We start from the raw sequence: 138,608 nt of genomic DNA on the forward strand, positions 1-138,608 counted from the left end.
AAGCCGAACGGAGCCGATTGATAGGGTGAGGTTCCCAGATTTGTTGTTCTTCCTGTGGCCGTTTATCATCCTCCGCTCGGAAGGGGGATGGCCACAGAGCGACTGTTTTTTTTTTGCCCTTTTCCCTGTCTCCCTTGCAGAACTCTCAATTTATTCGCCGATTGCTTCCACAGCGTGATGGCTATCTTGCGTAAATGTGTTTAGTTGTACCTTTGTCCCTGCTCCGACGGACGGGGCCGAGAGAGCTGGCAAAAGGAAAACACTTTCCAAGTCGACAAAAATTATGTACGTTCCGAGGGCAGTGTGTTGTAAAAATTGAGACATTATCATTTCCATCGGCAACGGCACCGCGACAGTGCAATGAAAATTTGAATGCGTCGCAAAGAACTCGAATAATGCCAGATGTAAATGGTTTTGCGCGGATGTTCTCTGCACGCTATTCGGTTGTCACGGATGTTTGGTCAAGCACCGCGTTTTGACCTCTTGATTGGATTAGTGATAAACGGCCGACCGTCTTTTGTCGGGGTCGCGCCGACGATGTACGTACAAATGGACTTTAAAATGTGTCCTTTGGGTGCCAGAAAGTGGTCCCACGGTGTTTCGCCCCGCCATCAGCTCTTTGTGGTAAAGCCATAAAATCATTAACGTGTTTTGTGTAATCGTTACGCCAACTGGCTTAGTCCAGGTTTGATCTGATTGGTGAAGTTTGTCTGTACGCTATTTGGAATCCTGTTAGTCAAAGAAATAGTCGATGGTTGTTTGCCTGATACCAATAGATCCGATCGACGTTACATTATTCGAAAATGTTTCAACATTAAACAACTTTCGGCAGGGCAATCGTTGAGCAACAGTTGAGATAGCGAAAAGTACCATAAATTGTCAATCTGATACGCCACTGGCCACAGGACCTTTTTCCAGGACCAACCAGCCACCACTTGATGCCTATGAAGAATGGCAGCAAAGCCACACCACTTATCACTGCATCAACTCCCACCGGACCCGATCCTGCCAGTGGGTCGGCCTCCTATACTCCGATTAACAATTAATTTGGAACGACTTAAAACCAAATTACATTGGTGTAAATCGTTGTTCTTTTTTTCTTCGTTCGTACGCCGTGGCCCAGCGACGTGACACCCTTTGTACGACTCAATTGCCATCCCGCACGGTTGATCCTTGGTGTTGATTTCCGAACCCTCCGGCCGGCCGGCAGACACGGGAAAATACCGCCCAGGGCGCAATTACTGTGGGTTCGAAATAATTATACACTTTTGCCGGGATTTGCGGGGCCGGGCAGCGTTCTAGCGACTCCCATAAAACGATGCGTTGAAGGGGGCCGTTGGCAAAAAGATCCAGTGCGAGGCCCATCGGACGTGTCGTCATCCCGTAATAGACTAAATAAATTGACTTTATTGCCTTCCGACTCGCAGCGGTGAATCGGTCCACCAGAGTCCACGATGAGCAGTTGGGTTGGACCTGTTTTTGTGTTTGCTAGGACACCGCTATCTGCCAGCGCGGAATCTTCGAAGCACTGCGCCTGGAGGGGTTGTGCCTCCTAATGAAGTGGAATTGTCCCGACTTGTGCGTATCGCTGTACCGCATCTTTGGCGAGGGTTTTCGTTTCGTTTTATAAGGTAATACATCTCTCAACCACGTTGGCCCAATCTGCCCTCCCGCGATGGTCGATTGATCTCGGCCATCTGATTACGGCGACGGCAGCAATAAAGCAATTGCGTCACTGCACGAGGCCCTCGCGATAAAGAAGCGCTTCATTGTGATTTCCTGCATCCTGCTGGGAGTGGAAACGATTTAGAAAGATGAATCGCCCCGTAGATTTGCCGTATTCAAACGACTCGTTCCCTGCGGTGGTAAAGTTCCAGGCATGTTTTTGGTGTTTTTTCCGAAATTTGTGATCCCATGGTTGGCTGGCAATGAACAAGCTCCTCGCTGATTAGGCACTCATTTACCACTTATTACAAGAAGTGCACAAGGTTGGTTAAAGAACGTATTGTTTGCCATGATGCCATCGGGTCAAAGAATCGGTGACAGAGATTCGAATCGGATTCTGAAGGCTATGGAGGCCTTAAAATTGAATTAGTGCAACCATAGTGCAGAATTCGAACTCACTCCTTCGAGCGAAGTTTTCGTCCACTCCTTCAAAAAACAGAAATGAAAAAAAAACAACAGGACACTCGCTCCATCTAGCGTACAAAACCGGCAATTATAATTTTTTTTAATATCTTGGATTTTCAATCAAGCTCTAAAATTGTCCTGAGCTTTCGCTAGCTGTTATACAATTCGTATAACAGTTGGCGAAAAGTTTGTCGCAGACGTCAGTCACAATGTAAACACTCGCGACCGTGACAAACGAATTCTGTTATCATTCGACCCGTTTCAAAGTTCACTTATCGCATAATTACGGTCCCCGAAAACGGGCAATATGCTGCGCACCTTTGGTGGAACAGCTAAGCGTTTGACAATGGATCGTAACCTTTGCAGTGGTACCGGAGTTGCGGCCAAGAGACTTACCGGCAAGGTGGCCGTTGTAACGGCATCGACGGAAGGGTAAAAACAGCGAAGCACTCGGTGCAATAAAGACTGTGCGCTCGTTATCACCTCGTTTTCGGTTACAGCATCGGTTTCGCCATCGCAGAACGACTCGGCCAGGAAGGTGCGAAGGTAGTAATTAGTAGCCGGAAGCAGGGGAATGTGGACAGCGCTCTCAGCAAGCTGCAGAAACCGGGGCTCGAGGTTACCGGAATCAAATGCCATGTGGCGAATGCAGCCGATCGCCAGGCACTGTTTGATCACGCGGCCAAGAAGTATGGGGGCATTGACATTCTCGTGTCGAACGCTGCCGTTAACCCGGAAGTTGGTGGCTTGCTAGACTGCAGCGAGTCGGCTTGGGACAAAATATTCGAAGTGAACGTAAAGTGCTCCTACCTGTTGGCCAAGGAGGTGTTGCCGTACATCCGGCAGCGGAAGGGTGGCAGCATTGTGTTCATCTCGTCGATTGCCGGCTTCCAACCATTCCAGCTGCTGGGTGCTTACTCGGTCAGCAAGACAGCACTGCTCGGGCTAACGAAAGCCGCCAGTCAAGATTTGGCCGCGGAGAACATCCGTGTCAATTGTATTGCACCGGGTGTGGTTGAAACCAAATTCGCCGGTGCGGTAAGTATCGCGATTGCCGAGGTGGCGCTTTTGTTACTGATCGCATTCTGCGTTTCATTTCACTGCAGCTACAAGAATCCGACGCCGCTAAAGAAGCAACCCTTTCCCGGATTCCGATGGGAAGAATCGCTCAACCCAGGGAGATTTCGGGAGTTTGCGCATTTCTCGTTTCGGATGACGCGAGTTACATCACCGGTGAATCGATCGTAGCTTCCGGTGGCATGCCTTCTCGATTGTAAACTGTTGAATGATTCATGGAATCAAATCACCTCTTAAACGGTACTTGTTTCGAGGGCAGGGTTTTTTTATTTGATCGTTGACGGCCGAGCCGTTCAGGGGTAAATGTATTCACACTCGTTCGATGTTGCAATAAAAGTCAAACAATTATCCAACCATCGTGCGCTTCCGGCCCCGTGCTCGGACCTCTTCGTACTTGGCAATGGTTTCATCGCATCGATTCGTGTTGTGCGAGCGATAGCTTTCCAGAATCATGCCAAACAGCGACGGAAGCTGACTGTGCGCACTCAAAATTGCCCGTTCCAGGACGTACAAATCCACTCCCTTGTTCTCCGCGCTGTCACTAAAATGGGAAAGGCCAAAGTCGATCGTTACCAAGCGGTACGGGAGACAATCGTCGCCTTCTAGAGGATCAAGCAGTATGTTGGAGGTCGTCAAATCGCCGTGGATGATGTTGTTTCGATGCAGTACCCCAACAATTCGACCAATCTGTTCGGCCAGCTTCTTCAGTTTGGGCGACTCCGTTGTCGTTGCCGATTCATCGGACGTTGCCATCCATTCATCGATAAACTGTTTTGCTGTTACGGCTTTGTCCAGGTATTCCATGTAGATTTTTCGTTCATCTAAATCGACTCCGAAGAGGGCCGGCGTTTCCACGCCAGCTGTTGCGCACCGTTGAAAAGCTTTCTGTTCCGCTTTGATGCGCTGCCGCGTAAGCTGTCGATCGAGTTGCGGATGTCGATATTTCTTCTCGAACCGTTCCTTTACAAGGCAGAGGCTTCCTTTGTAGGTGGCAGTGTACAGTTTACCCTCTGCGCCCTGTTTTAGCAGCCCTACTTGCACTTTACTTTCACTTTCAGCGCCCATTTTCGTTCCAAAAACACCGGTTAGTGGCACATTTTATAAACACAAACCACCTATTGACATTTCATGCTGATGCTTTGACGTTTTATGCAGTGTTGCCAAATGCGTCATTTTTTAAAAGATTTCGTTTTTGGGAAAATTTGAAACATAAAACGAAATTGCTCCGTTAGTTTTTTTATTGGTACCATTTAGGCATGCTCGAACGAGGCTTCGCACATGCGAGCCAGCAGACTCGTCATCTGCAGCAGCGAGTTAAGCCCATCGACAATTTTCATGTGCGTTTCACCGATCTCGCGTATAAAATACAGCTTCAGCTTCTCATTCATGTCCATCCGGCGGCAGACCCGGAACACGTTTCCTATAATGTCTTCCGCCGCGTAACCGAGGCGCCACAGCTTGTTCATGATCTTGTACGCCTTATGGATGTCTCCCTTTACGCAGTGCTGCAGCATGTCCTGCACCAGCAGTGGATGCGGTTCGTCGCACACTTTGAACACGTTCGCTCCATTGATGTGGCCAAATCCGTTGGCAGTGGATTGTAAGTTGTTGAGAGCCTGCCGCATATCGCCCTGTGCCGTAAACACGATCGCTTCCAAACCATCTTCGTCGTAGGTGAGCACCTCTCGCTGGCACACCTCTACCACTTTGGCCAATACTTGTGCATCAGAAAGCTTCGAGAAGCGCAGCATTGCACAGCGCGATTGAATCGGCTCGATAATCTTCTCGCTCGTGTTGCACGCCAGAGCGAAACGGGTTGTGTTGCTGTAGATTTCCATCGTACGCCGGAGTGCCTGTTGGGCGCCCTCGGTCATGCTGTCTGCCTCATCGAGAATTACGATCTTGTGCCGTCCCCGGGGCAGCGTTACCTTTTGCTGGGCGAACATTTTGATCTTATTGCGCACCACATCGATACCCCGTTCGTTCGAAGCGTTCAGCTCTAGCACCGCCTCGCGAAAGTTGGCACCGAGAAGGATACGCGCCAGGCAGAGAATCGTCGTAGTTTTGCCCACGCCGGGAGGGCCCTAGCAGGGAACAAACGGTAACATTATTCTCACGACACAACGGAACAAGCGTCCGCTTCGTACCGCTATGATGATGTTCGGTGCGTTGCCCTGGGTGGCGAATATTCCCAAACGAGCCACCGTTTCTTCATTGCCGACAATCTCTTCGAACTTCTGTGGGCGATATTTTTCAATCCTACAAGTAAAACGGAGCCTCACAATAAGCGCCGGCTGTTATCGATTCAGTAAAGGAAACATGCTTACCATGGGAGATTCTTCTTTTTGCTTTCGGCCGCCGATTCCTTGGAGGTCGCAGCAGACGAAGTCGAGGGAGTTTCTTCAGGCATAATTAGAGATTAAACAGTGAACACATAAACACACTCGTATTGAATGGATCGCAGGATGTGCCGAAATGGAGGACCTAAACAAAGTTTCGCGCGCTGCAGCTGTCGATTGACCTTGACAGCTGCTGTCAGTTCAGCGGTAACGGGTTGACGGCTAAGCGATAAGTCGGTCTGCGCAGCACAGAACGGCAAAACCGCGAGCAAAGAAGGCAAGAAGAAGAGTTTCGCATTCTCCGGAGCGATCTCCGGCCGTCAGTTTTCTCCTTAGCTCACAACGGTAGCAAGCAAACCAGCAAATGTTTAGATAACTTACCTTAGTTTATTTCCCCTGCGGAAAATCCACCGTAAAGAAAACCCTTTTTTCTTTACTGTTTGCCGATGATTCTAAGCAGCCAGCCATTTGCAATGCATTTAGCCGGAAAGTGAGGTGTTGCTATTACGACGCATAATCGTCCCGTGAAAAGCCGTGAACGTGCTCGCTGCGTGTGTGAATTTTGTTGTAGTTGGCGACCTGTCTGTGATCTCCCGACGACACGGTTTGGATGAAGCTAAAAGTGCGGATTCCGACGAAGTGAGCATAGTGTGCTGCAGAAAAAGAACGACGGCTATCGCCCAAAGGAAACCCTTTGGAGCGCCGTCTCGGGCATCATCGCGTCGTGTTAAGCAGAGAAGCGTGCTAAAAAGGTACTCGGTTGATCACGGGTTGCGATTTTCAAGCATAAACTGTGTCCATCTGGTAACTTTTGGCTGTGATTGCCGCCATGATGGCGATGATGGAATCAAATGCAAACAATTCCTTTCGCCTTCTGTTCGACTGTCCAGCGTGCGCCCTTGACGCACCATCAGGCATAAAAAGACGGAAAAAATCTGTAGGAAGGCCAACGAAAACGAACGCAGCAGCGCACACCTCAAAAGGGGAAGGACGACGTAGCTATCTGTTTCTGTTTCGGGGCAGCTGTGCTGTCCTTGCCAAAGGAACGCTCTCCTCGTCTTCGTGGACGTGGACCGAAGACGCAAAAATTTCCCCTTCGTGCGTGCGGAGTGATTCGTGCGATCGATCGTTATTTCATTCATGCCCATTACAACGGCTGCCGGATGTGCCGCTTGTTGCGCGCTTCCCGTTCGCCCGGTCATGGACAGCGCGAAAAAGGACAACGATTCCTCCAAACAGCTGATCACATGGGTCGCCCCGTGTGTACATCCTTGAGCCCGAGTGACGAACCATTTTCATTGAACGCATCATCACAGCAAACATTGAAACGCGTTATAATCATGCCCTCTAAAATCGATTTGGCATTTCCTTCTCGTTACAGTCACTTCTGTCGCTGCAGCATAATTCGTCCGTGGTTTTTGGTGTGCGTAGTGTGTCTGTGCATAAGCGTCACGTGCGAGCGAGATAGTGAAGCGTGCGGTTAGTGTCGTGCAAAAGTCTATGGTTTAACGCGTCGTGGTGGTGGATCAAATTAGGTGGTCGCCACAAACAACGGAAATCGAAACACCAGCAGCCGCCGACTCAGATTGAGCCGGTTCGCACCGGAACGGATTCTTACGACAGCCACTGACTCGAACACACGTTACGCTCGTCCAAAAAAAACCGTCACCATGCACGGACACATGCCGCCACCGCAACAGCATCCCGGGCTACACCCGGCCCATCAGCAACCACCACCACATCTGCCTCATCTTTCTAACCTTCCACCGCACAGCATGCAGCGGGAGCATCCTGCAAATCGGTGAGTTTTTCAATGCATAATTAAATGCGAAAAATACTAAAGGAGGAACTCACAACCCAAAAAAATCAATTTGCTACTTGCCGAAGCATATGCTGCCACTGAGCGAGCGAACGAGTGTGTCACGAAATGAAGCGCCTGTAATTGAAATTCAATAGAGTAACAGTAAAATTTGAAAGTGAAAAGCCGTCGACAAACGGCGTTTCGAGTTCCATCCCTCCAGAGAGAACACATAGATTGCCATACGGCAAAGGACGAAGGTGTACGGAACGGTATGGGAATGCAACATATGCGCGACACCAAGAAAAAACGTGCCCAGAGCTGCCATCGTTTTATCAGCACACTCAACGCAACGCATACTAGGTTTTTACCGAAAGGGGCGAGAAAAATGATGTAATTGTTGTACATTTTAAAACTCCCAGGATAATTTTGCTTGAATCTCCGAGTCCACAGGAGAGCCAATTTGAGAACTTTTTAGCGATTGAACAAGGGCAACATAAGTAAATAATATGATAAACCCTTTCGCCGTACATATGCAACACTCGTATTGGTGGTGTGATGGCGCGTGAATATCGAGGGAGCGGTGTAAAATCGATAATTGGCCGCGTGTCTGCAACGCGCGTACTCTGCGCATCGGTGCGATAATTTCGCAATACCATGACTGTTTATCACTTGACAGTCTGGCACTGTCCGGGCACTGACCATTCCGTCGCTGTCCTGTGGATTTTTTTCTTTAATTTTGGTTTTCGATTTGGTTTCAATTTTTAATTTTTATTAAAACCATTCTCGTAAAGAGTTTCAAATCGAACCTACCAAAATGAAGCAGTTGTACGTCTTTTAATGTTTACTTAATCCCCGTCCGGGATCCATCATGGGCCTCGAATGGGAGCGAAATGAAGCATCCAATTGTTGTGATTCCGATGGGAACACGGTGCGTCGTGGCTGACTGCCAACCCGCAGCACACGACCGCGACTAATCCCGATCCCAAAGCTGCCGAGACCGGCGGAACCATCAGAGTTTGATCGCCTGCTCTCCTTCCGGTGGCCGTCCTGATGTCAATAAGAAGCTGACGGGTTGCAAAATAAAACTGACAGAATGCATTTGACGAGATGCTATATTCATAAACGGTCAGCCGGAGCCCCTCGCGGTAGCGGAACGGATGCCACGAAACTGGAAGTCTCCGTTCATGGCGCACTTTTTATGCTGCTGCACTGTTACGCATCAGCAGCGTGCGATACCGGATTGCAGCGCACGATTATGATGCGTGTCATTTAAGGGAATAATAAAAATGAAATGCAAATTGTGTGCAACATAGGGCGACGGGGTGGCATACGGCCGGCGCGACGCAACCCCGCAGCATCTTATGAACCGCTATTTACGAGAGCGAAACATGCATTAAAAATAAAAGTAGGTTTAAGCAACGTGGCCTTTTCCAATATTTGCCTTTAGATTTAGCGTCATCATAAAGCCGCTCCGGTTGTGGACATTCAATGGCACAAGAAGCGCCACGGGATCCACCACACGGGATCACAATGTCGTTTTGTAGGAAGTTAAGCACCGAACTGCGCTCATAAGCACCGGCATCTATTCGCCGACCCGCCGACAAAATCGACCCGTTAATGATGGCAGACAACCAACAACGGGGAGGTTCCCGGGAATGTCTCGAGCCGAGTGATGGAAAGCAATAAAAAAAAACGCGGTGCAATGAAATGCATATTTTGTAACAAAAAAAAATCTGTGCGAAAAAAGGGAACCCCCTTGCGCGCCTGCAAAATAATGTTCGGCCGATGCCAGGACGAAGGGAAACGATTCCGACGCGCCTATTGGCACGGACAAAAAGTGATGAATGAAACGAGGAATTGGCGAGAGGTCGGGAGCCGCGCGCTCGGTCTCTCCTGAAATATGAAAAAGGCTGTCATTTTCGTCAGAGCTCCGTATATTTTGTTGTTAAAATGAGAAGGAGAGAGAGAGAATGGTCGATAGATCTCTGCGTTTTTTAATACATGCCAGGATGCAATTATTTGCATAAACAAGCGAGAAGTTAAGAGAGGCTTAAAATGCACCCATCTGCCGCTGGCCACCCCAGCGGGCCCGTGTGAGGTGGCCAGACCGAGGGATGAATAGGGGTTCCCTGCAAAGCATGGCTGGACCTGCAACAGAAAACACTACAACGCGATGCTGCCGCTTTGTTGTCCCTTGGCCACAGGTTTCGCCGGCCAAACATTGTCCGCATCAGTCCGCACGGAAAGGAGCAATACCGGCCCAGCAGGACCTCGTTAATAGTGGACCTCGGTGCTGCTCCTGGACAGCATAATGGCAATTAAAAGAAGAGAAGAAAACGATACGTCAATTTGAACCGGTGGCTTAGCTTTTACGGATTGGTTAAATGGCCACGGGATTGCTTAGCCGTTTGCCAGGATTGGATGGGAAATTACCGTCTTTTGGCCTGTACTATTACGATGCCGTTTTTGTGCAAAGTGTTACTTGACAAGTTCCGCTTCCTGGGGGTATCGCATTCCACATCCGGTCATAATTTATGCCCTTGAAAAAGACGCGCTGCCCGAAGGAACGGTATGCAGCTTTCGCGCCCTTTTTCGGGAGCGAGACATTGTGGCTCAGTGGCCGCCGCGTGTTTCCCGTGTGTGGCCGATCCATTTTTCACACATGAATATTTTAATGTGATTTCCATGCTCTACGACACTGCCGACGACGACGACGACGCAGTGACACCATTCGAAGGGAGCGAGCGAAATGGAGCCGCCGTGCGTTGTTGTGACTCTTTATGGCTTCGCAAGTACGCAGTACCCCGAAAGAGGAGGGCGCACAAAAGAAATGTGGCCTCCGAATAGTGCTTCTTAAGAAGTAAAATGGTCCTACACATTGTAGGATTAAAAATATGTTTCTATCGATTATATTAACATGGGCCAGCGCGACTGATGATGGCCAGGACACTTGGAATTGCCGGGTAGGGGTCTCGGATGCTCCACATTCCGCCTGGTGCAGACCGGCTTGTTTCGGTTTTCTTCCCCGACCGAAGCGAACCCCGGGCTCGACGCGCGCACAGCAGGACGCAGGACACCGCGTGGATGTGAATGGCCGTTTATTTATTTGTTTTATTCGGTAAATGGTCATAAATCCTTTTCTCACCTCTCGCTGTCAGTGCCTCGTCAGTCCAGTTACACGCTCCTGGTGCTGCTCTTTCGTCTGCGCCGCTTCCAAAGGCTCCCGATGGTGGCCGCAGAGGAAGTTGTCAGCTCGGCAGCGATAGATGATGGAAAAAGCCGGTTACCGAACGCGAATGCCACGCGAACCGGTACACCACGGACGCCGTCGTGCTGGGCGAAGGAGCGAGATGGCTACACTGGTCGGATGGGAACTTTGGCAACCGTTGGCACCACCGGCCGAGACTCCCTTACGAAGCAGAAAGGATCATTGGAATTATTGTTCCCTGTGCACGAAGACGAGACGAGTGTAAGGATTCGGTTTTCTTTGCCTAGTGGCTGACTTCCCGGAGGAGGACTCCCGGCGATAGGCAACGGAATAGGTAAAACTATCTGAAAGGGTACAGGGCGGCCTGGGGAAGCGATTTAAAACACCGGCCACCGGCCAGGAACGCGGGTTGACAGTGCTGTTCATATTAATAATATATGACACAGTCACAGTAAATAGGGTAAATCAGATTGCGGTCAGACTCTCGACTCTGCTAGCCAGGCCGAGCGCCGAGTGACCGGAGGGGATAACAATTCCGCGAGCCCAACTCTGAGTGGCGCAGTTTAGCAGTTCGCTTTGGAACCTTTCCCGCGCCAGTCGATTGGTGGCAGTGATCGCGAAAGGATCGAGTGAATTGAGTCGGGCGTTTCGGTGATGATGACGTCGAGATGACGTCGAGAGGATCACCACCCAGCGGGAGGATGGACGATCGTTACTACTGCTACGAAGAAGCCAAGAATTACCGTCGACAGTGCAGTGCAGTGACGAAACGCACGCTCCGTTTACCACCACGTCCTTACGAACGTAGCGCTTTGGCAGTCTTTTTCAAATACTTTTATTGGTCCACTTTCAGATTGAACAACGCTCGGCATCACCACCCTCGAGATCATCCGGCGGCAATGGGCCCACATCTGCAGATGCAAGTACCACCGCCACCCCATCGAAAGCCTCTGCCCGGACCACCGCCGCCAACGGCCGGTGGCTACTACACCACGAACGGGCCCAACATTCACGGCGGTCTCCCTAAGCCTCTGCCCATGACAGCGGCCCATCTGCATCCACCGCCCGCGCTGAACGTTGGCCTGCCACCGCACCAGCAGCACCCCGGTGGACCACTGCCACCACCGCCGGGACCGCATCCTGGCGTTGTCGGCAAGTTACCTCCACCGTACGGCGGCGGTGGTCAGCATGGGAAACCCTCGATGCCCCATCAGCAGCAGCACCAACCACCCGTTTCCGTGCACCACTCGGTAGCGATGGCTCCACCAGTGCAGCCGCCGATACCGGTGGTGTCGGCGGCCACACCCGCTGGTACCAAAACACGTCACATACCCTCGACCACAGACCGTAAGCATTGCCTCCCCGGGAGAGTCCTTTCCGAAGACCCGCCATGAACGGATTGTTTTGTTTTTGCAGAAAAAGTACACCATCACAGCCACGTCACATCACAGACCAATGGGACCATCGGAGCTCCGAAGGGGAGCGGCATGTACTCGGAAAAATCTAAACCGACCGCCGGAGGGACCGCGAAGGCAACGAAGGATGCCCATCCATCATCGGCCCCGACGACGACGGCTCCGGTTACCGTCAGTGCAAACGCTCCCTGCACAGCGATCGTTTCGATAGGCCCGACTCCGGTATCGCCACCGGAAGCATCGGTAGCCCACCCGGTGGTTGCCTGTGCTTCGGGATCCGATACAACGGTGGCGGAAGGGGCGACGGGACCGACGGTGGATTCCCTATCTTCAGCGAACTCGACAGAAACCTTGGCAAACATGAAAGAGAAAACGACCATGTGCATGGTGAACGAGCTGGCCCGGCACAACAAGATACTGCACCAGTACCGGCTGACGGGCGAAACGGGGCCGGCCCACAAGAAGCGCTTTACCGTCACGCTCAAGCTCGGGGACGAGGAGTACACGGCCGAGGGCGCCAGCATCAAGAAGGCGCAGCACGAGGCGGCCGGTAAAGCGATCGCCGAGACCAAGTACAAACATCCGCCGGCGCGCACGAATCGGCGCACGAAGAGTGGCGTGAAGGGCAACACGAGCAGTTTCACGCCGACCGTCGAGCTGAACGCGCTCGCCATGAAGCGGGGCGAACCGACGGTGTACAAGGTGATGGCGTCCCCGTTGCCGGTCTCGAAGTATGCGAATGGCGGCGGTGGCTTTCCTCCCGGCGGTAACGGCGGAAGGCGCGCACTGGGGCCGGGGCCGGTCGATAAACTACCACCCGGAGGCAGCGGTGGTATCCCTGGACTGTTGCCATACGGCGGGGGATCCGGGTTGCCACCGGGTGGTGGACGATACGGCCACCCGCACGGTCTAGATGGTGGCGGCAGCGGCGGCGGCGGTGCAGTAGGACCCGGTGGATTCTGGGGTCGTGCGCCACCGGGTGGTGCTGGCGGACGGGGAGGTATGGGTGGCTTCCACCCGGGACACCAGCATCAACCGCCGCCGCACGTTCACGCACACCACCATCGTGGCGGTCTGGGGGACCCTCACCATCACCATCATCATCCTCCGCACCATCATCACAGCGATACGGCGGCCGCCGGGTACGGTGGACACGGTCCTCCGGCCGGGTCAATGAACGTCCACGAGCTCTACAAAGCGACGCTGCGCGTCGGTGAGCGGACTTTTCTCGGTGAAGGTCAAACTCCGCAGGCGGCACGCCACGATGCCGCCGCCCGGGCGCTCGAAGTGTTGAAGCCCCTGACGCTGAGCGAAAGTACAGGCGAGGGCAGAGGGAAACACACGAACGCTGACGGAACGGTCGGAGCTGGTGGTGACCCGGGCGTCAACGGTGATGGTGGCGATCCGAATGCGGAGCTAAAGTCACCGATCTCGCTCGTGCACGAGCTGGCCGTGCAGTGCCAGTTGCCGGTGGAGTTTGAAGTGATCAGCGAGAAGGGCCCCCCGCACATGACGGTTTTCGTGACGCAGTGCAAGGTCGGAACGATCGTCACCGAGGGTGAGGGCACCGGCAAGAAGCAGTCGAAGAAGCGGGCGGCCGAGAAAATGTTGGACGAGCTGCGCAAGCTGAAGAAAACGATGGATCAGGAGTCGGCCACTGCGTCGTCGTCGTCCCACGGCGTTACCGCTCCGTGGGCGGAACGGTCGCAGTGCGAGCGGAGAAACAAAAAGAATGCTGCCACGGCCGCACTGTCTGCCCCGGCCGCAGACGGTTCGATGGTAACCGCAGCGAAGAAAAAGTCCCGCAACCTGATCAAGGACAAATCGGTGGCCGATGTGTCGGAACAGGAGAATCCCATCTCGCGCCTGATGCAGATACAGCAGGCGCGCAAGGAAAAGCAACCGGTCTACACTCTAGTCGAGGGTGACCGATCGTCCACCGGGCGGCGGAAACAGTTTACGATCGGGGTGAGTGCCGCCGGTAAGTGTGCGGTCGGCGTGGGCCTAACGAAGAAGGCGGCCAAGTGGATCGCAGCCGAGGGGCTGCTGAGTGAGCTGGGCTTTGCCGTCACCAAAACGAACCCATCGGCCGGCGCCGTCAACAAGGAGAACCAATCGGCGGCCGCCAACGCAGAAGCCGTCACGGTAGGCAACGGCCCGCGCAAGGTTGTGTTTAACGAATCGATCGTCCCGTCCAAGTTGTCCAACGCATCGGATTCACGCGCGCTAGTGAACGGTAATGGTAGCGACCAATGATGATATGAGAATCAGTGAGAATGATTCCACGACTCGTTTTTGTCTTCTCGCCTCACAGGTACGGCACAGCACGGCAAAGGCGGTGATGCATCAGCGAGGGATTTAATGAACGACAGTACGGCTTCGAACGACAGTACGGCCACCAACAGTTCCGGTGTGTCGAGTGCGTCTTCCGGTGGTGCGCAAGCTACGTCCGCTACAGCCGCTGTGCAGTCTTCAGCTTCCGGCACACCATCGAAACCGGACGTCGGGCGGAACAAGGAGCAGCTAATGTACTTGGCGCAGCTGTTGAAGTTTGAGGTTTGTCCCGCACGCGGACCGCAGAACGGTTTGAGACACACCGATCTAGAACCTCCGTTCCATTGCAGGTCCAGCTTTCCGATTTCCCCAAAGGAAACCATGGCGAGTATCTGACGCTGGTGGTGCTCACGACGGAGCCACCGCAAATGTGCCACGGTAGCGGCGCGAGCCTGCAAGAGTCTCAGGATGAGGCGGCCCGCTGTGCACTGGAGATGCTGTCTAAGATCGGGCTCGACAACGTGAAGCCGAAACCTGCGGCGATCAATTCCTCCTCGCCGGCGGTGGCACCGACGGCTGGTGGCCCCAACGACGACGGTGCCATAGCAGCGACGGCCAGCAAGTAAGAGCAAGAGCAGTGGTGTTGTAATGCAGCGGGACGCGTGTTGGTGGTGAGGCAGCACAAAGCGTTGAGCCACCCCACGAAGGGGGAAAGGCGGCGAATGTGCAACTGGTTCCCATCGGGGATCCAGTTGATTGTTTCCGAGTTTTTTTGTTACGTTTTGTTTGATTGTTTGTCGAAACATTTGCTAATTGTGCCACGGCGGTCCGCCACGCCGCATCCAGTGGCGCACCTTGAACATGGTGAGCGGGCATCACATCGGGCAACAACGCCACTGTCTGCGGCCGCTCGGCTTTGGTGTGGCTGCGTGAGACAGAATCCACACACCGGTGGCACCTGCTACACGGCACTGCGCGTCGCCCAAGCCTGGCCAAGGTTTGGGCGACGACGGCAGAATTGATTACCATTTTCCTAAGCCAAGAGTTGATTAACCACACACACAGAAAAAAGGGCATAACACACGTCGCTTGGACGGGCGGGCGGAGAAGACAAGATGTGCATGAAGGTTCTTGAATCACGTAGTATCTAGTGTGTAGTGTGAGCGAAAGTTGACGAAAGAGAGAGTGTTGTCGTAACACAGAACGCTAGTGGCCAGGGCATGAGCACTTAGGGTAACCACATTTCTCATTCGCATAGAGTGTAGTCTTGATCGCTGACTAGGAGCTTAGCAGGTGGCTGGTGGAATCTACGGATGGCCCTGGTCAGCTACTCAACAATTGTGTTACTTGCGGAATCCCGCCCCCAGGAGCAGCGCGGTATCTTGTGGCGATGGCAAACGTGCCGTCCGTAAGATTGTAATAATTTCGTATTTCGTTTGATAACCTTCATCAATCTGCTTTTCAATGTGTGTGTGTGTGTGTGTGGCGCCCGCGCCACGAAAGCCACGAACCGTGACCCCGTTACGCAGAGGAAGTTAGTAAAATCTCGACTAAAGTCGCGATCACCGTGCGATCGAGATTTTACTGAGTTCTGACGCGCGTTCCGCGGAGCGTCCGTCGTGTCGTCCGTGTATACTACTTATACTTCAAGTCACCGGGTCAACCGGACCCGAAGGGGTCCCGGCTTTGTTGGGCTTGAAAAGAGGCGCGTGTTTAACAAGCGGTGTATGGATCGGGCTGTGGTACGGCAAACATCTGGCCAATAGTGCGCGCGCTACACGGTCGGATCGATGCACCGGTAAATTTAAGTGTGTTTCTGCTAGTGTTCGTATGCAACATATTACATAACTGTAAGAAATAATGTATTTTTTCGCCGAAATTCATCGCACTCAGCAGCATCAACTGCAGCTGCAGCGAGACCCCCACAACCCTCAAATCCCCACATAACGGATATCAAACAATAGTATCACAACAACGGAACACTCGTCGACAACAGTAGACTGCTGTCGACACTCATCCTCATTACATTATCACACATTAATTCATCATAACAATAGACGCCGGGCGGGCACTAAGTCAAGCCCTCATAAACGCACCTCTCAACAACTCACTTCTTTCCGCCCCTCTCTCGGGGTAGGAAACGAGAAAAAAATACATTTTTTCAAAACAAATCCACGAAGCTGGAGACATCAGTAGGGGCCGGCGGCGGCCCCTCCGACACAAGGAGCTGTCCGTTGGCGGAACTCGTTCGGAAACACATTTTATTTAAGAACCCATTGTAAGCGGCGGAAGAACCTTAGGCTTGGGTAAAACTTAGAAGCAGAGAGGCAACCAAAAGAAACAAGGGGCCCTCCCCCCCACTTGAAGAACTCCTCTTTAGGCATATGGTAATTGATGGCGTGGCGCAAAGGAAGAAAACTCCCCCCAACAACAACAACAACAAAAACCGGCGATCCTCATCACCGGAACATACTATTTATTGTTGATTGGCTGATGGTTGTAGAAGTGAAGCAGAAAACAAAGAAGTAGAGGATCGCGTAGTACCGTCTTAGTTCTAGAGGCTGGCAGACGGGACGCCGGGACGGAGGCGAAGAGTGATCGGCATGGTCCGGTAGGATCGGTTGGCAGAAAAGTGGCGATCAAGTATTACACGATAGCTTATTCTCATTCGCACCCTTTTAGGAGGAGAGTTCAACCGATCCGAACCGTGAGACATCCTGATCCTACTTCATGGTGCGATCCCAGGCGAACCCGACACACTCTGTCGCGCTCCGTCCTGACTTGGCTGCCTGCTTCTGTATTAACTTATTGTCCACGGCGTCCAGTTCAGAGTGTTGACGAAGAGTGAGTGTTGTTTGTGTTTAGAAAATGTTAAAAGAACCACTACAGACCGATCCGGCTAGAGTCAGGACCCCGCCGTCGAGAGGTGAAAAAGCCGAACCAAATCAGCCAATATTTTTTTAGAAAATTTAAAAATCGTTACACAGTTTTCGAACATTTTAATAGAAGGCAACACAAACTGGTGGTACACTCTCCAAAAAACCCGGCCCGGAACAGGCAACGAATGTGAACCCGAACCCCCCACGCGAAGGCAGGTATTTTAACGTCGGCCCGGCCATCTTCGAGAAGTTAGTCTTCATCAGCACATTTTATTAGACCACAAGCCCACCGGCACCCCCCGGAGTGGAGAACAGAAACGCTCCGCTCCGGGCCAGCCGGGACAAAGTGTTTTGCCCATAAAAACCAATCAACTTCAAAAGACACACACGGGGGTATTAGGTGATGCGCATGAAGCAACGTCTCTTAGAGTGGAACTTTCGAGCTCGAGAAAATCGTCGCGATAGAGAAGCTAGCAGGGAAGCGGCCATTGGGGGGCACTCTCGGGAAGAAGAATGTGCGCGTGCGGACGGCCCTCTGACGTCATCATCATCATATTTGTACGAAAACCAAACAAGTCTATGGAATGAATAAATAAAACTATGCAGAAAACTAGACGGAGACACTCACAGCATCATCCGGATTGAAGCCGATCCCGCAGGATCGCCCGGACCCCGTTCTCTTTATTCGAACTTGACACGATCAAGCACCTTCTGAAGCAGACTCAGGTTGTTGAAGGTGAAAAAGTGGACCAACTTCACCGGATCATCGATTGAGGTCTCGATTGGGTCCAGCAGCTCACGGACGACGCCAGAAAAGTACTCCACCACGAATGCTTCAAACTCCTCGGGCGTGTCGCCGGCGTGCGCTTCGAACGCGTCCCGTACACTCGGTGGCAGCGTAACTCTCGTAAAGCCCAACATCGTTTGCAGCTGACGGTACGAGTGTGGCAGATAGATACCGGGCACTATCGGGATGCTAATGCCGGCCGCCCGACACCGGTCCCGGTAGTGAAAGAACGATGCCGCATCGTACAGCGTTTGCGTGAGTAGAAAATCGGCCCCAAGCGCAACCTTTTCGGCGAGATGCCGTATCTCGTCGGTGGGTGATCGTGACTGGTGGTGTCCCTGAGGGTAGCCACCGACACCGATCGTGAGACGTGAGGCTGTGGCGGTGCCGCCAGCGGAATCCTCGGCCGGCACACGGCGCAGATAGTCCACTAGGTCGAATGAATGGGTAAATCGCTGCGTCGGATTAACGGTGTCGCCGCGGACGATGAACAGATTGCGCACGAGACCGGTGGCCAGTATCTTCTGCACCTGCTGCTCGGTCAGATTGTAACACGAAAGGTGACTCACGACGGGGTACTGGGCCTGCTGCAATTGACCGGCCAACCGTAGCGATGGCATCCGCGTGAAGTCGTCCTCGTAGCGCAAATTTGCATCCGAAACCCACGGTAGCGAGCAGAAGATCGGTTGGGGCGATAGGCCACGCAACCGCTCGATGATGGCGGTGTCATCTTTGGTCGATATTTCCACCGAGAACGCTGCGGAACGGGTGGCCGATGCTGGGTGGAAGATTTGCTGCAGCTGATCGCGCAAATTTCCAGCGCCCTGCGTCTGCGTGGTTGTGACCTCCATCGGCTTGTTGCGTAACACTGTCGAGGGTAATTTGTTGTTTATTTTAAAATTCTGCTCACGAATCTTCACGCTGGCCCCGAACCTCGGTTGCACAGAAGGTGCAGTACGAGGACGGAGGATGTGTGTGGGATTGCATTTGCGGTTGTAGCGCGAGATAAGATAACCCGACAGGGCAATTGCGATACATTCAGAACACTTTGTAGTGCTCGCTATGGGAACCGAGATAAGCGCATAATGTTGGGTGGTTCTGTCCTTCTCGTCCCATTTCTTCAGTTACGAATAAATTTGCATTTTGTTGAATCATGTCGAAGGCATTTGAATTACCGTATTTTTCCGTGTATAACGCGCACCCGTGTATAACGCGCACCCATATTTTACGAGAACAAAATTGGAAAACAAATTTTTTACTTTACATTTTTCAGATATGTGATATCCAACAAATATCAAATGATAATAATGTATTACTCTAAATACTCTATAAATATTCTAAAGTAGACTAAAGATAAAATGCGTATACATTGCAAAAGACATACTAGTATTTTATATTTCGGAATAATCTTCAAACTCAGATTCACTGCTGTCTGACAAATTGATATTCTCCAATTGCTGTTCAATGTACTCCTCATTGTCACTCTCTGAAGAGTCCTCATAAATTGCGACATCTTCAGATCCATGCTAATGCCACATTTTTTAAATGATTTCACAACAACTTCTGTTTTAACTCCCTGCCATGACTTAAAAACGATATTGTATGGATAATTATATTCCTAACAAGTGTTTCATTTTATAATTTATTCAATAATACTATAGAATATGTACCTAAAAGGGCACATTTGTATGCTTGGAGGAGACAAAATGTTTACTACCCTTGTATAACGCGCACCCAGATTTTAGAGCTAAAAAAATTGGGAAAAAAGTGCGCGTTATACACGGAAAAATACGGTACATTCATCAACCGGAAATTTCGCAACAATCTCAGTAATCCACCGCTCAAATTTCATTTCGCGTTTACCTGATGGTCACCCTACTTACTTGTACCATTGACTTTTCAATCCGTTGCTGTCCGCCGTCAACAAAAAAAGCATCGCAGTCTACGCAGCGGCAAGCTGACACTTCAATACCATCGAAGGCGGTTGTTTCGGCTGATTGTCCGGTTATCGCCGGCCCGCTTGGCCCACGAGAGCTTTAATCAAAATCAATTCTATTCATTTAGCTTCCTGACCGGGCCCGGCAGCAGCAGGACGGAGCTATTTTGTGGGAAGGCTGCCAATCATTACCGTTATCACCGGCGAAGGAGAAGGTTTAGCACCGAGTCAAGGTTGCAAGGTTCTGCAATTCGATTCACGGCGCAGAACGATGTTCGGATTGTGCGTGGCCCTCGCCATACTGGCCCTCTGCCTGTACTTCAAATGGAGGCTCAGCTACTGGCAGCGGGTGGGGAAAGTGGCCGGCCCGAAGCCGCTGCCCATTTTCGGCAACCTGCTGGAGCAGATTACGGGCAGGAAGCACTACGGTGAGATATTCGACGATATGTACCGTTCGTTCCCGCAGGCCACGTGGGTCGGTTTCTATAAGCTCGCCAACAAACCCGGCATCGTCGTGCGGGATCTCGATTTGGTGCGCGATGTCGTCACGAGCCAGTTTTCGTCGTTCAACAAGAATGATTTCCATGCCGACGAATCGCTCGATCCGCTGCTCGCCTTCAATCCGTTCGCTTCGTCCGGCGACTTGTGGAAGGAACGCCGATCGCAGATGACCACCGTCTTCACGCCCAATCGCATCCGGGCCACTTTTCCGTTGGTGCAGCAGATCGCCGACGACTTTTTGAAGTACATAGCGCGCCAAAAGGATCCGCACTTCGAAGCAAAGGATGTGAGTGCTCTGCTGAAAACGTATCCCCGGCGGGCTGTTCGCTAACATTTCCATCATTTGCAGTTATGTTCCAAGTATACGGTGGGAGTCGTCGCAAGCGTTGCCTTTGGTATCGATGCCGAATCGTTCACGAACCCGAATGCCGAGTTTCCTCGTATGGGAAATGCCCTGTTTACGCCGTCCTTCATGACTGCGTTCCGATTGCAGTTGACCCTGTTCGCACCGGGTCTGGCGAAATTGTTGCGCGTACCGTGAGTAAAGCCCCATCGGCACCATCGTCAATCGTTTGCGTCACGTTTCGCGCACCTCTTTCGTAGGTTCGTGCCACCCTACGTCGATCAGTGGTTCCGCCAGATGGTGCGGGAAACGATTCGCCAACGGAAGGTGGAAAAGAGACAGGATCTGTTTCAGGCCATGTGCGATAATTTGTCCGACAACGGTAAACGCGAGATAGACGAAAATGTTGCCGCCGGCCACTCGGTAACGTTTCTGTCGGAAGGATTCGAAACGTCCAGCACCTTGATGTGCTACCTTCTGTACGAGGTCAGTAAACGTGGGCCAACCAGCGTGCCGTCCAGCTACGGAAACATTAATCGGGCGTTCCGGTCGTGTTCTTTTTAGTTGGCCGCCAATCCGTCCATTCAGGAGCGCGTTGTGCAAGAGCTACGATCGGTGCTGCAGGAATCGGGCGGACAACTGACCGAAGCTGGATTGCACAAGCTGACCTACATGGATGCGGCCATGCTGGAAACGCTACGGATGCACAGCCCGGTGTTTACTCTGCCACGTGTTTGCACGAAGGATTACGTGCTTCCGCCACAGTTTCCGGGCGATACCAAACAGGTGGTGCTCCGTCGCGGCACATCGGTCGTAGTTCCGGTCTACGCGATTCACCACGATCCCGATATATACCCGCAACCGTTCGTGTTTGATCCGGAACGATTTACGGAGGAAAATCGTAAAGCTCGCCATCGGCATGCGTTCCTCGCGTTCGGTGAAGGGCCCCGCCTGTGTTTGGGTGCGTTCACTGAGAGAGATACACGGAAACACAAATTCCTAACATTTTGTTTCGTTTTGTTACAGGAATGAAGTTTGGACTGCATCAAAGCAAAATCGGAATTGCATCACTTTTGAACCGGTACACTGTCACTGTTTCGCCGAAGCAAGAACTTCCTTTGGAGTTTGCCAAAAGCTCATTTCTTATGACTCCGAAATCGGGTGTTTGGTTAAACTTTAAGGAACGACCGTAATCTGCGATCGGTATGGCAAATGTGGACAAATTACACAAAATAAAGAGTACATCACGGCATAATAAATCCGCGTTTAATTCCTTCGTATCCTTCGAACACTTTGAATTAAACGGTTTCGCCCCGTTCGAACGTTGTCAAACGTTGGTGCTGTCAAACGTTGTTTACGGTACGCAATGTCAAATTGCAGTTGGCGTCGTTTTGCAGCATTCACGCGCTCTGTTCCCGTTTCGGTTTCGTTGCGGCACGAATCGCAAGAAGTGTTCGATAGTTCGATATTTCAGTTACCAAACAATGGACCAAGAACGGTTAACACAGCTGCCAATGTCCCGCATCAAAACGGTCATGAAGACATCGCCGGACATGGGAAACATTAACCAGGAAGCCCTGTTTTTGATGTGTCGTGCTGCGGTACGGTTGTTCGATGTGCGACGTGCCATACAATATGTAACTTTGTTTCGCTTCACAGGAGATGTTCATTGAGCACCTGGCCCACCGCGCACACAACTCGGAACGCAAGACACTAGACTACTCGGATCTAGCCAAATATGTGGAGAAAGAGGACGCGCTGGAATTTCTGCAGATCGTCCTGCCGCAAAAAATTACCGTGAGGGAGTACAAAGAGCTGATGGCCCAGAGGGCGGCGGAAGCCGAAATGGGCAGCGAGGAAGAGGAAGAGGAGGGCTCGTCGGAGGCATCTGCGGCCGCTGGGGAGGACGATGGGGTTGACGAGGTGATCGAACTCGACGATGACGATTTGGTGGAGGTTCAACTGAAAAGTGACCCCGAGATCGAGAGCCTAGACTCGGCGTCGTCCAGCGGAGAAAGCGGCAGTGTCATCTCGATCGATTCCAGCTCGGACGAGAAGGAAAATTCCAAAAACGTCAGCAATAAGAAGTCACCGGTGAAGCACAAAACAGGTGACTCTCCGTAACCCACGGACCGGGGCCGGCCCGCAGCTAGGCTGGTGCTTGAACAGGGCAACCTTAGTGTATGGTTCAGGAGGACATTTTAAATCGATTTAATTTCTAAGCAGTCCCATCCATACAATGTCTCGTATAGGTAATAGTGTTTGTTTTTAAGCCAGTCGTTTCGTTTGGTGATACGGAAATGGATCGATACTGAGCCTGGGCTGAACTGAAACTCCGTACAACCACCGATTAATAGTCAGTTAGTTTAGTGGTTTTTGTTTTGTCTGTAAATAAGCCCTACGCAGTGTATTTATCTGGGGTTTCAGTGAAACATTTACTCTTGATGGAGGACCTTTCCGACCACCGGCAGGGTGGGAAACAAAGTAAAGTATCGAATAAACAATTGACGAAAGCCAGAAACACTAAAAACGATGGTATTGAATCATTTTCGTTGTTTTAACAAATTTTTGTCCACAACCACGTGCACGCCACAACCACTGTGCGCTACAGCCGCAAGCTGATAAATGTCAAAACGGTTCACAGTCGACGGTGATGTGTTTTTGATTTGGTGGCTCCTTTTCGGAAGGCTCGCCGTTCGCCGCTTTGGGCCGTAAGTAGTCCGTGCCTCCCGAGATGGCGTCCGAGCGGAGTGAGGTGGACGAACGGCTGATCGCTCGCTTCAACCAGGAACTGGGCACGGACCTGAAAAACATGCACAAGTGTGCGGATCTGGTAAAGTACTACCGGTCCGAGCTGGAAGACTTGCGAGACAGGGTACGTTGTCAATTCGGTGCAACAACTGGGACTTAATCTCCGTTTCCATGGTTGCAGATCACAGTGACGGAGGCCGATTGCATCCCGAGCGTAAAGAGTGTGGTGCTAACGAGTCAGTCGCTCTTGAGCGAGCTCCAATCGAAGGAGGCCACCATCGGGGATTACAATGCCAAAGTAACGCAACGGATTGAAACGCACCGGCAGCTGATGGAAACGGTCGGCGCCCGGATGGAGCAGATTCGAGAGCTGCAAACGGTGCGTGACTATCTGGCGCTGGTGCAAGACGTTACGAACATTAGCGAGGCGCTGGAGGCGTCGATGAACGCCAAGGACGACGGTAAACCCGTTGCGCTTTACGTGGCACTGGCCGGGCCGAACAGTGTTTTGGATCGGCTGGGTGGCATCGAGGCACCGCAGCTGAAGATGTACGCCCGCAGCACGGCCTTTCACTGGCACGATGTGCTGCTCCAAAAGTATTCGGTCGAGTTCGAGTCCCTGCTGAAAACGATCAAGTGGCCTAACCTTAACCAAACGCTCGAACAGTTTAACCCGTCGAAGGACCACATCCACAAGCTGGTCCTGCTGTCGGAGTCCCTGTTTCTACTGAAGCTTCCGGGTGACCAGGACCTACTGAGCGTCAAGCTGACACCATCCATCTACTGCCGACCGTACTCGGCACCGATCGAGCTGTTCGTGAAACCGTTCCGACAGCGCTTCAAGTTTCACTTTACCGGTCACAAGCAAACCAACCGGCTGGACCGTCCCGAGTGGTACCTGACGCAGGTGCTACAGTGGGCCAAAGAGAATCACATTTTCGTCGGCCAACACTTTCAATCGCCCGCTCTACGGGCGGGCATTACCAATAGCAACGTCAGGGTAAGCAGTTGCTGGCTAGTTCGCTTACTACGCGATGGGACTAAACCACTTCCTTCGATTCGCAGCTCGAGTTTGTACGGGGGTTGGTCCAGTTGGCGGTGGAAAAACTAGCTGTCGACATTGAGCAAATCGTGCGGGATGAAGCGCTGTTTGCGCACCTCATCGACGAGGTGCTGGCGTTTGAGGAGGACCTAAAGCTGACGCTCGGCTACCCGACCAGTTTCCCCAGTGTCGTTTCGGTGCTGCTACAACCGGTTTACTTTCTAAAGTGGATGGCCATCGAAGAGAAGTGTACGTTGCGCGTGCTGAGAGATGAGGAACACTTTTCCCTAAATGCTAAATGGCCTACTTTGCAGTCACCACCGACAAGATGGATGCGATGCTAAGCACCGACGATCCGTTCGAGTTGCTCGATCCGGCCAACTTGGATGAACTAAAGATCCCGAAGTGTGCCGATCAGTTCGTGCGATTGCTGGACGCGATCAAGGAGCGCTACCGTTCACTGCCGCAGCCCGGCCAGCGGTTGCAGTTTCTCGATCTACAGCTCAAACTGATCGACAACTTTCGGCGCCGCCTGGTGCAGCTGTACAACGATCCGACGAATGCGGCCAATCCGACCAAAATTATCAACGCCATCCACTACCTCACGTCGGTGCTGAGGGACTGGGGGGAAAGTGTGCACTATCTGCACCTGCACGCGACCCTGTACGGTCCCGATTCGGACGAGATTAGCTCCGTGTTCGACCGGACGATCGAAGAGCTCGATCACTGGCAGCACACGCTTGTGAACGGGTTGGTGACGTGGATTGTGCACGAGATCACGGTCCGTTCACGCCCGTACCGATACGATCTGTGGCCCTCGATGGGAGTGCACGATGCCAAGGAAACGCTCGCGGTATCGGCCAGCGCAAGCGAGATGTTCCAGACGGCCATCAAGCTGCTGCACGATATGGAGCAGGAACTGTCGGCGAACGTGTTTTCGGTCGTGCTGCGCATGATCGCTGGCCAGCTGGACGAGTGGATGGTGGCGAGCATGGTGATGAACACCAAGTTTTCGGCCGGCGGCATTCAGCAGTTTGCCTACGACATGACGCGCAATCTGTTCGTGATGTTCGGCCAGTACACCGACCATCCGAAGCTACTATTTAAAAGGTAGGACGCTCGGGCTTCGATTCCGGCTCTGGCGGCGCCTGGATTGAACGTTCCTTTTCATTGCAGAACTAATGACGCTTGCATATTGCTCACCTTGCCACTCGGTTCGGCTTTGCTTTTGCGTGAAACGCTTCGAAACGAAACGACCGAAAGTGAGGACGTAACGAGGGCACTACGGGAGATCGGCATTGTGATCTGCAATAAGGGCACCGCCCTGGATGTACTCGATCGACGGAACGACATGCCAGCGATTGGCTGAGATGCGACTGATCCGATCGGTGACGGGGATCGGGTTTAAAACGGGTTACTAAAGACATTTCTGGTAAATTATATTTGTTCGTCGTTTCCTTTATGCGCAACACACATTTTTCACAAGCCCTTGCGTTCCTCCTAATCCCACGTCGCCCTTAAGCATTCGCAAGATTGCCCTCGGTTGGCACTTGCTTTTGCTCCTCGCTCCGCTTGCTCCGCCGGAAGCAGTTGATGTTCCGGTTGGTGGAGGTGTTCATTTCGATCAGTATCTGATCGAGCGGTTTCCCCTTCGTCTCGGGGATGAGCGCAAACACAAACACCACGAAACCGGCCGAGCAGGCGGCAAAGATCCAGAACGACAGGTACGTGCCAGCCTCATCCGAGATGAGTTGGTACAACTTGGACACTCCGAAACCGACCGCACCGGCAAACATCGTGTAGAGGGCGACTGCGACCGCCTTAACGTTGGCGGGAAATATCTCGCCCAGAATGGCGAACGGCACGGTGGCCAGCCCGACGGTATAGAATATAATGTAAACCATAATTACAACCAACGGGATCCACCCGATCCCGTCAAGGTCCACTTCCTGCTGGACGAGGAAAAAGTACAGCCCCACGATGAACGTCCCGACGGCGCACCCCACAGTGGAAACCAGCAACAGCGGCCGCCTTCCAACACGGTCCACGATCGACGAGGAAAGGGCCGCCGTTACCAGCTGGATGACGGCCATAATGATGGACGATTCGTGCGCCTCCAGGCCGATGTTAACCTGGTCGAAGATTTGCTGCGAGTAGGCGATCACGGCCTGGCTCCCACAGAGCTGCTGCAGCGCACCCAGCCCGAGAATGATAATCAAACTTCGCCGGTTGCCACGGTTCAGCAGATCCCGGAACGTGCCCCGGTTTTGCTGCGATCGTTCGACGGCTGCCTGCATCATCTTCAGTTCGCCCTCCACATCATTCGATCGGCGCAACCAGCGCAAGTTCTTCTCCGCCAGCTCGGTGCGCTGCTTCGCGAGCAGGTAGTACGGAGACTCGGGCAACCACATGAAGAGACCGAAAAAGATCGCTGGAAACGCAATCGATATCCAGGCCAGCGTAGTGTAGCCCACGTACGGGCCGATGGAGTACTCGAGCAAGATGCCGGTTTTGGCCATCACGGTGAGCAACGTACCGATCGAGCCGCGTATCCGATCGGACGCGATCTCGCCGAGGTACAGTGGCATTGACGAGTACGCCATACCGTAAGAAATGCCACTGAGCGCGCGGGACACAAACAGCACCGCCACCGAGTCTCCCACGCCGATCAGCACCCATCCGACGATGCTGGGCAACACGGCGATCAGGAGCGTTGGTTTGCGCCCGAATCGGTCGATCAACCACGCCGATAGCACCGGACCGGCGATCGAGGTGAGCACCAGGATCGACACGACCCAGGAGCTTTCGTCCGGCGTCAGTGGTAGCGGAGAGTCATCCGCCAGCAGCTTGGGCAGTGTTGGGGATGTCCAACCGTAAGCGGCCGCCACCGACAACATGAGCAGCGTTCCTGCGACGACAAGATAGAGGCGAAACAATCAAAACATACCAAAAACCCGATTGTGGGTGGCGCTTCCGCTGTTAGGAGTCACTACCGGCGCGCGTGCCCGATAGCCAATCAACGAGACACCCTCGATAAGATTACCCGGCTGGTTGGTTATTATGCAAAAATGAACTCGCTCGGGCTTTATTAGGGTTTCAGGTGACGGTTGAGTAATAGGATGTCTGTTCGAACTTTAGTGCTTGCTTGTGACCCAAGTGTGCTGCCTATACTTTCACAAACTGGCGATACTAACCGGTGAAAGCGGCCAAATACTGATTGGAGTATTTCCGAAGCTCCTTTAAACTATCCCACACTCCCATAGTTTTTCGGTTTTAGCGGATGGGTTGATCACGATCTTCTTAAACGGACACCAAATGTGGCTGCTTAATTTCAGATACAACCACCAGGGAATGAGTTCCCGAGACAAACTCCCGTATGGCGCCCGTGCAAATAGTGAACTGACCGCACGTTATTGGTCATCCGATTGGCCGAACGGATAATTGGGTGTCGATTAAATGGCCCCAAACAATGATCGATTACCACCCGCGCGCATTGACCATCTCCGGTGGAGAATTTGATAGCCCAATCTACGGGCCGGATAAGGGGCAATTTGGGTTTCGAACAGAGCCTGATAAGCGAAGCTGCCCTCCCAGGACCGATTCCTTTCTTATCATCGTGACGTAGCTAACAGGGCCAAATTTGAGGCACCTGTTGGGTTGGAATTTCTCTCCATGTCTTATCTGTATCGGTACCCGGATTGTAGGTGCCAATTCGGGACAGATAAGCCACCGTTTGGGCCGCAGTCGGTAATGATGACGAAACTCCTAGCGTAGAGCGAAAGGTCAGGTATGTGGAGATCGTGTAGATTACGATGGAATCGAGTTTTTTTTAAAGTGGAATAAAAAAAATTCTGCTCCCCATTCTGCTTTCTTATCTTCCGTCCGGACCGGGACGGCACCTCAGTTCTCGGATCTTCAGCAGTGAACCGGCTTCGTATCTGGAATCCGTGTTTCGACAGGTTGAGTTTATGACGAAGATCATAACTCGCCGTTTGTCTAGTGTTCGTTGTTGCGCTATAAAGTTCACATAATTGCGGTCAATGATCATGCTACGTGCTTGCAGTAGATAATGAAAATCATTCCACTTACGACTGCGGTCAGTAGCAGACGGCGGTGCAGTATCAAGGATGACTCCGGTGCCACCGATACCGTTGATCAAACGAGGACGATACCGCAATGAGTACATTGCTGCACTCGCAGGTGCCACACTACTGGAAGCCGCGCACCTAATCCGTACTAATTCTTCGTATTTCTACTTCACCCAAAAGCGACATCTTCCCTCGTGGCGTCTGTTGCCTGCGCCGGGTGGTCTTCTCCAGCTATTCCTGCCCTCCGTGGACCCGACTCACCTGTACCGATCACGCCGGACGAAGGATCTTGGATCGTGGCCCTCCTTTCGATTGGCTCCCTGTTCGGACCGATCGTCTGTGGACTGTTTGTCGATCGCTACGGGCGTCGAAAGTTGCTGCTAGGGTCGGCCATTCCCATCGCCGTCGGTTGGGTGCTGATCGCGTTCGCCCAATCCGTCGCAGTGCTTTACGCGGCCCGACTCCTGCACGGGTTCGGCTACGGACTGGCGTACTGCGTGACGCCCATCTATCTGGGGGAGATCTCATCCGATGCCGTGCGTGGCTCCACCGGCGTACTGGTGACGGTGATGGCCAAACTTGCCTTTCTGCTCGAGTATACGGTCGGCTCGTACGTGAGCTTCAAGTGCTTGGCTTGGATTTCATGCGTTTTTCCGGTGATGTTCTTCGCAATGTTCTTCTGGATGCCCGAGACACCTTACTTTCTGCTGGCTCGCGGCAGCGATCAGGCCGCAGCAAAAAGTCTCCGCTGGTTGCGTCGTAGCGAGGACGTGGCTGGTGAATTGGGGCGTATGAGAAAACTCGTGGAGGACAGCAAGCAGACCGCAGGCAATTCACTAAAACTGCTGTTTGCGTCTGCTAACCGACGGTGTCTGGTGATCATCCTACTCCTCTCATTGGGCATGCAACTGACCGGCATCAATGCAATACTCGGCTACTCGCAGACGATCTTTTCGCGACTCGCTCTGCCGCTGAAGGCTGCTGAGCTGTCGATCGTGCTGGCACTGGTTCAGCTTGCGTCCGTAATGCTTCCGACGTTCCTTGTCGATCGAACCGGGCGTCGGCCCCTTTTACTCATCTCAACTGCTGGCTCTCTGCTTGGGCTGGCCACTTGCGCCATATATTTTACGCTGGTCGAAACCACACCCGACGTGCTTTCATCCGAACCGGGTGCTGCACACGGATGGGTACCGTTCGTGGCGGTGCTACTGTTTATCGTCTCGTTCGCAATCGGACTAGCAACCGTGCCGTTTGCCATCCTCGGCGAGGTGTTCCCTAAGCATATCAAAGCAACGGCAAACGCTGTGTTTGCCGTCATCACATCGGTGGTTGTTTTTGCGGTGCTAAAGCTATTCCAGGTTATCTCGGACGGTGCGGGCACGTATGTTTCGTTTTGGATCTTTGCCGCCTGCACGGCTGTGACTGGTGGGCTGATTTATTTGGTCATCCCCGAAACGAAAGGTCAATCATTCGAGCGCATCCAGGAAATGATGCAGCAACGCAGCAATGCCGCGGGCAGGCACGTGGAGATAAACGACGGCGATGCGCTGAAACAGAAAAGGCAATTGTTGTGTTAGAAGTGGTGCGTTGTGAAATGAATAAATTTTGGCAATGCCTGACAAAAAAGAGGAATAAGGATCGACAAAAATTATGGTGTTTTATTTGAAAAGTTCGTGAGTCAAATAAAGTACGACGAAACATCTTTTATTTAGAGCAATTTCTCAGATAACGGTTACTTTTGAAAACCAAACACTCCCGCTCGAATGTCACACCTTCTTTTTGGTACAACTTTAGTACAACTGTCAAAACGCCTGGTGAACTTTTAGTACGAAGCAAAGGTAAACAAACAATGGCCACACAGAGCACCGGCGTTTCATACGAAACGGTAGAGAACATTTCCTCCGAAACGAAAAGGGCAGCGTAGAATAAAGTTATTCTTTTTCGGTAATCACTTTTAGCTAAGGACATTCAACAGTCTGGGGTGCAACGATGAGGCGCTTTGTTACGCCGCGTACCGGGTTTACATCCATCTCAAAGATGGTACGATCAAGATTCGTTGTTCGGTGTTTTTGATTGCTTTTGATTTTCTTAAACAGCTGATTGCCTTTTTTTACGTGCAGAGAAAAAACTGAATGATGTGCAATATCATTACGCACCCAGTTTGCAGCTAGTATACCTGACCGCCAGGCGGGCTCCGAGTGCTCCGGCTGAGCTGTACATCCCCACACTAGCAACGGAGGAGCTCGCCCTGGAACGCCTCGACCATTATCGCTCCCTAGGAGAATTCGAGGGCCTTATTCTGGCGATTTGTGATCCAAGTTCCACCGTGCTGCTATACCGAGCCACTGCTGGCCTGAAGGACATTAGCGGGAAGCTGCCGTCGAGGGGGAAATTATTACGACAAAAGCAACAGCAGCAGCAGACTGAGGCGCAGCCACAACGGTGAATACAGGGCAGCCCTTAACAAGAAGAGTGGTCATCAGTGGTTCTTTCATTTTTCATCCAACTCATGTATAAACAATTTAAATAACCAAATGTACATGTATTGTGTGTGATAACTGATCGCACATTTTCTTCCCTTCCGAATCGAAATGCATACAAAAATGTAGTGTGGCTCCCGTTGTCGATTTCTTTTCCGTTTACTATTCTGCCAATAACGCTTTTACCATCGTTTTGCCTACAGTTGTTAAGCGAACCGATTTACACTAAGGTATAACCATTCTTTTGTATATACAATTTATATTGATCTCATCATTATATTGATGGTTTATTATTCAACAATAATAAACACCTTAATCGTGTAGTCCTGTGTGCTCACGTCGTATTTACCGATCGGCATCTGATTCCAGCAGCAAGCTGTTGACCGCTTCTTTTGCCCCCGTGTTAAGGAATGGAACCAAACGCAAAAATATGCTACTTAAGGCTAACGTGTGTGTTACGGACACTCTCAACATAAATAGTAGTAATAGTAGTGGTAGCGATTCGCCAACCCCTTCGTTGTGTTGGGTGCTTCGAAGATGTGTTTCCACTCACTGATAGTAAATTATTCTGTGCACAATTTTTTAACTTGCTTGATTGTCTACCACCAGGCCCCGGGGTCGGCTCTATTCTGTGCTCGAACATGATATGCGGAAGGCACATAAAAGAAGAAACAACAGACAAAAAACAATGAGTTGCGCATTATTTGGTCAATGGAATGACCACCATAACTTGTCTGGGTGCGGGATCAACAACTGGGGCATGCGTGGCGTAGAACAGACCATCCAGACACTGTTAAATAACATAATAGTGCACCCTCCTGATAGTTTCTAAACTTAAACGACGCCCTTGCGAACAATAACACTGCATTAAAAATATGCAAACGAAATGCATCGACCTGCCTGAGGCACTAGAACTCAAACTACCGAAGAAAACGAAATAGAAAAAAAAACATTTACCACTTGCTATCTCCAGCTCGCCCTAACAACAATTCCTGCGGCAGCTTTGGGTACATTTGGACTATCTTCTCCCTGCGCAAACGAGCTTACCAGTGCGTGTCTCGTTTATTACGACACTTTCGGAAAAAAGAGTTATCTGACCGATGGGGAGGGTGACTGATCCCATTATATCATCGGGCATGTGGGGTGCCCTTGTCACTCAACGTGTCCCTCGCCGGTAGGCATTAGTAATAGTAGTAACAGCTTTTCCTCCTGACTCATGAACCTCGCTAAAGGCACCGCGCTCCGGGCGTATCTTTTTTCCTAATCAAAATCATGCACATAACGATGTCTGCCTGATAGCGCAGCACTAGATTCCACATGCTTGCACACCCTATCTGGATAACAAGAATTCCGCCTTGTCCGGTTCCATATCAAAGTTCCATTCAACTTTGCGTTTGGTTATTTTAAGCCCTAGACTACACTCAAACACACACACATACACACGCAGACACGGGAACAGGAGGTTATGGGTTCTAGAGTAGCTGGTAGTAGTAAGAGTAGTGCTGATGCTGGTGACCAACATGTGGCTCCTGGATTGCCGGATCACAGCAAACGACGAGACACAGAGGACCAAACCCACCTTGTTGTACCTTTGCAAACTTGCGCCACCGCCATTTCAGTACCATTCGGCCATGTAGGTAAAGTCCTTAAAGTAGGTCTGCTCATCGTCGGTGAGAATGCGGGGATCTTTCGGCGGTGTCAGTGCCGGTTTTTCGGACGTAAACTCTTCGTCAAAGTTCGACACGTCCTCAGGAGAGCGCTATTGGAAGAGAGAGAGAGGTAGAGCCAGGAATTGATTGCTGTGCCACTCGGGGGGTTGCGTTGTAATAGTGTTTCAACTTACAATGGTTGGCACAAACGGTGGTTTCACCTTCCGTAGTAGCAGATCGTCCCAGACAATGTTACGGTAGAAGGCTTGGCGCTTAACGTCTTCCGCATCCCGCTCCGACGAACCCAGCCGACGTTCCGGGTTCTTTCTCAGTAGCTGCAAAGGGAAAGCAATTATTGGACCGCCTTTAAGATTGATTCTCCTGCTGCTGGTTGCATGCTAGGCAAAGCCTGCTGCTTTTTCGACTCTATTTCTTGTGACTGACATTTATCCACTTTTCAAGGGGTTCTTTGATTTACGGTTCCTGTTCGAGAACACTTACCCTTCTCATAATGGCGATGGCCTCCAGTGAGAGGAATCTCGGGTAGCGCACCTCGTCGTTTACGATCGAATCAAACACTTCCTCCTCGTCATCGCCCGGGAATGGAGACTGGAAAAAATATGGAGGCAAAAATAGACCTTCGTCGTGCGTTCCGTTTCACGGAGCCATTGCTTCCGAAGACACGTTACCTCTCCGACCAGCATCTCGAATATCAGCACACCCAAACCCCACCAGTCGACGGCCCGCGTGTAAGACGTTTCGGTGAGCACTTCCGGCGCCAGAAACTCAGGCGTACCACAGAACGTTCCGGTGCGATCACCGAATCCCATACCCTCCTTGCACAGACCAAAATCGGCAATCTTTACGTAACCTGCGGAACCACGTTAAGGGATTAGAGTTTGTACGGCCCCAAGAGTCTAGAGTACGACAACGAACCTTCCGTGTCCAGCAGCAGATTATCGAGTTTCAAATCACGGTAGATAATTTTGCTCTCGTGCAGATACTGCAGACCCAGTACGACGCAGGCCGCATAGAACACGGCACGCGGCTCTGAAAACACGTCCGTGTGAATGTGCATCATAAGGTCACCGCCGGCCGCATACTCCATCACGAAGCAGACGTGTTGCTGAAGCGGAAGCAGATGTTATTTTTTACTTTTCGGATACGACAAATCTTCCGTTAACTCACCTCTGTTTGGAAGCACGAGAACAGGTTCACGAGGAATGGATGGCGCATCGTGTTGGCCACCTCGAAGATGCGCTTTTCGCTGAGCAACGATTCCACTTCGTCCCGCGCAATGATGTCGCCCTTCTTCAGGGCTTTGATGGCGAAGTACTCGCCCGAGTTTTTGTACTGCGCCAGTATCACCTTGCCAAAGTGGCCCCGACCGAGCACGCTCAGCATTCGGAAGCTATCGAGCGACATTGCTGCAGCCGCTGCGGCATTAACACCACCGGCGGCCGCTGCGCCACCGGCCTGCGATTGACGGCGGCTTTCGTAAGCGCTATCACGATACTGGAGCGTTCGGGCTGGACCAGCCGGCCGACGGTTCACGGGCGGACCACCAGCGGCAACTACTCCGGCCGCCGCTTCGCCTCCTGGAGATGGTTGCGCATGGTGTTGCGGTTGCTGTTGTGGCAACTGTTGTTGCAGTAAAAGCTGCTGTTGTTGCTGTTGCTGCTGATAATAGTGCTGTTGTTGTTGGGCCTGCAATGCTGCAGCCGCGGCCAATGAGGCCGCTTGGGCTGCTATCGCCGCCGAAGCGGGATGATGATGGTGGTGATGAGGTGGTAACGGCGGAGGGACCACATTACCCCCGACGGTGAGCTGCTCGAATGGTGGAAGAATCTGTGAGATGCGGCGAGAAACAAAAAGGACCGATGAAAATCAAACAGAACCAAAATGGGAACTGATCAACGATCAAGGCAAACACAGAGAAGGCACATATTCATTTAAAACCACAAGCGAAACATCAGCGAAGAGAAAAAAAAATTAATATAAAAGCAACACAACCAGTAAAACGATGAAAAGTTATTATATTCAGAACAAAACGCAGCCAAAACGAAAAAGGGAAAGAGCCGCAAGTAGACGTTAGCTCCGCAACATGAAATGGCTAAAACGAAGCGCTGAAAATGGTCAAACTTAATCAAAGTACACATATCCGCTGAATTAGTCTGCAAACACAATCACCAAAGCTAAAACGAGACAAAAATAATAAACTTATAGGCCAACAATGGGATCGAAAGAAGGACACGCTCGCAGTTGAACAGTTCTGCCTCTTGTGTTAATGACGTTGAGTTAATAACCTCTGGACAATGAGTGTCTTACACAGCTAGATGGTGGATTAGTATTCGTGATGGTTTTATGTTAAATTATTTTGCCGAAAAAAGCACAACATACCAAGGAGCCTAAAGAGCATGCATTTTTGGGCTATCAACAATGCTTAAATTAGAAAAAAATGTTAAAACCGAAACGAAACACGTAGCTTGCAGCAAACAACACAGATGAATCACTTTCAAACGACATGCGACATAAAATGCATAAAAGAACTGTTGACAGCGCACAGAGCGCAACTCTTAACAGCAACCGTTAAAAGTATGGTAAACAGCGCAAGAAACAAGTGAGTTTGACACAAATGGCGAAGCGAATAGTGGCGGAGTGCGTCTAGTGTGTTGCGCTGAGTTTGCTGACCTCAATGATACTGTCGTAGGTTTCGTCGTCTTCCGGAAATTGCACGTACGGCATCTGGCTGGGCGCCGGTGATGGTGGTTCCTCTACGATTGGGCTTCCCGTCGACGATACGGTGCTATAGTAACTGTCGCGATTGTTCCGATAGCCACTGCCGCCACCACCACCGTACGCACCAGCAGGGTGGTAGTAACCGTTGTTGCCAATAGGGCCACTACCGCCGTACAGTATGGGTGGCGGTAGCGACAGAACCGGTCGCAACAGATCAACGGAGAGGGATTTTTGTAATACTGCTGATGATGGTGGTGACTGAGCCGCGGCCGCCGCCACTGACGATTGGCGATCTTCATCGAGAGAATAACTTAGGGTTTTGAGCTCGTGGCGACCGCGCATCACTGGTGGCGGTGTCGCCGGTAACGGGGGCGGTGGAATATCGTCCTCCTCGTGATCCTCATCGTACGGGGCCGGTGGCCGGTGCGCGGTCAACGAGGACAGTGAATGAGAGGACGACGAAAGAGGACTGGTGCCCGCGTTGCCAATACCACCGGGAGACGGTTGCGTCACGTTGCTATCACAATACTTTATTGGTCCACCGGCACTGGGTTCTTCTAAACTACCACCAAGGCCACTACCACCACCGAGACTATCGTGCTGGTGAAGAAAATCGAATTTGCTTAATGCATACTCCAACTGCAGACGACGAGAACGCAGAGAGAACAAAGGGAGAGAGAGAGAGAAACAGAGAATGTGACTTCAGCAAAAGGATATCGACACAGATAAGGAGAAGTGCGATTTGCAGATTGCTTTTAGTGGTGGTAAGAACTTAAATGTTTCTTCCAAAAACGGACCCCTTTCGTGGTGCGCTGGACTGGAGTGAGATACTTGAAGGCGCGGTACCTGGCACCGATCGGTTGCCGTCCTTGCGGCTGCTTCCGGGGCACCGTTCGCTGTGGCAGCGGCTGTCCTATAAAAGCACTGGTGCGTTTGAGCGTCATTTTTAAGCAAGAGAGCTGAAGGCCGGCAAAACACACAGTCCGGATACTATAGTGAAACACTAAGTCCGTAATGGCATGTTGCAATAGAGGGGACGCAATAGTGGCAACACAACACACCCCTCGAGTCCACGCGAAAGACACAACCGTAATGGTAGCGCGGACCGCGAAAACTACCGAAATGCTACTACTGTCCACATCCTGCGCTGCAGGGAGAAATTCAGTTAATTGCGGCGTTGTGATAAGAGATAAGGGTAAATCTCTTGTGGAGGATATAAAATACCGGCCAGCGGCTATATTCGCGATAATGGGAAGGGATGGTGTAAAACTGACAAAACAAAACGAGATAAGAAGCGCTAAGCCACACACGACCACGACGAAGACGATGAAGACGATCGCTGATTTATACAAAACCCCTGGCGCTGGCCCCTGTGTGTGTCGTGCACCCATCACCTTCGCACACAACCACCCTCCATAAATGTGGTAGATGGAACCGAGGGGCACCGTCGATAACCATTAGCGCGCAAAGCAATAAACCAACTCTTGCGTCGAGCGTTCTCTCCGCCGTAAGCTTCCGGACCGGGGGACGGGCGCGGGCACTGTACCGGTCATACCGGAGGGCTTACCTCTTGATCGATATTTGGTGGTGACGCTGCTTGCCTCGGTGATGGCATCGGCTGTTTCTTCTGCTGTCGGAAGCTGGATGGCGTGCTGATCGACTGCGTCGGTGGCAACGGTCGGTGGCTCGGTGTGGCCTGATTTTGCAGCGAGTGTGACGAAGGACTTTCCGGTAGCACGTTGACGCCGTGGATGCCTAAAATTGAAAGGGGTTTGAAACGATTAGGGAAACACCACTTCGCCTCCATCGTCCGTCGGTGACCTACCGAGTGGACGACCCCCGCCAAGACCCACGACGTTATGGTCGGCCGATTCGCCCAGCGTTTCAACCGGATCGTCCGGTAGCTGATCGAACGACAGCGCGGTCGCACTGGGCGTGGAAGGTGTCGTGGATGGCGTCGTGCTAGCGGCCAGCGCACCCTGCAGGGGCGTACTGGCGGCGGACGACGTGTTACTGCCACCGCTGGTGGTGTTACGCTTCAGCAGCCGGCCCCAGGTGGCGATGTTGATGTTCATTTGCTTGGCGCGCGGAATGTTCTTCACCTGCTGCTTGTTGAAGATCATGCGCTGGCGCTGCAGCTTCGGTTTGCGCGATATCATCGGGTTGAGGAATTTGATCTCGGCGAACAGGACGCCCTGCGGCTCGAGCTGCAGCGCCATCCCGTGCCGAATGTCGTCGATAAACTCTTCCAGGCGCAAGAACTTGACGGCGCACAGCGAACGCCAGTCGCGCCAGTACACGCCGATCTCGAGCTCGCGCGATCGGTCTAGATCGATGCTGAACCGCTGATCCCAGGCCTGCTGCGAACAGGGTCGCCAGGACGTTTGACCGACGGTGATGTTGTCCAGCTTGATCACGGCCATAATCTCCGATGACGTTTCGTCCTTGACGCTGTAGCTCTTGGACGAGCTGCGGCTCGTGACGCCCTTGACGAAGCTCTTCAGATCACCGGGGCTCGAGGAGCCCGACTCTTTGTCGCGACGCGATCGGCCCGGCACGTCCTCCAGCAGGTCCTGGCATCCCATCAATCGCACCTCGAGCTTCCCGGTGACGGCCGCACAGCGGCTGAACGATTGCTGGTTCTGCGTTGGTTTACCGCTCTGTGAGCTGCCGCGAAACGAGTTCCGCATCGTGTACTGCACAGGGCCCGGGCTTGACGCTTGAACATTCTGCAGTTCCGCCTTCAGCTGCTGTGCCGTGGGGCAATCCTGTGGAAGCTCTAGCCGGCGCAGCTCGAGCGCTTTGCGGAGCAGGTCCAGCTTGCGTGACGATTCCGACAGCCGACCTTGAGCCTGGTTGCGAGATAGGGGGGAAAGGATTAGAAAATTAGTTCCACCGACAAAACTATTGATTGTCCCCGAATGAATCCCATGTAGCCCCTGTTTGTTGATGCATTCTGTGACTGTGACATTATAACGGGCAATGTAGAATCTCTTATCACTTAGAAGAACCAATGGTAGGGAGGGAATCTCTATTAATGTCTCTTTATTATTACGCTTAATCTAGAAGCAGAACACGCCATGTGGTAACTAAAGAAGGGTCGATTGAAATGCAATCTTGAAATGACACACGGTTCGGGTGGCTAAATAGCGAAGGTAGTCAAAAAAAAAAATTTAACCGAAAGCGATTAGAAAAGGTTGCGCATGTGAAACTGTCGCCGCATTTCGACAATATTGTTCGGGGCCGTTTCATCCACCGACAGTGCTCGCTCACGGAGCACACTACCGACGGTGCCACCGGGAGTGACACTGTCACGGCGTTCCACCATCCACCGGCGGCAGTGGGCACACGGGCACTCGGGGTTGCGCACCGGACCCATGTGTGTTCCCGGTTTTCGGCGCCCTTTAATCAGGCTACCGAACCGGCGCGCAATGGCCAGATACTCGTTGGTATAGCCTTCCACGGGAGAAAACTCGCGCTGCAGCGTTGCGGCCAGTACGGCCGCCTGCTGTAGCATTGCGGTTCCACGCGTTCCTCCGGCCGGTACCCGCTGCGAAGCACTCTTCACGGTGGACGGACTGGAATCGCTCAGCTCGTTAAGCGACGGGTTAGATTCGTGGGCCCGCAGCAGCAGTGCGGCTGCCGCTGCCTCCTCCGTCGCCACCGTCGACGGTGGTCCCTCCGTGTCGTACACGAAGCTGTGATCCGATTCGCTCAGATTGTGCTCCGAGTCACTGCGCAGCAGCAGTAGCGAGGTCCTTCGGTGCACCTCCGCCGGATCCCTCGGTGATGACGAATGGCGACGCGGAGGGTTGTGCAGCAGCAGGAGCTTTCGTTCGACCGACGGTGATTTCCACTTCTGCTGATTCCAGACGCGCTCCATCTCGTGAATGCGGAACCGATCTTCGCTGTTTTCGTACTCGAAACTGTCCGAATGGGTGGCGGTGGTTCCGCTGCGATTTAAGCGCTCCGCAGGGCCGCCACCACCAGCGGGAGCTACATCTAACAGGTCCTTCTCATCATCCCCGACACACTGGAGTGCACTGGAAAGGCTGCTCCCGGTGACGTCACGGCGTGTCGAGCGGTTCGACATGGCGTAGTTCGAGCTGATCGCATCGTCGCTAGCGTCGCGCCGAAAGTACGCGCTCAGATCCTCCACCTTGGCCACGCGCGACATGTCACCCAAATGCTTGCTGAAGAGAATCTGCTTCGATTCGGTGATTTCATCGTTCGTGCCGCCCCGTCGATGGCGCCCACCACTAGCCGGGCGCGGGTCGTCGCCCTTTCTCAAACTGCCAATCGTGGAAAGCGTATTTTGATCTGCAATACAAAAAGAGGGGGGTCAACTTTATGCGGTGAACGCAGCTGGGGCGGCTGTTACCGATTGGTTGCTGCATCAAACGCCTCGGCACGTCGTGCTTTCCGGCACGTTTGTGGCGCACTTTCATCTCGTCCGACTCGAAGATCGATTGCGCTGACTGTTGCTGCTGCTCCTGCTGGCCACTGCCCGTTGGGTTTTGGGCGGCAGCGTTGCCGGACTTCAGCTCCATCATGTGGCTCGTGTCAAACCGGCTGCCCGATGAGCAGGACGAGTGCGAGGATAACGATTTGCAGTCCACGTCGGAGCAGGACGAGGACGATTCCGCGTCCGACCCGGTACAGTACACATCGATGTGCACGGTTCGGGGCTTCTTCTTCGCCGCCGACACCGACGCCGATTGCTGCGATCGGATCGTGTTCGACGGTGAGATCACCGGATAGGCGGCGGTGGCGTTGGGCGATACGGGAGACTTGCGCACCAACTAAAAGGGTGACCAGTGAAGTGTTAAAACGGCGGTACGCGGACACGGGGACCCTGCGATTTACTAACCGAAGAGTCGAAGGGCCGTTCGTCAACGCGCCTTATCGGTGGTGGCGACAGCAGGTGGCCGTCTGTGATGGCTTTCGGGCCCGTGCGGCGACGTATCGAACCGCCGGTTGCTTCGTTCGCCGCACTACTTTGATGCGTCTCCCAGTCGCTAGTTTGACAGCTGACGTCGTTCGTATTCGACTAAGAAGACGATGGGAAGACCGGATTCGTGAGCGAGTTTTTTTTTATTCGCAAAACGTGAATTTTGTACCTTTTCCGGAAAGTTTGTGCCCTTATCGGCCACCACATTGTTGGTGGAGCCACACTTGTTGATCAGGATCGGTATCGTGTCCGCCAGTGGCAGTAGATCCGTACACGCCGTCAGGACGATGCTGCAGGTACTGGTACACTTGGGGAACTGCTGCTGAGCCGGTTCCGCCCCTGGTGGCGCTGGGCCATCACCAGTCGGTGACTAGGAACGGTCCGGTAGATCGAGAAAAAAAAAGCCATGAATTCATATTTTGCACGCCTAATGCAAACTAATATCCGCTCTCTCTCTCTCTGTCGGCCGCTTCAATCAGGAAATTGAGCGCAAAACGTTTCGCTTCTAGCCCCGGGCCTGGGGGTTCCGAATCGATTCATTTCCGATTTGCCGAGCTTCGAAAGGAATGCAACCATCCTTTCTTCGCCGGGGATTCAAGGCGACACCCAGAGCGGCGCCGAAGAACCGGACCAAAAATCGCAATCGCTCACCTGTACGTAAACGGTCGGTGGTGGCAGCGGCGCCCCTGCTGCCGCTGATGATGGATCGGTGTTAAAAATAACATTACTTTTTCCAACCAGTGAACTGACCGTCATCGGAATGGTGGTGCCGGTGGTTGTCGGTTGCTGACTGTCCGCCGACGTGCTAAATTTATAAACAACCTTCACTGGATTGGAGCCGCTGGATGTGGCAGCCGCCGCGGCTGAGCCGTGCCGTGATGAAGAATTTATATCGCCCTCCTTCTGTGCACCGTCGACGGTGGGCCGATCGTCGCCTCGAGCTGGAGTCTCTTCCGTGGTACCGTCATCGCTGGCCACCGGCGCACCATCGCCAGTCCGTCGTTGTTGCTGGTTGCTGCTGCCGGTTGATGAGGATAGCGTGAGTTGCGCATGTACCGTCCACTCGGCAGTGATTTCTGGTGGGCCGGCCGCCGCCGCCGCCCCCGTCGTCGTGGTCGTCGTCGACGCCGCCGACGTGCCGGACATTATGCTGATGACGCAGCGCACAAAACTTCTACTGGCTGCAAACTGCAACTGCCGTGCCGCCGTTGGCCACCTGCCTCACAACGACAACAACTCAACAGCATCCTTCTGCCCGGTTGGCGGTTTCACCATGTGTTCTCGGCTCGGTTTGGCGGCCCGCCGCGGTTCCATACGGCAGAGAGGCGCGGCACTTGTTGGCAACTTTCCACGTAACTTGTAATCCAATTTTTTATTCCATTTGTAGACCAAGCAACGGAACGGAAAAGCATAATCTGCGTGCGCGTCCACCACGGCCTAGAACGGCGACACTCGCAGGAACACACACTCGGCCGGTCGGTGGCCGTGGCGGAGATTCTCCTCGCCAACTTTGTGTTCCGACTCCGTTATATAAATAGAGAGCGCAGATTCGCGCACAATCATAAAAACAGGTTGCCGTTGTTGCTGGTCGAAAATTTCGGATCACTCAAATCAAACCACACGTAACGCACTTGGGTTGAACGAAAGAAAAATCCTGTGAACCGTGTTGACCGGTTCCGATGGCCGCCGTCCGTCGATCATCGGCTGCTCTTTAACGGCTTCTCAACGATAAAAACAGAGGCGGTGGCACTGAATGAATAACGCGAAAGATATTTCAACCAATCAAACCGGGGACCGGGGATGTGGACACACCACGCGCGGAGCCTGGCGCGTGCGGCACCAGGCGTCTCCATTCGCGTCCTCCAAGCGCATTGGGGCACACTTTATTTAATGGCGGGCACACAGCACATTATTTTCACCGAAAAAGTTAGCACACGGAACACACGCCACTTGAAAGACTCGGCACCTCGGTTAACGGCTCGTTACGCTTCTGCGGTCCACGGTTCACTGTTTCACCGGGAGGACACCACACTGAGCACCGCACCGGTCGTTCGTCGGAAGGATCGATTGTGGTCGTGGTGACGAAACCCGACACCGCGCTCGCGGCCACCAGTGACAGATGCTTTTCCTCGGTTTTCCTCGAACGCGATTTTCGTTTTGATTATTTCGTCACACAATAGAGTCGGCGGGCGAGAGAGACAGATCGGATTCGGCGGTTTCGTTGTCGTTTGGTCGTCGTCGTCGTCGTCTTCACCGTGTGTAGCCGATCGATACGGGGCGCTCGTTGGCGCGCGCGACGATCGTCACCGAGAGGACGCGCGTAGAACCGATCGGTACGCTCGAATCGGGCAGACTGACAAGACAGCAGACCCACCCGATGGAGGGCACACTAAGCTGGCTTTCCTTTTCTACTAGAGCTCCGAGCGTGCTGCTCGTGACGTGGCGCACGACCAGTGTGCGGCGCGCAGCACGTGGAGAACAGATTTTTCTCGTCCTGCTCTGACGACGACGCGCACGCAAAGTTCGCGAAATGGCCACGGACTAAGATGTTTTCTTTGGACACAGCGTACCCCTTTCCGGCTTTCGCTGTCGACCAAAAACTGACACCTCGTTTCGAGTGAGAGATTTAGGTTAAGTAAAGCCATCGATCGGCTACGGATTTGAGTTGAAACCGTGTCGAAACCGAGCGTGGCCCTCACCAACAACAACTGGGTGCATAAATTTGGGGGGCAACAGGAATGGGGTCGAATACGAAAAAAAGGGTCAGCACGCGCGCGACAGAGGAGAATCCGAGCGGCTCTCGTTACGAAAGCAGTGTGTGTAGTTAGTACACATAAAAATTCCACCGTTATCCTCGGTCGGCCACAAACAACGGTGTTTGTTGGTCTCGACTACTCCTCGGGGGTTTTGTAACATCCAGCACATCGCGTGTCCGCCACGAGTTCTATCAATTCAACGGGATCGCCTGAAACCGACGAAGTCACATCGAGACGAAACATAAATCTTGTGGCGCCAAAATGTCGATCGGGGGTTGATGCCAAACCGGAAGGTTGACAACTGCACCGTCACGAGGCGTCGGAGCTGGCCGCTCCTCTCGCGCCAGAGTCTGGCGTTGGGATCGCCGTTAAAACGTAAGCGCAAACATGCGCATGTGTTCACGCGGGATCCGCCGTTTATTTATCACACCAGAGGTCATCATCGTCCTCGTCGTGGTCGTCGTGGTCAGACATCTCAAAATCTCTGACTTCTTCTACCATCTCGGGCGCCGCCGCCGCGGTGAGCATAAACAAATGCGCTGTCGCCAGACGGACCTAGACCTACTGCTGCGCTACTAGAAGGGGTGTTAAAGGTCCGGTCGGTTGAATATTATGCTTCTCCGAGACGGGATAAAATATTTCATAAGACACCGCGCGCCAGACAGCCGGCCACAAAGAGGCGACACGTTTATCGACACTAGTCTTCACCGCGTGCAGCAGGAGCAGCAGGATGTGATATTATTACTAAGAAGCGGTGTGGTGAACCCTTTTAAGATTCGTGCAAATAAAATAAATGTCCCAGAGTGGCAGGTCGGCCGGGTCGGCCGGATGATTGAAAAGTGGCTCGATCGTCGATCGCTTGCCCTCGCGTTGGCGGAAGTTTTCTTTAAAAAGACACACCTATTTTTACACCAAAAATGTGTAACACGTCCGTCGATCCGTCGGAAGTCGGATCGCTCCGTGCTGTCGTCACGCACGCCCGTTACGCTGGCGCTGGTTACTGATTGTTGCAAACTTACAACACTAACCTCCTCTTGACGCTGGTGACGACAGTTGTGCCGGTGATGATGATGATGATGATGGTGGTGGTGGTGATGACGATGGTCCTGTTGAACATCCTCGTGCTGCTCACTGCCCGAATGATGATGGTAGTGATGATGGCTGCATTTCTTTTTATGACTTCGCCGGTGCTGCTGCTGCTGCTGTTGCTGGTCACCGTCCATCTGCATTCGCACGCACCGCGCTTCTTAATGCTACGGGGTCTCCTCACACAAAAAAGGAACCCAAACACGATCACCTCGAAGACACAGGGAGACGGACCGCTCTACAGAGCGGCGTTCGCGTACTAGGCGCTACATTCGTGCCCCGGTTCACAGTCCGTGTCTACGCGTGCACCAGCAGAGTGCTCCGCTTTGACCGTACGTACTGCTGTCGTTGTCGTCTCCGTCTTCCGTTGTTTCGTGGTGAATTTTCACGACCCACGCCTCCCAGCAAATCGTCAAAAATAAATCGCCTCCACAGTGTAAACTCACACCCAGCGCACGAGGAATAACATGCGGTTTGGGCCGTGGACGCAGCACGACGGAACATAAATCGCGGACGAAGATTGAGCCCTTGGTGGGTGAATGGTGAATTCGATCGGCTCACTCTCGATTGAGAATGTGAAAAGGATCAGTGACTACCCCTAAGCAGCAAAGATGCCTTTCACTGGCTATGGGCTTTGGAAAATATTGAGACAAATTCGAATCGTTCTTTGTTCATCCGAAGTCTCTCAATCTGTCAAAAATGATCGAGCAAATAAAATGCAGACTGCAGAGTGTGTGCTCTGTATGTGTGATGACGACGTGGACGCTGCCGTATCGAATGATGCCCCACACAAAACGACAACAAAGCACGGCCCAGCTCGGCAGCGGCCTAGTGAATGACGTCACATCTCTGATAAGTCAACGCGCACCGGTCGTGTGTGGTGGTGTGCCAAAACTGACAGTTCACACTCTGCCACCGGCGTGGTCGTCGTCGTGTGGGACCCAAAATTGAATCGAAACGCGTCTGTCTGCCGCAATATGGGGAACCGGTTTGGATCCATTCGTTGGGATTCCGTGCGGTCAGTTCTCGGTTGTTGCGTGTACCCGTAGGTGTGTGGAGTCGCCGTTCGATCGCCGAGTTCGCCCGAGAGCTTATCGGGGCAATAAGTGGTCCTCGGCTCCCCCGTGATCAGTGTCTCTCTCTCTCTCAACTGGGACGGAGCTGTGAGCATTGCTGGGGGGCGGAACAAATTTGTGGGCTTCAAGCGCCGGTCCGCAAGCCATTTAAGGGTTTGTGTGTCGGGTGTGAGAGTATAATAATAACTCATCTACGGGCGGACCTTCATTGGAGTGCCGACAACCGGACACGAAAGGAGACAACATCGTACATCGATAGCTTGCTGGAAACGGGAAAATGAGGTGCTCGGTAATGACGGTGTTGACCTTCGGCGTGGCACTGCCGGTGGTGCTGGTGTTGCTACTCGGTACCGGTGTCCATCGTGCTGAGTCAGCAAAAATTGTGTGCGTCTTTCCTACGGCCAGCAAGTCGCATGTGCTGGGCTTACAGGCGCTGCTGAAGGAGTTGGCAAGGCGGGGACACGAGGTAAGTACGGCTCTCGACTGATCGTATTGCCAATCGGCAAGCCAAATAAATGTGTACTTTACCCGTAGGTGACGATGGTCAGTGCGTTCCCGCTCAAGAAGCCACCGAAAAACTATCGCGACGTGTACCTGCCCATCGAGGACGCGTTTTCATCCTTTATGAAGGAATTTATGCAGGGAGGAAGTCGCAATATGATGAAGCTATTGCCGAAGGTGTTGCACGCCTCGCTCGAATCATCGAACATGTCGATCAATACGCCGGAGTTCCGGCAGTTGGTTCGCGAGGAACAGTTTGATCTCGCGATAGTGGGTTACTTCATGAACGGGTTCGTCATCGGCATCGGCCAGCTGTTTAATTGCCCGACGGTACTGTACTTTTCGGAGGGCGTTACCGGGTTTACGAACGTGATTGGCAACCCGAACGAGGTAGCTGCCGTGCCGCACATGCTGCTGGGGCCCTGGAATCCGATGTCGTTCTTCAAACGCGTGCTCAACACGCTCGTAAACGGCGTGGAGAAGCTGATGATGCTATACATACGGCACAAAACGCTGCCTTACTACGAGTAAGTTCCCGTGGCGGGACGGTTCTTCGCTTCGTTACTTTGACTAGAAATGTGGGTCTACGCAATTTTTAGGTCAAATTTTCCAACCGAAAAGGGTTACCGAAGCTACGACGCGACGATGCTGAATGTGTCGCTGGTGCTGCTAAACAGCCATTTCACGCAAACCGTCCCCCGACCATATCTACCCAACATGGTGGAAGTGGGCGGTCTGCAGATCAATACCAAACCGGAACCGTTGCCGGCGGATTTGCAAGCGTTTCTGGATGGGGCCGCCGAACACGGTGCCATTTTCATTAGCTTTGGTTCGAACCTTCGCAGCTCCACCTTGCGGCAGGACAAGCTGGATGCGATCCTGGGTATGATCAGAAAGTTGAAGCAGCGTGTGATTTGGACCTGGGACCAGGACGATATGCCTAATCGGCCGGCCAACGTGTTCATCGGCAAGTGGCTCCCGCAGGATAGTATTCTGGCCCATCCGAATCTGCGACTGTTCATTACCCACGGCGGTCTGGGAAGCATCACCGAGGCGATGTACCACGAGGTGCCGATCGTGGGAATACCCATGTTTGGCGATCAGGACGGAAACGTGGCCCAGGCCGTGAAGGATGGATGGGCATTGGCAGTTAGTTTCGACACGCTGACGGAATCGACGCTAACGACCGCCGTTCGGGAAGTTTTGAGTAACGCGCATTATCGCGATCACATCGGTACACTGGCGAGGCTGTACAAAGATCGCCCGATGTCAGCACTGGATACGGCCGTCTATTGGGTCGAGTACGTCATTCGGCACCGTGGAGCACCGCATCTGCACTATCAGGGAGCCAACTTGAATATGTTCCAGCTGGCGCTACTGGATGTGTACGCATTCCTCGCGACCGTGCTCTTGGTCATGTGCGTATTGATCCGCTTGAGCTTCCGGAAGCTAAAGCGGATGATGTTTGGTGACTCACGAGGCGAGAAGCTCCAATCCCAAGCCGACCAGAAAGCGGCGAAGAAAAAAGCGAAGAAAATGTAATCTTCATCACATTCCCCTCGGAAAGGCGCCGCCAACACCTATATTCTATTGCATCAGCTCAATATTGAATAAAAACAAGTGTTGCCGAAAGCGAAAGTGTCGTTTGCGATATGATGCAACGTCTGGCGTGTGATGACAACATATTTTTGTCCTCGTTTGGTCCTCCTATCGACGCGAAATGAGTTGGCATGTCTCGGGGCCATGATTTGGCAACTTGTTCCCACGTTCCCACGAGAGACCACATTTTATTGTTTTCCATGGTCATTGTGTTGTTGATAAGGATGATTTTGATACAACAAAATCCAATATCCAACGGACACCGTGTCTCGCCGTGTGCCGTTCAGTGTTTCCGAGCTGGTTATTGTCGTGTGCCGATTGTGATCAATTAACGTTGTAGTGGACGACGGCGGCTACAGCACACAACCCTTAACGGGTTCTTATCGTCACAACTCACACACGGCAACAACAACGGTAACGAGCGATGGCCAACACCAACACCAACAGGCGACCAGAACCGATTCAACTTGAAGTGCCGGTGTGCGCTTCAGTAGGGATTGAGTTATTCAAACAGATCGACTCGACGGGAACGTTAGTCCACTGTGAAGTGCGTAGAAATGAAGCTTGTTTTGGGAGTGACCATCGCTGTTTGCGTTTGCATTGCGCAACTGGAGGCATACAGGATTCTGTGCGTGCATCCTAGTTCCGGACGTTCGCATGTTCTCGTTGGCCAGGCACTCCTCAAGGGATTGGCGGAACGTGGCCATGAGGTAGGATAGTGGCCATCTATATACCCCTTATGGGATAGACTTTATATCGTACCCTTGTCCTCCCCACAGGTGACGATGGTGAGCCCCTATAAGCTCTCGAAACCGGTGGCCAACTATCGTGAAATCGTCGTGAATAAAGTGGACCTCGACAGCATGACGAAAGACTTTTTGCAAAAGAACACCGGCAGGTCGCCGTCGATGATGATCACGCTCTTCCAGAGCCAGTTCCAGTCGGCCGAAATGGCGCTACAGGATCCGCAGTTTGTGGCGATCAAGAACGAACACTTCGACCTCGTCATCGTGGGCTTCTTTGTGGCCGACTTCGTGCTCGGCCTGGGCCCCCACTTTAACGCCCCGACGGTGGTCCTGTTTTCGGCCGGCCTTTCCAAATTGACGGCCGACTTTGTGGGCAACCCGCGGGCCGTGTCGACCGTACCTAGCATACTGCTCGGTGGGCGCGGTCCGATGAGTTTTGCCGACCGGGTGAAGAACTTTCTCGTCGCCGGAATCGAGAACGCGGTCAGTGCGGCATCGGCCCACTTCCAGGCGGCGTACTACGAGCGGAACTTCCCGTCCGATCGATACCCGCCGTACGCGGACGTGCGCAAAAATGCGTCGCTGGTGCTGCTGAACACGCACTTCTCGCAAACGATGCCCCGCCCGTACCTGCCCAATATGGTCGAAGTGGGTGGACTGCAGATCAAGCCGAAACCAGACCCGCTACCGGAGGACATTCGCGAGTGGCTGGACGGAGCGTCCGAACACGGTGCCGTGTACTTCTGCCTCGGTTCGAACTTGAAATCGAGCGATCTTCCACCGGCCAAGCTTGACGCGATTCTTAAAACGTTCGCCAAGCTCAAGCAGCGCGTACTGTTGAAGTGGGAAAGTGACACGATTCCAAATGCCCCACCGAACGTGCTGTCGAAGGCGTGGCTCCCGCAGGACGACGTGCTGGCGCACCCGAACGTGAAGCTGTTCATCTCCCACGGCGGCCTCGGTGGGACGAGCGAGGCCAAGTACCACGGTGTGCCTGTGCTGGGCATACCGATCTTTGCCGAACAGGACCAGAACATCCAGGCGCTGGTCGACGAGGGAATCGCCATGATGCTCGACTACAAGCAGTTGGACGAGCGCTCGTTCTCGCGTGCCGTCAACATAATGGTCCGCGAGCATCGGTACCGCGAGAGGGCGAAGGAGCTTTCCGCCCTCTACCGGGACCGGCCGCAAAGCGCCATGGATTTGGCATGCTACTGGGTGGAGTACGTGGCCCGTCACAAGGGGGCCCCGCACCTGCACTATCCCGGCGCCGATATGAGCTTCCTCGAGCGCGAGTCACTCGACGTGATCGCCTTCCTGCTGGTGGCCACCTATCTCACGCTGAAGGCACTGAAACTGGTGATCGGGTTCACCTGGCGGAAGCTTTTCAGACGCTCCAACAAAAAAGTCAAACACAATTAATAAAGCTTGATCGGACTGTGGATGCAGCCGTCTGTTTGCTTACTTTTCTGTCCCTTTTTTGCCATCGGCGTAAACCCGGCTAACGACCGAGCCGAGCGCGAGGTCATAAGGTTTAATAAAACGGAAACTTGGGTTTCGCGTTTCGCGCGATAAGATACGGCCGCAGCGCCGCCGTCGGCAATCTGAAGTGCTGCTCGTCGGGAAGATAGTCTAATTGCGACGCTGTTAAACAACGACGACACCGCGGATAGCGAGGTTGGAAACAGTGCACTGCTCGCATGACAGTAGACGTGTGCCGTTCCCGTCACCGAATGCATCACTCGCGGGAAAAAAAAACAAAAATGTGAAATTCAATCCCATCACTCACCTCCTGGAGCGCCTTCTTGTCGAACGTTTTTGTACTCTGCAACGTGCGAATCACATTCTTGGCCCCGTCGACGACGGCCGCCTCTATCCGGAGCCGGTGGCGCAACTCCTCGATGCGGTCCTCCAGCGACGTCTCGAGCTCCTGCTGCGGTTGCTTGACCGAGGAGGTCGCGGCCGACGCCGCCGACCCGGACCCGTCGCCATTCTCCTCCGACAGCGACTTTGCGTTGAGCTTGTTCTGGCGCACCTTCAGTATCTTGAGGCGCAGGTACTCGATCTTCGCCTTCGAGTCGGCCAACATCTGGTGCGCCTCGGCCAGCAGCTTCTTGTCACGCCCGTGGTGCCCGTTCGAGATCGATTGGATCATGTTTTCGGCCCCGTTCTTCACCTTCGTCTCGATGCTGAGCTGCTTCTCGAGCGGTATCAGCAGCTTATCGTTGGTGGTCAGCTCCGGTCCGCTCGGTATGACGGTCGACAGTATTTGATCTGCGGGGGGCACGATAGGCGAACGAGAGAACGAGGGTTAGTTGCCGCGGTCGGTTGCTGGTCTTGAGGTGGTGTGGTAAGACTGGAGGCCGAAAGCTGAACCAGTGCAACGAAGATTAATCCCGAGCGAATGTTGTGACATGCGGTGATCACCTGTCAGTGGGCCGATCCGAGGCTACATCAGTTTCATTCTATCGATCATTCCCGTAGCGGTCAATAACCTGCCCAGATTCCATTCCGCTCTCTTCAATGTTTGGTGTGGCAGTAGCATAAGCCTAATACTGAGATCCGTAGCGGTGTCTATCGCAAAGAATTGACACGGAATTTGGAGGGCTAACTAAACATTACGCTGCGAGAGGTTGTTGTGTAAACAATGCAAGTATTGTAGGGAGAGTCCCGGAACCACACGGTAGCAAGCTAGCGCCTTCGAGAGACAGCCCCCGTCAGACGGGTGCAAATAATGGTGAAATGGTGGAATTACTTGTAATTGGATTATTGTTTCGAACTTCGAACCGAACCACGCCGAAAAGGGGCTGAGAGACTCGCCTCGGTTTGCGAAAACCTCTTTTTTCCTCGTTGTTTATGTTATGCTTCCCATTTTCCGCATCGAATCGGAGCCCCAAATCGAACCGCGGCCGTGCGCGAAGAGGTGCCGCGAAGTGTGCCACAGACACCACACCCCATTATGCATGCACACAGCGCGCTTTTCACTGCTTTTTCCCGATAGACGTTCGCGGTGGTTCGCGCCCACTTCCTGTTGGTTGCGAGCAGCATTATTGTGTTCGCATGATTGGGCGCGCGAAGTGGCAGCAACAGCAGCGGCAGCACCAGCAGCTAATCAGTCTTCTCTCCGCACACGCTGCTGCTGCTGATGCCGTAATCGCAGTGAGTCCGGCGCGCCTTTTGCGCGCTCTTGCCGTGGCCCTTCGATGCGGCGGGCCACCCTTAATGACTTAATCGCGGATGGTTCGGATGCCAGACGCCTGCCGATGCGTTAGGGAAACCGGGGCTGTTCGACAACTCCATCGCTCCATTCAACTATGAAGTAATACTTTCTCCAGTCCGGACGATGGATTTCTCGTTGTTTACACAGCACGTAACGGTTCCAAACTGTATTGGCTCTTCCCACGCCGCCGATTGAAGCAATTAATGACGGATTCAAAATAGCATTTGAATTATGTCGCCCCAACGATAACGAAGCGCAGCAGCAACTGTTCAGTCAACTGTTCAGTCAACTGTTTATGATCTCTTGTGGGGTCTCTCGCCCAACGGCCTAACTCAAAATTCACCAAACTCACTCGGATTGTGGGGCTCTGTGGATCGCGATCGCGAGACTCAACGGATCGTCACACAAATTGGCGGCGCGCTGTGCTGTGTGGCCGACCGTCGGCCCGACGTTCGTCGCGCCGGAGAGATAATGCGAAGACTAAATTAAATGCACAACTATTTTTACGGCCCCAATCGGTTGCGCTGCTGCTGCTGGCTGCTGTGTAGGCCGGTTCGGTACGTTGGACAACCAACTCCCACGCAGCAGCAGCGGTGAGAAACTCAATTTCTTTCTCCGACGCTCTGGGGTGGCCAATGTTTTCCTCCCCATTGCTTACGCCTCTCGCGCGCAATGACAACAAATTTTCGCCACATGTCGGGCCACTGCCAATTCGAGACTCTCACAACACGCGAGCACCACAGTGCGCGATTCGGTGGCGTCGATGGCGTCTAATTTTAAATAAACAGGTATAACAACACCACCGCCGTTTGTAAAACGAGAGCGCACCAAAAACATGGCGCACACCAAACTGCGTAATTTGCAGCAGAGCACTGCCAGGGGGACGCGGGCCACGGTTCGCGCGTACAGGCGATCGGTGCAAAAAAGGGCCCCCTTTGCGTTTTCCGTTTGTTCCGATGGGACGGCGGCAGACGGGCATTCCACGCCCGGTTCTACCGAAAAATATTACCTAAAAATGGACAGACTCTCATCATTACTGAAGTCAGTCGTTGTCGTCGTCGTCAGCTCTCGAGTGCTTCCTTACCTTGTCCACCATTGTTGCTGCTGACACTGTTGCCCTGCGTCAAGATGATTTGGCTTTCCAGTTCGAGCAGCTCGGACTTGAGCTCGGCCAGCTTGTTGTTGCTTTTCTTCACGATCATCGCCACGTCGGATAGCGAGCGGCGGTCGGTGGCGACTTCGCGCAGCTTCTCGGCGCCCTCTTTGATTTTTAGCTCCTTCCGAATCTCGCGCCGGATCGCCTCCTTGATCTCTTCCAGCCGGTCCGGCAGCAGGTGCTCGGACACATTGTCCGCCAAACCATACTTATGGCTCAGCTCGTACAGCACGGGATGTTTGATGTAATCGCCCTGTGGTCGAAACGAGAAGATGGTAGAACCGAAGATTACTTAGATGCACCGGCAAGGGAACAAGCAAATGGCTACAACCAGCGCCAGCAGCTACTATGATTGAAAGGTGTACTTAAGATTGACAGTCTTGAACTTGAACCTGTCCACAGACTCGTCAGCGCTGACAAATGAACTGCCCGCCGGGCCGGGTTCATGAATAATAGTTTCCTCCTAGGTCGACTCCTGATAAATGGTCAAACTTTGGACACAGTCGCTATCTTGACACATAACTGACGCCAGCGAGCAGCAGCGGATATGAAGCAATAGGTCACACGTGGCCGGGCGCGAACGTCGCAACCGAAAAAAGAACTATGAACTCCTTCCCGGACGAAGGGGTGTGTCATAAATTTCCCCCAGGGTAGGGTGAGACGAGTACCGCCACCGGAGGGCTCGTTGTGGCACCAGAATCCGTTATATGCTCCGCGCGCTCGCCTGACCCAATAAGGCGGGCTACTCTCCTGCAAGAGGCACAACATACCGGGGGCCACTTTCGAGTGCGCCCGCAACGACCACGTTTGAAGTTACTCTCGGAAAATGCCACAAAAAATTGGGGAGAGCCGCTAAAATAGGCCACTTCATCAGACAACCGATAAATGTAGAAAGAGAGAGAGAGTAACGAATGAAAGTCCAAATTGACTTACAGATGACGGACTTAAACGTCGGCTTTTGATCTGAACGAAGTGCAACATTGAAAAGCTACATTACTAGCTTAAAATTAAAAAGTTATCAAAATAAATGAGAAATAGAGAATTAAACATTTCAAGGCGGAGTGTAAAATTAATAAACATAGACAATCAGCAACGAGAACGGATCCATGATTGAGTTTAACGTGTGATCGTAAGCGTCAATTACGACCAACAGAACAATCATAATAAAAGGAGTGGAGTACACAGGCTGAGGCGCACAAATTGGGAGATCAAACAACACATTTACGTAACGCCAAGGAAGCGGATCGACACAAAACAGAAACCTAAATAATGCGTAAAAATCTTGATTATGGAACAACATTATCTTCATCACGAAGTTGGGCTTTGGTAATAACAAAGGCATTGGGGTGAGCCCCAATGAGAGCGTTCGCACAGCTAATGTGGAGATTGGATTGGACTTTTCGGCCAACTCACGCGCGCCATCAGTGAGGGGGGGTTCCCCGTTACCTGGTCGGCCATGGCGTCGGCAGCGACGCAGGTGCTGAAGACGCGGCTCCGCCGGCGCGACTTCCGGCGGCTGCCGTTGTTCTCCGCCGTTACCGCCAATGCCATGATGATGATGGGACCGGGACCGGGACCGGGACCGTGAACAGATTGCTCCCCCTAAAAGTCCACCGTTAGTTTCGTTACTGATCCGTACGTACTCCGTTTGGGCCACCGTTTGGACACGCGCGTCTCGAGAAAGGAGTGTGGCAGCAAGATGGAGTTGTGTGGCGTGCGGCTATTTATATCGGGCAATCACTTGCGAACCACCGGAGCCAGGATACCATATGTGCCCCGCCCGGCCAAAGATTGAGAGCCCCCTCTTGACCGAAGGGGCGGGCCGGGGCGCTGTTTGGCGTGTTTCCCGGTGGCTAATAAGAGCAACATCGTGTGTCGGTACGCGGCTTTTTTCCTGCTTCCTGTTTTTGCAGCTAAAGTGGGGATAGCTAATAAAATGACCAGCAGCACGGAGGAGCGAAACTTGCAGTTTCACTTTCCAGTGGTGCGAAAGTACCTGGCCACGATTGAAGTGGCAAATGGGGAAACCGGAAGTAGCCCTACAACATTATGTGTCTCATTAGAAGATGTCATCCGCGGTCCGGAGACGAACTCCGCTGCTGGCGGCATGTCGGACCGGAATGTCTTAAGGTCTCTCCCGCGCGCGGGCACAGCTTGTGGCACACACCCTCTGATTTCTTTTGATTAATCGTCCGCCGCGGCGCACAACAACCCCCCGCCGGCGAGGGATGCAGTTGTACTTTTGCTCATTACACGAGGGGGAGGGCTCGTGTGCTGGAGGGCTTAATGATTTCTCGGAAGGCATTCATGAAGATCTCGCCGAGAGAAAGTCATCCATTTCAGCGTCAGACCATAGAGAAACCACAGCTCAGCAGACTGGTTGAGTTCTGGCACTCTTGGAGAGGCCGAAAGAAACCATCATCCCATGAGGGAGGCAATCGGAACGGGGTTGCGGGTGGAGTGCCCCACCGGAAGCTGCTCGTTATGAAACCGCACCCCGCTCAACAGACCACCAACAGGCGTTGGGAGGAACTTCCGACTCCGCCCCATGTTTGTTTTGCGGAGACATGAACGAGCCCGGGCCGGAAACTCACTTGCCCGAGGCACTCCTGGGGGCGATACGCCGTCGATAATCCCACGCTACCGGAAGGGCCACCAAAAGTTGACCAACAATGCACCTGATACTCCCCCCCGAGAGCCGAGTCTTTTTGGGGTGAAACACACCGAACCGAGGGCAGAGATATCCCCCACAACAAACGAACGGGCGAAGAAATGTGATCTTGGAGAGCCGGGCGTTTGGGTGTGTGGTGTTACCCAACCCGCGCCCCAACCCGCCAAACACGGCGACACGGCGATGTCGTCATCGGACACGTTCGTCCAGCGCGCGCGTCCAGTTGGGTGCGCGTAATAAACCCGGCTCTGCGTTGACGGCAACTAATGGGCCAGCAGCAGCTGGCTAAATGGCCAGCAGCGGTTCGGGAGGGTTTTTTGGGGGGTCTAGCGCCCGTTGGCTAATGTATCGATGATAGCCTTCCCGCCCCGATAGGCGCCGATTGGCTCCTTAGGAAAGTGAAAGTATTCATTTCACCGCCGGGCCGCGAGCTCTAGTAGATTAGGGGCTACCTCAATCGGGGCGAACAATCGAGCGGCGCAACGCTCAGCCGAAGTGCAGGGGGAGTGGGCAGATAAATCATAACTGGACACTTGTGGTGTGCGCAAATTTCGTTCCCTCAAAATTGAGGAAATGCTCCTTCCACAACAACTCGAAAAGTTGAAAGAAGAAAAAGGATCGATTATTGCGCTTTTTTCCCCCGGGGCTTTTGACGATCGTTTCGACGATCGACAGATCGCTGAAACGGTTAACGAATAGCTTTGAAGGCCCTGTGAGAAGATTGAACGGAGAGTGGTGCCCAGTGGTTGGTGATGCAATCGAAGCTTCGATCGCGAACTGTCACCACTGTTTACGTTTCAATTCAAACACTGTCCGTTGCTACGAGCAACCGCTTAAAGGGGTTGAATGAGCACGAAAAAAATGCCACGCTCATCAATGGCTCATTGATGGATGTCGGAAGTTCCGGTTTTCCGTACCCATCACCAAAAGTAAAAGTAAATAGTCCAACGCTTTCGTCACCCACGGGAGGATGGTTGATAATTGATTACAGTTGCCCGGCTTTGCGCAACGAAGAAACACAACACCGATCGCGATCCACAACTCCACACACCAAGGAGGGATCGTGATTTGAATCCATAATGAAGTGGAAACAGGAGACACATCAGGAGTAGGTGTCGGTGCTCATGCGAGATGCGCGTACTCCCCCCGACATGGTGGCGGCGGCGCGTGCGAAGGTGGATCATCGCGTTTTGTGCACCAAACCCGCACAGCAGACAAACAACTAGAGAAGCAGAGAGGAGTTCGGTTGGTCGACGGGGCGTGCAAATTCCGGTCCTTGCCCTCGAACACCATACTCCATACTGGTGGGCCATTGCCATTCACGGCCAACGGCACCTTGATTTGAATGTACCGACCGAGGGGGAGCCGCTCGTGGCAGCCGTTTTGGGTTCATCGAAATGGAGACCCCCACAGCCGTTTTTTTTTGTTTTTAAGTCCACCAGCCACACGTGGGTGCTGGCGGGCTGCGTGGGAGCTGGGCGCTACGTTGCGCAACCGATACGACAGAGGCGCGTGAGAAAGAGAGAGCCTTAGGATACCTTGATTGCGGTTGTGACGATATCCGCCTCAATTAAGTAAAGACTTGCCGCCCTGTGGAGAGGAACTCACGAAGGAAAGGGTTCCTCCGGGACTTCAATGGGAACTGGACTAATCGCTGAAGCAGTTACTGGTGGGCCACGTCCGTTGGTGTGCAGGTTACTATCAAGAAACACCCGGGTCTTATCTTATCTACTGCGAGAGATACGCCGCCGCCCGTTTACGTGAAGCAACAGCAGCCACAGCTCAATGAAATGTCACACACGGTACAACACAACCGTGGCCGCGGCTAGTAGCAGAAACTGTGCAGAAGCCAACAACACACCATGAAGCAGCAATAATCTGTAGTTTGAGTTGGCTGTAACGCATGTTTGTGATTATTTTGCGTGTCGTATTCGCCATTTTGCTTTCGTTTTCGACGGATAGCATAGGTCGTCATCAAAATTAGATTCAATAGATTCAATTTTTTGAAGGAGCCAAAAGCCATGCTTTGCCAAAAAAGCATATGAAGCATTTTAAACTGTGTGTCCACATTCTTTTTGGTCAGGATCTCGTCGTTCTGACCAATCAGTAAGCCATTTGCCACACAACTCCATACGGCGCCACACAACACAACACGCCTATCGATTTTATCGATCGCACACGCGGATCCATTAGGTTTCCACACTCTATTGGTCACCTCCGATCAGCAGTGGACACACTCCGTTTAAAGTCACCGTCCTGTCCCAGTAAAACGACCACCTTTAAAACAGTAATCGACACACACTTCACGGCGGTCGACAGCACTTCCTGCGAGCACCAACACCACGGGAACACTACCGGGCGGCATACCCACGAGCGAAGGCGAAAGTACGACGGTCCAGACGATACGATACGGACACAGATAACACACAACCCCGTCGCCGGCGGCTTATTTCGGCACGGCGACCGGTGACTGCAACCACATAACCTACAACAGTGTGCCGGGCGACAGTCCGGACAGTCACACGTAGCGGAAGAATTCTAATAACACACATTCCCCCCGGGGCCGCGGCTGGCTGTCAGCGGCCGCCCCCTGTCGTGGATGTGGAGAAATTGCTTCTCCGTATTGATTGAATGCCGTGTCCATAATCGGTAATCTCTCATGGGGACGAGGGGCCGGTCCTTTGCGCCCCGTGACACTAAGCCTTCAAGCGGACGACGTCCGGAATGTGTTGATGGAAACTAATCACCGTGCAATCGAACCGCGATATTAAAAAAAGGGTCTCCACGGGTGTTGGGAGACGTGGAATGCGTGAACGATATGACCACAGCACAATAGGGATTCCTTTTTGGCTGGCAAACTGTCCAGCCAGTACAGGCAGGATCACTCGGGGTTGGCCAACGAAATTCCCAGCTCTTCGATTGGGTGATAGTTTGCCAGTAAAGGTATTTGGAATATCTGGCCGACTACGACAAAGGACACACGAGTGGAGCAACCCCAGATTCCGATGTGGTGAAGCAGTTTGACAGTTTGACAGATTACAAACGAAAAGAAAGCTTGTTTGCAATGGTTTACAACAACATGACTCCCTAACAACCCCGAAAATCAGCCTTAACGGTTGTTTCACAACGCAATGTGCCCCTATCAGTGCTTCGGTCGAACCCGAAATCCCAGACACAGACGGTGTGATCGATGGATAGTGTTAAATTTATGACACCGACACCCTGCATCAACCGGCTTCCGGAGCGATAAATGTCGTGGGGCCGGTCTCGCCTTTTTTGGTCTGGACTTTTGGTCCTTGTTCGGGTAGCGCGTAGGCAAGCTACTCCAAGTCATTGCACTGCCGCCGTTGCGCTGTGATTGCTACTCACTAATCACCTGGATGCACCACAGGCTCCCACCAGCTGCGCGGCTCTTGGGATCGCCACGATGTGTGACTGGCCCAGCGGAGTCCACCGTCCGCGAGTGTGCAAATGAGCCTCGCTCGCTGCTCCAAGAGTAGCTAGCTGGCAGCCAAGTCGGATTGGATTCGCATTTAATTGATTAATGTACGATAAACCGGCCGCGGCGAGTCTGCCGCGACAGACTTGGGGAACGGCCCGGTGTCTTGGGTGCCGTGGGAGAGCCAGTTCCTTGGACCATCACCACCATCAAACGGAAGAGATGGTTGGTTGCACACTCCAGTCACTTTCGATTTTGTAGCTTCGCATGCGCTCGTCGGCCGAAGATTTGGTTGGACGACGGACGGACGGTGCAAAAAAGTTTCCCTCTCATGCAACTTTGTTCGCGCTCGGGAAGTTAATGTGGTGGGTGGATGTGGGTGGGGTTGAAGAAGTTGACGACTCTCGTCGGGCGGTGGGATGTATGTTTCTGGGGATTCGGAGTTACATGGATTCCTTGGAAAGCTTCCTTCGGAAAGGAAGGACTCGGCCTGCCTCGACAAGAACAGTAATTAGATTTCCGGCGGCACATGATCTCAACATCGTCACTTGCCGGGGTCTCAGCTCCACAACCCAATGAGGCGGCGCCAAAGTGTGGCCAAAGTGCACACGATAATCAACTCATCAAAATGGATGTGAGCTCTCTTCATCGGCCGCGCGTGTTATCCATGCTGATGTCGCTCGCCGAAAGAACGCCAGAGGATCCGAAATGGAAGTCGTGGAGGACGCGTGCTGCAGGTCCCCGGAGGCGATAACGGATGTGTTTGCGTCTACAGTGGGAGAGGATCGACGACCTAAAGCACGACCCCAAAAGAAGGATACGGCGCGCGCGCGCGCGCACGTGAACCTCCCGTCCGTGTTCGGGGTTCAAAAATTATATTACCCCAGAACGCGGGCCGACTGGGGACCCCCTTTTTGGGGTGTTTGTGTGTTGGGTTCAGAGAAAGGGCAAAAGCCTGTGCCACGCGGCCGGTGGGATCTGGTGCTGCTTGCTGCCGGCGCAGGAAGGAATTTGTAACTTGACCCAACCACACGGGGGATCTCCTTGCTATACGGTATCCGGAATAACTAACGCCAAGAATCGCACCGCAGTGAAGGAAGTGTCCTTTTTCTTCGTTTACTTCGGGCGCAGCAGCAGCAGGGCGGCCGGCAACAATCCAATTATCGTATATTTTATCGATACCGCGTGTATGGACCCGACCGGTGGGGTCACATAAGGGTTCGGTCAGCCGCGGCTAAACGCGATGAAACAGAGAGCATAAACTCTGGCCATGTGTGTATATGTGTCCTGGAGGGGGATACACAGCGTCGTTATGTATACAATACTGCGGCACTGCGTGCCGGGCCACTGGGTTACTAGCATTGAATTCTGCTGCATACACGTGGTTTGCTGGTTCACCCCGAAGGCTCCGGACCCGGATGAAAGTGACCTACAGCGTGTATGTTGAGTGTTGCGACAAAACACCCCCCTGGTTCCATTCCATCACGGATCGGGATACATTCTGATACATTAGACAGGGTAAGTGACAGACCACGCGACTGCATTAGTAGCACCATCTATCAGACGCGCGTGCCCATCGATCGCGATATCCGTGGGCCACAACTGCCTATTACTCCATCATTAATCTCTCGTCCCGGAGTCCCGCAGAAACCGGTCCCTACCCGGGGGGGTGGGCTACGAGAAGGAGTCGGGACACCCTATGACGAATTGGGCCCGCACTTATATCACAGCGTCCGGGGAGAAAGATACGTAGAGAGAGCCAGAGTCCCTCCTAGCTGCTTCCTCCAGTGGTTAGGGTTTTTTTGTTGTTGTGTTGCTAAAACTATGCGATGAAAGAGAAAGGACTTTTACTGGTACCGGGACCAGGGAACGTCACACTGACCCCGTCGTCGTAGGCCCCCTCGCAGGAGGTCTTTTCAGGGTGAAAGTGATTTCTTCTGAGGCTGGCGAAACCCCGGGGACACTCTCTACCATTCAGACCTTCCCACCGCCACCAGCCAGCGCAGTGATTATCCTCTCCCCCGAGGCGTTCGGTCCCCGCGTGTGTAGGTGTTTTGGGCGTGGAAGGTTTTGTGGCCACCACTCAGATTCCGTTCCGGCGCCAACGCCATCCGCCCCGATGGTTAGGTAGGCGAGATACAAATTATCCACCGGCCGCGATAATTAGGGTAAAGCGCCACCACAAACACCCCGGCCAATTGTGGAAGGAAAACTCGAATGAGAAAAGCCCACCGACAAAACAATCGACAAGGGGGCGCGCTACCGTTCGAGTTGGCGCGACGGAAAAGTTCGAGCACCATCGATTAACCTTTTGCTGGCTCCTTCAATTTGGCGCGCCCCTTCGTGGAAATTGACCCCCGGCCCCCGGGGAGAGGGTGTGATCCGCAAATTTCGAGATGGTGTTTTCAGTTCAAACGGGACGACACCAACTAGCCTGGTGGGGCAATTGGTTCACGCCCCAGCGCCTATTTCGCGCCCAATAATGCTACCGTGTGGGAAACGAACTCGGCCCTATTCGGTCCATTAACCCGCGCACGCACACACATAAACAGGGCCCATCGAGAAGGGTCGATTAATGGGATTCGCGTGGACCGCTAATGGTCCACTTATCGGCTGAAGGGGTTCCCAGGGCAAGGCACGGCAAGGCGTACATTACACAGTTCATTTTAACTCAATTTTCGGTCTGCGGAAAAGGAAAAGTAGTAGACCGCGCGTGATGGGATTCTAATTAGATTAGAGAACAAAACTGCGTTCTGGTGTAGGGTACGCGTGTGACCCGTGCGATCGAGCGGCGGACTCCTTCGTCGTCCTTCCGTCCTTATCAAACGTGTTTGAAGGTGTAATGTAGCCAACAATTCCTCGGGACACGCGTCCAGGCGGCTCCATGCTCTACGGAAAGAGCGAGAGATTGCCTATTTATGCATTCGAAGTTGGCGGCGCCTTCTGCGTCGGTTTGTCGATGGTTGCTAGGAGCCAACTCGTCGGTAGCAGCGCGCAGCTGGTGGATGATTTGTTGTGGTTGGATCGATGATAGCCCCTGCCGGAACCACGGAATGTTCTCTGAATGAAGGAACCGAAATCCGCGCCCACCGAGTCCAGAATTTGGATTCGGGAAGCACACATAATTACACATCGATTACACGCCCCCTGGCCCAGCCACTTTCTTGGGGTTTGAGTCGATGAACACCTGACACATGCCATCGCGCGGACCCCAAAAACTCCTGTGTGGGCTGCTGGCGCCAAATAGCCCAACCAACCGATCGATCGTAATCGGCTCCGGACGCCGACCGGTAGCCTGGCGGGGTTTCTTTTCCCCGCGAAAGAGCGAGAGAAGGTTCGAAGTTCGGTTCGGAGCCAGCATAGAAAGCATCTCGCGTGCTGCCAACATTATAAATCCTCTATAAGAGAAAACGGTACCACCAGACGCCGGCCCGGGCTGAGCCGGGTTCGTGGGTAACGGGACTCCCGGGACGGCGTCTTCCGTAATTATTGGACTCGCGCTGGCCTGGTGCCTTATGGTGCTCTCACACCCCATCTGCGCGCTCCGGATGTTGGCGGAATTTTCTACACAATTCATCGCCGGGCCGATTCTTTCGGTGCTTCGTGAGACTTTGACCGCGATGCAGCGGCACACGCTCCGAATCACGGCCACTTCTTGTTGGGGCACGCATGTCGATTGAACACCGATTAATGCTACCGATTAATTCGAATCGCCCGAGCAGCAATCGGGGCGCAATTCGGGAACGGAATTGGGCAGGAAGTGGCCATCTCCATTCCAGAGCCACCACCGGTTTACCGTTCGCCGGCCGCACAAAAAAAAACGGAAAGAAATCCACCCGAAATTCTTCGCCTCAGTGCGCGCCACACTTTCTTCCGCCCAGTGCGACGACGATCGATGGACCGAGGTTATTGTACGATTATTCCTACTTCCCAACGCCTCGGAGAAAACGACACCGCAAAGAGGGATCGCGCAATTTGCGCGATCCACAAACGTTAGATTTCACAGCTTTAATTAGAGTGCGAGCCCCGCGAGGCGAGTTCTGGGTTTTTTTGGGTCCGTAGTGGGAAAAGTGGAGACCCTTGTTTTGCTGCTGATGCTGTGTTTTTCGCAAGCTTTCAGCGCGGTTCCAGTGGCAGCAGAAGAACAAGAATTGAGAGAACAGCAGCACGAACACATCCGGTTTTCTGGGGTTTTTTGTGCTCTGGGAATATCACCACTGCGAATTCGCAACCAGAAAATCACTCGAGGTCTGATGTGAAAATTGGGATCGAATCGAGAGTGCTTGGAGTAAACGGGAGTCATCTACTATGAGCTGCTATCCGAGGAACAAACGCTCAGTTCGGGATCGGATCAAAGATCAAAGATCTGATCAAAGAACTCTTCATCATATTGATCTTTTTAACTCTCCTAAAATGATTCATTAAAAGGGTCCAATACTTATGAGAAAGGAGGAATATTATCCGAACCCGAGAAGTACGTACAGTGAACAGGTAACCCTTCAGCTTCGCCTTCAGGTCCTTCAGGATGACCAGTTTGCTGGACTTGAAGCTAAAATCCGTCGCTTCGTGGTTGATGCTCATCTTGGGAACCCTTCACCAAGGTTCTATGCCCCAAAAACCCGTCGGGTTCTCGACGATCGAAACTTCACTGTCCCATCACGGCAGCTGTGGGGCCTTTTTCACACGCGCACACACAACACACCGACAGACACAGCTGGGTCGGACACTTTATTGTTACACTTTTCGCACCCCCTTCGGGCAGAGAGAGAGCGCGCGCGAAGATAACATTAAACGGAAAATCAATTAACGTAATTTCACACTTTGCGAGCTGGCGAAAGAACGGACACACCGGTCACAACACCGTCAGAGAACAACACCTTTCGGACCTAATTTTGATGGCCCACGATAAGATACAACAGGGAAAGGGAACGTTGAAGAAGAACGAAGGAGCGAAGGTGAACATCTTGCGACGAACCGCCAGGTGACGTGCGATCGACCTCTGTTGACGACCACCGACCGAAGACTCCTTTCGAAGCGGTTCCCCTTCGCCCTCTGGGAGCATTAAAGACAATCACGACTTACAGGGCCCATGGCCGATCCGTGCCAAAAAGCAACGAGCATTTAAACTCCCATCATTAGGCGAAGATGATTTATTAGGGGAAAGGTTTCTACTACACTGTCGGCTCGGCTCAGCCTGCACCACGGACGCACTTTGCAGATGATGAAAGCATACTTAAAAATTTACTGCACCATTAACTAGCGAGCGAGAGACCGACCGCCTTGCAACAGTTCGATTTTCCCACAGCTCGCGGATCGTAAAACACTTCGCTAATCGACACGTCAATCGGCCGGCCAGCCGGCCGGGAGAGACCGATTTGCGAACCGGAAGTACGCAAAAACCCGCTTGCACCGCCGGGACGGGACGGGATCGGCCACTAATGTTATGCAAACACTGGCCGGCCGAATGGGAGCCGCCAGAAATCCATCCTCAGCGCGGATCCGGCCACCGGCCGGAACCGAATGTTTATTATTCAGTGCTTCCCCCAAAAACGAAATGGCGGGACTCCATCACAGCGAGTCGGGCGCGATCAAGATTTAGCGCGGACCAAAAAAAAGCGCACCGGCTGGTGTTCCATTTTTTTTTTCTCTTCTCTCTGCGCCCGGCCACAGATGGCCGCGAGCTGTACCGTGTGGTCGTGTACGCATTTATTTACTAATCTTCGCGTAATTGCCCTGTGGACCCCCAGAGGAATTACCCCCTAGGGGGGGAACCACAAGTAGAAAATAAAGATGTCAACACTTTCTCTCCCGGCCAGGCTCCGGTGGTGTGTTGATCTATTGTTGCCCATTTCGCCGCGGTTTGCGGATATTCGAATGCTAATGCGAAAGAAAGTAGTGCTGCCCCCCCTTCAAATAATCTGGCGATCACATTCCGAAATGCCGACCCGGCTCGGGGAAATTAAGGTTAAGCTTAAGGCTTTGGGGGATCAGCTAGACCACAATTTGCTCAATTCATTTTAATTCTGCTCAATCTATTTCCCTGTCGCTAATTTTCAAAAACCCAGCGGCGGCGTCATAACTACGCGACCCTACGCGAGAGACCTAGGCTAGTGCTATGTTGGCACAGACAAGCAAACTGTTATTAAGTGCGTGGTGCCCTGAAGGGAAGTGAGGATCGCGCGGATCTCGTAGATCGGTGGTGACAACAATCGGTGTTGTTTACGAGTTCATTCTTCTTTGATTTACGCGACGACTGTCAACGACTGTCTCTGCTTGGTGACCTCCTTTCTTGGTGCTGCCGGTGGGACTTGCGGTGCGTACGGTTCCAATTGCTCTACTCTCTACTCCGGCACTGCGTCGTCGCGTATTATCCACTCAAGTGCCCTCAAGTGTAATACGCTACATTGGCCGGCCAGTGGCGGGCAGAGTGTGGTCAAGCGTGGCCAAAAAGCAGCGGTCCAATCTGCGACCTGCTCTCTCACTCGCTGCGGTGCATTGTGGCAACCAGGAACCAATAAATTCCGCATCAAGGTCAGCCCGTGCTGCGGTAGCATGGGTCATTAGTCGTCACAACTGGCCGGCGCTTCCGATCTTCGTCGGGCTTCGTCTCATAAATTGGAGCACCGCACACTGGTTCGTCTCGTTTCGCGGCACACCGGAGTGACTTATTGAACCTGTTTTCCGACACTCGAGGCACTCGATGGGCACTGCAACTGGCTGACATTAAAACATCGAGCATCGAGCGCGCGCGCGCAGCAGGCTCTGTATGTGTCGACAATTGTAGCCCGAAAGCTTCCAGTCACTAGGCGATAATAATCTGGAGCAAGAAACGTTGACGAACCCCCCGGGCTTGGAAGCGCCACAGTAATTATCGTGGATGTCGCAGTTCCACTCCCGTCGGTTTGGGTTGTTTCGATCCATTTCCTGGTCAATTACGAACACCCGTGTTCGGTTCGTCGCAAGATGTTGCTCTTCGGTAAGCCAGCACAGATCACCCGCCAGATCACACATGACACGAGAAATGATTGACCAACACGTCCTGGAGCGCCGATAGTGTCGGGCCTCGGGCAACAAATCAAACGCAGGATAATGCACGCACGCACGACACTCACGCGTAACACTTGCGTTTCCGTCGTGATTCCAGAGCCTCCACAGGGAGCCGGTTCGGACCGTTCGCCGGGACCGTTCAATTGATACTAAGGAGGCCCCGCTCGGCCGTGCTTTTTTTGCTGCGTGCGCGCGCGCGCCCTCGATCGATCCAACGTGTGCCACGCGATCCAAGACGGCGTCGCTCTGGGGGGAAAAGCAAAACACCACTCTACCGCACAGAGAGAGAGGGAGAGCTTTTGGGCCGCGAGCCCACGTTGCACCGTGGGTTGCGAAGAAATGGCCGCGTGGATTCGCGCGGTGCTGGACGACTGCGGGCCGCGACTCTGCAACGCGGGCTTTCGGTTTCGACTCGGCCACACCACACAACCTGCCCCATCTGGCGTTACGCTCTCTCTCTCTCTCTCTTCCTTTTTTTCTCTGTAAAACTGTTTCTCTCCCACTTCACTTCCCTATTGCGTATGGGTTGCTACGAGCTATTGGTAGCCAATGCGCCTCTTCGCGCGGTGCCACTTTCGTACTGTTTGCACTTCCAATGTGTGCTTCTCTAATGATCCATTTAAAATGTGTTCAATATTTGCTTCGCATCGCCCGGACTATGGGCTGCTCTTCGCAGGAGCCCGGGTCATGCTTTTACAATGGAGCAACAGACTGAAATATAAATATAAATACGGTCCGGTCCGTTCTTCTAAGATTACAAAAAAAAAAAACTAACTAAAATCCCATTGGTGGCTGGGATGGTGGTTTCCCATAATCAAACTCATTACTTAAGATTACGGATTACGCGCGGAATCACGTGAACAAATGGAACAAAATGTGACTTTAAAAAAAACACAGAAACTTGGGCACCAGAGCGAAAACAACCAGGCGGTTGATAAGACCAACCGGGGGATACATTGCCGCCCGGGAAAGGACGTCGACGTGCAATCTCTCTCTTGTCGTACAAATTGTTTCGCAGCGCACAAAAGTTTGACCCTCGAAGTCGCCTCGAAGGATGGCCAAAAAGTTGGGCCTCCATCATTAATTATGCTCTATCGTCTCGCGCGTCTTGATTGTGTTATCTCGCAGTGTGCTAACGTCATACCTAGAGCCAGACAGAGGACAGACCTTGTTACGAGCACACGAGAAACAATTTGTCTCATTAATGGATCACTCGGCCGATCGACGGAGGAGCACCCAAAACAAACCGCGGTAGCTGGATAAATATTAAACCAAGTTCAACAACAATCACTGAACAATCACTCAACAAGAGAGAGGCGCGTTCATTTTGTACGCATGGGCGGCAAATATCGCTAAATTATGCATCAAATCATCCCCCCCGATCTGCCATCCGGAAACGAACCGGGAAACACTACTTTCTATCCCGGTCCGATCATCCGGGCACGAAATTAATCAACTCATCCCGTGCCCAATGAAGCGCGTTCAGCAGCGCGCGAGGGACGCTCAACAATGCGCACCGCGCCTACGTCTGGAATCTTCGCTCGCAGTGTGTGCAGGAAGTACATCGTCACAGCATGCAGAGTACACACCGCGGGGAAGAGTACCACCCTGGCGGTGGTGTTCTAAGAATTGCCTGTGTAAAGTGGGTCTGCGCGCACCCGCCAACCGTTTGTGTGCTCCCGGACCTCCTCAGGATCAATAGACTGGAAGCAAAACAATAGATAAAACCACCGTTGGAATCGCGAATTGCTTGGAATTTTACAGACCATAGGGCACACAGGGCGCGCGCGCGCGATCGAAGAAGCTCCTTCTCAGAGTCGTTGTGATTCTGTCACCCCCAGGTGCAGGAGCTTAAGACGGTGAAGCGACTGGCCCGCACAGCAAATGCCTCTAGAGTATGCGCGGCTGCTGTCGGCTCGGCTGTGCTGTTACGTCTCACGAAACCGACTCGGCCGCGGCCGGAACGGACGTAACTGGATTACAATGTTCAGACCCCGTTATCAGCTAGCGGGTTTGCGCACACGTGGAAAATTACCTACAAAGAGAAAGAAAGGGAGAGAATGAGGAAAGGTAAGTAAGGTAAGCAAACAGAGAGTTACAATTAATTTTCCGCGCGCGCGCCTGACCTGAGAAAAAATATTAATGAAAAGTTACAAACGTATACAAACAACTGCGCAGCGCACGGGGGCTCACGGAGGTCTGCCGGAAGCCGCCAGCCAGCCCAACCCCCGCTGAGTACCCGTGGAGTAGTAGAACATAACAAGAAACCCGTGTTCCAGGTCGTCGAGGCGAGTGAGAAAAGTTAACGGCGGTCGGTCGGCGGTAACTTCGTTACTCCATTTCCAAGACCCGGGGCGCGGGCGGGCGCGCGCATTAAACCTCATTTTCGGTGCAATTAAAAAGCGGGTAATTGGCACACGACAGCGAGCAGTTGACTAGTTGACGGTTTACGGTTTATTTTCCCGTTTTACCTTTTTCGGTGATGCGCGCGGATTGCATTAAAACGCCGTATCGGCTTGATCGAAATCATCCGCCATCCTTCAGTGGCTCGCGGATCACGATCGCGCCGGTGTCATCAACCTCCTTAAACATGCTTCAAAAATTGGGGCACAGCCGAAGAGGACATTCGCTAAAATATGATCTCGAGTAACAAAACCTTAGCCGATGTGTCGTTTCCGGCATTTCGCTCTCATGCGAGTTTTCCCGAGCCATTTCCCACCGAGAAGTTGTTTGATGTTTTATTCCTCTTCTTTTTTGCTCTCGCTTCCACCAGTTGCTTGATATGCGGTTTCGCACGCATCCCAAACGAGCCATCCATTCACACGTTCGGGTTCGGGTTAGATAACGCGTTCATGTCCGTGTCCCCGCGCATTGTGTACGTGACCTCCCCCCTTCGAAGGAGAAAGGGAGAAAGAAGATCAATGGACCCGCCGGCCCGCGGTCGATGGCTGCTGATAATACACGCAACGCGGCGCGCCGCGTTACTCACGTCGCCGCTCACCGCACCCCGCAAGGTTCACTCATCCGCCGACAATCCGCCGCGCGTGTGATGAACGCAAGATGACGGCATTTCACGTGTGACGCATAAACCGCGGCCCGGCGTGATCCCATTTTCCTCGCCAAACACAACCGTTGCGTCGTTGCCGGGTTTTCCGCCGCTTTCCCACAGGAACCGGTTACGTTGCGTCGTCGGTCGGAACGCGCGCAAATGAGGAAAACCATCATCAACAACGAATGCAGCCAGCCGCCGGCCTGCATTCGTATCACATCCCGCGCGCTTCGTGACACAGCCAGGGCCGACCACGAGCTGATGATTTGTGACCTACTGACGGGTGCGCGGCGGACAGGCTATAGGAGGGAGAGCGAGAGCGAACCGGCGGACACTCTAATAAGTGTCTATGACTTAATTGCGTTTTCCGCGGCGTTTGCAACCCGCCAGCAACAACAACCACAAATGGCGATTTTGCGCAACAGGCACTGCCATGTTGAGAGTTTGAGAGAATGAAGCAGAGGAACTTTTTGCAAGGTGACTGCAGAGAATCTTCTTATGAGGGGGAAAATGCGCGCACTTTTTGGGTGATTTGTGGCCGAGACCACCCGAGACGACTACCCTTAACCTTCGAGAATTTTCATTTTGCAACTTCAAAACAAAGAAACTGTAATACGTTTTCGGTGACTGTCATTTTTATGGGCTTTAGCTTTCCGAAGGACTCTTCGATACAATATTCTAGTAACGGTTGTTTCTTCAGCTGTCACTGCGATATTAGGTGCCAATGAAATGCCCATTTTGATGACGTTTGTTAACATTTCTTAATAACTCAATTAAATCACCTAAATTCGAAATTGCAAAAGTAGCTAAATTCGTGTATACATTTTTTCAATTATTGCGAAAGGATTAATCTAAATCTTAATATGTACCACTCAATGTTTGGTTAAACATTTAGCATTCGCATTGAAAACATTCGAAGCAGGCTTGGAGTCCGCTCCCAAATGCCTCGACGGTGGTAACATTTTCTTAAAACAAAATTCTAAAGAGCGTTGTTCAATGAGGGCCTCCTCTCCTTCGGGGAAGAAACATTTATTAGCACCAAGAATCAGCTGCTTTCGAAAATGGAAATGGAAAAATGGCTCACTACAAGGCCCAGAAAAGTGCCGAACGGTGCCCAACGAAACCCTGCGCTGCAATTGTGTTCCGTGCTGTTGTTATAATGGCGGTTCGTTAATTGTGACACACAATTTGAAAAGAAAATTCTGTTCCACGGGCAAGTAATTGCTCCACTGACCGAAAACACGGTCCCGAAAAAGCCCAAAACGGTGAGATGGTATAATCAGCCGGCCGGCCGTTGGCTTTGGAAAATGGTTGATTTTCAATTTCCCTCAGCTTCGCCGCGGTTACGGTACTTCAGAGGGGGAGCCCTGCCTCGCGGTTACGCGCGATTCACGTCATCGTCATTCCACGCAGAGAGAAAGAGAGAGAGAGAGAGAGAGAGCGTGGCCCGTGGGAAGGATGCCACAAATTTCCCTCGGTTCGCGGGTTTTTGCTTCATCGACAGCTCCAAATTGTGACACGCCAGACGACGACGAGAAGCGCGAAAGGCCCACGATACCACCTCTACCCCCTATCCCACCGGCGGGTTCCGGACTCACAGCAGATGATGGCGATGATTTGGATAATGTGACGTTGATTGTGGCCCACGACGATGGCCCACTGTGGCCGGAAAGGTGTAAACAACCCATTCGACAAGCTTTTGGCGAAGAAGCGGCACGATCGGAACCAAACGGCGACGAACGGCGAGGGTTTGAGATGTTGGGCCCAATTTTGGTCCATCGTTTTTGTAGGCCACCGAGAAAATGGCGTGGCGCAGAAGTAAGAAACCGTACGCGGGCTTGCTGTGCGCACTCCTGCTAATTGGGTAATGTTTTAATTATGTCTTAATTTTCGTCAAATTTCTAGCGCTGAAATCGTGGCGCGCTTCCGGTCGCAGGAACATTCGCCAATGTTTGAGGAGCGATTTTTACAGCATAATGAGCCCGTGGCGAAAGAGCGCAAGATTGATTAGCGGCTTCGAAGATTTGTTCAACAAGCGTGCGATAAGAGCATTATCAAGGGACACGACTACACGAGAGAGGTTGGCCGTACTCTGCAAGGCCTAATTTAAATGAAACGCAACACCAGCCATGACATCAGCATCGGGCACCAAAAATTCCTGATACGGGCGGTAAGATATTTTAATCCATTCAATCGGACCCACGCCCGGGTCACCTTCCTAATGGCTCGTCAAATTGTTTTTAAAATTTTCCGTGGTCAGTGCCCCTTAGCTAAACTTTCACTCAGTGGACTCAACGCCGCTAATAAGGATCTCTAACGCGTATCATCATCGATTAAATCGCCCAGCGCGCCGGCCGAGTGTCACATACGATGGTGTCCTGGCCACGACCCCACGACACGACGTGTATAATGATTTCGCACGAACATAAATTAATGAACCCGGATCGATTCCGTCACCGAGGACGACGTCGGACGATCCGGGCCCGTGGGCGCCCGCGCTCAATCGTTATCATCACCCATCAGTTGCCGCCGCCGCCGCCGTGGTAGCCAAAGGATCGCAAAAAAAGGAGACTTTCTCCACGGAATCCATGGACCTGCCGGGGACCGGGGCCTCGGTTGGAGGCTGGGGATACGGACGCACTGTTTTAATCGTTTAACATTTAACGAGATTGCCTATCGACGTCGCCGGCCAGTCGTGTGGCATTTCCTGGCCAACCGATGACGATGGGATGACCGTATTTGTTACTGCATCCGGTTGCGCGGACCGGACAATCCCCACCCCCCAGCGATAGGAGAGTGTGACCAGAGAAGATGAAACACATTCCTCTCCCAGGCGATGAGCTAATCGATTGTGAGGCTGTGTAATTGGAGCTCCCCGCGCCCGGGACCGGAGATTGCGGAGACATTTTTGCAATGAAGTTTTGTACAAATTGTTGACCGACATTTGCTAACGATAACGTCGAGGGCTTAGCAAATATTTGAAGGAATTCTGCTATTTTTCAAAAATGATTTCCTTTCGGTCTGCCACCAGCAACTGGACAGCAGTTCCTGACGATTCATGGGGACACAGTAAGATTCCAATTCCAGTGCCCGGCGGCAATCCCGCCGACATTGTCTAGTGGTGCAATTAAAATCAATTTACATATACGCCCCAACGATGGAATGCGAAGTTTAAATTAAAGACAGGAAACATGAAGGCAGAAAGCCTGGTCGCACTTAAGCGCCGCGCCATAAACCGCTAAACGACCACAAGAAGAACTGTACTGGTATAAGAAGGTTGTAAAAGGCCAGCCGCCCGTTTTTGGATCACTCGCCCGGGGGCTACTGACGCGAGGCTTCCGCGCGCGAGGATTATCGGGAGTCGTTAGTCGTCACCATTAATTGAAGTACAGCACGCGGAAGAAACCTGAACTAGTTTTGCTTTTATGACCCTCCAGCGGACAGGTTCTTCGGCTTGGGGGCCGGGACCGGCGCAAAGATAATCATAAACATCGCAGATCGCAACGAGCGCCGCCTAGTCACCTATTTCATAAATATGCATGGAAAAAGGTCCCGCCAGTGTGCGCCCCGGTCACACGCAGATCTCACGCGCACTGGAAACGCACACGCCAAATTACCATCTTGCGCGGCCAATATGTTATGCTGCCTATGTAGCATGTGTGGCGCATCCGGTTGGCAGAGTTTTCCCTGGCCCGGGCCCCCGGCCCAGCCCGACACTTAATCTGATCCGTGCAGGGCTCTCGTGGTGCAATAATCGCGGATCACGACGACGGCGGCGGATTGTGTCCTTTCATTAGGCTAATATTGCGCGTGCCTCTCGATCGCTCTGTCTCTCCATCTGTTCGATCGGCCCACCCTGTGGTGCAGAAGCAGGAAATGGCTTTCCGAAACACCGGCTCCCGGGGATGGAGGGGGCGCCATCAAAAAGCGCCACACCACTTCCGGTACGCCGGCGGAAACGGGTGACTTTCGATTTCAGTTCACCATCTGTGCCAGGTGGTGGGTGCCAGAGCTCGTTACGAGTAGGATAATGTGTAATGACCGTCGTCCTCCTCATTTGCGTAGGATTTTAGTGCAAAAGGACAGGAGTCGACGGACCCACCCCACGGGACGGCCGCGATCAGGAAGCACCGGCCGATGCTGTGGGTTTTAATTGATAAAACCCCAGCAGCACCTGTTCCCAGGTGGCCTCGAAAGCATGCTGCCGGCTTCCGGAACGGACCCCGCAAACTGGTTCGGGGCGGCGAGCGGCAAAATTATCGCGGGACACGCCAAAGGTGTTCGCCGCGCGCGGAGAGGCGTGCGGTTAATTGAAGGATAATTAGAAGATGGCGGAGATGAGCAGAGCAGCGTTATCACGTCGCCATGGCACACATACCACCCGATGTACCCGATGTACGTGCGCAACATAATGAGCCGGAGCCGCGGAAGGGTGTTGGATTCCAGCGTAGCCGTCACCAAATTGCACGTCTTGTTAATAATGGCCGATGCTGGAATAGGCGCATCGTGCGACCCCATTTATGCGGTGGAGCGGTGGAGTTACAAAGTATGCATCTAAATATTGATCCAGCGAGAAGACACGAGTTTGGGGCTGGCGAGCAAATAATCTCATTTGAATGTATGTTGAATAATGGTTTATTGATCAACGTTCAGGTGAACCGTCTGTAATCGGCATCTCATCTAAATCTGTCACCCAATTTGGGGCTCGATATTGATCGAGTTTATCGCACAGAAATGGGGCAACGCCGAGCGAGAGGCTAGGCGAAATAATGATATTCCAAAATAAATACCAACAATGGTAATGATCAAACAAACTGAAGCACATTTCGTAATGATTGTTATGCAGCAGCAGCAGCAGCAGTGTGCCATCATTTCTTTGCCCATTTCTGAGGCTGTCTCCCCAGAGAAAGCGACAGAGAGAGAGCGAGAGGGTCATAAATCAGGGCCAGGGCCAAATAAAATTGCGCTCCAGGACACACGGCACAACAGTATCGAACGGTACCAAAAAACACGTTGATTATCCTCATTCTCATTGGGAGATTACGAATCGACGGGATGCCGATTGGGCTTTGGGCCATCGCGCTCTCAACAACCGGCGTCTAATGGCGTCATCAACATAAAAACCCTCTATGATGTCCTCTTCGAGCGAGCGCTTCCTTCTGATGGTCCTCCTGCGCGCGTAACGGGATCATTCCGGAGAGCCCCATTCGGGAACCAATGGCGGTTTCCAAATGCTCTGTTTGCCTGGCAGTGAAAGTGATTCGATGGATTTTCCGTACCAACACGGCGTTGCACAACAAAACCTAAAGATTTTATTGTTTTTCTTTGACCCCACGGACCGTGCACTTTCGGGAGTGAGAGAGGGAGAGAGGATGCTGCTAAGGTTAAATACGACGCGAAAATGCGAAATAACATTTCGAGGGTGCGTTGATGGGGAGCCATTTAAACGGGCCGAAGGTGTTGATAGACTGCCCCAAGCCAGCACCGGATGCGAGTAGTGTGTGGCATGGCCACGAGATTTTATTGCGCCAACCAGCCAGCGCCATCACCGGTTGGCGGCCGCCATAGGGTTGTTAGGAGCAGTTTAAAGATTTTACCCGCAAGCCTAACTAAAGAGGCAAAGTAAACGTAATGGACGCATAGTATAGCCTAAGCGCGTAGTTCGGGTTGCGTAGCAACACACCACGGGCCCTAAAAAGGTTGAGCTCGACCTGTGGTGCCTTACATACTATTCACAGCAGCTCACGGTGATGGTGTTGTGCCACACAAAACACAGCCGCGGAAACGAGAACGTGTGAACCACCGCTTCTCTGGCCACCGGCTACTTATCCTCCCGGGGGAGACACACGACCATTGTTGGGTGCACGAGAAAAGAAGCGTTACACACCGACCCCGCTTACTACAGACACTGGTTTCATTTTCACAACCAGTCGGCGGAAACACTAGGAGAGGTCAAAGGTGGCCGCCTGTCATGACAACCGTGAACCGCGTACGCGTTTTCGGAGAAATGATAGTAATTTAACTTTGGGCGCCATTTTGGAGTGAGGAAAACACTATTTTGCATCACAAATTAATAACTTGTGGCCTGGGTTTCCTACGACCGTTTTCGCCTATCGTGAGATTTGATGCAAAAACCGGCAATCTAAAATCTACCCAAGGAAAAGTTTGTCCATTTTTAGCTCAGCAAAGCAAACACCCCACACCTTGGGTAGAGATTGCGTTGTTTGCACATTGGATTTGGAAAATGGCACGAAAACACGGTGTCTTCCGGCTTCAGTAATGGCCAGCGTTTAGGGAATACTTGAGATATTTGGATAGCTTCCGTCGCCGCCCCGGGAACATGGGTGTGCCCGAACGAATCGACCCATTTGCCGAAATGATAAGCTGTTTTGCGCCGACGAAGACGCACTCCAACATGTCGTCGTGCCTCATCAGGTCGGTCAGTCAGGCGAATGGAGGCTAGAGCGGTTTCCTCGCGTTATTGGCCAGTCATCACCGGCCTAATTGATTGCATTTCGCTATCGAAGGAGGTCAATAAATCAATTGTAGAGTAGCGGAACACATACACGGGCGCGTGAACTAGAGGGAACTGCAATGGTAACGAAACATTAAAGAGTTACAGTAGAAACCAGATTAAGGACGATTTTTGTAGCCTTTCGCAGAACGCAATCCAAATCTTGCGGAAATCCGAACTTAAGGGAAACCAATTAGAAAATCCCCGAAAACCGGTGGGACCGATGAAACGAAAGACGTTTAATGTCGATGTGTGGTTAAAGACAAAATAATCAAATAAACCGTGTATGAGTGCCGATTGATTTTGTCACGCCATCCGTTGGGCGCAAGAAATTGGTTTCCTCCTTTGCTTGTTCTATCTGTCTTGGCACAGCTTGACTTGGCTTGTCGCTCAGAGATAGACCATCAGTTTACGGCGCTGTCTCACGCTACAGTCGAATCACCATTGGTCTGCTAACTGGCCATTGCGTGTCCAAGGATTTTACTCGAACTCCCTTGTCGAACGTTTCGGTAAACGTTTTTTTGCCGGACCCCCGATAATCAATCTCACCTTTAAGTGGCTACCGAATTCGCAAGACAATCATTCGACCCCACTGACCAGCAGGCTGTAGTGACCATGAACCCACCCCGTTTACACGTTTCGTCCTGATGATGGCGCAACAACCTGACACGGCATGGAAAGATCAGCGCACAGTCGCTACGGTCCGCGCCCGCGCTGTTATCAGGTTCTGTTCGAATGTTGTGAAACTTTAGATAACGGGTAACGAAATTCGAATTATGCTTTGCGCTCCCTCGTCTTGGGAAATTTGCTCCCTTGTTCGCCCGGTCAATGACTAATCAATAGCAGGCTGTGTGCTTATCGCAATCCGCCCCCTCTTAGGGGAGCGAAGTTTCCGTGAATCATTTCCGTGAACCAGTAAAAATCGTTGTCCACAAGAAGCACACCTTAAAATCGGAAACGTATTCGTATTTTCCGCCGCTTCCAGCTTAATGTCCACATTCCAACGCTTGAAAAGTAATTTGTAGCACGCCGCTCGCGATTGGCGACGGTGAACGAACGGAGACAAATTTTGCCCGCGGATGCGTTGGCGGCACATTACTTGCCGCGCGCGGTTTAGCCGAGAGAAGAGATCGTCCGGCAATTTAAAGTAATTCATACATGTGAGAGCTGGACACGGCACAGCGCAGACAGCGAGCGAGCGAGCGAAGGAAGGCGATCTTCGGCTTATTTATCGCGGGCCGTGGGCCGCTTATTCGCCATCTTCATCGCCAAGAATCGTAGACGTGCGTCTCCGCAGACGGTGGCCTGATGAGGGGGCCCTTTGGGAGTCTCTTACACTTGAGACGGTCGCATGATACTGCACAGCAACCGTATGTTAAACCTGTTTCCATCCCAGCTAGACGAGCCGTGGCTTGAGCGATGCTGCCATAGTTCCGTCTTGGCTACTTCAGCCGAGAGTCGGCGCACCGGGTGCCGGTTACGAGGAAGAGCCGAATATTGGGCCGAAAGTTGTCGCAACTTAGGTATTAACTTAAAGTAGTTTTCGGGCTCATTGACGCACGACGCGCCGCCAACCACCGTTCAACCATTTTCTTTTGGGACCGTCGTCTGCGAATAATCTTGCTGACATTTTATCGTTTCCGCGTCAGCGGGGGGCCACCGGGGTTAATGTTCATGACAAATGGTCACTTTTTGACCCACAAATCGGGACCGGTACAGCTTGATGATCGCAGTTTAGCATTCCGTTTGAGAAAGGGAAAATGGCTCGGTCGGGGATCACAGCCGGATCAGTCTGTGGAAAAGTACGGGATAAATCCACCGGCGTTGCCGCGTCCGGCAGTGAGTCACGGTCCCTATTTTGGTCTGAAAGTGGATTAGGCTTGCGGCGCGGCGCGTTTCATTGGAGATAAGTGGAGTGTTTGGAGGAGAAATATGCCCGCGATCGTACCTGATAATATGAATCCGCCATTTTGAGATGAGAGTTTCGTTCCGAGCGGCGAGCTCAGCCAGACGCAGCCTACTCTTTCGCTCTCACGCTCCCGCCGATGCTGCTGTCGTTTGCTGCGCCCACTGCGATGCTGCTGTTTCACTCACTCGCCCGCGTCCGGTGGGAGAATTCCTCTGCACACACAGCCCAGCGGCCACTCACTGACGGGTCACAGAAGGCAGGGAAAAAATAAAGAAAAACACTTTACGGCCCGGAGCGATCCGAATGTCGGAACCCTTTCCGGCCTTTCCGGCAGTGTTACAATTTTCACGCGGACTTTCCCGGCGGCACACGACAGAAAAACATGATCAAACACGATCGAAACACTGCACGCACGCACTCACTGAGACGTGAGTTTTTTTTTCAGGGAGCTTTTTCGTTGTTTCGCTCGCACAGCGCAAAGTGTAAACGTCACACAGCACACCTCACTGCGATCGGACAAGATCGAGGCCAAGCGCGATCGGTCAATCGATTAACCCAACTTCCGTTACGGCCCCAAAACCTGAGCGCACCCCTCGGCGGCGGAGGGAAATCTCACTTTCCACGATTTTTATTACACTGGCGGAGACACGGACGGACCGACCGTTCGGCGCGCCGTCGTTTCTCGAGAGGGAGCGAACGCATTCCGTTGCATACACGCGAGACTAGATTGCGCTAGCCAGACCGCCGCGGGCGAGTAGAATTCTTTTGTTCCGAGCACATCCGAGTGCATAGGCGGCCGTTACGCGGACCCGAGTGTGCCTCCTTGGCACCGCTTCGGTAACCGATCGGAAAGGCCGTGTAAATTCTCCGACTGGCAGGAAACACGCGTACTAAAAGAGCCACCACACGGCGCAGGGTGCGCGGGGGCGCGACACGGATCCACTCGAGAGCACACGACCGACCGACCGACTGGCGATGACGCTCCAAAGGGCTAGCGGGTGGCTGGCTGATTGCGCCGTTGGATGCCACTCGAACGCACCGAAATTCTCTGTCCACGGTGACGCGATACGACGGCGGCGGTTTGTGATTGCCAAACACACCGCGTTGTGGCCGTGGGAGGATCCGACGAAAACAGGAAACACAACAAAGACGGCTGCGCCAGGGAGTGGGAGGACGAGTTGATAGACCGCGGAGGACACCTAGAACCGAACAAAACCAGAAAAAAGGAGAGCGTTCTCGGGAAATAATACACAGCGGAAACGTCAAACTGATCGTCTAAAAAAAACGTCACTCAAACGTCAAACATTCGGGATTTTCGTAGGTTGAATCGGGTTTGTTCGGGATTTTCGTAGGTTCGTTCGTTTCGAGCACGAATCACGCACACTTCGATGCGGTTTGACAGTTCCGTTTTTCGAGCAGCCAAACTGCTTGTTTACGTTCCGCCAAGGTGCTCGAACGTCCGGTGCAAAAGATACCCACTATCGCTTCGAATTGGTTCCTATAACTTTGCTCCATTTATTCAACTTATCCACACAACAGTTCGGCCACCTGTTCCGGGGTTTTCGGAAGGATCGTTTCCGGGTTGGTGTACCCGTTGGTGGGGTCGTTGATTCGATCGTAGATTTGCCGGTAAATGGCGATGATCACGTTTAACGACCGTTTCTGCACCGTTGCCCGGTGTACGCTGCTCAGAAGTAGATTCACCTGGGTCAGCAGTAGTATCTCCGGTGTTTGCAAGAACTGCTCCAGTTTGATCTACGTGTAAAATAATGACGATGAAATGGCAGGGAACAACCCAAGGTTGTTTGCATTCAGCTAACTTACCACAAAGGTCTGCAAATGCCGTTGGTCGATTTGGGTCGCATTGCCCTGCAAAACGGTGTAGATGGGACCGAGGTTAAGGTTCGCCACGAGCGATGATGCCTGCTCGGACGTTAGCGTGTCAATCTGGGCATCGGATTGGGCCCGCAGCCTTTCGAGCCGTTCCTCCATGTACTCGTAGATCGAGATGACGCTCTCGATTTGGTACAGAGAGTTGAGCAAGTAAACTGCCATGTCCGTGGTCGGTAAATGGGACGCCGACTCTTGGACCGATTGTAGCAGCGGATCGATAACGCAACCGACAATTTTTACTATATCCGTCTGACTGCCCGCCACCATACTGGCCACCGACAGGATCTCTTTCAGAAGGTTCAGCAGCCGACCCACGCTCGGCGATGGTACCAGGTCCGTTTGTGGTGGTTCGAGACCAATCCGGTTCTCGTTCGGACCCTGCAGCAGATGTTTCACCTGGAATGCAAGGGAGTTCAAGTACGTGGTCTCGGAGAAAAGTTGCATATCGGCCATGCACTGCTCCAGCTGTCCGCCCTTCACGATACTGTTGATCATGTTTTGGTAGAACTTGATCAGATTGAAGATGGAGTACAGTATGATGGTGTCCTTTTCCGCGTTCAGTATCGTCTCGACGCGCACCCGCAGGGGATGGCACACCCCATCGGAGATGTTCACCATCGCCGACTGAACCTGCTCTGTAATGTCCTCCTTGTCGCAGTTTCGAACCAACATCTGCAAGCTTTCCTTCTCGGGAGGAAGAATCTGATGGATGTATGCAAACATGTCCCCGATGTAGCGCTTCGGGTCGTGGGCCAGCATTTCGATCGGTCGCGGATTACCACCGGGGCCACCGATAGTCAGCGCGTCGATGAAGCTGCGCACCACAACGGATCGCCGGGCGGTGGAATACTCATCGATCACGTATTTAAACAGCACCGGCCGGTCCTGCAGCCGTGCCATGGCCTCGATAATCAGCACACCCATCTCGTTCGTATCAACGTTTCGGCAGTGCGATTGCGTCCACCGGTACAACCGTTCCAGGGCCGCTTCCTGGTGCAGTGTCATTTCTTCCATTATATCCAACGCCACCGTTTGATAACCGCTCTGCATCAGGGTGCGGCAGTCGGCGTGGATGCTTTGCACTCGGTCCAGCACTTGGAAAAACTCCGCTGTTATCGGCGCATCCCGCTTCGCTCCGTACAGCATCTGGTGCTCCGCCACGGACACCTGAAAGCGGGACAGGAAACCGTTGGCAATCTTTTGCTGCATCTGCAGTTTGCTATTCTCCTCCTGCAACGTGTTGGCCTGCTGGATGAGATCCTTGGTTTGGGCCTCGGTGCTGCGCAGCTGTGACTTCATGCCCTCGACCGACTGGCTCATGCCGTTTATATCATTGCAAATTCCGTCCAGCACTTCCTTCACTTCGCGGAATGCACCTAAAAAGCGCTGTGGAAGAAATAATGGTGAGTAGTACGAAAGAGAGGCCAAAGTTCGAGCGTCTTACTTGATTTATTTCCAGACTACGCTTTTCGATCTGGCTCCGTAAGTTTCGTCGTGACTGGAGCGTGTTGTCCTTGAAGAACGACGACAGATCCGAGAGTGCGTCAAGCGTTTCACGGTCCGTTTCGATGTGCGCCTCAAGAACCCTGTTCAACCGTTGCTGAATGTCCGTTGCTTCTTTAGCATCAGCCGCTGCCATTTCGTGGCCACTTTCGTGAAAAACTCCACGATCCGCAAATTTGCGTTCGTGTCTGCCGAATTGTTCTGACGTTTGTAAACAAAACACAGCTTTTTGCTTTTCCTTTTCTAGCTGTCACTATCAACTGTCATTTTCGAAGCGCAATGGACAAGGTTAGGGTGACCAGCTGGTTCACAACGGCACACATTGGCGCAATTTTATTTATGTGTTTTGTAAAAAAAAACTATGAATATTTTACCACAAAGGGTATGCAAATAGAGACTAGTTGGTTCGTGCTTCAACGCAATAAAACCCAACTTCCAATATGTGCCTTTATTGTCGCCAAACGACTGTTTGGCCACATCTGTTGAGATGTACAAAAATGGCACATCCAGAATTAGTTTTGAGGATATTTTCAATTATTAAGTTATCAAACAATGCACATATGGTGAACACACCGTTGTTGCGAAGGGGGATGGAATGAGAACGAGTATCCTCTCGGAAAGGGCTCGGGACATTCTCCTTCTCCGCCGCTGGGGAAAGCAGAATGTATCTACTTCTCGTTCTAATCCCACGACTCGGGTTGCCTTCTTCGTGCAGGCTGCCGGCTGCAAGATGAAAGGAGCCCGCCGATGCCCCCGAAAAGCTCGTCAAGAAGGAGAAATTTCCCTGAGCTTTAGTAAGGACACAATCGCAAGGAAGCGACGGAGAACGAGTTCTGAGAGAGCGCCATGCGGCCGCTACCGTTTTCCATGCTTCGTTACGGCCGCCCGTATCCTGTGCTCTTTCGTGTCCGGCTCGGCCGAACACGCGGTATCCTCGGGTTACTCGGTTAGTATTTTCGTTGGTTAGTTCGAATCGTCCACCGCGCCACATGGTTGTGTGTTCTGTCGTAGCTATTGTCCGCCGCGGTCGGTGATCGCGCGCCCTATTGACGCACCGTGGCCGTTTGAAGATTAACACTTTGCTGTAACCGGTTGTTAGTGTAGTTGCCTGTTCGTTTGTGTGTTCGTTGCAGTGCATTGTGCTCCGGCTCGGGTCAGGATGAAAACCCTCCGGGCGTTCCGGGTGTGCGCCAGTCTAATGATAATTGCTACAACACTTGGGCGCCGGCCATGAACGGTCGGCTCGAGTGCTACGGTGGTCCTCCTGCGACACTAGGCACTGGCACCCCAGTGCGTTCCCAGTGCTCTCGGAAGATGTAAGAGTGGCACACTCCAGTCCCCCTAAAACTCAGCTGCAGCACGGGCCACGTGAAGCGAGTGAAGTGAAGAGTGCCTGCCGAGAGCTTTCCTGTTGACACAGGCCCGGGAGTTCGTCGGATCAAAAGTCGGGTCGTCGGTCGTCACACTACTACTGATGCTACTACTGTTGCTGGCCAACAGGTGAGGATGCCGGCCTTTTACAATGTGTGGCAACGTTGCAAAGGGAAACAAATAGCTGATTTACTTCAAATTGTCTCTACTGAACCGCGTGATTCGTTTTGCAATACGATAACTCGAGCGATTGACTGAACATGATCAACGATGATCGATCAATAGCTTAAAGCGTGGAAGTTTGCGTTGAACAGAACAGGCAATCGGTGCGAGTGTTGGTGTTTGCTGTCGATGCATTGATTACGCCTTTGACGCCCGGTTAACAAACAAACAAACCTGGCTCCATTGTGTTACGCTCCGCTACGCTAACCCCGGTGTCTGAAAATAGACCTCGAGCCAGCAGCCAGTGTCCATCGTTATCGTGGAGACTTTTATAAACAGATCGCGTCACGGTTTAGTTATTTGTCGGACCTCCTTTATGATCGATTCCGGTGTTCAGCAACATTTGTTTGCATTTTGAGTTTTACATTAAAAATTCTGTGACCCATCTGGATTTCTCAGGCGCGTGGTTTGCCTGTTTGGTAAACGGATTTACGAGCACCGCACGTGGCGTTCGAAAACCGTTGGAGATCGCGCTCTGTTGTTTTGTCAGTTTCCGGTTCAGATACCGATACATGTTGGCGGAATGGATGATGATTTCAATGTTAACTAATTATACACCGGACTCGGAGTGAAAACAGACATCCGGCATGCGAGACATTTTTTATGTCAACGTAGCAATTTTATTGAGGGTATCTTTACGTAGCTCTACAACAAATTGCGCGTTGTGCGTTGATCTGTTTAATTATTTACGTACAGCATTAATGAAAGGATTATTTGCCCGCTCCCTTTTTGGAGATTAACGCCCAACCGCACGTTAACTGCCACGCGCCGTTCGTTTTAATTACAAAGTGATTCCGGCGATTGATTGGTTCCTCAACCGGGTAATCGGCACCTAATAGGGATTTAAACCGGCCCAGCAGCCCGGCAATAATGAACCAAGGGTGCCAATGAAAGGCAAATTATGTGCCCCGCGTAATATTTGCCGTCTGAGTGAATCATTAAAAGCAATTTTCGTCCCATTCGGTCCGAGTGCCACATTCAGTCTCTATGGAGGGCTACTTCCCATAAAGTTGAAATGTAGAAACCGTTGGACTCTTTTATGTCCTCCCTGGGTATGGGTGAAAACTCCTGACACTCTGACTCGTCGTCGAGGGTTATAATTGTTCACAAAAAATATGAAAGTGGATCCGATCCTTTTCATTTCCGCTCCCAAACGGAGCGTAGAAGTTGGGAAGCCGTTGCGATTACCGTTGGAACGTGAGTGTGTCTACTAAAAACTCCATTAACAGAAATTATTTTTTTTAGTTTGGACTTCTTTTACGGCCTGTCTCGAACCGGTCCCGGGTCCTTATCGAGCCCCCCCTGGCGATGTGAAATTAATTAATTCTTCTGGAAGCAATATATTAATTTCCTGACGGTCTCCCGGGTCATGTATCCTGTGGGCTTATGTGGGCCATCTTTCAATACTTCAAAGAGCCAACAAATTATGTTTTTTTTTTCGTTTGAGGTATCATTATCTTTCGTGCACCATCAAAAACCGCTGCCGAAACTAGCGCGAAATGATTAATGCGATGCGGTCCTATATTCAATAGAGAGACAGAGATACTGCTGGAATGAAGTCATTCCACAACCTGGTTCACCGGGAAAAAGACTCTACCTAAGCCCATGCAACGTGGGGTCGGCTGTTGATGTAAAAAGGTCACCAGGATTGGGTGTGATTAATAAAGGACCAAGATTGCACGCCAACGGAGTCGTAGTCCGGTCCTGCATTGGGCACCCCTTCATCGAACACGAATGAATCGATTTTTTGCTTCCCTTTGCCCGTCGATAGTGGACGAAACACCCCCCGATAACGGATTGGGGAAGCCTTTGTGCTCGAGGATTAATTAGCCCATCGAAAGCGGATCGCGCCATGCGGACTGCGGGATCCAGGTGTGGTGCACGGCCATGCTTCGACCCGCCAAAACCGGGTGACGACCAGGTTCGGGCGTGGGTCTATTTTGGTCCCACCTCCAAAGTTCGTCCCTGACGCTAGGCTAGGTGTTACGACGAGTAGACGCAGCCATCGAACGACAGCTCCGGTTCCGGATGTTTGTGGAGTTTTCTCTCTTCGGTCACGACGGCCGAACCACGTCGCTATTTCGAAAAAGGGGCCCCGAAAAGTAAGTTTTGCTGTTTCGACGGAACGGTGCAAATGTGATGCCGCCATCCCTCCGGTGGGTCTGTAACATCCTCGCACGGTCAGCTTTGCGTCAGCCTGCGAGCACTCCAACGGAAGCTGGGGTGTTGTTTGTGCGTTCAAAGCACTTCAGCGGGGAGTGACAAAGAAAATGGTAAGATCCTTGTCGCATGGCGGTTGGAGCTGTGATTCACCAGAGTTCGTCCTTTTTCGTTGACCTTTTCGGCTGCGGATTGAGATACAAATCGCGCTTCGCGTAGTACGAAGGAAGAAACATGTAAACATTATTTAAATCCCGCCATTTTTTTACACTTTGAAGTGCTTTGGAAATCCCGTTGGAAGCAGTGCTCTTGTCAAACAATGTTCATTTTTATGGTGGAAAAGGGACGCTCGCCCTTTTTTTGTGAATAAATACAAAGTAGATAAGGGCCCAAAAACGTAGCAAGCGTTAACTAGATCGAGCACGTGTCACATTGACGCAGTAGGCTATGGACGCTTGAATCACTACCACGGGAGTGTTTCATGGCCCTATCAAGTGGTTGATTATTTCTCTTCATAAGCAAAATTAATTAGAAAGCTTGCCGAAAACGGTAAGACCAATCCTAGGTGCCCATCCGCGGCCGCTCGCGAAGGATTAGTTTCATATGCCTGGTCCCTGAGCCGCTATCGAGTACAACACTAGGGTCCGCGAGGAGTACGAATGACATTTGCAATTAAATGCCATCGGCACTCGCCGGCTGGAAGTGTGATTATGTTAATATTACTCTGCTCTTACTCGCAGGATTCGTCTAGCCCCGTCCATCGGCGGATCCCCGAGGTCGTTCGCTGTTCGTGGTTCCGAGGTCTGAATAGCATTAAGCTGGTATGAGCCATCGCCACAGGAACCGGTCGGAACCGGCCGGAACTCTGCGTGTGGCGGGTTTTCCACTGATAAATCTGCACCCGTCGAGAGTGATCCGTTTCCATCGAACCGGGAAAGCGTTCGTGTATGCGTTACGTGGAGTGGCCTGGCCCGGCCAGGGTGAATAATTAAAAACCTGGGCCCTGGGCCGTGACCGTCGACGACGACGACGGTGATCCGTGTCACGGGTTTTGTTTTTTGCGCGCCCAGCAAAGCTCCAAGTATCGCGACTCTCACCTCGTGGGGCGGAACACCTCTTCACGCTTTGCGTTTAACGGCTTCTCTAGGTTCATGCGGGATCCTGACATGCTTCATAGCGTCTGCTAGAAGACCACAGTCGCCGGGAGTGTAATTTCTTCAGGGATTGCTTTGTACTGAACGCTGGCGTGACTTGCCGTGCTCGGAGAGCGCGCTGTATACCCTGGGGCCGTGGTACGACACGATACGCTTTTAGCTAGTCCGGCTTCACTCCACTGTTGTTCGGTGGTCCCCCAGCCAGGACGAAGCCTGTCAGTTGACGTGAAGGCCAAGAGGCACACTTTGGAAGAAGTCGCCGTCGAGCCTTATCCCAGAGCGGGCTCTCGTCGTTGGAAACTATCGGCCAGTGAAGCGAATATCCTTCGGGGGTTGCTGATTCGTGCCATGAAATTCATCCTTTGCTTTCTCCCGCGAAAGTACGGAACCGGAAACGACCGGTGTTGAGGTACAGTGCGTTGTTTGCTGTGCAAAAATATTGACAATCCACAGGGCGTGCTCTTACGGTTCCCCTGATGCGAAAGGGTGGTCTCCATTCGGGAGGGGGCCGCTCATTAACATAAAATCGATTCGGATGGCCACCACACGGCTGAGTGAAAGGTGAGAGAAGGTTGTTTGCTATTAGGCAACGCGCGCCCGCGTCTCGTGGGAAGTAACAAAATAATCGATTTCTTCTAGGAACGCTGGGGAGGATAAAAAAGGGTAGACGAGGTCCGACCCTGCCCGGCCTGGCGTCGCGGCGGAAGCGTTGATCGATGCGACCGGCAAAACGGCAGGCCACACGGGCACACGCCAGCGTTCAGGATGAAGAAACGGCACGGCATGGCTAGAGGTGATGTTCGTAGCCAAGAGCAACAGACAGCACAGGTTGCTTTGCATAAAAGGTGTAAACGGTCTGGTCGTCGTGTGGTGCTATTTGAGACCGGTCTTCGGGTGTTATGAAAATGATTTGGCAGCATAAACATAAACCCTACCGGGCATACATTAACCGACGGCACCGAGAACCGATGGCTGGGCCGAAACAAAAGGTGTTATTGCCACTGGAAAGGGATTGCATATTTAGCAGATACTTGGATGCTAATCTTGGATCGGCGATGGGAAATGAAATTAATATAAAATGCTCCGTAAGTTCCGTTAAGAATTTCAACGTGCCCTTTCAGCGGCGTCGTCCTGCTCGCTGATTATTCATCATTCCTGGTAATCAGTGTCAGTTCGTTCCCGGAAATGCACGAGGGAATACAGTTCCTTCGAGTAAACACCGAAGTAGCTCACCGGATACGGTTTGTGTCAGTGCCAACTAATGCCGGATCCTTCGATGACGTGCGGTCTGCGGTCATAAATTACCATCGCACCAGACGGCCAGCCAGTCATCCAATTGTGGCCAATCTCGTTACACAGTATCGACAGCGATTTGGTTTTGCTCCTTAATCTATCTTCATCTAACCGTCGCCGAAGGTTGGGGGGTATACACGAAACGGAAATGTAGCACCCAAAAAGGTACGATAAAATTGCGGTGCTAAAGTGCTCTCAGCTTTGTTTCGATTCGGCGGTACCACAAGCCGAGAGAATATATTGACTCGATTAGAAGTCCCAGGGTGCCACACTCCACCGGTGAACCGGGTCAGCTGAGAAGAAGAATTATGGGTGAGCTGAAGCCCGAACCAGGCTAATTGCACCTCGGGTGAAGATATTTTTATGCTGATTAATTCAATTCACTTGCTTCAATTAAATTCATTTATGCTTCACGTTCGTCGCGACAAACCTAGGCACGAAAATTAATTCCCAACCCAAAAGGTCAATCGGCGAGTCGTGCGATAGTATCGATTTTTCCCTCTGCGTTCGCGTGCCTCGTTGTGGCTCGCTTCCCGCGGTATTAAGCCATAAAAAGGAGTAAAATTAGACACAAGACATTCTATTTGTTCTATTTTTAATTTTAGGAAATTCATGCAACGGTGATTCAGCGATCGGTGGCTAATTTTGGAACGTCGACGATGTCCCGGGACCCGCGAATCAAACACGAATCGATCGGCCACGATATGTTCCAGGGCAGATTTTGTAGGAGGAGTAGGAGCATAAGTTGCAGCAAAAAGACCAAGCCGTACCAAACGGAGGCCTTATCGTCTTCATCATCGTCATCATTAGGAATGCCGCCGTGTGTCGTCGGTTAGTCAGCCAGTTCGTGTGTTCGTTTCCTGGAAAAGGGCCCGACCGGTAGCGTTCAGGATAGCGTTGCATAATGAGACCCCGGTGAGATGAAGGCCGCTGCTGACGGTCACGCATCACGCATTCTCCGACAAGCCACTCCGTGTTGGCTCCTATCAATTCAGTGTTCCGCGGATCAGCATTTTGCGCGTGTTTGTGATTGAGAGGTGAACCTAACTAGCCCGTGTGTCTGTGTTGATAATTTGGCCATTGGAATACTTGGGCTTGAGCAATTCCCTCCGGTGTCTCCGAGCGGTTACGGGTGTGTGCGTGATACAGGCGGCAAAGTGTGGCAACGGATTAGATCCCCCCGGCCGAGGCGGGCCGCGGGAGGATACGTGATCACGGCGGATGTGCCGCGGTCGCCGAGCACCAACGTCATGGAGGACACGATCATCGAGGTGGTGGACCGGGACAGTTACCAGCAGGCGCGGATGGGCCTGCCGCCCCGGTACCGCTTCCGAGATCTGCTGCTCGGTGACTTTGCGTTCAACGACGACGGTGAAAGGTAAGCGAATGACTTCCGAGCAGCCACCGGAGACCCTGGCACCGGATCCGACCGGGGCATCCGACCGCTCTGTCTACCGGTTCAATTCAATTCCACATGCCAGCGGTTGATTGCATAAAAGCATTCATGTAGCAACAGCAACAGCAGCAGCACGTTGGGTTGCATGGTTCCTTGCCATAAATTTTCGCTATCTTACGATGCCAACGATCCGCTACCCTTTTTCTGGGCGACCATTTTCAAAAGAACACTCGCTCTCGTGCGTGTCCTGTGTGGGATTCTTTGTTGCGAAAGGATGCGAATTTGCAAAGTGAGACAAGCTGACCCCATTGCTGTAGCAGATCCATTCCGTCGTCCGATTGTCGGCAACAATGGAAAACAATTGCCGGTGTAACTGTTATTGCAGAAGAATGCAAAACAACCCCCGGGCTTCGGGCTTGGGGCGTAAAGTCCTCATCCAATTTACGTTAAAATCAGCGTCCTTGCCAGACAACGGACGCTCCCGGTGAACTCCCGTTACTAGATACGCGATCGTTGCGAAAATCGTTTCTGTGGTTTTGTCGGTGCGAATCGATGCGAAAGTTACATACACTGGTCTGCGTGGCCAAGGCCAAAATCAGCATGACCACTCCACGGGTCGCACGTATTATTGGCGGATGGCAAAGGTTTTTGGTAAACTCTGTTTTCTGTGTTTCTCGAACCTGGGAATGGGTCACCGACTGGGTACTTACCGGTCTTTGGCATCTCGCACCGGGTGTCCTCGTACGGCAATCCTTGTTGCCACACGGACGGCAGTGACTTAATTACGGGCATCATGCAGTTTCGAGTGAATATCGAATTGTGACCGCACCGTGGCGATTCGGCCGATTAGGTCCTGCCAACCGCAAAATGTAAACGGATGCCGACGTGAGATGTGCGATTCCCGACGCTGTAACAGTATGTAGAGAAATTTAGCTGGGTTTAGGATCCACTCTAAGCTCCATTTATAGTATTTCAACTAGATTTGTTTAAAATTCTCAAAACTGTTTGTTCGAGTAAAAGTTTACCCATGCATAATTAGCAATAGCAATTCCTTGGCACGAATCACCAAAGATCTGAAATTAGTTCTCCAATCTACGGAACCCCGGGTCCCCTTTAAAGGATCCTTTCATGAGGGAACAAGATGAACACAACCCGATATTGGCCGTTACACAAGAGGCCCACAATCATGCGAGTTATTGATTTTCCCATATTGAGGCCTTTTTTGTGGAATATTATTACAGAATTAGGTTGGTCACGTTCGCTTTTCTTCATCTTCTTGGTTTTAGTAAATACGTAGCCTGAATTTGTGATTCAAACGGTGCACATGCTATTCATTTTTGGTTCCGTACCCATCAAGGACCTTATTTGCGTACCTTTTCAGGGTGCCTGCAGCCAGTATGTGTTCTTTGAGTTCGTATTTTTTTCCTTCAACCGCTGAAGCCATTGCCAACGGGGACGGACAACAGTGTTACGTGTACCACCCGCGTGTTGGCTTAGGGCAATCTTTACATAAATTCAGAATTTAGCTGTCGGAATCGTTGCTGCTTGATCGGCGCCATAAAATCGCGCAACGTGTTACGGTTCGGTTGGTGCCGTAATTTTCAAGATCATGAACTCATGAAAAGTGCACTGAAAACATTTGTGCTGGATTGACCATTACGGTAATGATGGAACTTTTTACTATCGCGCTTTACCGCTGCGCTCCGAGAGAGAACTACAAACAGACCGAACCGACTTTGTGGCAAGTTGTGATTTCTTTGTTGAAACAACGACCCCAAAAGTGCCCCAATTCGCGCCCGTTTGAATGCTGTGAGTGAGTCCGAAAGGTAGTAAAAATAATCAACTAACTGACGGTGAAACTGAGTGCAAATCAAATCCATTTCACCGTCTTCAAGGCCAACGATTTTTCGGTTAAGAAACAGCATTGTTTTCCCCGATGGTTTCCCACGCGATCCTACCGACTGCGGTCCTTTATGCGGCAATGGCAACCCTTTTCGGTGCTAATGCTAAGTAATCTCCCGTGTGCCTTGGCGAAATGCCATTACTTCATCCCCGCGGATGCACGTGCTAATGGAGGCGCTGGAAGGTGGACTGCAAAATGGATTCATTGGGAAATGGCACTGGTAGGGAGACGAGAGGAGCCACGGGGAAAATTTATTTACCCCTCATCGAGGACCTTTTTTGCCCCAGGGTCGATGATTTAAGGATTTATTGATCCCCTTCTAGGCCTCTGGAGACAACAGCGCTGGCTGGCTTTGGTTGGCAAATATTATTCCAAAGACTGCTCAAGTTGGAGGCCAGATCTTTGGGCACTCGGGGCGTCCCCAAATGGGACGGATAATTTGATGCCTTCCGATGTCGATTGCCGAGGATCGATTATTCTCCTGGCCCCGGGTGAGCTCGGCCAAGTTGTTGACGAAACACGAAACCGAAGCCACCGGTCCTCGGAATGGTGGAATCCTGACGCTGACATCGATACGGTGACACAATGAGGTAATGTAGGGCAAATGGAAAATCGATAACCGTTGGAGAAGCTACACAAAGTGACACTGAGGGATAGAGCGAGGGGGGGAACCCAAAAGGAGTAAAAACAACCCGCCGGGTCCGGCCCCCCATTAAAGCAAATTGTTTATAATTGGAGGTTAGCACACGCGGGCAGGTTAGTCGTCGATATCGGAGATCGTTAGCATTAGTCGAGGGTCGATACCGACGCCGATTGCGATGCCGGGGGCCATGCAAAAGAAGGGGACCACGTACCGAACGGCAATGTCACGGTTGACAGACTTCGATTGGATCGAGCCTTGGAGGGGCTAAAATGCGCACGAATGCACCCCACTCGCGGTTATGCAAATTTCGATAAAATAATCATTACACGCGTTCTGGGGAGCGCTGGCAACCAAATTTGGTCCGTCGGATTCGTTCGACTCTCCGCGTTGGCGGGATATATATTTTTTTGGGCCACTTGGTGGCAACAGAAAAACGAACTAGGAGGTAAAAGTGGCAAGGCACGCCTTGGCTTATGCTGTGGGCTATCGTTTGACCTTCGCATGCGTCGTCTGAGCACATGCCTCGGGTTCTTTAGGGGCCAGTAACGTACGTAATACGGTTGACACACGGTTCCTGCGAGGGCATCACGTTATGTAGAAGAAAAATGGATCCTATATGCTGTCAGCCGTCATCTTCCGTAAGCGCAATCATTGCGGCTCAACGGAGGGAATTTATTGGACAACTCGCTCGCTGTTGTTGTGGTCGGAGATTGTTTGCCGAGTAAACCGAGACCTTCTCGTTGTTGTGAGTTGTTTTATTAAAGCGGAACAAGCGGAACAACGGATATGCAAACGTATCGGAGTCATGGTTTAAAAGATGTTGAATGATGTAAAATTTGATCACAATACTGCTAACATTATTCGCTAAATTTGTCAATAATTGGAAGGACTAAAGGCTCAAGGTTTTTCGTCATCCTATTTATTTCCATTTAATGATTCTTAAAATATAACAATTTTTTTAACTGTGCTTGTGCTAACGTGTCGAAAAGGCCTTTTTGATTCGGGCGAACGACTGAACAGAAGCCTTCAAGTCTGAAACCAACGTAAATCGATGTCGAAAATAAAAAGCTCGTTACGCTTCGACGTTCGTCTAAACAATCCACACTAAGTTTATTTGGCGTTTCGCATTTATAGTACAGAATGCCGATTCCGCAGCTGGCGCAATCAGAACTTCAGGCTTCAGTGCATCGGCCTTTTTTCACGGACTCTTCCTTATGGGCTCTTTATTTATGATGACAGGTCCGAGTTCGTCCGAAGGTATCGTTGTCTTCTCCGTTGTGGGATTTATCATTTTGATGTTCTAACACGTTCTTTTGTAAAGGGCGCACCGTCGACATAACACATCAATTGGAGAATGATGAGAAGATGTTATGGTACGCACTTCCTTCCTATATTCGCATACCCTTGTTTCGGAAAACTTCATAATACCGACGAGCAGCAGCACTGCTCTGCTCGGCTCGACGATTGGTGCGAGGCAAAACACGGAAATCATTCCGGGAAATCTGCCATCCGGCGAGACAGCCTGTCTTTCGGGCTGGCTTGTCTTATTTACTACCAGCTGCCACAACAGCTGATGCTTTCTCGTGGTCTGGCCACCAGCGGGGAAAGGTAACTAAATTGTGTGCCGTTTTGGCTTCACGATGGAACGAATTATAACTTTTAATGAAATCACAGCTTCACGTACTTTGCGAGCCGTTGATTTGTTGGCAGAAGATGCTTCGCTTGTGGGGTGCCTCTACGTAACAAGCTGCACCAGATTCGCGTCAGTTGCTACCATCCCAGCCAGTCAGTCATTTTTATGCGGCCAGGAGAATTTCCACGCAGCCACACCGTTTCGGGAGAGCACAATATGGAATGTTGTTTTGGATTGAATTTTCCCCAAATTCTAATAAACGTTCGCAAAACAGGCGGCACAATCAACGGCCGAGGTTGCCCCAGAACGGGCACCCTCACGCTTCGTCGTTTCCATTTCAACTTCATTTCGCCAACTCGTGCGCCTTTTTAGCTTCGCAGTACGCCCGGTGCTGAATATTTCATCCGCTGCAAATGTGAAACTCCTGGACACTGTGAGGCTGGCGTGGAAGCGTCGGGCTGGCACTTCCGGCACGTGGCAACGGGGAATGGTCGACAAATGGTCAATGGTCAGCCGGGTTGGGCCTCGGAATTGTAGTAAATAATTCAAACATCTCCACGTCGAGTTGGCACCGCTCTCTTTGCGTGTTCGTTGCGCAATCGATTTTACTTTAGTCTGACCTATTCCCGTTTCCGGAACTGGCGAGAAACTGGCGTGGGAAAGTTGTGAAAATGTTGGACAATTCACGATTGCTGCAAATTGAAACTAACCCCCAATTACGCGTTTGGGCAGTCAGCCATTAGTTGTTGAATCTAATAACTCTTATTTAGTGTCGAAATTCAAATGAACCAACACAACCGAATCCGATCACTGCTCTGAAGGCCTTTCTTTCATGTTGCAAAAAAATGCATCAACCATGACAAAATACGTTCGACATTCGAGCCTCGGAGCGTAACACGCGCTCCACTGATGGGCAAATAATTATAACTTGCACGTTTAAAACGCAACGGAAAGCTATCGATTTTCCGCGCAATTTCGTTGATGTTGGGTCGGTTAGGGTTCTTCGCCTAAATGATGTGCTTTTGGCGCACGGAACGAAAGCAGATCAAATTTCTCTCCACACGAGTTGGCCCCTCCATTGTTTATGGGCTCTGTTGCTTTTGTGATCAAATTACCTAGTGAACACTTGAAACACACGACGAGTGAGGCCAAGTTTTGGAACAGCCTCGCTAATTGCGCAGAGTTGCGTTACGAAGCTTTACACTTGTTCCTTATTTATGTTTGTAATTTACTGAAAGCCCACAAGTTCGCTGGATAATCCACAACACAGAGTGAATGTGGCCACAAACGCCCAGTGCTTACCGCACACAAATAAAACCTACAAAATGCACGTTAGGCACACTTGCTCAAGGCGGCAATAAAATATGATAAAGTTATGGCCAGGAGTTTTTATCGTCCATAACCCTCCAACAGCCATGTGTGTTCAGCCGTCTGGGGTTCGTCCAAGACTTTGTCCAACCACACACGTGGCTGGAACGCATTACCCCCTTACTTATGGCCGAAGGCTCACCGCAAGTTCACGGTGAGCTCCGGAACCCGCTTACATAGTAACATCTTCAGCTTCGCCAACAAAATGGCTAGCATCTCACAGCGCCTGATACAAAACTTTCCCGCCACTTCACGTTCGATAATACGACCACGCTGCTGTAGTCTTTGGCACTAACGGCGCTACGCCTGTGAAAGTCGAGAGTGCATTCAACGATTCAACGCAAAAGAATTCGGAAGAAAACAGAACTCCGCTGACGAAGCATCCTATATCGGGGTTTTCCGATTCCGAAAGCACTCCATCGTCTGTTTGCGAAGCAGAGTTTCATATTTCTCGCACGCTAGGACGTCCTAGGAGTGACATCGTCTTCTCGGCCGCAATCCATCACCAGCGGGTGCCACTCGAAACCTACCGGCCACCACGTGCCTAGAAAGTGGTTCGTCTTTCATCGCGAAAGCATCCGAAAGCCGATGATGTGCTTTCGATGTTTGTGATAAAATCTCGGCGGTTTTTCTGGGGATGTGGGACGCGCCTTTTGGGACCTGAAATGGACGTCGACCGAGGCCCGAGGAACACATTTTCCCCAACTTCATACGGAGGCGGTTTGGAGGTTCATTACGTATGGATGGGGCCGGTTTGAAATTACTTGGTGGCCAACTTTCAACCTTAGGGCCACACTTTTTTTATTTCATTAAGGTACCAGATCGGATCAACTCGTCGGGTGGGTTGTAAATTAATTTGTTTGCTCCAGGGTTCCAAGTTGGCACCAGCGTTTCAAAAAAAAAAACAAACAATTCCCAAAAGGCACAACCATTTCTCGGATCCTCCGACCTCTGGACAACTTTGGGGGCGAATGGAAACTAAACCCCACAAACTCGATTATTCTCTTCGGCGAGCGCGGATTAAAGTTTTGGGGCCCGTGCGTTCCGTCGTCCTTGGGTCTCGAAATAATATTAGTTTAGTGAACGCGAGGAACCGAAATGTCATCATTTCGGCCCGACCACCGACAGAAGTTTATGTGCCGTCGGTTCCGTGGGTAGTGGATCGTAAAATAGTACCAGCCTGCGTTCTCAGGTTTGCCTCCCAAAAGAATACATCCGCCGAAGGTGCTTTTAACACCACCACGAAATGGTCAAATCGCGCGCGCGGTCGACAGTTTGTTTTAATTTAATTAAACTTTGGCACAACCGACCGGGCCGGGTCATCTGTGAACAACTACGCTCCAACACGCGATAAGAAATCATTTCCGTCGTCGTCGGTGGCGGCGATCGAGATAATTTGGCGCGTATTAAAGTTCAAGTTTTTGACTTTGAGTTAGCAACCCAAAAGTTCCGAGTGGTGGTTAGTCGTAGCCGGATCGCAACCAGGTTTTTCCCGATGGTCCCGGGCTGCTTTGGCACCGGCGAGGACACCGAAGGTCGGTCGGTGGCATCAAATATTTACAAAGGACCGGTAGTCTAACCTTTCCACTTGGTTGGAGATGGAATTTATGGCAGATTTTGCGGTGCCAGGCAGCAAGGTCGGCCTAAGGGGAACCTATACCAGGTGGGACCAACAAGTAGTGAAGTAACAACATTGTTTTTAGTGTACAATCTAACATCATATTGTGACGTGTTGATAGACAACGCAAAATGCCAATTTGGCACAATCAATCAATCAACCGTTAGCGAAGGAGTTTGGTTATCAAGAAATTAAAAATTTGATTCAGCGCTTCAGCACTTATTGGCCCACCTACTAATACCACTTACCCACGTGTGCGATCCATCAACATTTCCGGTCAAGTTCATTTCCGGTACACGGTTTAAAGTTTAGTGGCCCCGTGTCCTTATCGATGCTTTCGGATGAAACGTACCCGAACTAATTGATGTTTAATCTGCGAGGTCTCTGTTGATTCAACTGTTGAGCCTCTTCGTAGGTCGATTGATTCGCTTCTTGTGCCGAAGAAAGCAGGCTCCCGGCTCCCGCAATCTAGTAACCTTTGCCTCTCGTCTCACAGGATGACGATCAGGGACGGAGCGTTGACGATTAAGGCGCTCTCTCCGTTTAGCGAGCAATCAATCTTGGCGTTCGTTAAGCCTTCGTCTAATAAATGTTGCAAAGCGGGTTATTATGTAGTCAACGAGCAACAACCGGTGCGCAGCAGTGCTTTGTAAAACCTGTTGCGGCGTTAATTGACTTTCGACGTTGAACGATGCGAAACACGAACCTGGCTGGCTTTTGAAGCACAGCGCAAGCGAGGGAAGTGAAATATAATTAGTAATGCCATTCAATCGGTAAATAAAATAGTGTTGATGGATGGATGGCTTCACGAGACGACCGAAGGAGCTACCCGTCGATGTAATTTCCGTTCCACCAGCCGGTGACACCGTGACGAGAGTCGTGAGTGATTTAAGGACCCTGTCGAACGGAGGCGGGATGATTAATGGTACGATAAAAAATGGGCCGTAAGGATTCCTTACGGGTGGCCATGATAATGATAAACTTCCTGCTGCTGCTCGTACCCAGACTCGCGTCAGTTTATCCTCAGAACCTCGAAGAATCCATTTTATTGAGCCTCCATCGAAAGGCGGAAAGGCGCATTCTGTATTAACGGTGGCGCGTCTCCTTCTGAGGCCATTGGGGAACGCTATCGAGGAGAGCTTACTTGCTTGTGACCATTTTGTATGTGACCCTCTGGCACGGCAGACTGCCATAAAAAGTTCGCTTCGCCCGATTACGCGATTATGCATTAATTGTGTTTATTAAATTTTATCATATTAAACGTGCAGCGTGAACGGCGAGCTCCGGCGGGATAAGAGCCTGGATGAGATTACCATAATTAGCCTGATAAGCAGGGTACAAGCTGTGCCTTGATTTGCATACATCCACTTGCTGTCGGCACGTTAAAAAGCTGGAGCCGAGTGTCGGATACGACAGCATCTAATATGCTGCAATTAACGCCATAAACTGCTGAAGCTACTTCATTTCGGCCAGCAGCGGGGGACTTCCCGATGCTGTTTATGCAAATTAGTTCCCCTTTTTGGGTTCGAGGTCGAGCACCGAAAGCGATGCATTTCCGGCCGGGTGTCCTGTTGCGCCGCACACGCTACTTCGTTGTGACAAACAATGGAAGACCACGACAGAGTGGACGACCGGGACCGGGACCCCGGAAGATTGCTGTAGCGCGAAGAAAGGCGTTCGTTTGAGTGACGAACGACCGTTTGATTGTTTTCGTTCCGCTGGCACCGGTTCCGGTATTTCCGGCGGATCGCGCAAAAGCACTCCTTTCACGCCGACGACGGCATGCCGCAGCCACCGGGGAGACATCACGCGAAATGCGGGGAAACAAACGACTTTAAAAGCAAAGTGTGGTCGGAAATGGAATCACCGGGGACACACCGTTCCGTTTGCTCGGTGCCGTTGTTGCTCTATGGCACGGGCCGAAAATTGGTTGACGAGGGCCCTAATGGCACAAGTAGGGCACCGTTTTGTTTTTGTGCTGGCGTAAAGTAAAATTTACTAGGTTAGTAGACTGCTGGCTGCGTGGACGTGAGCCAATTTGGTAGCACACAGTAATGGCGGTCGCTATGGCGCTTTGGTTCGCCGTGAGTAAGGCAAAGAAGAAACTTTTCTTCCGGACTCGGGGCCCGGTGGAAGCACGCGAGATCTGCAGGAGAATCCATCAAGCGACGTTCAGGTTTGTTCACGGTCCAATGGAGACATCGTCTTCACGGTCGCCAGGAGGCCGCCGAGGCAGAGTGTGTAAGGACCACCACCACAGAAGGATTCCTTTCAAGATGCCGATATAATGCCGGCGATGGGCTCTTTCAGAGGACGTTGGTACACGCGCGGTCTTTTCTCAGCCGCCACGCCACGGGACGATGTGGATCCCGATAAATCTTTTTGCCGTATAGGGCTTCGAGCCGGATCGAGCATCGTGGGTTTTTTTTGTTGTATGTCGTCGTGTTCGCTTTGCTTCGCTATTGGTTCGCAGACACGAAGAACATGAATATTGTGGCCGCATGCCGGTGAAATGGGACATTAAATTGGAGAAAAGTATTTTTCAGAAAATCCTTTCCTACTCGGAGGATACACCGTCGCGATTCAAAGTGATTAAAGCGAGTTGCATCATAAATTTGGGCGATGTTTTTTGCTTTGAATTTAATCTAGAAATGGATATCGGATGTTTACTAAAAGTAGGAGCACTTCGTTGTTAGTTTTGTGTTTCATTTTTACAAAAATGACTATGAATTGTTGTTCTGAAAAAGAACCTTCGTTAGTTACCTTCTGAGGTCCCACTAAAGGACGTCTATTATTCCGAAAAGTGAAGAAAGAACCTTAAACTCAATTATTGCAGAGACCACAACCGCTACGCTACGGTTACTTAACGACAAATCGGTCTTGTGGATGCGGGTACGATGTTGCCAAGTTCTTGAGTTTTTTTGCCAACACTGCACATTTACCTATCTACAGAAAGAGGACTTCGAGGACCACCATCAATTCGACATGCGATCGCTTGATCGCTCTACTGCGCTGTCCTGACCCGGAGGTTCGTTTGTCCCTTCGGTTCCTTTCTTGAAGTTTCAAGTCATAATCGTCATGCGAAGTTCTTTGAGCCCAACTATCGCAGTACAGATACCGTTGTTGACATATTGTGAAATTCATCACAGCTGGCGACGGTTCAAATGTCAAATTGTGGTACATCGGTCGGTAGCTCGATGGGTCGTGCTAGTCTCAGTTAGCTGTGATTTTTTAATTGCAAAGCACCGGCCACAATAGGTTCCGCGCTTGGACCGAGATTGCGAGAGTTATCTAATCGGCGAGGCGTCGGAAGACGAATACATTAATCATGGCAACCGAAGCAAGTTTGTAACTGTCTCGTCGACTCGGCCAGGGAAATGTCGGAAGCCAAAATGAGACTCTGCTCTGCTGTGCCAGTGAACGGCCATTTTCGAATCGTGACCGTGCATTGTGAATCGTGTGAAGTGTGTCAGTTGCAGTTCCTGCTCGTCCGGTGTAATTAAGAATGTGCATCCAGCAACTTGTCCGTTCCACCGTCCATGGGTGAGTGTAGATTCGAATCCTTCGTAACTTCGTTGGATGAAGCCTGGGCGCTGGGTGTTATCTGGAATTTTATGCATAGAGTTTCCGAGCTGAGGTAGTCCGTGGTTTGCTCCACCATTAGACCTCTAGGACCGTGTACACGTCATTCAACACAAATTGCGACCAGACCAACAATTTCGTGCATCCTCCCGGATCGACGAGCAGCATCAAATCTCAAATCTGTTTCGCCCACCGGCCGGCCACGCAGTACTTTACGGTTATCCTTTGGTGTTTGATAACAGCCGTGCCCGCTCAGCTGTCCGCTGGGGTACGCTGTGGCATTAGCCTCGGTTTTGTTTGCTCAACTGGACAGTCGGTCTGTGGCAAGACATCGATTCTGGACACTCGGAATCGCGCGGGTTTGATTGTCTCACCGTGACCCGATAAGATAAGCACGGTTCCGTGGACTGCGCCCTTGCACTCGGTAAGAGTCGGGCCTGGTCGCGGAGGTGTCAATTATAGGGCAATCCAGCGGCAACGTAGATTGATGGCTGCCGATCGTAAAGCCGTCAAGTCTCGATTGGCAGTCACCGGGCGGCCGAGTTAGTTGTGAACCAGATATTTTCTGGATCGGTTCGGGTCCCAGCGCGGCGGTCTCGTGTATCTGCTATCGCATCGAACGTGATCCCAACGGGGCGCGACCCACATCGGCGTCAGCAGGATGACCTGCTACGAGGAACCACAGAGTGATCGGTAGGGTTCCGGAAAAATAGTGGAATGTGATACCCAGGGGAAACCGGTCAGAAGTGTTATCACCGATACTTCCATCTAATAATAGCTCATAGTAAAGTAGAGTTATCATCGTCTGATTGTTTATCGAGCACGTGAGGTAGTCTGCTTATGCTGTTCGTTATGCTCTCAGTCGGTGCAAAACAACCCGCTGTCCGTTCCGTTTCCCACAGCACCGTGTCATAAGAAGCTGGGAGCTTCCGGGAAGGTTCTGAAATCAGAAGGGAAACGAAACACTTGAAGAAGTGGGATCCGTACGCACCTGGATACACCTACAGCGTATCGAGTCTGTGAAACACATTTAAACCTTTTCATATTTCATTCTTCTTGAGCCGGGAGCCGCGACCATGCATGACGGAATTGGGTCCTTTCGGATGTGCTTTTTAATGGCTGGGTCTCCCGGTGACGGCTCAAAGACGTTCCACCCGAAAGAAGTAAATTATACGCGACCAGAGGTCCAGCGTTTCTGTTTTTTTCATCTTTTGGGCAAATTCAAAAGAATACGTTTACGACGATTGAATCAGACACCGGGAGGTGCGCTGGTCCCCGAAGGACCAGCAACTCACCAGGAGCAACAGCAGCAGTGCGGACATAAAATACGATAAATGAAAGGTGAATATACCGATTGGAAAATCGCCGCCCACCGAGAACTCTGGCTAGTTTGGGATTCTGTTGTCCCGCTCCGAGGGCTTTGAGGTGGAAAATACCTCACATACGCAACGGTGACGAAGCGAAAAAGGATTATCCCACCACGCGCTGGTGGAAATTGGGCATGGCGAGAACGAAAAAAACGGAGCTCTCTCTTGGGACTGTCGGTAGAGAAGCCATAAAATGGGGACGAGTTATGGAATCACTTTTACCTTCGGTCACCTGTGAGATTACTGTGGGTCGCAGTTCTGGGCCATTCGTAAAACCGCCCAAAAAAACGGTCTGCAAACGGTCGGCGGTTTGATATGACGTCGGTCCAGGAAAAAGGGGAATTCTTTTCGTGTACCGAAAATGTACCGTGTTCGGGTACCTCAAACATGCGAAACATGCTGACAGTGCGGCCCGTTTTGACGAAACTGAATGTGAATGTGTTTAGGTTGTGCGTTCGATGCGGTAGAAAAATAAAACCCCAGCCGTAATGTGGGCCGGTCGTGCGAAAAGGCGATTTCCGGTGCCGACGTCGGGCGGTTTCGTCGGGCACGGGGCGGTGGGTAATCGATTCCGCCAAGGGGGCGTCACGCCGTCGAGGAAGGTATCAAATAAAGGCTGACTAAACAATGCTCGAGGCAACCGGTTTTTTTCGCCCTTCTTCGTCACAAGGACCTTCACGTGACGATCGGCAGAACGATTCGATCCCGGCTGACTGGCGGTCCCATCAACGAACCTGAGGGCGTAGAATGGGGTCCGTCTGAACACTTCCTTCAGCTTTGATGTGTCATTACGAGGAAAGCATAAACATTCAATCAGCCGGCCCTCCTGAAGGGGGTGATAACGATACGAGCCGAGCCCGAGTCGGAGGAGTACGAATCAGGACGGGCTCGCCACATTTTCCCGGAACCTCCGGCGAAACCTTGGGTGCCTAAACACCCGACGGCGAAAAAATCGATACAATTAAATCTTTAGAAGGCTCGGGTTCTCGTACTCACCCAGGCCATAAAACCGGGTTCTGTGAAGAAGGCTAGAAGCTACCAAAATCGTACACCTGCACGCACACCGATTCGAGGGCTATCGTCATTGGAGGTCGATGGGCGAGATTAGCTGCCGGCCCTTTGCTCGCTGAAATAAAAAAGGACACCCTCTTCACGCTCTTCTATTGTTAGGTGCCCGTAACGTGTTTTCATTGCCCATTGGTTGGCAGTTCCATTTGTAATCCCAATCGCAGCCGTTACAATTAGGCATTAAGTTTGTACTGCTCTTGGCGGAAATCCGTTACCACATTAGCGAACAAATGTTAAACGACGATGCACAAATAACGCTCACTGTTATGCTGCACGCTGCAAATGTTTTCACTCGTTCCCAGTTCCTAGCCTAGAAATAATAAGCTGTAATATGCAAATGGAGTGATTAAATTTGCACAACATTGTAGTGCTTCTTGATTCGAGTTGCGTGGTGTGCACCCCATTTTAAATCGGCGGACCGTGCAGGGAGGACAATTCCCAGCACACGAGTCATAGCTGACGGAACTGTTGCGCTTCGGTTGCGTGCCGAGCCAACAATGGCTCGGTTCATCATACATTTCTGGTCCGGTCCAAACATCAAGGACCCTGCGTGACGCGAAACTATAATGTTTTATTTTTTATTTTTATGATGGTAACGCTAGCGCTAAATTTAGAAGTTCCTGCTGGAAATTGTACCGTCCGTCCGAAAACTATGCACTAGGCCACTAATTTGGTTTCACTTTCGGATGGTACGATTTTTTAAATTTGCAGTTAACATGATTACATTTTCTCTAAAATCCCCAACCAATAAGCCGATTCGATTCCGCCGGGCATCGGGCTCGTGGTTGGAGGGAATTTTTATCCCACATCACGTGCCGATGTGTATAAGAAATGAAGTGGACTAGGATACGATTTCGGCTTTGCTCCGGTGAACAGAGAGTGACCATTTGCTTCCAAGAGTTGCCCACCGCAAGCTCGGTCGCCCACCGAGGTCTAGGCCGAGCGCACAAAACTCCTTATTCGAACCTAATCCGGATTGTGTTTTCTAATCTTCGCGAACGAAAGCGAGGAAAAAAACGTTGAACTTATTACACGCCCTGAGAGATTATGTGAAGTGAAGCAGCATCTTAGTTTACATTTTCCTTCGAGTTCACGACCACGAAGGATAACGTTTGCCACAATTTGCGTTGTATCCGGTTGTTCAGTTCAGTGGTCCCAACAGTAACCGCAGTATCTTTTTCCGTCTCTTTGCAGGTAAGCAGATGAATCTCGGAGTTTCCTTCAGGTGGTGGTCTACTTACTGCTTCGGAAGAGGCTCATCAAGAGGACACAACGCTCAACGGTTTGTGGTGGTTCGGTGGAAGGTTCACTTGAAACTTTCGTCGCCAGGTCAGGTAGTTTCCCATTGAAGTCGGTGTGTCGGTTCTATAAGTAACGGCAAACTGGAACCCTGCTGGCAAGTTACTGCACACTCAACCACAATTCGCGCGGGCCATTGTGGTCCGCGTTCGCCACGAATTTTATTACGTCGAGCAGGTCATTAGAATGACGAAAGAATAGAACAGGATGGCTCCCGGTGGTCCCTCCCGGCCACTGTACCAATTCTCTTTTCCTTGTACGTTGTTTATTTTCGCCCCCCTGCACGGACCGCCTCCGGAGCAATATTTTCCGATGGTCGGTGCGCTGCGTCTGTTGGCGTTGCGTGACGGTTTTTTTCGCTGCGTGGGCCCCATCGAAATGCGCCGAGGCCGTTTAATAAAAAAGTGTCAGCCTTGGTACGTGCCTGCGAATCTCATTTCGGGCACCCGGTGCCGGCTGGCACGGTTTTGTCCATTTCGGTGTATCATGGAGCGTGATATGGCAACAGATACAAATGGAGAAAGGGAGAGAGAGAATGGTCGGTCTTAATGTGCGACTGTTATTTCATTTGCCGTTGCCAGGCGACTTAAGCTTGTCCCATCTAATGAGACAGATTTATCCAAAATCCTGCTTGCCGCAGCACCGAGCAGACTGGGCCCTCGTCTGGGTGAGAGGCCACAGCAAGCCCATTAGAGGATTACGCTCATCAATCCGCAAATAGGCCCGGCGTCGCACGGGCGCGCGAACTAATCTTGGGGCGTCTTGGGTGTTAATTAAATTTCAATGTGTGACACTTGATCTGTTCCAGACCCGGTGCCAATTGAATCAGTCCCGTTCACCATGAACCGAAAAAAGGAAGCTTACGATAAAGAATAATGTTTATGTTTTATTGTACGAAACATTTCGTCCAGTTCACCGCAGATGGCTCTCGCTGGCCTCCGACGGGGTTTCCAAGACACACTTGAGGTGAAAAGCTTCGCAAAAGCTCGATGCCACGGGTGAACTTTCGATATTGCGACGAATGAACGATTCCCAGTGTGGGGTTCATTTCACAGTTCATCCGTATGGGTAAAAATTCATCCGCGATGGAGACGCCTGGTCCGTTTCAGGAACCACAATGTCGCTGGCCGTCACCGTTAGTGGTGCCGGAATTTATGGCGTGTGGTGGATAAGCGCGCACCCGTAACTTTATGATGGTTTTTATTTAATTACACCTCGGGCCGCTGCAGATTGATGATTGATGGGTCGCTCTCTCTCTCTGTGCCGCGTTCGCTTTGCTACCGATCGGGAGCGTAATTTATTTGCCAACGTCTCACTCTATCTTTCGTGCTCGTTCGCTTATCGGCCAGGCTGTTTGGCCAGGAACGGCACGATCGGCGGGAATCGCTTGGGGCAAAGATTTAACTGTTAAAACTTCGAAATCCCCGTTTTTCGTAATGGCCCGGAGAAACAACGATAACTTTTGCATCCAATATCCCCCATGTCCGGCAGCTTCCGTAAGCCAGAGCCGCGTCCCCATTACGGAAGTGTTTGTGTCCCCGTTTCACGTGGCGTGACAAGAAGCTGCCGTCGCGTAGCGTCCCGGCAACGAACGGTCATAACGATCTTAAGGACGAGCACGGGGACTCGCGAACGGGTTGTGATAAAAAATAATGCCGCTCGGCCTGCAGCCAGCTCCAGGAAGGGCACTTAGAGTGATTGTTATTACATTACTTACCGCTCGCCGTGTTCTCATGCAAAATATTCCGTCCAGGCCAGGCAACACATTATGCGCCCCTCGTTATCATCCCGTCCTCGAATCTGTTGCTGCTGGTGTCCAGCTCGACCGACTGGACGCGCGCGCCAGTCAGTTACATAATCCTTGCTACACCACCGAGCCAAGTGAGTTAGCTTGGCGCGTATGTGTGCGTGGTTCGTTGCCCAACGGGACCAAGTTCGTATCGGGCCGCCAGGCATCCCGGTTCCGGGGGGCCATTAAAATAAACATTCTACATTATGGCGTACGGATGGCACAACTCCGCCTGGGCGTGCGAATGTCCCGAACGCCCGCCCGGAGCCGCGAGGCGGCACAAACTGCAATCATTAAATCATGATGGGCTTTGCGGGAATGTTTGCGATACTTTGCCGGCGCAGGAGTGTAGCGTACGAGCGCGCGATCGACAAGGAGCCGCAGGAGCCGTCGTTTTTGAGGAAAAAAAACACACACAAAGTGACAGTTTTCGTTAGCGCGGGGATGACGATGGTTTGGGCAGGTCCCGGTCCCGCGGGGGGTCGGGTGATGCTTTCTCCAATCGATGCGAGCACGTGACTCGAACTCGGCCGACAACCGACGGACGACCGGGCGACCACTCACGGAGCCTTTCGGTGCTCAGTGAGCGACTCAGCGACATTCAACAGCGTGACTACGGCAACGGGTCGCTCACAAGATCACCCGTGGGTTGCCGATGCCGCGTAAGGATGCGTGTTTGGTTGTGAAAAATATCGCTTTAAGGATTCGTTTCTAAAAACTCATACCCATAGAGTTCAGTAAATAATATGCTCAATTTGATATTGTTTCAAAGTACTGGTTCAAAAGGATACAAAAATGTGTCATGCAGGCGAGCAGTCCCTATCGTTTGCCCAGGCCACTCACTAGGGTTCGCCGTGCATGAACCGAGGCCTCGGGTGCCCTAGGGTCCCCGCACCACATCAGAGCAGTGCGCTGGGTGCGCGAAGATACGGGGTCGTCTGCCCAAGGAGGATGCCCGGTTGTCCCGTGACCGTACCGTCGCCAGACAGTCAGTCGAATCCGGAGCCTGCCCTGCGTAACGCGATCCGTTCGTGTGCTGCTCTGTGGAATCTGAGCCTCCGGGAGGAAGTCCGGGTCATCGGAACGCATCGGATCGGAAGTGTATCACGCGACACGGTGTAAAAGGTGCGGTGCCCAGAGTGTCAAGAAATGGAATTGGCTGTGTGGTGCTAAGTGAGAAGTAAACAAGAAGGTCACCGTTCAATTTCGATCCCTGAAGGAGATGTCTTAATCCTTATGGGGCCGGAGACCCTGGTGCCAATAAGATAAATCGATGCTTCGGTTCAGTATCGCACCGCATCGCAACACGGTCCGGAAAAGGATTACCCCGGAGAAACGGGAAGCGAAAGAGAAAAAAAAGATGCTGGTACAGATTGTGTCGATAAGTGTTGTGTCAATTTGTTTCGCGCTACATCAAGTCAAGTGACCAGTCGGAACAACTCAGAAACAAGGTGCAACTCCCAGCGGAAGCAGCAGCTGGTTGTGTGTTACTGGCTATTGGGCGCCTCCACCAGCAAGGAAGGTCGCGTTTTCGCGGTCCCCTCTGGTTTCCCTTTGGGACCATCTGGTTTCCGTTGTCGTCGTCGTCATGGGGCTAAAATCTATGTAAATGTGTAGCGGAGTGAAACTAACGCGGATTAATTGCATTTCAGTTTTGCGGAAAAGTTTCTCTTTCTTCGGGGGTTTTCTTTCGTCTTTCGTTTCGGTTTCTGTGCTGCTTGTCTTGGGCTTCATGATTAACATCTACAATAGTGTCCGTTTTGTTTGATATGTTTGGATATTCCAACCACAAGGGAATCGCCTGAGATTACATAAACCGTACGCAGATCGCGACGGATCCGGCAGTTGATAGAAAACTTTGCATGAAAGTAACCGAAATGTGGGTTTTAAGGATGATACTATGCGGATGTTTCGTTCATCAGTTTATGTCAACACATAAAAGGGATAACGAAATCGAGTTTCGACACCGCAACATAGGATTTGGGTGCACGAAAAGACCACCGAATAGGATCACTGCGTGTTTTATCAATAAAATCCAGCGGAGGAGCGAACCTGAACCGCGGCACACAGCACGGCCACCATCGACATAAGACGACGACGTAACGACGCAAGATGTCTGTTCTGTTGCCCATTGTTTCGCATGTCAACGACGTGGAACGAGTCCCGAGTGAGACACATTTTGGGTCGCAATCGCTACAACGGAACCCGGGGAAAACCGGCCCTCCGAGAAGTCTGGGAGATTTATGGCGAAGCGCAAAATTGGCTCGGGGCTCAAAAATTCCTAGATCTTGGCTCCAGTCCACGTAGAGCGTTGGGGAAGCGTCGAATTTCACCATCACCAGCCACGCGGCCATCTCTACGTGACTGGGCGGCAGTGCTTCATAATTTCGAACAACATTCTTGGCAACCGTATCTCGTCTCGAGCCTCGAGTTCTGCTCTGCATAAAAGCGAAAGTTTTGCGGCTCGTAAAGTAGTTCCGCTCCACTGCCTCCGACGCGTAAGTGCTAGAGCCGAGCAGCATTACGATGAAGTCTCCATAACCGTGATCGTTTCCCTTTTTTTCCTAAACTTCCAAAGGCGCCGAAGAAAGTGACGGGCGAAAAAAAGCAATGAAACGGACGAGCGATGGACGGGTCACGTCTACTTTGAAAAACTTTGTACGTTAATTTGTCTGAACCCATCCCTGGGTCCGGGGGCAGGTCCTCCGCGTTTGGTGAGCAAGTTTTTGGCGGACCTAATGAAGCTGTTGCTAGTGATACCGTGGTGAGCCCGTGTGGTGAAAAATAATCGAAGCTCGTCTCCCATAACTCAACTGGCGATGTCGGTGGCCAAATGACCAAGGACCGGCGACTCCTCTCAGACGTTAATCTGTAACATTTTCTTCACTCTTTTGCTCTCTCTATCCAGCCTCTGTCAGGGATGGTGGGAAAATTGTGATTTGTTCAGCCGGCCCTGACGCAGCCGGTTTTCTCCCGTCGTGTTTCCACGGTCGATTTGTTTTTCCGTTGTTCACACGCTGAGGGGGCGCCTTTCATCTGGTCGTTTGATCAATCTGCTCCCTTTCCCACGTCAATGCCTGGCAGCGGCGGCCTCGACTGCGGTTCCGGGTTTGTTGAAGTTGAAGGGTGGTCGGTGGAACTACAAATCGATTCGCTAATGGATGTTCGGCGGAAGACGGCAAACACAGGCTGCTATCTGCTGCCAGTGTCCCTGCTGAGGAGTGGTAGTCAGCGGTGTACACTTCGGCACTATTGTGCTCTTGTAAGTCAACCGTCTCGGACAACAATTTATGCGAGCTACGATCTGGGATGGTGCTAATAAGAATCATCGATGAAATCGACCATTGACATCGATTCTGATGATCGAGTCTTGCAGTAATCGATGAAGGCGTTAGTCAAAAAATATCATCAAAGTCGGCTGCATTGCTTTCCGTTGACTGCAAGTCAAATAAGTTCCTTTGAATAACAAAATTGCTGTGTAAGTTGTTTATATATTTTTTTATTTTATATCCAGTCCAGTTAAAGTTATTTAAAATTAGGTTTTTTCTTTTCAAAATCCCACTTTGTTCATAAATCTCTTTTACGCCGCTGGCCGCTGTTTTCTGCTGTTGTTTGGATTTCATCCTGACCTTTTCCAGATTGGCGCATTATTAATGGGCTTCGAATTGGTCGCTTTTAACGGAAATCCTCAAATAATTTGCTACGCAGCCGGTAAGCCAATCCAATGAAATGGGTTACAAATGATGGGTTTCCTGATCCACAGCCACCCGACTGGTCGCCGGTTGCCGGTCGGAATGAATGATTTGTTAAAAATGGGATTCCGTTGACTCTGTGGCTGGCATTACACCGGGCAGTGGAGATGGCCATCAATTAAACAGGGCCTTCGTCACGGGTTGCGGGTTGTGATTTCGGTTGCTGCAAACACACGCACGAGCGCACACACATCTAACCCAATGCGAATAAAGGATCGGTGCTTGAACTTTCAGATCCCGGGGTCTGAAGCGAAAACGTCTTCTCGCAACATACGACTCGTCCTTGTCGAGTCCTGACGAAGAGATGGTTACGGGCGAGTTGGGCTAGAAGTTGTGGCAAAGAAAAAGTCACGCTCATGATGAGCTTCTCCGCCTGATGGGCTACCACGCTCCTTATGTGACTGCCGGGAATAGGGCACAGGTCTCTGATGATGATGATGATGATGACGATGGGACTTGTGCGAAAATGTAGCAACACTCGACGCCCTTCTCAACAGGCGTTATCATTATTACTGTTGCACGTATGGAGCGAGCAGCGGATTATACTAAGTCGAAAATTATGGAAAAAGGCGTTTGAATATTCATATCTGCGAGGCGACATATTGTAACAAATGCATTTCTACATAACGAGCACGACCGAGGTACGTTAGCATTAATTTGCGAGAATTCGTTTTGTTTTTGGGGAACGGAAATTGATACTTTCTGGTTGGAGCTTAAGTACCTACATCAAGCCAAATCGAAAGCGTTGAAAAATGGCGATTCTTTGACGGTCCGAACAATGAGTAGCCTGAGTCTGAGCCTGAACAATGAGTGTCTGTAGCCGGCAAAACGGTATGATGAATGTATTCAAATTTTTCATCTCACTGTTTCCTTTGTCCAGATAATCGCCGCGGAGTATGAAAAATGCAAGAACCTGGCATACGATCAAACCATCCCCAGGAATCCCCAGGAAAAACAAACTCCGGACCGGATCTGCCGCGGATGGAATTGTGCTCCCTCCGCTTATGCAATAATCTGCTTTCCGCTTTTTGGTGAATTCAATTCCGTTCGATTTGGCCGACCGGGCACACCGCTGCCTACGGCAGGCAACCATGATCGATGGACCGTGCCTGTGTGTGTCCATGCAACGCCAAACTTGGCCAAACTACAACTCAGTCCGACCCCGGGTTATATATTGCCTGAAACTTTGGTCCCAAACACGAACCAAATGGGACACAGTGAGTCCCAACGATGGGAACACCACGTTGGGCCACGTGTCCTGTTTTGTGAAACATAAAATATGCTCCACCAAATAAGCATAGCCACCTCACGGGAGATCCAGTTTGCAGGGACTCTTTCCCCCCGAGGGGGAAACATAAAACTCTTCCGGAAAGGGTAAAAAACTTTACCCGAACCCGCACGGTGACGGTGCATTGAAAAGTAGTTTTACGAGAATCTCATCTCATCTACTGGGGCGGCCACTTTTTGTTACAACTCTGCGGCAAGCTGCGGCTCAACTTTAATGGCGAGCGGGAAAAGATGTTTATTTGTTTTGTGCATTTTATGCCCTTATGCTCTACCACCCAGACAGGGGAGCATTCCAATGCCTCGCTCGCAAATGGGCTAAAGTTATGCCAATGGAAAGGTATTTTTTCAGCGAAATTGCTTAAATTCCTAAGTGTGGCTTGCACGGCGCATGAGATGATGTGGATCAGGCCCGCTTGTTGTGCTCTCCTAATGCTCCTAGAGATTCCTGTTTGAGGAGCGCAAAAAAAGCAACTCTTAGAAAAACATTTCCCCTCCTGAACTCGAACTGCGAACAATGTCCCGATCCGGTCGTCACGACAAGTGCTTTACGACAGCTTAGCTTTTGGTGTGACCTTTCTCGTGGCGCTTCATCCACCAAAAACAGAACTCCGGGATTGACAAACTGCATTGTTTTTCGGTTCGGTTCCGGTCTTAACAAACTGTTGTTTGATATGGCACCCTTGACATTCTCATTTCTCGATAAATAAATGGGAAGTAAATAGGGAGTGAATTTACATTTCCTGACAGCACGTCCGGCTCCGTGCGCCATACAGTTCCCAAGGAACTTCCCAGCAAGCTCCTGGGGAACCATAAATATTTGCGCGGCGCCTTCGGGAAGTTTGAAGGTGATTACTTGAGCTTTGCGTGGCACGTGTGTTCCCCAATCGAACTAATCGGTCCGTACGGGGTGTGTGTTTATCGTAAACTTTGCTATCCTTTCGATACGCTCGTTTCGATCCAAGCTTTACGATCATGTGAAATAAGTGACGTACTTTGTTCTACGGCTTAGCGCTTGCCAGTCGGTTAGCGTTTTTCGGGTGTCTGGTCGGGTAGTTCTGCTGACGTTTCCTGTTCCCGTTTTTATGGGGAAGCAATCTCAGTTTCTGTAGAAAAAAACAAACCGTAACAAGAACCGGATTGTGCTCGGATTGTCGCTGGTGTGAAAGTTGCTTCGCCAGCACAAGCCGCCTTAATTCGACCGTCTTGGAAAAAAAGGAAGTAAAGTGGCAAAAGTTTCACGCCAAAAAAACCGAAAGGAGCCCTTACCTTTTCCACGCAAACCCGGTTGGTGGTCGGTTGGTACCGGGAATCCCTCTTTCTTCGATGGATTTTTGTTTTCGCCTGAGGTATGTCTCGGTCCGGCTCAGAACACAACTCACCGGGCCCGTTGATGGATGTACGCGAAATTGTCTAAGACGCAGTGGCAATTTATTGAAACAAATCATTTACATATTTTCAACCTTTCGCAATGGCGAAGCACTTCCGGTTGGTGCCGGAATCGGGCGCCAGCTTTTTATGCCCAGCCGTGAACACCGTTCGCAATTGAAGAATATTTGGTACATAAAATGCTAGCTGAAAACCACAAAACCAGGAACTCGTTTCAGATGATTAATGAATGTGGAAATCGCCATTCGAAGGCACCTTCCGGCCAGTAATTGGGTTAGAATGTACTCCCTGAACCAATCCGCCCGATTAATGAGGTGCGGTCGAAGCCACGTCAGTCGGTCAATAATGCTGCTCGGAGCTGGAGACCCGACTTTCAATTAGAGAGTGCCTCGATCCATTTTCCACCCGACGCCGCGCCGGCAGGTTGTTAGTCACGGGAAAAATGGTCTCCCGTCACGCAACTCATGCCCGGAGATCATGTTGAAGCTCGGATCGAGCTAGTGTTTGCCGGGGATAAGGAATAAAGTCGGGGCTATTGGAATATTGCAAATGTGTCGATAGGCTTTAGGAGAAACGGCTCCGATATGTTGACTTTCCGTGCAAAGGCAAGGCAAAGAGAGACTACAAATCGTTCCGTTTAGGCTTTTGATGGATAGGTTCCCACTCACCTGGTAACACTTTGTGGAAACGCCTACGGATCAGACTAAAGATGTTTGCATTTTGTATATATTTTTTATTACAAAGCAGGAATGCTTCAACCGCAACCTTTTGAAGAAATTCAACGCAATGTTCAAACATCAAGCACAAAGGTTGATGGTGACTAAGCTTCTGTCAGATGAATTATGACTTTCGCCCGTCAGAGGGATCCTACTAGTCGTTTGTTGTGTTGAAATATTGACTTCCCAGTACGAGTTTCCGTTTGATGAATTAATGGATTAATGGATTGGATTTTCGAAATGTCAATCGAAACGCTTTTTCGTTGGCGTACCGGTTACTTAACGACCCGTCAACACACTTCCCGGAAACGGTTTGAGAAATCGTTTTACGGAACTGTCCAACTGTCGTTTGTCGACAACTTTCCCAACCAAGGTCCCCAGCTGGGAGTGCGTGGAACGGATACTTCACATTTCCACCACCGGACACCAGACCAGTGGTGGAAAAATAATTTAGAAACTCGTCACTCATAACAGAAAGTTTCGACCCCTAAACGGAGGGTGTAAATTGAAAATGAAATCAATCGTGTGGCCCCATTGGGATCGGGTCCTCAAATTCGGATTCCGGCGTTATCAATCGGAAAGTAGAATCGAATGTTGGTGAAATCCTCGTGGGGATTCGCTTGTCGTTCTTGGCAACGTAACAGAACGTGAGCACTTGACCGTGCATCGTGCAAAGGGTCTCCAAGGACGATTCAGGGGATGGTTTTAACTTTTTAATTTAATACCTGGCAAAAATTTCATCATTTTCTCGTCCGTCCCAGCAGTAAAAAATGTGGGAGAAGTAGAAAACGAGCTTTTCCTTGGCGCTCAGTGTATCTTTATTGCACTCCTTCTGATCCACCATCCATGCCCAGGAATTGACGATGGGAATAATGTTTAATTACAACTTTAAACGAGAGTTTGCTTTTAAGATGCCATAGCCGTGTTTGTTTGGGTACTTTGGGAAACTTTGCGAGGTAGATAAATTGGGTGAGTTATTTCCGGTGGCAATGAGCCCCGTTTGCCGGTGCGTGCCGTGCCTCATTTTAAAAGCTACCAACTTGTGGAGGCGTTTTCTGAGAAGTTTTTCGTTTAACGGTTACTATAGAATTATGATCAACAACTCATACGTTAAGAAGAACCTTGTGAAATTCCAACGATGCGGTTTTCTTAAAAGTTGATGATTTGAGAAATAAATTAAACTGCAATGGTGTAGATTTATTAGAAACTAGCTTCCGGCTGCCGATGCCATAAGCATCGTCCTTTCCAGTGACATAAATTTGTATCTCATTACAAAGAAGTGCAAAATCTACGCTCAAGCCCTCACATCAACAGTGAGGCCCTGGCACGGTCACTACACACCATTTGTGGTGATGTCGTTGTGTCGGAACGCAAACAATATCCGTGTACGCGCCATTGTAGCTGATTACCCGTGTTTGAGGAGGCGAAGCAGTTGTCAGCAGCGTGCCACCCAGCGTAAAGGAAGTCCTGTTCCACACACATCTGGAACGGAGCTCGGTAATGTTGTGGCCATTTCGCCACTGTTCACATCGACGCCCCTGTGAGCCACCGTGCATGGGCGAACTCCCTCGCTGTTGTCCTGGTCCTGGGTTAAGGTACGATCGTTTTTGCCGTGATAGTACCTCCGGGTGCAAACTGCACGCTGCCAGGATATGGTGTGCTAGTTTTGCACGGCCGGCAAACTAATCTTTGCTATGTACCCCTTTCCGGACAAACTCGACCTACATTTCCGACTCCGAGTGGCGAACTACGGTGCTTGCTGCACCCTGAGGAGTGCGACGATGGTGGCTATTTTAATTAACATGGGACAACACAGGAGTAGCTGTGGACCCCCGCCGTCCGTGCGTTGCCGGCGAAAGGTGTTTGAAATGACAATGAAACTCTCTCTACTCGGTGAGCAGCTCGACTAACGTGAAGCACATTAAAGCCAGCTTTTTTGCGTAGCTCATGTTTCTCTGGCTCCGAGAAGTTGATATTTTAAGCGCAAAATATGACGACGCCAATCGGGCCGAGAGAAGCAAAGTTCGCCAACTCCCACCATCGCCACAAAAGCGCATTAACGATGGCATTATGGCGTTAATGCCACCCGTCATAAGGCACTCGGCTTATGCTTTCCCGGTACGCTGGAGTGCTGTGGGATCAATGTGATGTGATTTTATTCGCGTCTACGCTTTACGAAGAAATATTGTACCGCATCGAGGACCATCAGGCTCCATCCCTAGGGATCGATGGCTTTGTGCCAAAATTGAAAGCTTTAGCGTGTGCCGGGTGAGTTAATTTTGTGGGAAAACAGTGCCTCCGCTAACAGAATGTTTATAACTCGATGCAGGAGCCGTTCGTCAATCATTCATTGTGCAACAAATGTTCCAATGGCCGCTGTGTGTGGGGCCCTACAAATCAACCTGCAACGCGGCGTGCACACATTGAATTAATTTCACTCACGCACCACAAACCGGAGCGGAATACTAATTTTTCTCCAACAACGACCAATATCTTGTTCGGTTCCAGGGATCCAATAGTTTCTTAAATCGAAGTGATCGAGTGAGCAGCCTTCGCTTCGGGAAAAGCTGCCGACGTTATCGGAAAAGCTTGTTAGTGATGGTCCATAAATTTGCTGAGTCCGGTCAGAAGAGACTTCATTTTGGTTGGATCTACTCTCGCTGTCGGCCGCCCGTTGTTCAGGAGCAGCTGGACTCGCGCGCTCGAGATAGGAAGGTTGATAAGGAAACGCAAAGCAACGGTAGCGCCATCGGCTTTGGGGGGCGAATTGGATTGACAAGGGCAGTTATTGGTTCCACGGTGGGGTGATGTCTTCGTTCGGTTCTGTTTCTTCTCCGTTCGAACACCTTACCCGCGTTGGGGGCATGTCACGAAAAACTTATTGTTTCACAGACTGGGGGCGCACACTGCAGATGTGTCTTTCGTGGGCGAAGAAAGTTTCAAAAGACTGAGACACCCAAGACGGTTGGCACAAGTCTTTGTCTCAGTGGCAGAGCCCTTGCAGATGATCGGTATTAAGTCTACTACGTAGATTGGATGGGTGAAAAGTTGCCGCACTGGTTTGTAGCAGGTTGCTTAATCCTTACTCCCTTATGGTGGCTTTTCGGAGGAATTAATAAAGTTTTCAATATCCTCCGACAGTAGCTCCAGAAAGGGTCGGTGTCTTTAAATTCACTTCGAGCAAAGTGCAGTGAAGTCGAGTAGGCTTTGAAAACCACTGCTCGGATAGAATTAAATTTTCTTTCTCACGATGCTACTTTGACCTTTTCGCTTTATTCCGATTGACAGTTGCTGTCAATGGGTTCGTGAAATGTTTCCATTTTAAAAGTAGAACCAGCGATCGACTTTGATTGAATTATTTTTCGGCAAACCGTTTTCTAAATGAATAAATGATTGCTTGTAGGGCTTGCTTCCCTTCCACATTTTTTTTGTTTTGCCAGTGATATCTCTTTTCCCCACTAATACCGGAGCCCAAATTCTGGTGACTCCCATTTGTTATTCCTCGACACTGGCCCAGGTGCTAAACGGCTGGCGAACCCTGAGGCCTGAACCATAAAACCGTACCCAGAAGGTGGCAAACATCACATAGATTATTGATAAGATTCCAATCTTATTTTTCGGCGCCGATTACCCTTTTCTTCTCCGACAGTTTTCTGCTTGGCCCTGGTTCTCTACTGGTGCCAAAACTCGCAACCCTATTTCCAAGGGCCCCGGTTCAAGGTCCAAAAACGGTTCGACAATCTCGGCCAATCCCATGCATTATTCACTGCACCAAAGGGGTTTATAGGATGGAGTCAGCCTATGTTCCAGGGATTCTACGTTTTCATTTGTCGACAGTCGGCTTTCTACGCACACGTACACTTATCGTGTCGGAAAATATTTGATATGGCGCTTGTGGACGCAAGAAATGGCCCAACGCAGGATAAAGTTGACAGTAGAAATGTGCTTTAAAAAGGGACCGTTTGTAAAGGAAAACGGAAGCAATCCGAGCTTTGGAATTTTTATTAAAACATCCCAATGGGTGAATGACGCGAAACCATTTCTGCTGGTTGGTCAAATTTTTTCCGCCCATTTTTTCACGCGTTCCGCATGAATCTTTATCGTTATTGTTTCGCTCCGGTCCGACTTTGGTCCGAGGATAATCGATAGATAAACGGAAACCAGATCGCAATGATTGATGGTATCGATACTTGGCATGATTTTGCAGAAAAAGTAAGGCACGGCAAATTGTTTACTTTTTTGGTACAGAATGGAGGACCTTGACGGAGGAAAAAGGTTCGCTGAAAAACAAAAACGGATCTCCGATGGTAACCGCTCTAATTGTTCATGCATATTAATGCCCACCATTAGCATGCAGAAGCCAGGAAAGCCATTTGGGCAAACATTATTTTTGTAGCGCGTCTGGAGACAAAATCAGTATACGTGTCGATGGTTTGCATTAAAATCTGTAGCAGTTTTAAAATTGGTTCCCTAAACAAGTCGTTATCTTATTGCAATAATGCCGAACTCTTTAGCATTTAAATCGAACCCGGATGGGGATTGTAATTTAAACGACGATTCCATTCGAAAGTCGAAGATTCCTTTTGCTACAAAGGCCCAAAATCCAACTGCCCCACATCTTAACGTAAAGAGTTTTTTCACGGATTTCGGCCCTCTAAGTAGACATAAATTAATGGAACGTCAGCCGCAGTCATGTAATGTAGTCCAATGAACCGACAGCCCGAATCGTCGTGCACCAGCGTTCCCGTGTCACGGCAGTTGACGTGCCGCGTGCGGCGAATGCAAATGAGAAACTCAACCGCCATTTCATCGCCATTTTGTTCGCCGAATAATTTATTTTACCCACGTAACGCACCGGGACCAAGCCGCGTAACACAGTTATGCTTTTTTTCTCGCATTTCTCATCTCTGTCAACCGGAGGCCAGAAATCGGGTGACACTTGGCACAATAGTGTAGACACTGGACTCCCCGCGCTCACCTGCTGCGCTCTGCGGGTCCATTTAAATATTCGCATGGGTGGCCGTGTTCGTAATTGTTGTTTGTTTTATTTTACTGCACACCACATGGCGCGGCATCGCAGCAGGAAAATGTGCCCATTTCTTTCACCCTTCTCTTTTACGAGCTCCTCCGACGATTGTTGGCCTCCGCAAAGGCGATTATATTTATTTTCCTTTCTTTTTCCATGCGTGTTTGTGACTATATTTTGTGTGCGAAATTTCTCGAATTGTGACATACATTCACGCGTCTTAAAGGTCGCACAAACAAAGCGTAGGTCGTCGTGCGCGACTTCTGCTGTGCACAATCGCACAATGGGTGGACGATTTGGTCGGTGTGAATAGAAGCGCGGTTCCGAATACCCGGGCGGTCCGTGAGTCGTGAAGCTGAATGTCAGGCAGCCATTTAGGGAAATGTTTTTAAAATTTCAATTCCTACCAAATGTAGAGAAGAGTTCAAACCCGTTAAAGGTATTAATATTATTTAATTTCGTTTCAAATGTATCACACAGTCTTCCGAAATGTTGATCAAAACTCATTTCCTTATTAAAACGACAAGTGATAGTTGAGTCTGTTATGTGTGAGGCGTTCATTTAAAGATAAACGAACTTTCCATGAAAGCAACCGAATAACGCTGGAGCTAGGTTAATTACTTATCGGCCCACGTGATACAGTAACAGATGGACGGCAGCACGTGGGCGCCGCGCGTTTCGCGTACGGAGCGTTATTATGTTACGGCCCTGCCCCAGTCTGGGCCATGCACGGCCCGAAAGTGAGTGACGTGTTTCCAGTGCGAAATGTCCGGCGCGAAGGATGTTTTTTGATTTACTGTGCACGTCATTGTGTGTTTATTTGTTTGCGTGTCTCCGCATGAAGGCCGGCTTCTGCGAAGGTTTCGGTGTATGTAGTGCCCGTTTGTGTGTTGTAAGTGGCGTAAGCGGTCTTCGAAGACATCGACTTCGAGCGCGCCGCTTGGTCGGGGATCAGTTGAGCACATCCCAACCACCGATCGATCGTTCCGCCGCCGAGGTGCTAATCAACGAGGGTTAGAAGTTTCTTCTGAAAGTTTGTAAAGTGTGAAACGGGTTGCCGTTTGAAGTGATCTTCGATTGTGCGATGAGCGTGCGAGATATCGAGCCGAGGGAGAAGGGCCAGTAGTTAATTAGCATGAAATTAATGTTTTGAAGTGTTTCGGTGCGAACGGGGCATGCCGGGGACTGGCGGGGTGCACCCGTTGAATTCGAGTGGCCCGCTGGCCGGCCAGGCCAGGGTGAAAGTATGAGCAAGTTTCGTATCAGTTACAGTGCCCTGGGTATGTCCGAAGAGAGCTGCAATTCCGCAACGAGCGCTAGAGCACTACGCATTGTTAATTTCCCCGCAGAAACGTTCGATGGTACGCCGGCAGCGGCGGCGGCGGCAGCGGTGGTGGCCGCCGGCTCAAGGAGGGGGTCCAAGTTTTTCCAGCGACCCCGCTCGATGTCCGTCTGGAGCGACATCAGCCGGAGCAGCATGCGCCTGGACGAACGGTAAAACCCAACCCACGTTCTGTTGGCCAATGTTCTCCTCGCAAAATAAATGATAGTTTGGGCGCTTAATTTAGTTTTAGTACGTAAATATTTATCAGTTTGTTCAATTTTATAGCCTTCCCCAAAAAAAAGAAACGTTTTGCAAAAACAAAACAGGATCGAACTTGTAGCTGGACTCATAAACAAATGAATATTGCATATGGATATGAATATTTCATTTTCCAATACCACTGGATTGAGAGCGAGTCTCGCATTCAACGAGTTTTAAAACTGAAGCACCTAAGCGCTCGCTTCCGTTTCCGTCGGTGTGAAGTCCGCCTGAGCATTTTCGATGGTTTTGTATCGCATTCACAATGGATTCTGGATGGCAACCCAAAGTCCGGTAATTCCGCATGAAGAACACCGTTCTCTACTCAAAGAAGTAATCGAGAAAACAGGGATAAGCATTCCGCCGCAAATTGCGGATCCTTCAGGGAGGCTCTTTTCGGTTGGTCGTTTTACACCAATCTGTAGCCGGGGGCCAAGAAATTAAATTCCAGCTCCTTCTTTTTCGGTTCCAGTGACCTTTGGCTTGTTCTCTGCACGGATTATTTTTGCACGATTTAATTTGAGGCTCTGGGAAAGCTTTGCAAATGGCTCAGTGGTTGCCGCTACAACGCAAGGTCTTAAGAGCCTCCTTCTTTCAGCAACATTATAGATGGTTATCAGATATTAATTTTTTTATCTCGCTATTTATATCAATTTTTTCTGCTCCTTCCATTGCAGGTGAGTGTAAACGACAAGCGCCGTGGAAGCGATGGCCAGCAAGAGATAGCCAGTAGGGGATAACCCCCAGTAGCCAAGGCAAGTCTATATTTATAAATGGCCTCTGGCGGACGTGCAAGGGACGGTGGTCCCCAGCCCCCGTTATCGTGTCCGCTGGTTAAACATTCAACCCTGTAATCTTGATGCTCCGCAGGGCACACACGTCTGGCGCAGATGGCCGCCACGTGGTGCCGTAATGAATATTAATCATCACCAGCGTAGTCCACGCGGTTGAACTCTTCTCTTCGCACACTGCCGTGGCAGTTCGAATTAAGCGACCGTTACAGATTGACCCGGTGGCCGGGGCCTCCAACCACCCGTAGTTCGAGTGGGAATAGCGTCAAAGTATTTCGTCCCCTTCAGAGCAGCGCTCGGCGGCTGTCAACTGACTGCCGATGTTGGGCTCATAACGAGTGCGCGTCCCGGTGCATTAATATCTGACAATAGCTTCGTAGGAACTCACCGAGGACGCCCGGATGTGCGGGTGAGCTCCCTTCTCGCGAGGGGTGGACTTTATGGTACATGCGCGCCCGCAATCCGTGAACTAACTTCATTTGGATGCCTTCATCGGGGAAGCTTGACCGGGTGACTTTATTTGTGTTCATTCCCCGTGAACGGGAAATGAACGCCTAGTGCCTTATACCGAAAGCTCCCAGAAGCTCCGAAAGCTGCAAGGGTAAAGCTTTTTCGAGGATTCCGAGTGCTGGTAGAAGAGGGTGCAACAGAAGGTCAACCCGAACCGGTCCGGTTGGCGTTCTAATGAAGTCACGGTTTTTTAAGTATTTTTTTGCAAGCATTGAGTTATTTTTAGGCCTCGGAGTTATTTTTACTCTGCAGTAAATAATTACTCGGCACTCGACCGGGAAGTCCCCTTGACACAGGGCCGCTCGTTATGGGAAGTCCATTTTCAGTCATACCTCTTGTCGACGATGCTGATGATGAAATATGGAAGGATTATTACGAATAATCGGCTTTCGGTGCCCACGATCGGTCCAGGGCTTCTAGGGAAGATACTGCACATAACAGCATAAGGCACCATCATCACATTTGTCAATTCGAGAACAAAGAAACTCGCGTGAGCAATAATGTGCCGAATGATAAATCATGCACCGTCTCTCGGTTTGAGGCAGCTTTCAAAACGTCACGACACGTTGCAGGCGTTCCGCCAGAGAGGTGTCGAGTTGAAGGTGCATAATTTATGCAATAACGTGTAAGTGCTACACACAGCTGGGGGGCGCGTTCCACCGAAAGGCGGGCGACGTATGCAAATCATCGAATCAGTCAAATGCAAAAATCCGCTGCGACGCTGTAAAAACGTCTCGTTGCTTATTGATCTCCGTAGCATACGCTCCAAAGTACAGGGCAATAAACGATAAAAGCCTTTTGCATACGAAGCAGGTTGGGGTGGCGAACAAACAAAAAAAGGGGGGAAAGCTGTATGCACACGACCCGCGGCAACACAAATGGACGATGAGTTGGACCCGGATTCGAAAGAGGTTGCTTTTATGCTTCATTAACAAGTCGAATCGGAAGGAAATGAATCACAACTATAATCCACCTCACCAAGGCCAAGGCAAAGGGCGCGTGGAGTGCTTCGAGGACGACGGCGATCAAGGTGAAGAGGTGAAGGTGAAACCCGTGGCACTCCAAACACGCAAAGGGTCCATAAAAATTGATTATACCGAATTGGTGGATCTCGAATTCGGGCGCGCGACGTTCGGGCGCGATAAAATCGGATCGGTGACTCCTTGGTGGCCAGCGACTTTTGTATGGCCCTGCCGACGATCGATCCTCGGTTCAAAAGGTCATTGATAAAACTTTAAATAATGAACCATAATGATAACTACTCCACTTTGAGGTCGCGTTGCGTAACGGAGTCCATTATGGGTTTTTTTAAGTCGGCTCCCCAGAGAAACCACGACCTGTCAATAGGTTGCTGGCCCCGTTCGCGTAGCGTAGCACGATGCTCTTACACGCGTCCGAAACCCATGTTTACTTTGTCCCCGTCCCCGAGTGTAGCACTTTTTCCGCGCGCAGTTTCCCCCCTTTAAGAACGCCCACAGAAGACGCTCGCAAAAGAAGTTCACTGTTCCGGCGGCGAATAATTAACATGTCCCGCCGCAGGACCCCTATACCGGAGCGCTTACACCGGAGCGCTTTCGCGTGTCGTGGGTGAACCACCCCATTAGGCCCCGCGGGCTGTGCACACGTGGCAAAAGTGCACATTCCCGTTTTTGCCCACCAAAAATCTGAACCCAGAGGCAGAGTGCTCTCGCTCCGGTGAGACTAATTTAATAATGGTGGCAATTATAATCAGAGTCTTCGGGAGTGCCAGAACCCTGGCTCATACATCATCGGCCATCATCGGTGATCGGACTCTGAATTGTTTACATATTCCCCTTTTTGGTTTATTTACCAAAAAGGCGAACGGCGGGCATCATAAAGCATGTCGAACGCGAGCGCATAACGGAGCGAGAAAAATTACTTACCCATGCGTCTCCACGTCGAACACGTGCTCCGCCGGTTCCGGGCATCGGCGGCACGTCACGAGCACTGTTTTTTTATGCTCTTGCATAATCGATCGCCTTACCGGGCACCACAGCACACCGTTGGCCGACGGCAAAGGTCGGCTCGTTGGAGTCATAATTTTTAATTAAATCTCGCTCGGCTCATTAAAACCACCCGGGAGAGCTCTTCTTTCACGACGCCGTCTGTTCCGTCTGAATCGATGACGTCGTCGGGAGTTTTTAAACACACCCGGTTCAGCCCCCCCCCTTTGGCAGGCATCCGGATCGCCCGGCGTTTCGGTGTCTGCTGCTTCACCTGCCGATAGAGACGTTGCGCTGTCATCTCGGCGGCCCTTTCCACTACGCGGACGCGCACTGTCTATCAGCGGGCGGCAGATGTTTCGGATGCCTCGCCAGCCAGGTACAGCGAAGAATGCTGTAAAATACCTTCGATAAACACACACCGCGCACAGCGGTGTGTCGATCGTTTGAAGGTCCTTCGCTTTCTTCGCCGTCGTGGCGAGAGTCGATCAAACATCGTTATTAGTTTGTGCGCTTGATTGAGTTTTCCTACGCTGCCTTTGTAATCTGCGGCCGGTGAAAACTCTTCGAACCCTCCCCGAAACCGGTGTCCTAATTATCGGTTGGCTTGTGAACCGGTTTATTTAGCCCAGTTCACACTTTGTACCTACTCTGACGTAACGAGAAAATGCATAAACATAAACCTTGGTGGGCCGTGGATAACCTGTCACCACAATCCGCCGAACCGGTTTCCACTTCTCGCCAGGGAGTCCTTTCCAGGGAGCGAGGGCCCAAATAAACTGGCCGCAAAAAAATGGAGGGCCCATAAAATTCGCTCCCGTACCACAATTAACCAACCTCACGGTGCGCCGTGCGACGCCATTTAAAGTCAGAGGCCGGCGCCGCAACTCCGGTCTATTTATAGAACCCCGCCAGTGAATGGGAAAAAGCCAACCGGCTCGGAAAACGGAATAGACGAACCAAACAAAAAAAAAAGAAATCAGCAAAACCCATTTGAATGGAACGATTTAATTGAATCTGTTATTGATTTCGGAGCCGCCACGGCACCGAGGCAGAAAAAACGAAAAGCGGTCTCCCGCGAGGTGCGAAGCAAAACCCCTTTTTTTCCTCGGCTAAAGGCATAAATTCAAACATCATCATGCCGTCGCGGCCCCCCGATCGCGAGTCGCCCACCGGAAATTATCATACTCATTATCAGCTTCGCAGCATCCACCGGCGGCAGGATTCTTCTCCTTCGCTTTGTGCACCGGGTGCAGTCCTATGTCTGTCCCTGTCGAAGGTGGAAGGTACCGTGTGTCCTTCGGCTGTCGAAGATGTCCAATTTTCCCCACGCACGCTCTCTCTATCTCGCTCGGTGGTGGAGGTCTCTCCAGCGTGATCGTACTGTGCAACATCTCAAGCTCAAGGCTAAGGCGCTCGTCAAAACTCTCCTTCGCGTCGGGCCACAGTCCTCAAGTCAACAACGTCAAAGCTTGCGCCTCTGGCGGTTGGCACCGGCTGTCCTGCTCCATGCTCGTTGCGGTTCCTTTCCCACTCTAGCCTGAACGGCCAAGTGGGCGAGAGAGAGAGAGTGAGCTCGAAAATTCTCGCTCTCTCTCTCTCTGTCTGCTCTCCGCTCGGTCGTGATGAGCTTTGGCTTCCGACGACGACGACGACGACGACGGTGTTGCCTTCGTGTGACGTTCTCGAGGCCGGCTGGCACGGTTCGTGCGGATCTGCCACAAACCGCTCAGTTGCGATCTCGACGTCCCCGTGCACGAAAGTTTTTATTGTGCGTGCGTGCGTGCGTACTCTGCTGTACGTGTATTTTTTTGCTACGGAACTATAGCAACCAGCTTCCCATTGAACCGTGTGCCGTGTGAAGTGAAATCTAAGACCTCAGACGGCGGACGGTTGAAGTTTTGCGCGCGCGTGTGGAACTCCATCTTCTCGCCGGAACCGGATCCGATCGGACCACTTCGGAGAAGAGTTTCACGAAACAAACTTCCAGTTCTCGTTTAGCCTTTTTCCTATCCTGTCTGTGTTGTAGTTTCTTTTGTCAATTCTGAGAGAAAATCAAAGTTTTAAACTTTAAATTTCAATAAAAATTAAACCATTCTATTTGTTCTATCGTATTCCCGCCATACCCCAGTGCTCCCTTAATGCCTATTGTGCGTCCATTGTGCACAGGTCCAGTGTTTCCTTTTCTTGCGTGTGTGCACCAGCTTGTCTGCCACAAAGCGTTTCCGGTTCCGTCGGTGGCGTTGTGTGCGCCCCTCGCCCCTGGTTCGTGTTTCTGTGTTGTGCCTGTGTGTCTGTGAAAAATAGTGTTCGTGCGTGCGTGTATTATGTGGCGCAGGACACACCGGTGGCCGATCTTACAACCCCAAACGAAGCTTTAATGTCCGGTTTGTGTCGCCCGTGGATATAACACCAAACACCATCCCGTGTTAGCTGTGACTCCTGTGACCGATTGTCGTCTAAACGCCCGCGGTCACCACCCTACTGTTACCTACTGTGTTGTATTTTCTTATGAATAACCAGGTGATAGTCAGGGAGCGGGCACCATTTTTAAAGACCACCAGGCGCCTCCATCGGAACCATGCGTCTCCATTGAGCTTCGATTCGCGCGCCACAACCGATCCACAAAATACGATTTCCGACCCGATCCGGAGCTCCCATTTTTCTCCTCCACCCTCACCCCCTCTACCACTGCTTGTCGTTTGTGTTTCCTGTTAGCTTTCGAATTTGGCCACTGTTTGCTCCGGATGGTTTCTTTCGATCTAAATCTAATTCTCGTTGCCTCGGAGTGCCTCAGGGCGGCCGTCGAAGCTCCCGCCGATAAGCCGGCTTTGCCGGCGGAAAATCGACCGCTTCCTTTGCGGGTGAGCTTTTTCGGGGAATTTTCTTCGGTTTTTCCTTCGGATGGTTCGGGGCTTCCTTAGCAGCGGGCATTGATTCGTGGTTAGGCTTCCGCTCGTTCGCCGGAAGTTCCGGATTCGGCAAAGGTACTTTACGTCACCGGAAGCTGCCCGTGGGGTTTTTGGTTATATTAAGCAGAATAAGTTCGGTGGTGCGTGAGATACGAGGTTGTAAAAAATGACCAATGATTATGTTTAATTAGAGAGTCGTGGCCTGCGGCCTGACATTAATATGCGGTCTCCCGTGGACCCAATCAATAATGCAGTGGCCTTCACATCCCGCGGCGACGGCGCTGCTTTTTATAGCTCCTCAATTTGTCGTTTATTGGTCCGGGGGCCTATTGATTGAAGCCTCGTCCGCCGCGTTATTGGAAGGAGCCGGCTCCGGTCCTGGTATTGCACAGGAAAATGGATGGAAAATGGCAAATGCTATTACACTACGCTCACCTGACAGACTCCGGCTCAGCTTTTAGCGGCCTGGCACCGGTGTCTAATCGGTTTTGAGGTTGGCTTCGTTTGCCCTTTTCCTGTATGCGCACGATACAATGTACATCATGGCGCTGGAGGTCCTCTCTATCAAGAGTGTGATCGGTGCCCTCTGGCGGTGTTGTGTGCTTGATTGATGACAGAACATAATTCTCCGATTGTCTTGTCGTATTGTCGGAGCCCGATTCCTTTACACTCACTCGGCGCACCGAGAGAACAATCATTAGAATGGGAAACCCAGCCGCACGCTCCCTAGGGAAAAGGTCAATCGATCGATCTGTGACGGCACGGCAAACCGGCGTCCTTTCCGAGTCCGACATTTGATAAACGGCACTGTTGATGAGCTCGACGCCCAGGCCAGGAACGTGCGCCGGCTAGACTGGCGAGATGGAAATAAGGATGAATAATAAATAAGGATGTGTGTGAGGTTTCTGGACGTGCCCCACCCAGCGGTGCCACCCTCCTCGGCATCGATGCCCGGGTCTGAATCGGAATGAATAATCGATGCGTCGAAAATGAAAGCAATAAACCGGGGCGACATATGCATGCGTGTGTGTTTCGAAGGCAACATGGCCACCGCGGCTCGAGGGATGCATATTTTAAGCCGAGCCGTCATTGGCTTAAAACGGTTTGTTTATTCTGCGATCCGGCGGCCAGGGTTTAAATTGATTAAATAATCGACCATTTCTCCTGTCGCGCTCCGTTTATTGCTTTCGCTAAAATTCATTCCTGTGATCGGCTGTGTATGTGTGCGTGCACACGCTAAAGGATGGCAGGATATGAATTAGGAAGCATAGGACAGCAACCGGGGAACGGCTCCTGGCGTGCGCAATTTGCATGCAAAGCCGATTGCACTTAGCCCCGGGTCACTAATCCGTGGGGACCTCAATCGTTTGGAATCCTCTGGCACAACAAATACAATGTGGCGAACAGGAAAACCCCCATTTCTGGTTACGGGATGCGCAATTTCGGTGATAAAATATCACCGACACGTGGGCTACCGCCAGCACCATTCCGGGAACACGAAACACTCTCAACCCGTTCCAAGTTCTGGCCATTTTAAAATGGTCCCAATTTTCGCCCACAGGTCCCATACTCGAAACCCTTTTAGGGGGGCTGTGAAAAAGGGAAATTCCGCAGGCTTTGTGACTCAACATATGTGACCCCACCTAGAGGCCATATCCTGGGGTTGAATTGCGAGCCCCACAGAAAAGAATGGCAGCCCCCTGGCTTATTTCAATTATTCAATCCCGAACCATAGCCAGAAGGGCCAGAAGCTGTAATGAATGGGATTGCCCAAACGCATGACCACCCATTCCGGCCCATTCCGTTAGCCGTGGACCCCGTTGACATCCTGTGGACTGCGTTTATATGTCCTGCTGTAAAATAAAGTCCATAAAAGTTAAGCGCAGATCCCTTAAAGGGCCGCCAGCCAGCGCGCGCTCCGAGATGGTCCGGTTCACTAATTAGTATCACTTCACAAACACGCACACGGTCACATAAACACTTCATTGCGGGGCCCTCGGGATGGACTCAATTTCCCTGGCCAAATCAACAGCTTTCTCCCGGTCTGCCGAGGTCTCTCGGTGGTGACCCGGGTTCCGGGTTTCTTCACCTCTCGAGTCAGCTGACCAAGTGCTCTGCTCTCCCTCTTTTCATGCACCCATCTCGCTCGCCCGATTGTTTGTTGAAATTAGTCAACAAATATTTGTTTACACGTCCGGATCGACCCCGGAGCCGAGCGGTTTATTTGGACGCGGCGGGATGGGTCCATGAAAGATTGCCTCATCCTCCGATCCACTTTGTGTTCGTGCGTGAGCGTGTATGTGATACTGGAAAATGGCGCACTGGCAGCCATAAATAACACCGGACGCCGGGAACCCCGGCGGTGGTCAAGCGACGGCCACCTTTCCGCCGTGTGCGGAGAGCAATCAAGTATTTACTTTCCAGCACCGTGTTGTGTCCGTGTTTGTGACCTGTGGGCCAGCGACCGAAGGGGGCCACCAGAATTGTCAATAAATTATGGGCGGACTTCCCTGGGACAGTGCTGACTCATCCCCAATTAGCTGGTCTCGGTTTCCCTAGGTGGAATGCAGTTCTCGGTGCTGTCTCGTAAATAAGCCAAAATGTGAAGGGAAACAAATTCTAGGCACACACTCTGGAGGAGTTCTGAATCGGTACCTTGCCTCAAAACGGGGAAGCGACTTCTTAGGAAGGTCACGGGATGGTAACCTTTCAAAAGTAAATCAATCCTTAAATGATCAATGGGCTAGCAAGCGGTGTCCGTGGCGGCGCCTACCTTGTTAACGCTAATCTGCTTCTCCAAATGAGAAGTCGGCTCCCGGAATTGACAGTTACGACAGGAGCGCGCGCGCGCGCGCAATTTCAAGGCCGCGATCGATCCTTGGCTACGGGCGGGCAATTTTGGGATTGGTCCTCTTTCACTGAACCCCAGTGGACGATTTACTTGCAACTGGCCAGCGCAAGTCGAAAACGACGAAAGTGAAAGTAAACGATGATTGAGTTCGCGACTCGGCTCATAGTAGTGTTGGTGCTTCGTCTTCATGTCGCCGGCTTCGCAACGGGTTACGAATGGAAAGGGATGAGGCTTCCGCCCGTCTAATGGTCGGCTTGTTATAATCATCATTTTATTGTGTTCCGGCCCCGACGTCCAAGATCCAAGGCTGCGGGCGTCCACTACATGGCTTGGAAGTTGCCTGAACCTCCCAACAATGTTGGTGTTTGTTGACATCAACATCGCGTCCTTGTCCAGCGATTTCAATGTCTGCCTTGCCGACTCGCGTAGCGTCAACTGACCTAGGCCCAATGCCGTCAGTTGACTTGTTGCGGTTTGCCGCCCTCCGACTTCCGTGATCTCAATCGGGGGGCGCACGGAGATAGTCACACCCAGAGCCCCCTCTTGGTATGGCCTGACAGAAGGTCGTATAAACAAATCATAATGCGCACTGAGTATAGACAGACTCGCGACGGGCGTAAAATAATAATCATAATAATAATACGTAATTGTGCTAATTTGGCTTGTAACGGGCGCACATCCACGCGACCAGCGAGTCGTTTGGCTGGTCGCGGTCCATCGGGTCCATCGGCTCCTGGCTGGTGGCCGTGGCATATTCATTACACAAACGTCGACAACATGCTCTTTTACACGAGCGCGCGCCACGTATGGTGGAAAACACATTTCGCCGTCCCGCGAAACCCATTGTCGGACATAATGGCTACCCCCCGCCAGCAGCACACCGCCCCGAGAAGCGGCCCTGGCGGAAGTCGTTGGCTCGTTTCCGTTTCATTTATAGCGGTTTTTAGCTTGTTACCGGGAATGCTTATTTTCTCGCTCTCCGGGCCGGGCCGGGCCGACATTCCATTTCCGTGTTGTTTTCGTTGCCGAATTGCGTTTCCCGGAATTCCGGCTCCCAGCGCTAGCACGCGGCGGTCCCCCTCCCCCCACGGCCAAGTGTCGGTTAATGTTGCACAAATCCTGTTGCTCCCGAAAGTGGTCCCCGTGGGGATTGTTCGCGTGGAAGGTGAAGTGACGGTAGGCGGCCCTCGGAAGACTACTTTGCCGATCGTGGTTACAATAATAGCACGAGGAGGCCCATTCGGCGGTCTGCTTCTTCTCTGGATGCTGCGAAAAGCCTCAGCTTCCTATTCAATGACAACCCACCGGGGAATTGGCTTGGCTGGTGGTGCGTACTATATTGCTATAAGTCTGTAAGCCCGCGAAGAGGGCACTTGAGTCTGGTGGGCTCAAGTGCAGCTCCCATGCACGCACATACGTCAGGAAGGCGTTTTTGGGCCTCACCTTACTGGCTCCCATCGCTGATGATGGACGTGGGTAAAAGTTGGACGTTAAAACAAGACCAACTTCTCTTGATATGCTCCGGCGTTACTTTCGATGGGATGCTGCTCGATGGGAAGTTGGCACGACGGATACACACCGATCGAACGATGACGACGATGATGAGCGGATATAGAGAGTCTCTCCACGGGGCGGCGGACAGACAGCTGTTCTGCAGACGTTGCGCAAACTTACCCGGCAAGTGCCCGGATTTGCTCTGGGGCGTTTTGTTTGTAACTAATTAATTTGCTCAGCATAATGGCATCGAGAGACTCGGTTGAGTCGTGATTGTTTGAAGCGCTTCTGAAGCGCGATATTAGCACAGACTTGGATGAGTGCGACTGAATGACTTGAAGATTGTAACGAATGCTTGCTGCGATTGAACCAAGGCCCCTTGCGAATGTTCTGCGACTAAAGTGGAATAAGAAACCACAGCTCACTATGATTGAAATTGGTCAAAGTTCGTTGACTTTACACGATGATTCTGTTACAGAACCACTACGACCGGCAATTTAGTTTCACAGAATCCTATTTTCATAGGTTATAAGAGACAAATATAAACAAAAAACCATTCACATTTATTAAGAAAAGGCATGTCAGCCAGGCTGACTATCGCCACGAAAAGACCACCAAACAGAGCACCGGAAATACCTGGACGAGCCCACTGTGCCCATAAAACGTTCATTAAGGACACCTCGGCAGTCTTTCTTCCGCTCGCGTTATCTTGCCCGTGATGGTGAAAATGCGGTGGCAATGTGTTCCAGAGACCTATGTCCCTTTTCGGTGACTGGGGTTCTGTCGGCCTCTCCCCGAAAAAGGACGCACTTGCGTGCGAACGTTGAAAGGGGTTGCTTTCGGTGCCGTACTTGTTGTCACCTGGTGTGCCTTCCGCCGAAATCAGGTGGCGATCAGATCGGTGTCGTGAGGTTGAAAGTGAAAATAGAGACGAAGCGGCGTGGTCATAAATTTCTCAAACCCAACGCCACGCACCGTCGGGTTGGTGGACGATTTACGGTTTTTGCTTTCCCCTGGACCGGGCCGGAGGTCGAAAGTTTCGACGATACCAGTTGTTTTCGGAGTTTCCTGCTGGCGACATCAAACTCTAGTTGACTTTTGAGCCGGGGAACGCGCGAACGAGCGTTGTGAGGTGCCTGGCGACCTACAACCAATGTTTTGAAAGGGACCGCACGAAGCATAAGCGAGATTCTTAAACCGCAATTCAATTTATTGGTCCTCAAACCCGTAACGGTCCGGCAGCCACTATGTTTAAAGCAATCACGGAAACGTTCGGGAATCGGGAATTGAATTGGTTTTTTGGAAAGTATTTTGTCGTGGCCCGATCTTCCAATTTGCTCTGCTTATTGTTTGTGGTTTCGGGGCCACCCGGATTCAGGGGGGGGCCTTTGTATCCGGAAGCACAACATAAACCTTTCAGGATTTCATTAAATTAAAACGGGTTCCTAAATTAATCGCTTAAATTATACGAAATGTGGGACGAGAAAAGCAACAAGACGTTGTGGCCCACGAAAAGCAGCTTCGATTCAGACTGAACGGTACATCGGAAGCGACCCTACGGCACGTCCTGCTATGAGGTTGCGTTTTATCACATTATCGATCGATCGCCGGAACCGGAACTCAAGCGGACCCAGCACTCCACGGCGAAGGACAGTAACCGAATCTTATTGGAAAAAGAGTGTATCGCCGGCTGTCGCAAGACAACCGGAGCACCGGTGTCGTGTGAGCCGACCGGTGCCGGGCCACCCGGAGCGATGTTGGTTTAAAAATAAAAATGAATATTGATTTTCTGTTGCCACTGTCGGTTGACCAATAGAAGCGCTTCAAATATTCACCGTTTCTTTTTTGTGGTCCACCCGTTTTTGGCACGCTGTACGCTGATTGTCGGTTAAAAATGACCCTTTTAAGATTAATATTAAAACTACACCTGCGCTGCGGTTACTACCGTACAGTCCGATGTTGCCGTTTTGTGCGCTCCTGCGCTCAGCATAAATATTTGTGCGCCGTCATTCGGTCCCGGCCTCCCGGAAGTGCCGTTCTGGGGCAGGTCTGTAGGGCCTTTACGGGGCCTCGCAAACGCAATTGCAACCTGTCATGAGGGATATTTATCTTCGCCGAAGCGGAGCTCTGTAATGCGATCTAAAATAATGAGATTATTTGCAAGCCTCCGGCAACCCTGGCGCACAGTGTTGCGTATTGCAGTCCATGTGGTTACACCTTCGGGGCCACAATTATGAATTCAGTCGGCGTGTGGGCTTTTTCACCGCACTGAAAAACGCTGCAAGCGCTGTTGCAGTACACACGGGAAAGCGCGCTTTAAATCACATCGCTATCGGAGATTAAAAGCAAAATCAAAATCAGCTGAAAATTTATCGCCCCCTCCTGGTAAAATGGCGATCGCGAAATATCCGGACCACCGGTCACCGGTTCGGGCCGGCTGTCCAATATGCAAATGCCAGCCCAGGATTCGTGCTGGCCACGGCGAAAACCTGTTGCCCTGTGTTGTTTCGCTCGCTAGCCTCAGTTGATTGGCGGCCCATTTGGCAATTAATCAACCGAATGAATAAAATTGAGCTGAACGCATTCGGAATGGGAAGTCAAGCGGTCCGCGGCGGATGTGCTGTAAAGTTGAATGTCAAATGTTGATCTTTTCGCGCGCATCCCAGCGACGGCGATGAAGTTCTTCCGGCGTCACGTCCGTCCGTCTGCAAGCGATGTTTTATTGAATAATGAAACTTTGCTGACAAATTTAATCATCGCTGTAAAGTGGCTCGTTATAGAAGCACAAAACGTGAGCCAACCGACCAACGGAAAGTTTTTCGTTTGCTCCCGGGCCGGCGTTTCCGTTTTTGCCCTCCCCCAGGTGGTTGATGATGTTCCGTTTCGTGTCCTTTTTTTGTTGGTATTGCTGCCGGTGCGATGAAGATAAAAAGCAAAGTTCGGTTGATAATAACGGGATTAATTGTTTTTGGTCCTTGTCGTCGACAAACAACACCTGGATGCGTGCCCAGGCCAAACGTGCCAACCGAATGAGCACTACTCGGCAGCCAATTTTTTTGGCCAACTTCCCGTTTCAAAATTTGCATCGATAATACTCGCCTCCGGTCCACGGTCTCTGGTCATCAATTGATTTCAGTGTTTGCAGTTTGAAAGTGCAAAAAAGCATTGAGAATCGGTTGCATAAAAACGTTGAATCGATTATCGTTTTATGGCTTTCGGGTCGATCGAAAGCAGGAAATCCGCAGCTTTGCATAGAAGGCCTCTTCGTTATCGGCAGGACTGCAGGGTGTTGTTTGTCGGCAGCAAACTCGAACCTCGTCCAGTGGTTTACCGCCGTCAATTACTTAGGGTAGATTTATTGTGTCACAAATATTAACAACACTAGACTCAAGGCAAGCGTAGCCAGCGTAAAAACGGTATTTTAATTAGATTAATGTGTTAGTCACATAAGTTTTAAATGCCAGACGGACCCACTGGCTCTTAGTATTATCCCACAATAGCGCGTAGACCGACCGGTCCTGTTCGAATTTTAATTGCACGAGAATACCTGGTCCCCCGAGGGAACATAATCGTTTGTTTGCATTCATTGTCACGCAGCAGACGAAATTACCATAATGAGCTCCCGAAACCTTGGACCCACTGAGACCGTGTCACAGGGACTGCTGGGACGGCAAGATAATTTACTGGCCAAAACTACTATCAATTGCCGGGCCCAGTGAATTTGTAGCCATTCAGAGGGTCGATCGGGGCATTACAGGATGCTACTTAATTGTTTGTTTGCTACAGTGTGAAACTAAGCAACAACTTTGGCGACGCATATTTTGCCGATAATAAACTCCTTTTCTTCAAACTCTCGTGATCTCTTGTGGAAAACTTTTTCGCAAAGTCCCACCTGTCCGCTGACAACCAGGGTTCTTTCGCGGCTCGAGCTCTTGCTCTGGACCGACCCGCACCGAATTATGAATCAGAAATTTGCATTTCAGAAGCATTCCCGCGACGACGGGAGCGAAAAGGGCTTGTGTAATCGGCAGCCCCCAAGGGTTTCTTCGTCCCGGTGTGCGCCGGTTCTGAATAAGAAATTAACAGCCTGATAGATTATTTATCAGCCCCGGCTGCAGGATGTGCGGGTCCGGAGATTCTTATCCCTGGCTTTGTAGTCTTTCGTTTTCTACTTTCTGCGAATATGCTGTCCTACCCGAAACCCGGAATGGCGGTTGAGGTTTTGACGGTCCACACACAACGATGGCGATGCAGGTCGTCCTACTGCGTCGACAAAGGACACTCATCTCGTTTCGGAACATGAAAGCATAGGACTTACGTAGGGCAAAGCGATGGAAAGGAGACGAATCTCGGCCCCAAATTGGATGGGAAGCAGCAAAAGATGGCCTTCGGCGCGTTGGATCCCAACAATGGCCAATTGGTTGGCCGTTGACGGACGCAAGCAATTCCTGTCGTCGGTACCGTGATCTGCGGTCACAGGACCGCTTTTAAATTGCCATTACTATTCCTAGCGTGTGTGTTTGAATTGGCCTGTGTACAAAGCATTACACAATGCCGGCCGGTAGTTTGTGGGTTTAGGCAACAAATATTAATGGCAACGTTCCTGTAATAATTCCATCATATGGGAGGGCATATTTGATGAAAGAGCGTCCATTGAGTCCTTTTTTCTAATCGAAGGAGCCACTCTGCGGCGATTGTTTGCCAAACGATTGAAGCAGTCCTTCGTAAACTGTTTCAGTTAATGAGCTCTGTGGGATGAGCATTGGATAGTGAGATGAGATGTGAGATGTGCCGCGTCCATCTCACTATGGACAGTATGGCTGACGACACATCCTGGAATACCATCAACGTTTTTCGCAGATGTTACTTCAATAAAATCTATTGAATTAAATATTATTTGAGAATCAGACTCGTGAGACGGAAATGACAACCATCTCCCGTTTTATTGCGAAATGGCAAACTTTGGGGCGATCGTAAAATTCAAAACTCATTGTTTATTCTCGCCCACTGTATCGGGAAAAGACATTCACCAAAAAGCTGTTCCTAATAGCGCTGAGCGAGTGAATCTATCGCAACACTTTGCCCACCGCTAGCCGGCGTCTATCGACATAGATTCGATTTTAAAACTTCGTCACGGCGCCACCGGCGCCACTCAAGCACGGCAAATGGCAGTTTAATTAACAGGTTTGGCACCGGCGGCGAGCGGCTGGCGGACCGCGGCGGTACCCGGAAAGTGGCGGTTGCAGTAATTAGATTACCGCTTCACTGCCTTCGAATGTGCTCGCGTGCCCTGGTTCCGGCCCCGGCGAGAAGTGTCATCTCGAGTGTCAGCGTCAGTCAGCGGAAAACGGGAAAAAGGGAAAACGCTGTGGAAAATTTCCCCACTTTTGCGCACCACTTGAACCGACCGGCTCCGGCTCCGGCTCCGGGGGCCGATGTTTTGAAAGCCCTTAATCTACCGGCTAATCCTTTGACGGTTCATCACTTCTCGGCCGAAGTCAACTAGCGATCCTCGGGGCTAGAGATCGAGTAGAACAAAACCCCGTGCTGGCAGATATCTGCGGGTGGACAGTGCCCGATGCTGCGCATATTTTATGCTTTGCAACTTTCCTTTTTTTTGGTCGTTCACAGTAATACCGTAGGTTGTTCCCTGATTTCACGTGTCGACGACCGGGTCCACCATATTGTCGACGGTTTGACGAGTTCGGTTTACGGTTCGATTGGTCTGCGTGATTCGATCACCCGCAGGACCACGCTTCGCACCAAATCCGGACACCTCTCTGGGCTCGCTCGCGGGGTTCGTTGTAATTCCCAAGGCCTACTAGATGGTCGGCCTTGGGCACGGTGTTGCCACGCTCGGTTTATTGAATCTGGAATAGGGCCACGCTATCCACGGATGCATGTTCCAGCACGCGGCACAGTACATCGATTTTCCGCACCTCCCGCGCCGCCCCGGGAACGTTAAGGATATTTGGCCGTGGCCGTGGTTCATTAATTTTGCCGAACGCAGCCAAACGGACGAGTAATGAGAGAGCCCAAAACCTGACCGGCTTTGACGTCCAATAATAGACGCACAGCGGCAGGCCCGAACATCATCATCTTCACTCATCGTCCCGGTGAGACGTCGTCGTCCTCGTTCAGGATGTCTGACGTCGATGATGAGAGGACGCCATACTGTCCGCCGCCCCGCTGTGGGCGTTTGGAACGATGAACGTTTGGCCTTTTTTGCATCTCCCCGGTGCGTCCATCCATGATGAGCGCTCCAGTCAGATAGTGTCCGGCCATGTTTTCGGGAGCGACACCAAAAACCGACCCGGAGCGGGCGTATTCTGTTCCGTCACCGGGCTTGGCTGATCTTTCGTCAGGGCAAATGATTTCGGTTACGGTCTCGATTTAGCCACAAATCTGTCACCAGTTCGACGGGAGTTTCTGGAATGAAGTTGGCCGTAATAGGAGCTCCTGATTGGGTGTAGTTTTCGGCAAAAACACGTACCAGCGAGCCAACCACTGTCGGGTGCTGTTAACTCAAAGCGATGTGCAGTTGATAAATTGCTCTGGCCACGAGAGTACACTCTTACATTGAGAGGACCGGCTCGAGAAAAAGCTCAGACCCCGATTGTTGGGACTACTTTAAAATATCGATCTACCGTGATCATTTCTAGGTTTTTTTTCCAGCGCGGGCAAAAGAAGAAAAGTTTTCCAAAATAAAACTTTTCCCTCCACTGGGAACTGCGCCGGATGTCTGGTGTGTTGCCACCGGGTGCTGCCAGCGTTTCCGTCCGAAAAGTGATAGTTCCGAGTTGGAAAAGTGTCCAAAAACAGTCTAGGTAGTGTTGGTTTAAGAACGAGCCCAGACCCTGTTTATCATTCCCAGTTAAAAGCACACCCTGGACCTGGTTGAAACTTTTCCAATTTACACACACTCGGACGCACGATGGCCAGGCAGAAACTGAGTCCTTCTGCCCTGGGCCACCTCAACATAAACCTCAAGAAGAAAAATTATAATGGAGGCCATTAAAAACAGCCGTTGGCCAAAGGTCCAAGGTATGCTCGGTGGGCCGGACTCGGAAGACAGCGGGTGTAGTGGCCCCCTATCCAGGTGGAAAGTTTTCCAACAAACAAATACTAACACGCGCCTCGAGCAGTGGTTCTTCCGGTTCAACAAAGAGTTCCAAGTAGTTGCGCCGATGTTTTGGTTTCAATCGAGCGGCCTGGGCCATAGATTAGTTTTCAATTTGCAGTATTTGGCGAGAACAACCTTACGACGAGACAGTTAGTGGGCCTTCGAACGAAGAAGTCAATCGATTGATCGTAATCCAAATCGCGTTCACTGTGTGGTTCGTTGACAATGGCAGCTCGAGAGATGGTTCCGAAAAGGAGGATGGCTTACAAGAGTGGAGTTCCCGCCAGTCGCACTCACCAGTGTCCCTTTCCCCGCTCGTTTCAGGACCAAACCGACTAGAGTAGAGAATTTAGAAAGCTGTTTTGTAAACGAAACCATAACCTCAAAGTGTCTACAGAATATACATACACATTGGACCCCCAGCCCTCGAACATTCCTTCACGTTAGACGTTAAAATGCCTAAAGTAGCCTCAACCGCGATAGGAAGTGCCACGGCGCCGTGAGTGCATCACCCGCGTCTCTGCAACTCTAGGACCACCCGTTCCATTCCTCTGATGCCTTTCGAAACAACATACAACAACTGAGTACAGTGTTTTAGTAACTAGTGTCAATTAGAAGCGAGATAGTGCGTGCTTTGCCTCCAGCCATCCTCATCGAAATCGAAGTGTGCTACGATGGGTTGTTGCGTCTGGCGTGGCTCGCCAGAGTGTTTGTAGAACGTTACTTGTCAAAATACACACTTACACGGAAGTGGGGCATTGTGAGACTTAGACCTTCGTCACCGATTCGCACCGCATCCAGGTATTGCCGTCGTGTGGTTCTTGTTTTGTCCTGTTGTGGCCCTGTGTGCCTGTGTGTTATTACCGTAGCTGTCAATCCAGCTGACAGCTGTTTGTTGTGATTAGATCTCCCCCCCTCGAGTGTCTGTGCTTTTGTGTTCTCCAAAACAACCCAAACAAATCATCACCACCATCACACTCATCCGTCGCACCTTTTAGTCCACTCACCTTCTATGTGTGCGTGCAAATTTGGTGTTGTCCTTTGAATGTACGAGTATAATTATTATTGCGACCTAAGACCCCAAATTAAGGTCCGAGGATGTGAACGGAGAGAACGGATGCTGTGATAGAAAGAGAGAGAGAGAGAGAGCGACAGAAACATCGTTTGAGTGAGATGCCCGGCAGGCTGTGCTGCGAAACGGAAACCCCGAAAACCTCGAAAGTGCATCACGTCCGGGGTGCGCTGCTAATCCTTCGCTGCAGTTGACTGACCTGACCGACCGCGCGTTTGTGTCCGTGTCCACCCATCGCGGTGTGTGTTGTGTGCCGACGAAGGACCTCAGTGGACCGGCAACCCCCAGATTGTACAGCGTGTTCCCTGCTGCATATCTGCTTGACCTACTTTGCGTCGTGTCCCTGTGCTTGTACTCCCTTTCTGTGTGTGCCCCCTACGTACACCAGACAACGCGCACACTTTTACTGCACTGCAAATGTCAGTAGAATCCGACCCATCCGTTGTAAGTGTTGTTCTCCACTCTGTGTTTCATCCTTGTTTTAGTGCTTTCGTCCTTTTTTTGCCTCGTTTTGGTTCTTTTGTTTCGCTCCGTTTGTTTTTATTGTTGCTCCGGTCTTAAATCCTATTATCTTCCTTCTTTCGCGCTTTTCTTATCACGTTCAGTGCGCTTCGCTCACCCTATTGTTTGATGTCTTTGGTGTGTGCATGCCTGGCGGTAGGTTTCTCCTTAGGAAGCGGTGTTCCCGTTTCGTTTGTCCATTGTTTCGTTTCGCTCTGCTAATTAGCTGTAACGTACCTCTAGCGCACCGTTCTTCGAAATACAATAGCAATATAAAGGTCCTGAACCAGCGCGAGAGAGGTTCTCATGTTTGTCTAATTAACGGCGGTAGTGACCCTTCCGATCTACTGTTTTCGGAAGTTTTATTTCCGCTCTACAATTGTATCCGCTTTTAATTGCTGGGCTAAAATTTTTAAAGTGAAATAGCTGTCATACAATTTTATTTAAACTCAAATTTAATTCATCAAAAGAAAGTCATATGATTTTAAGTTTATCATTTCTTGCATTCACTTTGGCCAAATAAATATTCTTTTATACTCAACTTTTACGCCTCAATTATTAGATCCTTCATTTCATTGGTCGACCTTCTTTAAAGTCAAGTCAGAAACTATTTATAAAGTCTTGGCATTGGCCCGTGCCGACTCCAGATTAATTAAAATAAAATTAAAACATGGAGGTCACGGGGTCTAGCCACGCCAGAAATGTTCAAACCAGATGCCTCATCAAGTGACGGATGGATCTAAATTTTAATGCCGTCGATTTTCGTTTGCCTTAATCGATTTTCTTCAAACAAACAAAAGCCCCAACTTTGTTTCGGAAGATTTTATCATAATTTTTGGGGTGAAGAAAACCCACAGACAATGAAGGTCCGCCATCGACCCAGGTTATCCAACAATGCCGCTTCGGTTTTGTTAATTTTATCTTCCAACATCGACGCCTCTTGGGCTTGGGCGCGGTTTTTTTGCGTACAATAAATTTAGCAAAAGACATTCCTCTTTCCGGGAATGAATATTGAATGTTTCGCGCCGCCTTCGTAAAGCGCCGCGAATTAGCATAAATCATAGTTAAATGACGCCGCATAAATAACACCCTTTTTTTAAGTACGGCGCGCGTTGCCACGAACATTTACATTTATGGCCAACATCGTCGCGTTTGCTGTGCTTAATGGCACAGCTTTAACTCTCTCTCCGTCTGCGTGGGTCCTTAAGGATTGATTAATG

At 51.2% G+C, this 138,608-nt stretch overlaps 15 protein-coding genes across 16 annotated transcripts; 9 read left to right on the forward strand and 6 right to left on the reverse strand.

Moving 5' to 3' along the window:
* The first annotated feature begins 2,369 nt into the window (after positions 1-2,369).
* On the forward strand, positions 2,370-3,560 carry LOC131206608 (dehydrogenase/reductase SDR family member 4). Its single transcript, XM_058199223.1, has 3 exons — positions 2,370-2,562; positions 2,631-3,168; positions 3,237-3,560. Exons 1-3 carry the CDS (start codon positions 2,438-2,440, stop codon positions 3,405-3,407), a joined length of 834 nt encoding a protein of 277 aa, XP_058055206.1. The 5' UTR covers positions 2,370-2,437; the 3' UTR covers positions 3,408-3,560.
* On the reverse strand, positions 3,451-4,272 carry LOC131206609 (EKC/KEOPS complex subunit TP53RK). Its single transcript, XM_058199224.1, has one exon. The coding sequence runs from the start codon at positions 4,270-4,272 to the stop codon at positions 3,553-3,555; it is 720 nt and encodes a 239-aa protein (XP_058055207.1). The 3' UTR covers positions 3,451-3,552.
* A 172-nt stretch (positions 4,273-4,444) lies between these two features.
* LOC131216420 (replication factor C subunit 2) lies at positions 4,445-5,668 on the reverse strand. The gene is made up of 3 exons (XM_058210906.1): positions 5,535-5,668; positions 5,355-5,466; positions 4,445-5,291 (listed from the first exon to the last, which is right to left on the reverse strand). Exons 1-3 carry the CDS (start codon positions 5,615-5,617, stop codon positions 4,458-4,460), a joined length of 1,029 nt encoding a protein of 342 aa, XP_058066889.1. The 5' UTR covers positions 5,618-5,668; the 3' UTR covers positions 4,445-4,457.
* A 1,435-nt stretch (positions 5,669-7,103) lies between these two features.
* On the forward strand, positions 7,104-17,721 carry LOC131206732 (maternal effect protein staufen). Its single transcript, XM_058199402.1, has 5 exons — positions 7,104-7,347; positions 11,409-11,902; positions 11,972-14,206; positions 14,285-14,526; positions 14,595-17,721. The coding sequence occupies exons 1-5, from the start codon at positions 7,217-7,219 to the stop codon at positions 14,868-14,870; spliced, it is 3,378 nt and encodes a 1,125-aa protein (XP_058055385.1). The 5' UTR covers positions 7,104-7,216; the 3' UTR covers positions 14,871-17,721.
* Positions 17,722-17,753: 32 nt separating this feature from the next.
* On the reverse strand, positions 17,754-18,859 carry LOC131206733 (methylenetetrahydrofolate reductase (NADPH)). Its single transcript, XM_058199405.1, has 2 exons — positions 18,844-18,859; positions 17,754-18,778 (listed from the first exon to the last, which is right to left on the reverse strand). Exon 2 carries the CDS (start codon positions 18,759-18,761, stop codon positions 17,805-17,807), a length of 957 nt encoding a protein of 318 aa, XP_058055388.1. The 5' UTR covers positions 18,762-18,778; positions 18,844-18,859; the 3' UTR covers positions 17,754-17,804.
* Positions 18,860-19,898: 1,039 nt separating this feature from the next.
* Positions 19,899-21,942, forward strand: LOC131215983 (probable cytochrome P450 308a1). The gene is made up of 5 exons (XM_058210382.1): positions 19,899-20,633; positions 20,697-20,884; positions 20,951-21,176; positions 21,255-21,651; positions 21,717-21,942. Exons 1-5 carry the CDS (start codon positions 20,118-20,120, stop codon positions 21,881-21,883), a joined length of 1,494 nt encoding a protein of 497 aa, XP_058066365.1. The 5' UTR covers positions 19,899-20,117; the 3' UTR covers positions 21,884-21,942.
* Positions 21,943-22,110: 168 nt separating this feature from the next.
* On the forward strand, positions 22,111-23,179 carry LOC131216613 (chromatin accessibility complex protein 1). Its single transcript, XM_058211148.1, has 2 exons — positions 22,111-22,291; positions 22,350-23,179. The coding sequence occupies exons 1-2, from the start codon at positions 22,175-22,177 to the stop codon at positions 22,812-22,814; spliced, it is 582 nt and encodes a 193-aa protein (XP_058067131.1). The 5' UTR covers positions 22,111-22,174; the 3' UTR covers positions 22,815-23,179.
* A 172-nt stretch (positions 23,180-23,351) lies between these two features.
* LOC131213637 (RINT1-like protein) lies at positions 23,352-25,909 on the forward strand. The gene is made up of 5 exons (XM_058207720.1): positions 23,352-23,565; positions 23,623-24,441; positions 24,507-24,732; positions 24,798-25,593; positions 25,660-25,909. The coding sequence occupies exons 1-5, from the start codon at positions 23,425-23,427 to the stop codon at positions 25,850-25,852; spliced, it is 2,175 nt and encodes a 724-aa protein (XP_058063703.1). The 5' UTR covers positions 23,352-23,424; the 3' UTR covers positions 25,853-25,909.
* Positions 25,910-26,000: 91 nt separating this feature from the next.
* On the reverse strand, positions 26,001-27,744 carry LOC131215722 (facilitated trehalose transporter Tret1-like). The gene is made up of 2 exons (XM_058210115.1): positions 27,678-27,744; positions 26,001-27,391 (listed from the first exon to the last, which is right to left on the reverse strand). The coding sequence occupies exons 1-2, from the start codon at positions 27,742-27,744 to the stop codon at positions 26,001-26,003; spliced, it is 1,458 nt and encodes a 485-aa protein (XP_058066098.1).
* An 866-nt stretch (positions 27,745-28,610) lies between these two features.
* Positions 28,611-30,148, forward strand: LOC131215723 (facilitated trehalose transporter Tret1-like). Its single transcript, XM_058210116.1, has 2 exons — positions 28,611-28,683; positions 28,752-30,148. The coding sequence occupies exons 1-2, from the start codon at positions 28,611-28,613 to the stop codon at positions 30,146-30,148; spliced, it is 1,470 nt and encodes a 489-aa protein (XP_058066099.1).
* A 272-nt stretch (positions 30,149-30,420) lies between these two features.
* On the forward strand, positions 30,421-31,184 carry LOC131215724 (uncharacterized). The gene is made up of 3 exons (XM_058210117.1): positions 30,421-30,456; positions 30,530-30,611; positions 30,692-31,184. Exons 1-3 carry the CDS (start codon positions 30,421-30,423, stop codon positions 31,015-31,017), a joined length of 444 nt encoding a protein of 147 aa, XP_058066100.1. The 3' UTR covers positions 31,018-31,184.
* Positions 31,113-77,340, reverse strand: LOC131216461 (serine/threonine-protein kinase N). 2 transcript variants are annotated; one of them, XM_058210957.1, is made up of 12 exons: positions 63,123-63,221; positions 52,459-52,783; positions 49,944-50,428; positions 37,265-38,291; positions 37,007-37,194; positions 35,392-36,078; positions 33,889-34,548; positions 33,637-33,826; positions 33,390-33,571; positions 33,202-33,309; positions 32,895-33,035; positions 31,113-32,810 (listed from the first exon to the last, which is right to left on the reverse strand). In XM_058210957.1, the coding sequence occupies exons 1-12, from the start codon at positions 63,219-63,221 to the stop codon at positions 32,667-32,669; spliced, it is 4,236 nt and encodes a 1,411-aa protein (XP_058066940.1). In that variant the 3' UTR covers positions 31,113-32,666. The 2 variants fall into 2 exon arrangements, with proteins under 2 accessions (XP_058066940.1, XP_058066941.1); XM_058210958.1 differs by lacking the exons at positions 35,392-36,078; positions 63,123-63,221 and adding an exon at positions 77,199-77,340.
* Positions 45,377-47,406, forward strand: LOC131216462 (UDP-glucosyltransferase 2-like). Its single transcript, XM_058210959.1, has 3 exons — positions 45,377-45,774; positions 45,843-46,336; positions 46,409-47,406. The coding sequence occupies exons 1-3, from the start codon at positions 45,586-45,588 to the stop codon at positions 47,349-47,351; spliced, it is 1,626 nt and encodes a 541-aa protein (XP_058066942.1). The 5' UTR covers positions 45,377-45,585; the 3' UTR covers positions 47,352-47,406.
* LOC131216463 (UDP-glycosyltransferase UGT5-like) lies at positions 47,934-49,612 on the forward strand. Its single transcript, XM_058210960.1, has 2 exons — positions 47,934-48,118; positions 48,188-49,612. The coding sequence occupies exons 1-2, from the start codon at positions 47,966-47,968 to the stop codon at positions 49,574-49,576; spliced, it is 1,542 nt and encodes a 513-aa protein (XP_058066943.1). The 5' UTR covers positions 47,934-47,965; the 3' UTR covers positions 49,577-49,612.
* A 1,333-nt stretch (positions 77,341-78,673) lies between the features above and the next one.
* Positions 78,674-80,715, reverse strand: LOC131215585 (conserved oligomeric Golgi complex subunit 6). The gene is made up of 3 exons (XM_058209976.1): positions 80,497-80,715; positions 78,984-80,438; positions 78,674-78,914 (listed from the first exon to the last, which is right to left on the reverse strand). Exons 1-3 carry the CDS (start codon positions 80,689-80,691, stop codon positions 78,684-78,686), a joined length of 1,881 nt encoding a protein of 626 aa, XP_058065959.1. The 5' UTR covers positions 80,692-80,715; the 3' UTR covers positions 78,674-78,683.
* Positions 80,716-138,608: the final 57,893 nt, after the last annotated feature.

This window comes from Anopheles bellator, chromosome 1, assembly GCF_943735745.2.
Source record: "Anopheles bellator chromosome 1, idAnoBellAS_SP24_06.2, whole genome shotgun sequence".
In the NCBI taxonomy this organism is placed as follows: Eukaryota; Metazoa; Arthropoda; class Insecta; order Diptera; family Culicidae; genus Anopheles; species Anopheles bellator.

Coding starts and splice junctions, on each gene's coding strand:
- LOC131216463 (XM_058210960.1), top strand. CDS start 47,966: ATGAAGCTTGTTTTGGGAGTGACCATCGCTGTTTGCGTTTGCATTGCG. Junction 48,119..48,187: donor TGGCGGAACGTGGCCATGAG/GTAGGATAGTGG, acceptor TCCTCCCCACAG/GTGACGATGGTGAGCCCCTA.
- LOC131216613 (XM_058211148.1), top strand. CDS start 22,175: ATGGACCAAGAACGGTTAACACAGCTGCCAATGTCCCGCATCAAAACG. Junction 22,292..22,349: donor TTTTGATGTGTCGTGCTGCG/GTACGGTTGTTC, acceptor TTCGCTTCACAG/GAGATGTTCATTGAGCACCT.
- LOC131213637 (XM_058207720.1), top strand. CDS start 23,425: ATGGCGTCCGAGCGGAGTGAGGTGGACGAACGGCTGATCGCTCGCTTC. Junction 23,566..23,622: donor TGGAAGACTTGCGAGACAGG/GTACGTTGTCAA, acceptor CCATGGTTGCAG/ATCACAGTGACGGAGGCCGA. Junction 24,733..24,797: donor GATGGCCATCGAAGAGAAGT/GTACGTTGCGCG, acceptor CCTACTTTGCAG/TCACCACCGACAAGATGGAT.
- LOC131216461 (XM_058210957.1), bottom strand. CDS start 63,221: ATGAGCATCAACCACGAAGCGACGGATTTTAGCTTCAAGTCCAGCAAA. Junction 34,549..35,391: donor CCTACGACAGTATCATTGAG/GTCAGCAAACTC, acceptor CGCATCTCACAG/ATTCTTCCACCATTCGAGCA. Junction 32,811..32,894: donor CACCGTTTGTGCCAACCATT/GTAAGTTGAAAC, acceptor CTCTTCCAATAG/CGCTCTCCTGAGGACGTGTC.
- LOC131206608 (XM_058199223.1), top strand. CDS start 2,438: ATGCTGCGCACCTTTGGTGGAACAGCTAAGCGTTTGACAATGGATCGT. Junction 2,563..2,630: donor GTAACGGCATCGACGGAAGG/GTAAAAACAGCG, acceptor TTTCGGTTACAG/CATCGGTTTCGCCATCGCAG. Junction 3,169..3,236: donor AAACCAAATTCGCCGGTGCG/GTAAGTATCGCG, acceptor ATTTCACTGCAG/CTACAAGAATCCGACGCCGC.
- LOC131206609 (XM_058199224.1), bottom strand. CDS start 4,272: ATGGGCGCTGAAAGTGAAAGTAAAGTGCAAGTAGGGCTGCTAAAACAG.
- LOC131216462 (XM_058210959.1), top strand. CDS start 45,586: ATGAGGTGCTCGGTAATGACGGTGTTGACCTTCGGCGTGGCACTGCCG. Junction 45,775..45,842: donor TGGCAAGGCGGGGACACGAG/GTAAGTACGGCT, acceptor CTTTACCCGTAG/GTGACGATGGTCAGTGCGTT. Junction 46,337..46,408: donor AAAACGCTGCCTTACTACGA/GTAAGTTCCCGT, acceptor CGCAATTTTTAG/GTCAAATTTTCCAACCGAAA.
- LOC131206733 (XM_058199405.1), bottom strand. CDS start 18,761: ATGGAGGTCACAACCACGCAGACGCAGGGCGCTGGAAATTTGCGCGAT.
- LOC131215722 (XM_058210115.1), bottom strand. CDS start 27,744: ATGGGAGTGTGGGATAGTTTAAAGGAGCTTCGGAAATACTCCAATCAG. Junction 27,392..27,677: donor GTATTTGGCCGCTTTCACCG/GTTAGTATCGCC, acceptor TTGTCGTCGCAG/GAACGCTGCTCATGTTGTCG.
- LOC131215723 (XM_058210116.1), top strand. CDS start 28,611: ATGACTCCGGTGCCACCGATACCGTTGATCAAACGAGGACGATACCGC. Junction 28,684..28,751: donor GTACATTGCTGCACTCGCAG/GTGCCACACTAC, acceptor TTCACCCAAAAG/CGACATCTTCCCTCGTGGCG.
- LOC131215585 (XM_058209976.1), bottom strand. CDS start 80,691: ATGGCAGCGGCTGATGCTAAAGAAGCAACGGACATTCAGCAACGGTTG. Junction 80,439..80,496: donor GTAGTCTGGAAATAAATCAA/GTAAGACGCTCG, acceptor TTTCTTCCACAG/CGCTTTTTAGGTGCATTCCG. Junction 78,915..78,983: donor GGCATTTGCAGACCTTTGTG/GTAAGTTAGCTG, acceptor TTTTACACGTAG/ATCAAACTGGAGCAGTTCTT.
- LOC131215724 (XM_058210117.1), top strand. CDS start 30,421: ATGGCCACACAGAGCACCGGCGTTTCATACGAAACG. Junction 30,457..30,529: donor CCGGCGTTTCATACGAAACG/GTAGAGAACATT, acceptor AATCACTTTTAG/CTAAGGACATTCAACAGTCT. Junction 30,612..30,691: donor TTACATCCATCTCAAAGATG/GTACGATCAAGA, acceptor TTTTACGTGCAG/AGAAAAAACTGAATGATGTG.
- LOC131206732 (XM_058199402.1), top strand. CDS start 7,217: ATGCACGGACACATGCCGCCACCGCAACAGCATCCCGGGCTACACCCG. Junction 14,207..14,284: donor TTCACGCGCGCTAGTGAACG/GTAATGGTAGCG, acceptor CTCGCCTCACAG/GTACGGCACAGCACGGCAAA. Junction 14,527..14,594: donor CGCAGCTGTTGAAGTTTGAG/GTTTGTCCCGCA, acceptor GTTCCATTGCAG/GTCCAGCTTTCCGATTTCCC.
- LOC131215983 (XM_058210382.1), top strand. CDS start 20,118: ATGTTCGGATTGTGCGTGGCCCTCGCCATACTGGCCCTCTGCCTGTAC. Junction 20,634..20,696: donor CGCACTTCGAAGCAAAGGAT/GTGAGTGCTCTG, acceptor CATCATTTGCAG/TTATGTTCCAAGTATACGGT. Junction 21,177..21,254: donor TGTGCTACCTTCTGTACGAG/GTCAGTAAACGT, acceptor TGTTCTTTTTAG/TTGGCCGCCAATCCGTCCAT.
- LOC131216420 (XM_058210906.1), bottom strand. CDS start 5,617: ATGCCTGAAGAAACTCCCTCGACTTCGTCTGCTGCGACCTCCAAGGAA. Junction 5,467..5,534: donor AAAAAGAAGAATCTCCCATG/GTAAGCATGTTT, acceptor TTTTACTTGTAG/GATTGAAAAATATCGCCCAC. Junction 5,292..5,354: donor CACCGAACATCATCATAGCG/GTACGAAGCGGA, acceptor GTTCCCTGCTAG/GGCCCTCCCGGCGTGGGCAA.